General features: G+C 45.8%; 5 protein-coding genes across 5 annotated transcripts; 3 read left to right on the forward strand and 2 right to left on the reverse strand.

The window, feature by feature from the left end:
* Window positions 1-9,133: 9,133 nt before the first annotated feature.
* Window positions 9,134-48,022, forward strand: LOC119391649 (monocarboxylate transporter 9). Its single transcript, XM_037659315.2, has 4 exons — window positions 9,134-9,399; window positions 41,220-41,418; window positions 43,163-43,306; window positions 47,691-48,022. The coding sequence occupies exons 1-4, from the start codon at window positions 9,358-9,360 to the stop codon at window positions 48,020-48,022; spliced, it is 717 nt and encodes a 238-aa protein (XP_037515243.2). The 5' UTR covers window positions 9,134-9,357.
* A 2,694-nt stretch (window positions 48,023-50,716) lies between these two features.
* On the forward strand, window positions 50,717-53,163 carry LOC119389036 (uncharacterized). The gene is made up of 2 exons (XM_037656326.2): window positions 50,717-51,305; window positions 52,153-53,163. Exons 1-2 carry the CDS (start codon window positions 50,867-50,869, stop codon window positions 52,326-52,328), a joined length of 615 nt encoding a protein of 204 aa, XP_037512254.1. The 5' UTR covers window positions 50,717-50,866; the 3' UTR covers window positions 52,329-53,163.
* An 11,630-nt stretch (window positions 53,164-64,793) lies between these two features.
* On the forward strand, window positions 64,794-69,757 carry LOC119389037 (uncharacterized). The gene is made up of 2 exons (XM_037656327.2): window positions 64,794-65,616; window positions 69,510-69,757. The coding sequence occupies exons 1-2, from the start codon at window positions 64,800-64,802 to the stop codon at window positions 69,755-69,757; spliced, it is 1,065 nt and encodes a 354-aa protein (XP_037512255.1). The 5' UTR covers window positions 64,794-64,799.
* A 24,873-nt stretch (window positions 69,758-94,630) lies between these two features.
* On the reverse strand, window positions 94,631-103,068 carry LOC119390764 (glutathione S-transferase 1). Its single transcript, XM_037658464.2, has 5 exons — window positions 102,849-103,068; window positions 101,635-101,693; window positions 100,186-100,327; window positions 96,769-96,942; window positions 94,631-94,898 (listed from the first exon to the last, which is right to left on the reverse strand). The coding sequence occupies exons 1-5, from the start codon at window positions 102,987-102,989 to the stop codon at window positions 94,758-94,760; spliced, it is 657 nt and encodes a 218-aa protein (XP_037514392.1). The 5' UTR covers window positions 102,990-103,068; the 3' UTR covers window positions 94,631-94,757.
* Window positions 103,069-124,006: 20,938 nt separating this feature from the next.
* On the reverse strand, window positions 124,007-125,123 carry LOC119391653 (la protein homolog). The gene has a single exon (XM_037659318.2). It carries the CDS (start codon window positions 125,121-125,123, stop codon window positions 124,071-124,073), a length of 1,053 nt encoding a protein of 350 aa, XP_037515246.1. The 3' UTR covers window positions 124,007-124,070.
* Between the last annotated feature and the right edge of the window lie 19,056 nt (window positions 125,124-144,179).

The raw sequence follows: 144,179 nt of genomic DNA on the forward strand, positions 1-144,179 counted from the left end.
ACTTGGTCGCCATCCCGCGGCATGTTAAAATGTGATTGAACACCACGGCCGCACTAGAGGGAAACGCAAAGCGCGTCGCGCCGCCCCAGTAGCCCAGCCGCGATTTTTCTCGGGGCGAGCGCGTGAGCGAGGAACGCTGTGTTACAGCCATGGTGAGGCAGGCGCGCGTCGCAGAGCTATGTTTGGCGTGGATTAGCGTGTTGCTATGAGCGACGCCGACGCTGACGCTTTTACGACGCTTGGGCAAAGGTCGCCACCTCGCGGAGTGTTAAGGCATTGACAAAATTCAACTTCTATTGAAAACGCGCCGAATGGGACAGACGCGTAAACGCGTTGCAGGTGCTAGTCGCGGAGGCCACAATAATTACGAATTACTTTACCTTACCACTCCCAGAGATCAACACCACCCCGCAGACCGGGAGAATGGTAGATATAAAAGGCGCGTTCGTGAAGCCTCCAGAGTCTGTGACCGTGACGCAGTGGATAGCGTGCCCGGCATCTGTTGTTGCGGACCGAGCGATCGTGGGTTCGATGCCCGCGGACGGTAGCTTTTTTTTTCTTTGCCATCTGATTGTGTATATTTTTTCGACGTCATTTCCGTGACGGAAATACGTCACTGAAGTCTTGGTGCACCCCGGCATAAAACACTTTCGTGTTAAAAATGAAGCTAATGTTCCTTTCGAGTTATAAGGTATTAAGACTACACATGCATAAGAAGGAAAATATAGTTTAATTAGCAAAAGTCGGAGAACAAAAGTATTTTTACTTGTGATGTGTCATGGGTATGGTAACATCTGCTCGCAACTCTTGCACGAGAAGAAGAAAAATCACAGTTTCGCGGCAACGGCGACGCAATGAATGCGATAGCAACAAATTGGAATGTAACGCGAAGAACGGAAAGCAGTTTGAAATTTCCAGCGCGTCGCTCAAGCGCAAAGGACGCACGAAAAAAACACACACAGGACGAGTGCGAACTATTACGTGTCACAGCTCGACACTTAAAGTGGGCTGCTCAAACATAAAGGACGCATGAAACGAACGCTCAGGTATACGCAGTACGAGCGTGAACTAACAACTGCAGCAGTTGTCACTTCTTTCTGTTTGAACGTGCTCGTTTCACAAGCGCGGCCACTGCAGCGAGCGAAGGGACTTTCGTACACTCTGTAACTTCAGGGTGGGCATGGTGGTGAAAGCACGAGACATACAAACAGAAGCCCTCCCCCCAACCCCACTCCACGAGAAAAGCGCGCACGCAGGTGGCGATGCCCTGTAGAGCGAAGTGCACAGAGGCGTGAACGTATCACTACAAGCGAGGCGACGACCTTTAAAGCGCGCCCCTCGCGCAATTCGCGCCATCTCGGTGGTGAGCAAGAAAGCATGCTGAAGTAAATGGTACATATAAATAGCTCACTGTTAGCATGCTGAAAAAATTCCGGCAGATCCCACGCACTGTGGGAATCGATGTAATGCGAAGCAGCCAGCAAAGAGCTGCATACATCGCTTTGTTTATTTTTGAGCCAAATGAAATCATTCAAGCCATGGCATCTAGTTCACCATATATCGCATGTTTCCCATGCACGCGTGCATGCACAATATGGTATATGCCATGCTTATGAAACGTACATTCTGGTATATACACTGCATGACCGGTCATTTATGTTCGTCACACACTCATGTCATGCCATACCAATTTTGGTATATATTCAGTTATCTAAACGGCCGGAAGCGCACCATAACAGTGTCATGTAAATGATACCGTACATGACATGCATAACATAATTCGCATGTTAGGACCTCTCATTTATGTTCGTCATACAGTCACATCGCACAATACCAATTTTGGTATATATAAAACGAGCGAAATGGTCGCGAGTCCACCATGAGCGTGGCGTGTAAATTATGCCATACATGATATGCATGTCATGGTTTTGATGTTACCACCTGTCATTTATGTTCGTCATACATTCGCGTCACGCAATGCCAGTTTTGGTGTATATCAGCTAGCGAAACGGCCGCGATCGGACAATGAGTGTGGCATGTAAATCATGCCGTAAATGATATGCATATCATAATTTTCAAGTTACCACCTGTCATATATGTTTGTCATACAGTCACGTTGCGCAATACCAATTTTGGCGTATATCAATCGAGCGAAACGGCCGCGAGCGCATCATGAGCGTGGCATGTAAATCGTGTCGCACATGACTTGCCTGTCACGATTTTCATGTTAGCACCTCTCATTTACGTTCTTCATAAAGGCGCGTCGCGCAATACCAATTTTGGCGTATATCAAGCTAGTGAAACGTCCGCGAATGCACCATGAGCGTGGCATGTAAATCATGACATGCATATCATGGTTTTCATGCTACCACCTGTTATTCATGTTCTTGATACAGTCACATCGCGCAATACCAATTTTGGTGCATATCAATCTAGCGAAACGGGCGCGAGCGCAGGATGAGCGTGCCATGTAAATCATGTCGTACATGACAGGCATGTCATGATTTTCATGTTACCACCTCTAATTTACGTGCCTCGTACAGTCGCGTCGTGCAATACCAATTTTGGTGTATTATCAAGCCCGCGAAACGGCCGCGAATGCACCATCAGCATGACATGTAAACCAGGACATACATGACATGCATGTCATGGTTTTCATAATACCACCTGTTATTGATGTTCTTCATACAGTCACGTCGCGCAATACTAATTTTGGTGTAGATCAACCTAGCGAAACGGCCGCGAGTTCGTCATGAGCGTGGCACGTAAATTATGTCGTGCATGACACGCGTGTCGTGATTTTCATGTTACCACCTCTAATTTACGTTCGTCATACAGTCGCATCGTGCAATACCAAATTTTGTGTATATCAAGCCAGCCAAACGGCCGCGAATGCACCATGAGCGTAGCATGTAGATCATGACATACACGACATGCATGTCATGGTTTTCATGTTACCGCCTCTAATTTACCTTCGTCATACAGTCGTGTCGTGAAATACCAGATTTGGTGTATATCAAGCCCGCGAAACGTCCGCGAATGCACCATGAGCACGACGTGTAAATCATGACATGCATGTCATTGTTTTCATGTTGCCACCTGTTATTCATGTTCTTGATACAGCCACATCGCGCAATACCAATTTTGGTGCATATCAATCTAGCGAAACGGCCGCGAGCGCACCATGAGCATGCCATGTAAATCATGTCGTACATGACACGCATGTCATGAATTTCATGTTACCACCTCTAATCTACGTCTGTCATATAGTCGCGTCGTGCAATACCAATTTTGGTGTATATCAAGCCAGCGAAACGGCCGCGAATGCACCATGAGCGTGGCATGTAAATCATGACATACATAACATGCATGTCATGGTTTTCATGTAACCACCTGTTAATCATGTTCTTCATATAGTCACATCGCGCAATACCAATTTTGGTGTATATTAACCTAGCGAAACGGCCCCGAGTGCGTCATGAGCGTAGCATGTAAATCATGACGTGCATGACACGCGTGTCATGATTTTTATGTTACGACGTGTCAGTTATGTTCGTAATACAGTCATGTTATTCCATACCAATTTTGGTATGCATCTGATTAACGAAACGGCCAGGAGAGCACAAAGTCGTAGGCGGCTAGATAGATAGATAGATAGATAGATAGATAGATAGATAGATAGATAGATAGATAGATAGATAGATAGATAGATAGATAGATAGATAGATAGATAGATAGATAGATAGATAGATAGATAGATAGATAGATACGCTCAAACTCGCAGAAGTTCGCTAAGAAATGCTTCGCATTTAAAACGGTACTCTTCGTGGCCTAGCCGTCGGTCTGCAAAGACGCGCGGTGGGTTGGGCTCGGAACACGTCGAGGGCCCCTAGCAGGTGGATGAAAAAAAAAACGCGCCGTCGACGGCGTAGAGACTTTCAAGACCGTTCGCGTAGGAGAGCGTGGGAGGTCCCGTTCGCGATGGTGGTAACGAAGGAACGAACATAATGACGTCGGTAAGAGCGGTGACACTCAGAGTAGCCGCTGCATGAGACTTCTGGAGTTCTTCGCGGACAACCTGCCGTATGAGTTCTGTAAGGGACTCCCTGCCATCGCACCGTGGCACAAGCGAGTCAGCGGCGAACCATGGCTGTCTGGCCCTCATAGTGCGATAACCGCTGCCGAAGCTTGCGCTCTATAATTGTTGCCTTACGTATGAACACTCACATCGTTGCAGGAGGGTTGCGCACGAGGCCCGCCTAAAGCTGTTCCTTTACGCCTCGCATTACTTGCGCACTTTCCTTTCCTACGGCATGAGGGGGTCAACCCGTCGAAACAATCGCCAACTTTCTCCTACAAACATGGCGACGCTTTCGTTCGGCATTTGAAACCGTGAAGAAAGTGCCTGCTCAGCTCTTTCTTTCCGTTTGGGGTCTCTAAAGGTCTCACGTGGAGGTTACACCGGTTTTAATGCGAAAAATGTCGCCCGCATCTTCCCACGGGGGGAACTCGAGTAATGTGTCGCAGAGTGGTGGGGGTATCGCGTGAATGTTGCGTAATTGGGTTTCGCAGAAGCGTCGCGCTACCCGAGTGATGGATCCGCTGCTCGACGTTTACGAATGGTTGCTGCTTCTCGAGCACTACGTTCAAGATCCGCAGCCCGTCGTTGCCGTCTCGCAGCAGCTTCTCGTACACAAAGTTCCGGGTCCGCAGCTCGCTTCAAACGCTTGCGTTCAGCGTCGTATGCTCTCTTCATAGCCTTGTCTTCTGCGTTGCTTGCTGTTGTTGACGCCGACGACGGGGAGGGTGGGGTACGTTGCCTTCAACGAGTGGTGGAACGCTGATTGAAGGTACTGTTGCTTCCATCGCATCTACTCGAGTCAAGCAAAGCGTCACGTCAAGCGAAAGCCAAGTAAAGACGCCCTTGACTGAATTCCAAACGAGCGCTCCGCCGCTTATATACACATCACCCGCGTTCGATCGAGAGGAGGGAGGGGCGGAGAGGAGGGAGGGAGGGAGTGGCCTGCTGCCGGCACGAGACGAGCCGAGCATGCGAGGGAGGGTGAGGAGAGGCTTGCTGCCGGCACGAGACGAGCCGAGCATGCGCAGTGGGGGTGTGGACGGCGGCCGACGGCGCAGGTGCGACTAAGAAATGCTCCGCATTTAATATTCTGTTCAACTCTACTTTGATGACTTTTCCCTAATACAGCAAAACACCTACCGAGTGACGTGTTAAGAGCTAGCCTACAGGACTACCTGTTCAGAATGCAAGCAAATGTAGTCATTGCGACGGACGCGTCGCAGAGCGAGTAAGAAGGCGTGACTTCTAAACTTCAGATACCAATGCACGCTGACGCCAGCAGAGCCTGTCGGATACCTGCGCTACGCACAACTAAAGCACGTGTTATTTTAGACACGGAACATATTTTGCTACTTACCTGCGATATTCGCCTACATCAAGTACAGGGCGCGCTTGAGACGCACCAGCTCCCGACGTGCAAGCACTGCAAGGTGGTGTTACAATATGGAGTTTTCTAATAGAGAAAAAAATAGCGCCGTGGCCACTGCGCATGCGCGAGACCCTGGCAGCGTTTGGGTTTCTCGTTGAGGACGCTGTTTCTCAAACTTAGCGGGAGCCCCAAAGCCTGCCCCTAAAGCTTCGCGTCAAACAAACATGGCGGTGCCCACTGAAGCGACGGCTCTCTGCAAAGACCAAATTGACCTGATTTCTGAGCAATGGATGATATTATGAATTTAGAGAATTAGTGGCATAGGCTATCAATTTCTCATATTTCACGCATACAACAACGATTGGCCAAAGATAGTTCACAATTTTAAGATCACTTGTCCAATTCAGAACTCATAGGCTTAACGCAGCTAGGTTACCTAGAAGTTGGATTGTCCTCGCTGATGACGGCAAGAATGTGGACTCTCAGAATCGATGGAGAATGCCAGCGAATTCACCACCACTACACCTTGCAAAATAAAAATTTAAAGAACACGTGTACCGAAGGTGTTTTGCTGTGAAAGCTTTTAATTATTATTCATCGTGATTCGCCTATGCGAAACTATACGAAACCCTTGTAGAAAGCTCTTAGCCTCAGACAGCACACGCAAAAGCGCTTTGGGGCCCCGAACTTTGGGGGTCCCTATTCGAAAATTCCCTGTTGTGATATCTGTTAGTCATAAAGAGAGAGAAAGAATTAAGAGCGCTTCCTCAATTGGGGAAATGGGGGCACGCGAAGCCTGGCGTGTGCGTGCTTGACGTACTGCTTTTATTTATTTACTCATTCATATACAGTAAATGCATTTAGTGAGCCAATTTTCCCAACTATTCATCTATCTCGCGTAGGAGAAGTGTGGCTCCGCTCCAGTCGTCACACCATGGGAATTGCGTAACGAGTGACTGGTGGAAATCTTTGAAGCCCAATAAAATGGTTGAGCTATATAATTCATCATCACCGCCACATCACCGATCCAGAGTATTGCCTTGCAGGAGCTTAGTGGCTACTTCAGGGAAATGTGCACATCTTTAAAAAACACATATACAGTAAATGCGATCGGCATGAAGCGTTCACAGGGTCAATTTACCGCAAAACAGGCACTTGCTCGTTGCGGATCACTTGTCTTACATGGGCACACCCAGGCTTTCGCCTTCTTGTGTGACAAGGGTGCAACGCCTGCCGAATTTTGCTATAGCTATCAGCTTTTTAGCGCAGAATCTACAACCAACACACGCAACGCGCTTGCAGCTCTTTTAAGTTTCGTGTCTCTTTATCTTGTGGTCGTCTGCCGTTGAAATGCCCACAAGTATGAATGCGTAGTCAAGGCATGAATGCTCATAACACACTTGTTATATAGGTATATCATGACATGAACGGCACACATTACCTGATGCGCACGTCGCGAAGTCGTCGTGGGCGTTTTTGTAGACAGTGCGTAGACATTTCGTAGACAGTGCAGCAGCGGCACGAAGCCCCTACTCAACACGTTGTACAGACAGCTCCACAGCCATCATCAGCGTGGCTTACAGTATGCAGCGTTGTGTAGCGACATGTGTTCAAGCGAGCGATGGACAATATTATCGACCACTATTGAAAGTGCAATACTGCAATGGAAGATTCAATACTCTCATTTCCACTGCACAGTTACACTTCTGACAATCTAATATGACGCGCATTCTACTCTGGCGCCATGCATTAGTCCTACAGGTGGTCATATAGCTGCGTGCACTCTTGAAGACATTGCATTTTGCCCAGGTTTAACTTAGTTTAAACACAGTTCGGGTAAATGGTGCTTGCTTAGCTGAGTGCGGCGCGTTTTGCTGAAATTAGCTGGAAGCTGTCATTGGGCGACATATACAGTTCATCCTGCTGTGGAGTCATAGAATCATTATCCGCATGCGCGAGCCATCCGCAGATGCATTATAGCATAACATAGCACATTACTGCCCCACTGCGTTCTTTTTTGAAGTCAAAGATGTTCTACATTTCAACAAAAGTCAGGAGGTGATTGAAAAGGGTTGACAGTGAAGCATGAGTACAGTATCGCGGAGGGAGAGCAAACTTGTGGCGTAGTTTTGGTGGAATTCAAGCTCATAATGTCTTCTTTAGCGCTGCTTTAATGATAGATACATCAATATAACATGCGACGTTTCTCAATGATGACTACATAGCAACATGGTAACATCAGTGACGTCAAGATAGCATGCGACTTTTCTCAACGATGACTGTATAACAACTCGGTGGCATCAGTGATGTCAAGACAACATACGAGTTTTCCAAATGATGACTGCATAACAACTCGGTGGCATCGGCGATGTCGAAATAACGTGCGAGTTTTCCCCATGATGACTGCATAACAACTCGGTGGCATCGGTGACGTCACGGCATTGCTTCCATACATAAGCTGATGCTAGGAAACCACGCAGAAAGCGATTTGGAGCGCATGTCGTAACCGGGTACTATTTCAAGAGCACCCAGGGAGGCATGTGGCACCTTGCCGGTAATCGCAAGCAATCAGTTTTTTGTTGTTTTAAACTGCGATAAATACTGGCATAACTTGTTTTGAAACGCCGAGCCCCACGAGTACCCGTCGCTAAAGAGGACAGAAATGATGAGGTGAAACGACGCGGCAACTTAGACAAAGATTAGATCGCCGCATCGGGGCACCTCCTCACAAGCACCTCAACAGAAAACACGCGCGGGACCGGCGCAGCCTGCAGACCAATACCTTTCGGAATCTGCATAAGCTTCACGTCATGTACCCAGGGAAATATATCAACACATGCCCGTGGTGCGGATGTATTCAAACACTCACACACATAACTTACAGCTGCCCAAAGCGACCCGCTACAGTCGTCACTGGACTTACATGTCTAATACACACGTGGTCGTGAGAGGTGCGACTCGCTGAAAAGACCCTGGGAAGCCACTTGACAACCCTAGGTCAGGCCCGTCGAGCCGCTATATAGCCAATGGAGCCTTGGAAGAAAGGCCCCATCTGCAATGAACCTTATTTTGATCAATAAACGTTGCGTATTCAATTGTGCTGTAAGGCCTGTGCTGCGTATTGTGGTCATGATAAACAGCAACAGCAAAAGATAAGGGTAGGCTGATTAGTATGGTGGCTCGTACTACAGCATACCAAGTCAGCGATATCGGTAGACGGTCTGCGTGCAACCCGAATCGTCTGGCTGACCACTTTAGAAAAGGATGAAACGACTACGTTTCTGCTCTGTTTTCTTGTTGTTGTTTTGCAAACGTGGTGTGTAACATGCTGACCCATGCGGTTTTTTTTATTTCTAACCCACCGCCGTGACAACACCTGCAAACGCTGCGCGGCTGCTATCTTCCTGAATATTTTTTGCTTGCTCGTAAAGAGGTTGCTACCTAACGTATTTCTCATGTACCCCTCTTCCCTGATTTGGCTTAAAGCGGCAATCTGAATTGAACGCGCAATCTACGAGGCGAGAGAGTCGCGGCGAAGTATTGCTTTCCACTGGTTATTCTCAGTTCTGGCCCTGCATAGGAGCGGGCGTTCATTCGAAAACATAGCGCCGCCAATGCGAAAGGACTCGCTTTTCGCGCCGCATTCTCGATGTCGTTTTAAAGCAGCTGGCAGCCGAGCGGAACACAACAGTTACAAGTGGCGGCGACCGTGCGCGCAGTGCAGCAATGTCGACCGCGGTCACAGCAGCGTCAGTGCCAGCAGCAGCAATGTCCCCCGAGGTCCACGATTTACGTAGGGCGACGCGGTGATTGCACTGCCGAAAAGCGAAGGCGCTACAAGCGAGTATTCAACCCGACTCCGTTCAAACACGGGCTGCTTTGTGACGGCGTCTTCGCGGGAGAAACAATGCCGGATCCTGGCAGCAGCCTACAGACAGATAGGGCGAGGGTGAGTTGGCACATTTGGTATTTCGGCAGTTGAAAGCGATTTGTCGCACTGTCAAATAGACGCTAATTTACGCCACGAGGCTTCTTCCCATTTCAGTGCAATATAACAATGCCGAAAGGCGTTTCACTAAACAGGCTCTTAATGATAACTTCAAAATGCAGCTCTTTAGCCCTGCATCTAAAATTGGTAACATTGCACGTTTCTCGCTTTCTCTTTATTTTATTATTTTTTGATCACCCCACATCAAATGAAAGCCAATTGAAATCAATTGTGCTGGTTCTGCCGTATCATGAAACTTCAGACAACAGCGTGTGTTGAGCTTGTGAGAGGTAGACCTTAAGGTGCAAGCTCCTGGTAAGCTCCCTTACAGTCGCGCATCAAGCGTGTGCCTTGATAGAAGCGGTAGTTAGCTTAGCAAGCACAAATGATCCTGACCTGTCTCCACACTCTCATCTCGCCACTGAGCTTTCCTAAACCCAATTTTGTTGTGCTTCGTCGCGATGCCTCGATCGAGTATTTACAGCTAATGTAGATGCGTATCAGTAAAAAGTCCGCCATCGTAATCCGTGAAACAATACACATTACGGTGGGTTGCATACGTATATATATTTTTTTCGACTTCCAAGTTCAGGGTCTCTCTGCCAGCGACCTAATGGAATACGAGCACGAAAGCCACGGCATCTTGTTATACCTTGCCAATCCTCCGGATGTAGTGATAACTCGGGCATTAAATCTGTGTTCCAGTAGTACCACTGAAGACATAAGAGCCTGGAAAGAAAATGTAGCGGACACAAAATGTGTTCTTATACAGCAGTTGTAACGGCTGGTTTATTTATTGTATATTCATTTATATATTGTCGTTAATTGACATTCCAATGCGCCATTATATCAGGCGTTTCCTCTGTATTGTTACTGTGTTCAGCTGCAGACATTTCTCTGTCTCAAAGAAATGTGCACGGTGGTCATATGTCCGCGCCTCACATATAGCTTGGCGACCATCATCGGCTGTCAATACCTGATATGGAAAGCTTGACGTAGTGGCCTGAAGGTTTCGTCAAAGTTTTTACCAGGGTGTCGGACAGATGTTTTTCATTTGGGTTTTAGTTTCAGTTCACCGCAAAAAGTTTCATTCCGTTTGTGCTCCGGAACGAAAAAAATTTCTCCGTAACAGTTTTTATTTCTATGCAAAAGATTGGCGTTAAAGTAATGATAAAAACATTGGATTTGTGGTATAGTTACTTGAGCTCCTCTTAAAAAAACACGTTATTCCCACGTTCTTAAGGGGAGCGCAAGTAACGGTACCACGAATTCCTACCTAGTAGCGCAAACCAGTACCGCTCTAAGTTATAGTATTTATTTTCTCAAAAGTGAATTGTGATCTTTTTTTACCAGGCCCAATGATTTGTGAGCATATACTCTCGAAAGCAGCCCGTCATCTAGTGTACGTCTGATATGCAAGACCGCTGTTGTGATAAAACAAACTTCAGCGCCAACAATGCCCTCTTCACGCTGGCCTGCGTGACAGGCACACCAATGTCAACTTGCATTAATATAAACATCTCTTGTTGCCACTGCTTTCGTTTTTATCACAATTTCAATACACTTTATTTTAGACCCCCCCCCCCCCCTGAGATATGCATTATTGCCCACGTTGCATGACCTCTGGTTCTGGACTGGCAAGTTTTCCCGTGAACCGAAAAACGATAAAAGAAATTTCGCTTTTACTCCGGAACGAAATAATAGATAACGTTTCGGTTACATTTTCGTTCCGTTCAAATATACCGTTTTTTTTTTTTCTCGTTTTACGTTTTTCGTTTTTGCTTTTCGTTCCGTTCCGACACAATGGTTTACAGCACATACTGTCACAAGCTCCCAAACACCGCCGACTTTATCGCTGCTGCCATCTGTCGCCGTTCCCGCCGGTATCCGCTGAAGCTATCGCTCACAATGAGAGAGAGAGAGAAAAAAAACGGCATCCCAACTTGAAATGAACCCAGGCGTTCTGCGTGGAACTCAAGTATATAACCACACAGCCAAGCTAGTGCTTGAGAATTCTTCGAAAAAACACCCTATACAAGCGTCATGTCGGGTGTACTGTCGCGTGAAAGGCGCAATGTTACATTGCAGAAGGGGAAAATTTCCTCTGGCGTCACGCCATGTGAACTGGGTAACCAGTGAATGATTTAAAGATGCCCACCCATTACAAAGGGCTCAGTCAGCGTGATGGTGGTGACAGTTCGAAGTCACCAGAATGAGCTGCCGCATCATCAGACCATGCAGCTACGTAAGGAGCCACATGATCCTAGAGACGCGTAGTGGGACATGGCAAAATGATAGCAAAATCGGCGTAGCGGGTATTTTGCAAGCGTACTACTTGCGCAGGGAACCCCACATCGGGTTTGAAGGCCATTTCAGCAGCTTACACGGCGACTGTGCTGCGTGCTACGCGCAAGACTGGCGTTTTTTGACGTGGGCCGCGCAAGGGCACATACATAGTTTTGCGCTCTGCCATCTCTGAACGCAGCGCACCACGAATGTTATGTTTTCGTGCAGCCAAACATGAGCGAACTGGCGAAGTGCCATAACACGCGCCTGATCTTTTTTTTTTTTTTTGCAGCGAAAGCTGTTATCATATCGCAATGGCTGTGGGGTAGTAGTCCGCCGCCGATGCCCGTAACCACTATCGCGCAAAATAAGAAAAAACAAAATACATAAAAATATCCAGGATCGGATGGGATTTGAACCTGTTTCCTCTGCGGGGCAGTCGAGTATTCGACCACAGAGGCACGATAATTTTTTTTTCTAAGGCTTCAAACGCCTTTGCAAAAATTGGCCGCGTATCTGCGCGCTTTGCTGTAAATGTCGTCAAAAGACGATAGTCTTCTGCCGGCCGTTTCTGCGCCATTCCAGCGGAGCCTAAGAAACAGTAACATTTTCAGCGCAGCCTAAGAAACGCTAGGGTTTTTAGAATTACGTGTCTATGTATTTTCTAGTAAAGGAACATACCACCTAATAGTTACATATTAATGTTGCGCCTCAGATATGCGTAATATTTGCTTTTTGATGAACAATGTTCACATGTATGAACGCAGCTACCAGTTCAAGATGGCTGGGCGTTCTGCAAGTGCTTAAACTTTGGCCGGGGGGCAGAAGCATCTGACAGGCAAAAAGACCAACATTTCTGCGTTTAAGTTCCCCAAGAAAGACTATCGTCTTTAAACGACCCTATACAGTGGTCACGTCATTTCAACACCGATATGCTTGCCATTATACACGGTGCAGACGGTCACCACGGCGCACGCAAGCCTGGTCCATAGTGTGTGGCCGAATGCACCATATCTGTTCACTGGTGCCCTTTTCTAGTACTGTCGTCGATGTCATCGGTGTCAGAGATGCAATGACCCGGCATCCACAAAATGACGACGTATCGTCTTTTCGTGGCCTGTTTCGGTACCATCGACGCGAGTTGCTAATTTGACCCGAAACAACCGGCTGCCAAAAAGCAACGTTGGGGCGCGAAAGCTTGCAAAAATTTGCGCCACTGTTACGAATACCGTATAGCCGTCACAACCGAACATTTGTAGACCGTGCCACATTGCATTATCGCTGTAACGCGAGGCTCGAAAACGTGTGCGATCTGTAAACTTCATAGAACTATAATGCGCGTTTTCGTGCTTTATTATAGCAGCGATTGAATTTAGGTGGAATAGCCTACAATTAAAAAAAAACCTAATATGCAATTTCGGATTACTTTAGTTAATTCTGGCGTTTCTTTCTGTTTTCGCGTCGTCTCCAAACTGAGTAAACCAGCGTAATTAAGCGAAATACCCAGGCATTCAGCAAATGTGATATCAACATTGAAGGCTTCTAGGGATACTTTTTGCAGAGAGTTCGCATTTGCCTAATGACACCGCCGTCGTGCCGCGGTTACAGCAGTAACGTAACATCGTGCTAACAAGATAAGCCTTATGTGCGGCTACATGTTGGTTCAAGCTTCTGACTTTTCCCTCCAATAACAGACGTTGGTGAGCAAGCGCCCAACGACTACATCAGTCAAGTGCGACCGCTAAAAGCCCCACTGTCATTAAATATAGCCGTAGTTGTGCGTGCACTGCGAAACATGTTTGCCAAAGCACCGCGGTTAATCAAGAATTCCAATTGTGGTTGTAAATTTGAACTCGCAAAGTGACTGTGACGTGGGAGCACTGCGCGATGGGCCAAGAGTGTCAGGAAGGGGTCAGAGCTCTGTGCGCAGCTCCCCCTCGCAGCTGCGCAAGTTCGACTCAATGGACGATTTTTTCGAGATCCCGGTCTCGTTACTAATACAACAGAATGCAAAGCCACTGTAACCTAAGTTGAAGCCGGATGCACACACACACAAAAAAAGCAACAGCGGTTGTTGAAAGAACCAGAAAAATACATTATCTCTGCATTCTATTACCTTGAATATTTATCAACACACACGCAGGTGCACCTGGACGGAGCTCTCATTCCCATTTGTGTGTCGGATAAAAACGCATTTCATTTCCTTCACCTATTTATGGAAGTGCCCACGAACCGCAAACTTTCTTAGTAAGGCTGTACAACTTGAACAGACCTGGTGGCAGTGAATATACTACCATAATAATATCGATGAAATGTAACAGTAATTTCACACTGCCCGTCAAAGCATGTGCAAGGCATATATATATATATATATATATATATATATATATATATATATATATATATATATATATATATATATATATATATATATATATATATATATATATATTCTGGCCGTCTGCTGATTGCGCTCTCTGGCGCTTCGGTTTTGGTTTCCCGGGCGAATTGGTACGTATTTCATCACCGTTCAATAATCACCGGAGTCAGCCTTTGCGAAATCTATAGGCAGCGAGTGGCTTTTTGCGGGAAGGACTTCAATTCTCTCATTTCAACCGGCCGCCGGTCTAGAGCAATTAAAAATTAATTTCATTTATTTCTTTACTACAGTCATAATTAATGTCTCTAGTCGTCTTAACGACGCGTGTCGCTGCACAAAAAGTAACTATGTATGAGGGCAGTGAAGATATGATTCATGTATTTTATTATTGGGAAATTTTGGACACATTCCCTGAAACACCTCATGCGTGTATATATATATATATATATATATATATATATATATATATATATATATATATATATATATATATATATATAATCTGAATTACCCGGAGCCCTCCAGTACGGCGTATCTCAGCGTGAGTCGCTTTGAACCGTTAACAACCCCCCCTCTCCTCCCCAAAAAATGAAAAAAGAACATAATGTGCAAAACTGATTTAATGAAACCTTAGAGGTTACATGATATAGAGTAAACGACAGTGCGAATGCGCAGGTGGGCGATAAGGAAAAGAGGAACATGCATGTGACCATTAAACATGCACTTATACACTGAGCAACGATACAGACGTGTCAGTTACACGTGCGCCTCTTTTATATACTTTTTTTTTAGAGTAAAGCTTGGCAAATACTTCGGGCACATGCCTACGTGAACGTCATGACCGCGCACGAGAAGGTCAACTGAGTGTCAAAAAGGAAGAAAGGAGCCGATTTGCCGCAGCGCTGCGTGCACCTGCGACCCGCGATTTCATCTAATCGAGATAATTTGAAGAAGTCAGCCTTCTCTCAAATGGCATTTTCCAAGTGGGGCATAGCTTGTCGTTGTGTACATGAATAGACACATCCCAGGAAGGAGTGTAGTATCCTGGCGAGTTTTATCATATTAAAATCATGTGAGTGCTGATAAACACCATGTTGTATTTGTATGCTGAGTTGTAGAGCAGTGTTTTAAATGTGATGCATTTCTTTACGGACCAAAGCACCTTGGTTTTTTCTTTCTCTCTATGTAGCCGCCGACGTCTGAGTGCTGGCGTGGTCCTGTTCTTAACGAAAATTTGCATAAGAGGGCAGGAGTGTATGAATGCCTTGGCTGACAGGTTATGACATGAATAACATCACATGCCTGTCACGTACCTGATTAAACCCTTGCTCCAAGCCACGTGCGGCGTGTATCCGCATACCACGGCCCGTGCTATGCGGGTTTGCGCCACAGGTTATTGGCACTCTCTATGAACCCAGGAACTGCGAAAATAGACATTTAAAACACTGAAGACTGGTGATTTTATTTTAACAGACAAATGCTGAAAAACGTGCTGCAACGAAACTTAGCCAGCAAATATGCGGCACTGGTCGTAAATAGATTTATTACTTGAATGCCGTCGGGACGGTTGGCTAAAGTCACTTGTTAATGGTGCTTGTCTAGCGTCAACTGTGGTTGCAGAGCTGGCTATCCGTTCATGTAACAATATATAATAGACATTGCACATGTACTGCTATAGAAAAGCAATCTATGGCGTAGCGCTGCGCGTCGCCGTAGGAATACGCCAACGAGCGCTGCTAATAAAAAAGTTTTTAGCGCTGCAAAGTTGAGGACAAAAAAACGTGGACAACACAGAGGAGACTTTGCAGCGCTAAAAACTTTTTCTACAGTATCCCGTTCAGTAACGGCGTACACAAATGTGTACGCGAACTTTGGAGTCGCGTCACACGCGGCGCCTTTCTTCAAATGGCCTGAACCTCAGTGTGCACATTCGTGCAAGATTCCTGAGTGGACAACTAGCGGTCACTTAACTTCATTCTGCTGTGTAGTGCTGCAGATGGTCACTTTGCTGGACACACCACCATGTTAGACGATCGTTGGACGTGGCGCGTTGCAGGACCTACGTCAAGAGTATTTTTTTTTCTCCGATCGAAACGAATACAGCAAAAAACAAACTGTGCATGCATTTCGGGCCTAATAGTTCATTCTTTTTATGCAGTTATTGAAGTTGACTGATGGCAGAATAACGTGATAATTAGTTGCACGGAAATTAACATTAATTACTGAAACTCAGACAAAACAACACGTTCCTTCATTTTCTTTCTTGGAATGTAATACTGAGTGCCCTCGAATTGTGCCATGCGAATTTGACGCATTTGCAGACAGTGCATCATAATTCGTGGCTGAAGGGGGTATGTTCCAACTAGCCCCTACCCAAGCTCTTCTGCTAATGATGTGCACATCAGCGCACCATACCGTGCACTTCGTTTCGATAAAACTTGTCTGTGCCCTAAGTTGAGTGGCGACGTTACGACGCTACGTCGGAGCATAAGTTATCCTTTACATGCCAGTGTATTCAATGTGCCATGAACGCGCACAATAGACCCTTTTCATAAATACGCCACCTGACGGTGGACTTTTCGTCAGTTTCGCTTCGCAGAGGAGCGTGGGATAGCCAGCGCCATCGTGAGGGCATGGAAAGCGAGCCATCAAATGCGTGAGTGCTGTGATGTTTGTGTTGGCGGCTAGTTCTCCATGTCATCCGCTCAAATCTCACCGTTTGCGTGCTTGAACGAGCTCTTAGTACTCTCCGTTGGTCTTTCTGATGTGCTTCCGATGCACAGTGAGCAACATTTTGTACCCTTCAACGGGTTGGACGAGGAGTTTGGCTCGACTGCCGCGGTTGCGCGACCGTGACCACAGCCAACTCGCGTGCGCGCCCGGACGGGGAAAAAAAAGGCTCGCCGAAAGCTACAAACTTCTCACCGAAGGAAAGGAAGGACGTCACTGTCGCGGAACTATGCGACCGCAACCGGTGAAAATCCTGTCTGCCGCAAGCCACACCACTGAACTATTTTCCGGACGCCACGCGTTGGGTATATTTGTATGCAGTGGCGTAGCCAGGGGGGGGGGGGGCACACCGGGGCCGTGCCCCCCCCCCCCCCCGAAATTTTTTTGCCATGGCACACGGAGCAGAAAATGACACTCAACCACATCTGCCTGCCCGGCCCCCACTTCAGATCAAGATGGTGCCCCCCCCCCCTGAAAAAAACTTTCTGCCTACGCCCCTGTTTGTATGTACTAAAAATGTTGACACGTCGCTTACGATATGCGAGTACTGTCGCTACTAAATGAACGGTACGCAACTTCATTTTTATTTTTCTGGCTGGCCTTACGAACCCTCGCAGTATTGCTGCACAATCTATCGCAATTCACCGCATGCAGGCACTCGGGAGAAGACTATTCATTCGTAAAAGCAAGGTTACACATGGCGCTGTGAAATAAGCACGTCCGTTTCTGCAGCGCGTTTACAAAACGGCGCCCTTCCGCAGGTCCGTTTGACATCGCGTACGGAGAGCACGTGCGTTTCTTATTCAAGTTTTATCGCGTACCTTATCACTAATCTCGTCGCGATATCCTCGATGGTGGCACATGGGAACGCAGCACGTCTGCACCATTGCAGCACGCCGTCTCTACGAAAAACGTTGATGACAGTTCACGATTCGGCAGTGCTGAAATGTCACGCACAGGCACGTTGCCGAAGCCTGCGTCGTCTGTTGCGGTGCCCTCACAATGGCGGCAGACTGTAGTTTGCGTGCGCGGCGGTAGGGGCGCCCTTTTTCGAAAAGGGTCTATATGCACACAACTACTCGCACACAAGGGCGCTGATCAAAGTCGTAAAACTTGGCTCAAAGACAAAAAAATGCGGCATGAGCATCTTATCGCCGACTGCTCCGTTCGAAATCGATTTCCACTCTGCGCGGGGTCTGCCGGAATTTTCAGTGGCATGAGCGGCGAGTGACAATCTTGTTTCTTAAGCAGCGCCTTCCGGTCGTCCATGCAATTCAGGTTGGACGAAATTTAAAAAAATGCTTCTAAATTAAAAATAAATAATTATAAGTACGAACTGTGTCAATTCGAATGGTCTGGTTGAAGTTAAGAGCTATATTGGATACATCTGACCTCGTATCATAAGTTTACTTAGGATAAGGACCAATTAACTGTCAGGATAATTGGTGCAGATTAAGTATATGTGTTCGTTGATAGCGCAGACGATTTCCTTGCGAACAGCTGGGATCGTTGCGGCACCTGACGGAGCAGACCAGGGGCGTAGCCAGAAATTTTTTTCGGGGGGGGGGTGGGTTCAACCATACTTTATGTATGTTCGTGCGTGCGTTTGTATGTGAGCGTGCCTATATAGGCAAGCAAAACTGAAAAATTTCGGGGGGGGGGGTTTGAACCCCCCCAACCCCCCCCCCCCTTGGCTACGCCCCTGGAGCAGACCTCAACCACGCCCGTGGCATCTGCGATCCGCTTCGGCATCGCTACGAAACTCAAATTGAACCCAAGAAATAAACCAGAGTACACCAACGCCGAGGTGCGAATAGCACTGCTGGACACCTAATTCAAGAATTAGGGTCACCTCAGTTCCGACTTCCAAGCATCTTCCAAGTTGCTTATTGCGCATGGAAGCCGCCTCTACGCATCAATCACTCGTAGCCACTGCGCATGCGTGAGAAACGTGCCCTCTCTGTATGGCTAAATAGGGCCTTAACTGGTGCTCAATAACACGTTTTCTGAGCTATAATCGCATTTGCTTTTTGATCTAATCAGTATGATAGCAATTAGCAGCACGAGGGCGAATTAATCAACAAGTCGAAGCACATGGAAACGGAATATTGAGTCAGTTCTGCGGAATGCCGGAAGGTGGCGAACGGGTTACGAAAGGGATAATCAGCAACAACCTGTTTGTAACATGTAGCCTGTAGCTGAGCTCACTTGCAATATTCTGTGTCTGTATGCTTGGAGTTGTAGAGTAATTGCTCTCGTGCTTACAACTGCTAGGATCCTAGTTAGCTCAATAGGGGGGAGACACCACCCTAAAACACGTCGGTCCCGGGTTCGATCCCCGGTCTAGGACCCATTTTTCTTCATCCAAGAAGTTTTCCATTGTTAGATATCCGCATGGATTTCCTTGAGGCTTCGTGCTACAATGGGGTCGTGGTCAAGTATCCCTCTCATAAACTTGAGTTTCTGATAGCGCTTGTCCTATCTCGTCTTCCATTCTTGTGTCGCAGTTTTCCTCGCTCTTTAACTCTGAAATCGCGAGAACTCACACATGTCGCAGTTCTTGTAAAGGTTGCTTTTTCGACCCGCAGAAAAATGTCTAAGTAACCTTAAAGAAGCAGTCGTAAGTAAACAAAAGTCAGTTTCACCGGAACCGCAAAGCAATGAAGGCGATAGCAACAAATTAGAATGTCACATGAAGAACGGCGAGTAGCTCGATACTTGCAGCGCGCCGCTCGAATGCAAAGGACTCACAAAAAACACACACACAGGATGACCGCAGAGTAACAATGATCATGGCTTGACACTAGCAGCGCGCTGCTCAAACACAAGGAAGGACACTCGAAAAGAACGCTAAGATATACACAGGACGAGTGCCGAACTAACAACTATTACGGTTGTTACTCCTTCGTGTTTGAACAGCGCGCTACAACCTAATGCTCTTACATTTTTTTTTTCTTTAAGACTGCAGCGCGTCAAATGATCCCTCCGCGTCTGCTGACGCGCGGTGGCGATCGACGCACTGTTTACTTGGTGTTTCACATCGTGAGTCGGTAGAGAAATGGGCCACTTTTAGGGGCGAAGCTCCTTAAGGCGGCACCCGTTCGTCCCTCGTAGTTGTTGTAGTCGTAGTGCGTAACCAGTCGTAACGCTAGTACTAGATCTTGACCTCCAAGGTGGTGCCGGTGGGAGATTTTTCCTGTGCGTTGTTGAACAATAAAAAATTCGCAGCGTGCGCGTTAACTAAAACCGAATTCTTCTGTCTCTCATTCCCCATTAGCAGCCATTGGCATGTTCCAGTAGGAAACATTAGTAGAAGTAGAAGTGTAAGTGTTAGCTAAAAGCCGACTTCTTCTGTCTCTCATTCCCATTAGCAGCCATTGTTTACCTCCAAGGTAGTGCCTGGTGAGATTTCTCCTGTGCGTGATTAAACAATAACAATTTTGTTCAAAACGCCGTTGATTGATGAAATAAACCAACGAAAGACGCCAGATGTTTTGTAAAAGCAAAACGAAAGAACGCCAGATGTTTCTAAAGCAAAACGAAAAGACGCCAGCTGCTAAAGGGGCCCTGCGATACAATTTGAGCACGTCTTTTTCATCGGTTCTTCTGGTACTGTGGAATGCATCGATATTGTTGCGCAAGTGGCAACGCCGAAATCGAAGCGGTTATAATTTTATTTCACGGGATAAACTACCTTGATTTCGCACTATGGCGACACACATCGGCTTTTTCTGTTACAGGAAGTGACGTGATGTCATGTGACAGTGACGACAAAGACCGTTCGTTTATGATTGGCTTGACGCGACACGTGACGTGTAATATTCATATGGTGGTAGCTAGGCCATATTACGGAGGCCTAAGAGGAACAAAACCCCTTTTTATGCTTTCTCAGAAACAAATGATTCCTGTTTCTAACACTGATATATTTTCAAAACAACGAACACGACGCTAGGTGCGCTGTGGAATGGTAATCAAGCGATTCTCTTCCGCGTTCTGTCTTTTGCGGCATCGAGCGATACCGACTACTCCGGCACCTGCGAAACACGCAACGCTCAGTTCGGCACGATGCTGTCAACGAAAAAAAAAATTCTAAACGCTTACCGGCCGACGCCTTCCACGCCATTGGGCGTTAGCGTTTCGTCTGGGCCCATGGAGCCATCCTCGCGTTGCGCGGGGCTCAGCGACGCACTTTCAATTTGCAATGGCGTGCACGACATGCACGCAATTGCTGCGTCGCGAGAGCTCGCGCTCGAGGTCTGTTAGGCCTTCCAGACTCATTTCGTGCACTACACGACAAATCATGGGAACGTCTGCTAGCTGACGCACGTGGTTTGTCGTAAGCATGGTAACAACACCGTCAAAAAGAGGAGTCGAAATGTGCTGTGTGAAGGCCACCATGAGGTGACGTTTCCGGTATGTCTTTATAAGACGCGCGCGGTGATTGGAACCGGTCTTTGACGTCAGCGGGAGAGTGAAATCCGAAAAAAACGTTTCTCGTCGTCGTCTGCTTGAGTTTTGAAGTTTGAGGACTAATAATTTCCCTTTTCGTGCACCAGTTTGCATAATTCTTTTTGCGTTCGTCTCGGCATTCATAACTACACGCATTTGCGGTGCTAAATAAGGCAGTCGCAAAAGTGTCGCAGGGCCCCTTTAACGAAAGACGCCAGATTTTTCGAAAGCAATGGTTTTCTAAACAATGAAAATTCACAGCGTACATGTAAAATTAAAGCGAGCTGCAAGTCGTCATAACTCATCTAACCTTTATTATAAACGCGCCCGATCTCACGTCGGTGATAATGTACTGGGCAGAATTCACGGAAGATTCACGGTTTACCGATGAACCTCCGAAGTTTCGCCCACTCATCATCATTCACTCCGTGGATATGCTGTGATTTTTTTAGTGCGCGTCTCAAGGGCAGCTTCGAAACTAGCAAAATGTAGGAGCGTTGCTTTAAAGCGCGCCCTTCGGGCAACCTCGCGGGTGATACTGCACACGCTGAATCACCTCCTAGCTCTGCGTGCCGTTAGCGTTTATGGTGTATATAGATAGCTTGCCGTTCTTCTACTACACAGCCGATGGCGCGTGGCCGAGTTCTTTAGAGCGGCGCCCTGCGAAGCTAGTGGTCGCAGGTTGGAATCCCGGTCGCGGGCTTCGAATTTATTTTTTTGTGACTTTTACTTATATATACCTACATATACATATCCGAGACATGACGGCAACGGCAACAACGAAAACCAGCCGAGAGTGTTCATGTACTTGTTATCGCAATAATAGGGGATTTAATACATTCATGCTGCAGCCAGCACTCGACAACGACTCCTCGGCACTTAACAAGAGCAAGTAAAATAATACAAGTGTCGAGAAGGTTCTCGAAACTGAATGACCATAAGTACAGGTGTATAAAGGGCGTGAAGTTTCTGGTATAGTTTGTAAGAATTTTCAAGAGAAAGCCTGTATATTGCACTATAAACAATGTGGAAGGCCTTATGGCTTCTAACAGTATATGAAAAATTGCTATTTGAAAAATTGCAGTGGGCATTTTTCGTAAACACATCTTTATAACCATTTTTTATCAGCAGTATGCAAAAAGTGAGTGCTACACGCTTACGCGCCACCTATTCTTATTTTCGTAGACATATTAACACACCTTCGCAGAAAAAAAAAGAGAAATTAGAAACAATGAACTAGTTAAAATTTTTTTATGCGTACTGTATACATTTATAAAAAATATTGCTGGCCTTTTATAAACAGTGAGAATATAGTGCTGCAGTTATATGATATATTCAACCCGGGTCATGATGCTCTCATTAGCAATATGTCCAGGATAATTTTGACATATTTGTTCGAGTGGAAACTGAGTTCATCCGATTCAATAGAATATGTGATAACGCTTAAAGTTTGAGAATGCATGGTTGCTTAGTGGTCTAGTTGGTTGCTTGCAAGTAATGTACCACAGCTAAGTGGAAAGTGGTTTATGTCGTCTCCTTTCCACTTTATCGTGCTGTTACATGAGTTGCTTCCAATTTATTGAGTAGGAAAACTATGGGACAATGATAACGGTACTTCGTTTCATATAACCTGTTGGGTCAAGCAGAAATACACTTTGTTTTGGCGCTGACCCGAAAATCACGGCATCGAATCTCGGCCGCGGAAGCTGCAATTTTGGTGGAGGCGAAAATGTTTGAGGCTCGAGAAACATGCGGCGTGATGCGTAATAAAATTTTTTGTTACTGTTCTGTTATTAAAGTGGTTTTTCTTAATTACTATGAAGCTTGCGAAATATTTCACGTGCGCACTGATAAGCCGTTCAGCCACTCTGGCCGGACCAACCGCATTCCGATGCAGGAGGAATGCGAAAAAGGCTGGTGGACAGCGCCGCTTTCGGTACACGTCTGAGAACAACAGCTGGCTAATTAATATTGCAGCCTCAAACAACAATGTCTTTCGAAAAGGGGTGTGCGTGTTCTACAGCCGTATAACTCAGCGATTCTGCATGTCATTTCCTTTTAATAAAAAACAAGAAACCGGCGCATTTCAACAAAGAAGGGGTCGAACATGATAAGTAAGACTTAACAGCAGAAAAAAGAAAGAAGAAAACTTGAGTGCTAATATCATAATATAATTTTGGGAGGTTTGCCTGTACTTACAGCAACCTTTGTGCACCGCGTAAGCGCTGTTACGAAGTCATATATCTGGGTAAGACCTCCCTGTGCATAATGAAAACACAGAAAAGCATGGTTGATTCCTCCGCCATAGTAATCGGTATAACACGAAAGCGAACCATGTCTTCGCAGAAGTGTAGTTGATCGTTTAATGTACTACATTTATGTATGAGAGCTTGCACAATATATATTGGTGTTTGGCAGCTGTAGCATCGTATGACGTGGATTCACCCGCGGTGACACCTAGTTGCGGCTCTCCATACCGACGATTAACGCCAAATGTCGTCATTTGGGGCGCTTTATTTTCAAAAAGAGCCAAATGCGGAAACCGAAACGGGCAGCGTAAAGCGCGCCTAAGTATCTTTAACTTCTTTCTATAACAGTTGGAATCAAAAGGAGGCAATCACTGATTGTAACGTTACAATCACTGATTGTAATTCTGCCCAGTACATCATCACCGACGCAAGATCGGGTGCGTTTATACTAAAGGTTCGATGAGAGTTATGACGACTTGCAGCTCACTTTAATTTTACATGTACGCTGTGAATTTTCATTGTTTAGAAAACCATTGCTTTAAAAAACATCTGGCGTCTTTCGTTAAGCAGCTGGCGTCTTTTCGTTTTGCTTTAGAAACATCTGGCGTCTTTTCCTTTTGCTTTTAGAAAACATCTGGCGTCTTTCGTTGGTTTATTTCATCAATCAACGGCGTTTTGAACAAAATTTTCATTGTTTATTCACGCACAGGAGAAATCTCACCAGACACTACCTTCGAGGTAAACAATGGCTGCTAATGGGAATGAGAGACAGAAGAAGTCGGCTTTTATACACTTCTACTTCTACTAACGTTTCCTACTCGAACATGCCAATGGCTGCTAATGAGGAATGGGAGACAGAAGAATTCGGCTTTTAGTTAACGCGCACGCTGCGAATTTTTTATTGTTCAACAACGCACAGGAGAAATCTCCCACCGGCACCACCTTGGAGGTCAAGATCTGGTACTAGCGTTACGACTGGTTACGCACTACGAGGGACGAACGGGTGCCGCTTGAAGGAGCTTCGTCCCTAAAAAAGTCGCCCGCATCTTCACACGGGGCGAACTCGAGCAAACGCGTCGCGGAGTGGTGGGGGTATCGCGTGAATGTTGCGTAAATGGCCATGCTTTGGTAATGCTTAATTGTTACATGATGCGCGCATCAAGTACGACTTTAACGGCTCCAGCGTTCACGAAGTTCCGGGTCCGCAGCTTGCTTCAAACGCTTGCGTTCAGCGTCGTATGCTCGTCTCTTCTCAGCCTTGTCTTCTGCGTTACTTGCTGTTGTTGACGCCGACGACAGTGAGGGTGGGGTAACGTTGCCTTCAACGAGTGGTGGAACGCTGATTGAAGGTACTGTTGGTTCCATCGCATCTACTCGAGTCAAGCAAAGCGTCAAGTCAAGCGAAAGGCAAGTAAAGACGCCCTTGACTGAATTCCGAACGCGCGCTCCGCCGCTTATTTACACACCGCCCGTGTTCGAGGTAGAGGAGGGAAGAACGGAGAGGAGGGAGGGAGGGGGGAGGGAGAGGTGAGGCTTGCTGCCGGCACGAGACGAACCGAGCATGCGCAGTGGGGTTGTGGGTGGCGCCGCCGACGTTGCAGGTGCGACTAAGAAATGCTCCGCATTTAAAACGCAGTTTCTAATAAAAAATGAGACAAATCCTCCCTCTGTTTCAGTCAAACTGAGCCACAATCATTAAACCTGCGCTGCGTCAACAATCGTTACCAAAACAACCAACATCGCCTCATACAATCTGTTTCATGTGTGTCCTAGTTGCGTTCCTATCGTGTTTACGTTCCACAATTAGTATTTCTAGAGCGAGTTGGCACTTACTGAAGGACATGATGTTTTAGGGCTGAATTCAAATATAAAGACCAAGTGGCCGATTTCCAACTTCTTTTTGCCTCTCAGTGTTCCCTTTGGAGATTAGGGCTACAGTATCATGGCCTCTCCAAGACGGTATATTTCAAATGAAAGAGAAATGAAATGAAAACATTCGGGCAGATCTATTCCTTGAAGAGGAAGGATCCGAAAAGGCACGGCATAAAACGAGCTCAGAAAAAGAAGAGGTGGAGCACTTTTCAAGGGCTTCCAATAGATGCCAAGAATAAGAAAACGTTGCCGACAGTCCAGAATACTGCGCCTTTTGCCAGGAAGGACCAATCGACCTTCAAGTGTGGTCATCGCCATTAAGCACATGTAACGAAGGACAGCACCGACGGACGCACAAAGATAACGTTAATTTTATCGCAAGAAATTGCTATACCGTACATTCGAATCGTTTGAGAATCCTTTTACGAGATAATTCAAGCCCACATGAAATGATCCAATCTATAAGAGCCAAATAGAAATTTTACTCCTGAATACCAACGATAGTGGGCTATATAGATTTTATACGCAATATAGATTTGAGGTACTTAGTGTACACAAACACACTGGCAAAAATTTGTTGGAGGAGGCCCAACCATACTGTCAGTGGAAAAAAGGGGGTTTTTCTCAGTTTCAGTTAAATGCACTTTGCTCTTTTAGAAAAAAAAAACGGCACATTTAACCCTTATGATAGCTGAAGTACTTAACGTACACCTGAACGCAGCATATGCTGTATCTCGCGCACAGATGGCATCAACAAGTATATTATGCTGGTACTCGATATGCACTCATTCAAAGCGTCGTCATTTGAGGAGAAAAACGCCAAGGTGTGCTTCCCCCAGTAGCAGGGTAACCTACGCATCTGCTCATGCGTGTATCACACAGCGCTTTAGCAACGCGAGAGGCGACGTTCGTAGCTGGAGCCGTGTGAATGCGAGAGGCGTTCCGCTTACTGCTGGCGTGTCTCTTGCTGCACCAAAAGCTGAAACTAGCGAAGCGCTCCCTGTCGGCGCTCGATAGTGTCATGATACAGTATTCTCTTCACCGGTCCCAGAAGGCGACAGCACCCCCGCCAACCAAGTTTACCGTAAAAAGGGAGAAGGTGTGGCAAATATAAAGCATGTTTGTGAAGCGTCATGCGCGAGCGTCGGTAGCGGAGTAGGTAGAGCACCCGGCACCTATCGTCGCCTAAGGAGAGGTCGTCGGTTCGACTCCCAGATCATCCAAATCAACAAAACTATTTTATATTGTTTTTTTTTTCATCTGTTCATGCGCATTTTACCGACACCACATTCGTGACGGAAACGTCAGTGAAGTCTTGGTGGACCCTGGCATAAAACACTTTCATGTTAAAAAAATGATGCAGCCCATTTTCAGCACAAAGAGCACGGCTTAGTCATACTACGGACGCTACACGAGTGCAGGTTCTGAAACGGCATGCCCAACTCAACGTCGGGGATGCCGTTTGCATTTAACATCACCCATAAGTAAATAGCCGACCCAAGCTACATATGGATAAGATTTGATGACTGTGGCAGGGGCCTTCGGGAATGAGTGTTGTTTTCTTTTCCAAATGTCCGAATCCGCTCAAGGAAGAGCTGCGTAGCTAAGGCACAATTTTGTAACTTACCATTTCTTCGATTTCGCATTAACGTGCCAACAGAGAATAGTTAATAACAAAAGTTTCATCTCTTACATTTATGGACTTAGTTGCTATCGCAGCTTAAGACTATCGCTCCGTGCTTTATCGCCATCGTCTAGTGAATATGTTACTTGCGCTGCGCAGAACGGGGCTGTTGTGTGCTAGGATAGTCTTCCGGTAGGGGCCAGGAACTGCTGCTGTTAATCTCCGCGGCCCGCAAGACACCGCAGTAAATAGCGTGTGAGCGAATAGAGCCACACCTATTCGCTAACTGCTGCAATGAGCAACTGCTAACGCTAGCTGAGTTCTCGAGTTTTAAGCGCCATATAAGTGTCCTGTTCCGCATTCTGATACGCATTTATAGAGATGCAGGTATTATACCTCTGTACTGTCATTTACACCAGCACTTTCTACGTTATTATGAGCTTATTAATATTGCGCGCAAAAACATCGACAAACCTTAGTGCATTTTGATAGGAATATAACTGTCCGTACATCCTGGTTATCAATTCCGATGGAATTTTTTAATGCGCTATTATTTTTTTCTAACACGTCTTGCAACTAAGTTCTGTTTGTTTTCTTTCAATGCTTCAGTTAATTGCATGTGTATTAATTTTCTGCGTCCACACTAGTCTAGTGCCCCTCTGGAACTTAACACGATCAGCTAGCGCGTAAAAAATTCAGAAAAAATATCACACAGCTTTGGTCGTCGTGATGAGGTTTGTCTTTTATTGTGATAGCAATTATATGGACAGTCACGGCTGATTTTTGCCGTCGCCGTCGCCGCCATCATGCACCGTATATGTATATGTGTGTATATGTATATAGAAAAGCCACAAAGAAAAATAATTCAGAAATAATTTCCGACACGCGGGATCGAACGGCTGGCCTCTCGCTCCGATACGCGCGGCGTTAGACGGCTAAGCCACGGAGAGTAGCGTCTTTCAGCATGGTCAACATCAGCAGCCTGTCTACGCCCACTGCAGGGCAAAGGCCTCTCCCATGTTCCGCCAATCAACCCGATCCTGTGCTTTCTGCTGCCACGTTACACCTGCAAACTTCTTAATCTCATCTACCCACCTAATTTTCTGTCTCCCCCTCGCGCGTTTGCCATCTCTTGGAATCCAGTCAGTTACCCTTAATGACCACCGGTTATCCTGCCGACGTGCTACGTGCCCGGCCCATATTCATGTCTTCTTCTTGATTTCAACTAAGATGTCCTTAACCCCCGTTTGTTCCCTGACCCACTCTGCTCTCTTCCTGTCTCTTAAGGTTACACCTACCATTTTCCTTTCCATCGCTCGCTGCGTCGTCCTCAATTTAAGTTGAACCCTCTTTGTAAGTCTCCAGGTTTCTGCTCCGTAGGTAAGTACCGGTAAGATGCAGCTGTTATATACCTTCCTCTTGAGGGATAGTGGTAGATTACCATTCATGATTTGATAATGCTTGCCGAATGAGCCCCAACCCATCCTTATTCTTCTAGTTATTTCACTCTCATGGTTCGGCTCCGCGGTTCAGCATGGTTCTCATGGTTCAGCATGGTAACGGCGAGCTATTTATTAGACCATTTACTTGAGCGTGCTTTTTTACTCACCAGCGAGATGGCGCGATGTACGCGCTGGGCGCGCTTTAAAGGTCGTCGCACACGCTTGCGAACGCCGAGGCTCTTCGCCCTACAGGGCGTGGTCGCCTTTGTGCGCTTATCTGAAGGAAAGAAGGGGGCGGGCAGGTGGGGTGGAGTGGGGGGTTCCATGTCTTGTGCTTTCTATGTTCTATGTTTTGCGCTGAAGTCGCAGAGCGTACAAAGCTGACTTCGCTCACTGCAGTGGCCGCGTTTGCGAAAGGAGCTCGCTGTTCAAACAGAAATAAGTAACAACTGCAGCATTTAGTTCGCGCTCGTTCTGTGTGTACCTGTTAGTTCGTTTCGTGCGTCCTGCTTTATGTTTCAGCAGTGTGCTTCAAATATCGAGCTGTGACGCATGATAGTTCGCGCTCGTTCTGTGTGCGTTCTTTTCGTGCGTCCTTTGGGCTCGAGCGACGCGCTGGCAATTTCGAGCTGCATTCTGTTCTTCTCGTTACATTCCAACTTGTTGCTATCGCATTCATTGCTTCGCCGTTGCGGCGAAACTGTGACATCTTTTTTTCCTTCAACATCCCGAGTGGGTACAGAAAATGGCCACTTTGCCGTGCGCGTCTCAAGGATAGTATTCGAAATGAAAGACTCTGTGACTTTCCAGTCAAGAAACACTAATTTATCAGCTTGAATCCATCCAGAACCAGGCTGCTCGTTTCATTATGTCCAGCAACGCACCTCCAGCGTCACTTCCATGAAAACAAGCTTATCTTTACCTCTGCTTTCTCAACGTAGGACAATATTTTGCCTCTGCCTCTTCCACAAGGTATATTACGACAACCTGATCCTCAGTAATAAATTGATAACCCCTTCTTCTTACGTATCTGCCCGCATCGACCATAGTCATAAAGTTGGTATTCCCACATGCCACACCAATCATTTTTACAATTCATTCATCCCCCGTACGTCAGCAAGTTGGAATCACCTTCTCCGATCTGTCATCGACATTACTGATAACATAAGTTTAAGGCTGCTGTAACTAACCTGTTGTTGTCATATTGGTATTTTTGTAGCATTATAGTATTTCAATTTTTGAGTAGCCCTTTTGTCTTCCTTTTTTTGTACACGCCTATATATTGATGTATATTGCTACAACGATGCATTCTTTGGTTCATAGGCACGTGCTTGTGCTTGAGTGTTAGCTCGTTAGCGTTGATTCCTTGTTGTAATAGACCCTGTTTTGGTTTTGCATTTCTAGGTCAACTGCTTTTTAGTTCTTTTACTCTGCGCTGTTTATTGTTGGTTTCCTTCATTGTATCTACGTAACCCCCAAGTTTTTTTGTTTTTTAACTATGTTGTATTAAAAATGTAACCCGCTCCCCTATGTAATGCCCTGAGGCTCTGAGGGTACTGAAATAAATAAAAATTTGGCAGATCCCACGTACCGCGGAAATCGATGGTATGCGAAGCATGTGCGGGATGGTGAATGTCGCGTAATTTGTCACATTGAGCGAAAGGTTACGAAATGACGCTAGAGAAATATGGAAGTGGTATACGCGCACTCATATGTTGAAGAGTCGCATATCTATTATATAACCAGTTGTTTGCAGTTTCGTAGCCATGGCAACAGACACATAGGTGTTACCAACACCAGACGCGCAAAAATGATATGTAGTGCTTATATTCATCAATACTGGATAGCGCGAATCCGAACAGGACAAAGAAAGAACACAGACGCACAGGACAGGCGTAAGTCGCAACTAAGCTTCATTCAGCAAAAGTTTCCTTAGATATATACACAGCCGAATGGCAGGCGCAGGCGCACTGCACGTACGTTAGTCACAGTTACAGTTGTAATGCTTATACATGTCCGTTATGAGAATGCACGCACGTTTCACGAACCCGTGTGTATGTGTAGAAGGGGTTCTTGACAGTTCTCGAACAAGGTCATCATCACCGTGATCAATGAGCACCAGCAGCTGGACCGGACTTGTTAATCGGATCCGTTCGTGATCGCGGTTACGAGGGGTCTAAGTGTAGTTAAGTGCGAGGCATAGTACAGCTGGTGGAAATCCTGGATGCCTCTTACGATGAAATGATCTCTAATGCCTCTTGTCGTGGACGTGGCAGCGAGGTCTTTTGATGCCCTCTCCACATCCAATCCGTCTTTCACGCAATATGAGGACCTATCATTTTTGGGTCTTGATAAATCAATGATGAGATGCCTGGTTCTCTCAGCAGATTTATTGTAGGAAGCATTGACGCCGGTTTTTGCGTAATCCCCGTGGTCCACGTTGCGGACCATGTGGACGAGTGGATGGTACTTGAGCGCCTTCCAAGAGTGTTCTGTGTTCAGTTTCCCCACTTTCCTCGCGTTCGCCGCGGTGGTGTAGCGGTTAAGGTGCTCGGCTGCTGACCCGAAGGTCGCGGGTTCGATCCCGGCCACGGCGGTCGCATTTGGATAGAGGCAAAATGCTTGATGCCCGTGTTCTGTGCGATCTCGGTACACGTTAAGAATACCCAATGGTCAAAATTTCTGGAGCCATTCGCTTTACGGCGTCTCTCATATCATATCGTCGTTTTCGGACATAAAACCCCAACAATTATTAATATTACCACTTTCCTTGCGTGTCAATGTGTGTGTTCGCGGTTACTGTGTTGGTTGAGACTGTATCACCTGTGGCCCTTACCCGCATAACATTAACTCTGGTTTACGGGTATGTGCCACACGTGACTGAGAGAAAGGGTTTCATGACGTACGCTACAGTTATTTTGCGTTATTCATGTCATGAGACTCATGACCAGTGAATCGTGTTCGTCATACACTGATCCCCTGTTAGGCCAATTTTGGTATACTACAAGTTATGGAGACGACCAGGAAAGCGCCCAGACGTAGGCGGCTAAATAGATAGATAGATAGATAGATACGTAGATAGAAACGGCCAAAGTGCCTGAGGTTCGCTAAGAAATGTTTCGCATTTAAAAATCAATAAAACAAAGTTAGGTAGCACGCGACAAAGGCGTAGCTGGCACACTGTTCGCAGAAAAGGATCTAGCACGTCCCGAAAGAAGGGAAAGCGATTAACTAGCTCCCGGGCAAATAGATGGGACAAGCTAAGTCCCCCTGCTTTAACTCGTCTGAACAGATTCGTTCTACTACATCTTTCCCAAGTTGACCCCCACACAAAAACAACTGCTTATGGCCGGCGATAATGGCCGGATTTCACTACGACCCTGACAGGCGACCTGCACGCGTGCTTTTTCGCGAGAGCATTGTTCAATACATAGATGTGCTCCAACAACAGGACTTTGTTCCTGACTGGCTGGCCAGGCTTGAACCTCTGGCATACCTTAAGGAAATTTAACGAAAGCCTGTCCAGTTTTTCTTTTTCTTTCATCTTGACACATTTTTGGGGCATTGTGTGTTACTGTAAATGGTGTCTATTATTGATGTACATGCGACGCTAATAGGCCGGTAATAAAGGAAAAAACACGGCTGAGTTGTCTAACGCAGCGCGCTGGGGAACGAGGGGTTGCTGGTTCGAATCCGCGGTCGGGTACTTCAAAATTTTTTCTTCTGCTTTATTTTTCTTTGTGCCGTCATATATATATATATATATATATATATATATATATATATATATATATATATATATATATATATATATATATATATATATATATATTGTCACGTGGTGCTGTAACGGGAACCTGTAACTAGCAGTACAGCAGAACGTCAGGCTGGTCCGATCACTGGCACAACGACCTCATCGTCTTTTCCACGGGCTCGTCCTCATCATCTTTTCGACAGCGGCACATACAAGCCTGCCAAGAACAGTGCTAGGCGATCTTTACTCGTGGCATTACCCCCCCTTTTGGAGAGCATCGTCCCGATGCCACATCAAGATTACGAGAAACAGAAAAAAAACACACACACAATCACCGGGACACACGACGTAACGGTGACGAAGTGCTCACAAGGTTACACAAGAGAGTCTGACGAATAGTCAACGTTGGTAAAATGGTTTCATCCTTGAAACGTGGACGATGTCTGTCGGCTTGGAACGACAGGATCGATGAGCTGTCTCTTCAAGAACAACTTCGTAGTTCACTTCGCTGAGGCGACGGAGAACTCTATAGGGACCAAAATAGCGGTGCAATAACTTTTCCGACCGGCCCCGTTGGCGAATGGGGATCCACAGCCATACTTGATCACCCGGTTGGTAAATAACCTCGCGATGACGAGCATTGTACCGCTGGGAGTCGATGCGTTGCTGGTTATTGATCCGCTCGAATGCAAGCTTGCGAGCGGCGTCCGCGAGTCGGATGAATTCGTTCGTATCGACACTAATGTCGTACCTGTCGGGTAGAAGCATGGCATCGAGCATTGTTGTGGCCTCCCTGCCGTGAAGCAACCGGAACGGTGTGAACCCAGTAGTTTCTTGAACGGCGGTGTTATAAGCGAACGTGATGTAGGGCAGGATATCATCCCAGTTTTTGTGGTCTCGGTCAACGTACATGGATAGCATGTCCGCGATCGTTTTGTTGAGTCTCTCTGTAAGGCCGTTGCTTTGTGGGTGGTATGCGGTAATTTTCCGATGAGTTGTGCCACTAAGCTGCAGGACGTCTTGCATCATCTGTGCGGTGAAAGCTGTTCCACGATCGGTTATTACTACTGCGGGTGCTCCATGGCGGAGAACTATGTTCTTCATGAAGAAGTGAGCAATCTCACTGGCAGTGCCTCGCTGTAATGCTTTCGTTTCGCAGTATCGCGTCATGTAATCAGTGGCGACTACAATCCAGCGGTTTCCCTCGTGAGACTTGGGGAAAGGTCCGAGCAGGTCCATGCCAATTTGATGAAACGGTTTTGTTGGAGGGGCAACAGGCTTAAGAAAACCGGCTGGGCGCAGAGGTGGCGCTTTACGGCGCTGACATTTGCGACATGTTTTTACATAATGCTTCACGTCCTGCGAGAGCTTAGGCCAGTAGTAGTGTTGGCGAATCCGAGCCAAGGTACGCGTGAATCCCAAGTGGCCGGACGAAGGCTCATCGTGACAGGCAGATAAGACGTCCGCTCGTAGCGCTGATGGAACGACGAGCATGTGTTGAGTCGCGTAAGGGTTGAAGTTCTTTTTATAAAGGATATTGCTGCGAACACAAAACGACGATTGCGAGCGCGCGAATGCTAGTGGAGGTTGCGGACTGCGGCCTTAGAGATATTCGATAAGTTGTCGAAGCTCGGAATCGTTCTTCTGCTGTTGAGCCAAGTCAGATGCACTGATAGCGCAAAGAAAACGACCGTCGATGTCGTCATCGCTTGACGTCGTTGTAAGGGGAGCGCGTGAAAGGCAATCCGCGTCAGTGTGCTTCCGTCCAGACTTGTAAACGATTGTCAAGTCGAATTCTTGAAGGCGTAAGCTCCACCTGGCCAGACGTCCTGAAGGGTCTTTGAGATTGGCCAGCCAGCAGAGGGCATGGTGATCTGTAACAACTCTGAACGGGCGGCCATACAGGTACGGTCGGAACTTTGCTATTGCCCAGACAACAGCTAGACATTCCTTTTCCGTGGTTGAGTAATTCGCCTCCGCTGATGATAAAGTCCTGCTAGCATAAGCAATAGCACGTTCAACGCCGTCTTGCCACTGGACGAGGACTGCACCAAGGCCGATGTTACTGGCATCTGTGTGCAGTTCAGTGTCGGCATCTTCATCGAAGTGTCCGAGTAAGGGCTGAGTCTGAAGGCGCTGCTGAAGTTCGGCGAAGGCGCGTGTTCGCTCAGGGCTCCACACAAAGGGAACATCATCTTTTGTCAGACGGGTCAGAGGTTCGGCTATGTTTGAAAAATTTTGCACAAAACGTCGGTAGTATGCGCAGAGGCCTAAAAATCGACGCACGTCACGTTTGTTGGCAGGTGGTGGGAATGCAGCGACAGCCAATGTCTTTTCTGGGTCCGGCCGAATACCATCGTGGCTAACAAGGTGGCCTAGGAACTTTAGTTCATCGTAACCAAAATGACATTTCTCTGGTTTCAGTGATAGGCCTGCCGTACGAATTGCGACAAAGACAGATCGGAGCCGCTGCAAGTGCTGCTCAAACGTTTGTGAAAAGATAACAACGTCGTCTAAGTAAACAAGGCATGATTCCCACTTAAGACCTGACAGTACTGTATCCATCATTCTTTGGAATGTAGCGGGAGCAGAACACAGGCCGAATGGCAGCACTTTAAATTCGTACAGACCATCAGGAGTTATGAAGGCTGTCTTTTCGCGGTCGCGTTCATCGACTTCGATCTGCCAGTAGCCGCTTCGTAAATCCATGGAGGAGAAATATCGTGCATGTCGAAGGCGATCCAGTGAGTCGTCGATGCGTGGAAGAGGGTAAACGTCTTTCTTCGTCACTTTGTTGAGCTTCCGGTAATCGACGCAAAATCGAAGAGTGCCGTCCTTCTTCTTTACCAGTACGACGGGGGACGCCCATGGACTGGTCGAGGGTTGGATTACGTCGTCGTCGAGCATCTGCTTCACCTGAGAACGTATAACCTCTTGTTCCTTTTGTGACACTCGGTAGGCGTGCTGGCGTACTGGTCGTTCAGCAGGGTCCGTTATAATGCGGTGCTTCACGGTCGGGGTTTGCTTTATTTTGGATGTAGACGCAAAACAGTCACTAAACATGTGTAGCATACAGCGGATTTGCTCCTTCTGCGCGCATGACAGCTTCGGATTGACATCGACTGTATTGGCCACCGAGGTGTCACCTTTGACGGCTGCGGAAATCGGAGCAATCGTTGAACATGCTTCATGGTCAATTGCTTCGAAGTGAGCGACGGCCGTCCGCTTGGCCAAATGTTGGTATTCGCCGCTGAAATTCGTAAGCAAGAGCTCAGTCATCCCACGTTGGATTTGGATTATGCCGCGGGCAACGCAGATTTGCCGAGCCAAGAGCACCGACAGGTTTGCTTCGGCGATACCGCTACTGCCATGATCTGTGTCGCTCTGTACAGTCACGAACATACTGGTTCGCGGCGGAAGTGTGACGGCGTCGTCGACAATGCGAAGCGCTGTCCTCTGCACATTAGTATCCCTTGGTTTCGGGACATGGCCGTCCGCAAACGTTATGAGTAAGTCTCGAAGATCAATAACAGCTCCGTGCTCGCGGACAAAATCCATGCCAAGGATAACTTTCCGGGAACATTCGCGCAACACGATGAACGAAGCGATGAATGTCGACTCACGGATTTGCAGCCTGGCGGTGCATCTCCCGATCGGTGTCAAGATGTGACCTCCTGCTGTCCAGAGGTTTGGTCCATGCCCACAAGGAGTCGTAACCTTCCTTAGTTCAGCAACGAGTTCAGCGCTGATAACAGAATAATCGGCGCCAGTGTCGACCAGAGCAGTTACTGGATGGTTGTCGATAAGAATGGAAATGTCAGCAGAAACGCGTTTGTCGTCAATGGGGGGTGTCGGCGAGAAGGTATCGTCGGATGTCGGCGGACGAGTCGGAGGAGGATGTTTTAACGATCGTGCAGCAGCGGTCCCACCCCCGGAGGCCGCTGCTCCTAGTTTCCCCGGCGTGGGCTAGGGGACCTAGGCGATCGTCCCGCAACAACGTCGGCGAAGGTGGAGTGTTGACCCGGGGATGTAGAACGTCGAGGAGACGGAGAGCGGGATGGGCGTCGCTGAAGACCTGGCGACTGATGGCTTGCCAAGTACTCGGCAATAGCGCGGGGCCGTTCACCATCACGGGGTCGACGAGCATCTGGCCGAAAGCCAGGGAGGCCCATGTGTCGGTACGAACACTCACGGTACAAGTGTCCTGGCTCACCACAATGGTAGCAAAGGGGCCGATTGTCGGGGGCGCGCCACACACTAGATTTCCGCACATTAAGTCGCGGGTTCTGGTCATGCGGCGGGCCCGAGAAGTACTGCGGCGTCTGCAAGGTCGAAGGTCGGGGGGAATAGCTGACAGCCGGCGTAGGAGTGCGCAAAGCTTCCGCGTACGTTAGGAGAGGAGCTTCGGCTGGTACCAGCTGCCGTACCTCTTCGCGGACTACGTCCGTTAGAGCAGCCACTTGGGGCTGGTGAGACACTGTGCGAAACTTTTGCAGCTCCTCGCGTACGATGCTGCGCACTAGCTCCGCGAGGTCCCTGATGGTCGCGACGTCCGGTGTTGCCAAAGCCGATGACAGACATGAAAGGTTGTTCGGCCGCTCATACTGAGAAGACCGCTGTCTTAGCATTCGCTCTATCGTTGTGGCTTCACGGAGGAATTCCGCCACAGTAGCTGGTGGGTTGCGCACAAGTCCTGCAAACAGCTGCTCTTTTACGCCGCGCATCAGGAAGCGTACCTTCTTGTCTTCTGCCATTGCAGGATCAGCTCGCCGGAACAGCCGAGACATCTCCTCAACGAACATGGCGACGCTTTCGTTTGGTCTTTGATTCCTAGAATTGAGGAGACGTTCTGCTTGCTCTTTCCGGTCGGGACTTCCATACGTGTTCCGCAGCTGAGCACAAAACTCCGGCCAGGTTGTCAAAGCAGCTTCATGGTTCTCAAACCAAATGCGCGCCGAATCCTTCAGATAGAAGTAAACATACCGGAGCTTCCGATACTCGTCCCATTCGTTGGCGACGGCGACTCGATCGTATTGGTCCAGCCAGTCTTCAACGTCTTCGTATGCGTCCCCATGGAAGGGTTTTGGGGTTCGCAGGGCGTTGAAAGGCCATGGGGCAGACGGGGCCGTGGTCTGTTCCGTCTGGCTTGCCGTTGTCGCGCTTGCCATGTTTCTAGAGCGTTCTGGAAGAGGGCCGAATTGGGGTGGCAGGCCTAATTGCCGCCGACTACGCCGAAGGTCAGCTGGTTCTTCCAAGGCGTCGCTGTTGGTGTCGGGATCTTCCTGGTGGTCGCAGTGCATAGACTGCTACCCAGCGCCTCCACCAGTAATGTCACGTGATGCTGTAACGGGAACCTGTAACTAGCAGTACAGCAGAACGTCAGGCTGGTCCGATCACTGGCACAACGACCTCATCGTCTTTTCCACGGGCTCGTCCTCATCATCTTTTCGACAGCGGCACATACAAGCCTGCCAAGAACAGTGCTAGGCGATCTTTACTCGTGGCAATATATATATATATATATATATATATATATATATATATATATATATATATATATATATATATATATTACATCCCGAACTTGACGGCGTCGAGAGACTGCGACGGTAAAAATCAGCCGCGAGTGTCCATATAACTGATGTCGCAATAAAAAGAGAGGGAACACACACAGCGCTGCCCTCACAACTGAACGCTTATTAGAAGGAAACATGAACATATAAGCGAAACACAAGTGATGTCAGAAAAAATTAATGCGCTCATCACCAACAGAACCGACGAAGGTGAGGTTTAGGTAAAAAGCCAATAATTTAGTGAATGATTCTACAGAAATACCACTACGACTCCTGAAACGAAGCTCATCATTGTAGACATGACTGAATAGCGCAATAAAAACCACACACAACGTAGGGACTACAGACAGGATGGAGCGCTCCGTCCTGTCTGTCGTCTCTATCTTTGGTTTTTATTGCGCTGTTTAGTCATGTCTGCAGTTAATACGCATCAACTAGCTCAACTCACGTCTCATCATCGTCTTCGAAAATACATTCCTAAACGAACTCAAGAAGCTTGCGATTAGGAATACAAACATGCCTTGAACATCAATACTAAAAGCCATGGAAGAGCTCGTGTCGCACTCCCTTAGAAATTGAACCACCACATTCGAGTTTTCTGCTGTAGGGGATCGTGAATGGACAGCTGCTTCAAATGGCTTTCTAAATACCTGGAAACATTTTTTCACCACGTATCTGTGCACGTATCTGGCGTTTTACCCAAATTCCGTCTGCGACGGTCGGCGAGGGCAGACCCTATTCCGGCGATGAGGTGTCTGATTAGACTCGTGCGTGGCACCTGTCTGGTGTGAAATTTTAAAGACGATAGTCTTTCTTGGGGAACTTAAACGCTGGAATTTTGGTCTGTCTGTCTGTCTGTCTGTCTGTTTGTCCGTCTGTCACCCGATTAAGCCACTCAGCCAAAGTTTAACACTTTCTCAACGCCCAGCCATCTTGAACTGGTAGCGCCGTTCATGCTTGTGAACATTGGCGTTCAAAAAGCAAATGCTACGCATACCTGAGGCGCAACTTTAATACGTATTTATTAGGCGGTGTGTTCATATAATAGAAAATACATAGATACGTAATTCTAAAGAGCCTAGTGTTTCTTAGGCTGCACTGAAAATGCCAGTATTTTTTGGGCTGCGCTGCAAATACGACGCTATGAGCCAGATGCGGCGATTCAACATAGAGGAGGAGGACTAATGTAGTACGGCCGGGAGAAGACTATTGTCTTTCGAAGACATTTGCAGCGAAGCACGCAGATACGCGGCCATTTTTTTTACACAAAATCGGTGGCATTGCGGATACAATGCTAAACGAAACTGTGAAACGTATTTTCCGATAATTGGATGACTATTTAGTGGTGGTGAAAAATGTTCCGTTGCCTGAAACTGTTTCCACTGTGTTGACTGTTTTTAAGGCAGAAGGCATGGGCTTGTCATTTACATCTGAGGTCCCGTAACACGGCTCCCTGCAATTTGTCGATCTTTACCTTTGGGTTAAGGGTTCCCATATTTGCTGACGTTATCAACCACGATCAGCGAAACTGATTCTTGACTTTGGATCAGCCCACTCAGGTGGTAAAAAGAGGCATCGCCTTCACTTGCCTAAAATCCACTCTTGAAAAAGCATGCAAACATGTGCTGGGCTCTAGATTTGAAAAACAAGTAGCAAGACTAGAGGAAGCAGTGTTCCCAGCTAGCATACTCGTGGCTGTCTGTGATAAGTTGATTGGATTTTTAAAAGGACATCTAGCACGGAAGCCCGATGCTGATGCCACTAAAAAGACGTATGCAGTCATTCCTTACGTGCATAAACTTGCACATGTGTTAAAAAATGTTAGGTGCTGCTACGAAGTCGATGTTGTCTTCAGGGCACCCAATAAATTGGAAAAAATATGTGCTTTGGTTACAAAAAAGTAGACTAAAGATACGCCTGATGCAAAAAATTGTGCTGTGAACCACCATAGAAATAAGTATGTTGCATGTGCATTCGGGATCGTCTATCGCATCCCATTATCTTGTGGTCTTTGCTAAATTGGACAAACGGGCCGATGTGTTAATAAACGGCTGCGTGCGAGCACTACCTCTCTTGACAGAACGACTCACCTTCCCATTTGGCATCTCACAGCGCCACGTGTGGTTGTACACACGGTTTTTCAAACACCATAGTACTGTTTGTGCACCATGATCGATTCACACGTGAAGTATCAGAAGCCTTTCACATTGACAAGTCAAGTGAGTCTTGTGTCAGCCAAACTTCAATGACGTTGCACAAAACAAAAGTAGTTTTTCTTTTATGGTGTATTACTTACGAGTGAAAAACAGGGCTGAAAAGACGGGACAAGAAATGACACGGGACCGTAGTCCCGTGTCCTTTCTTGTCCCGTCTTTTTAGCGCTGTTTTTCACTCGTAATCATGAACTAACCAGCCCGAATGCGTACCCTACTACGTATTACTTAATCATTTTTTTTTCTGACCTCACTTGTCATGCGTGGCTTTTCGCTTATAAGTTCATGTTTACTTCTAATAAACTTTCAGTTGCGAGTGCAGTGCTGTGTGTGCTCCCTCTTTTTTTGTCTACGTCATTTCGAGCGTTGTTTTTCTTCATATATGAGGAAGGAAAGGGCGCAGATGAAGATGAGGACGAAGAGAGTGCGTGCGGGTTCATGGTGATTATACGTTTCTTTCTACGATGCACGGCAAAGATCTAGAATCACAGCTCCGCTGTAATATTTCATCTCTCGCCAGAAGACGCCATGTTTTACGCGTACGGTATGAGTTTCAAAACCACGTACACAATTCTTGACATTGCGCATATACAACTCATGACCCGCGTAAAAACGGCGTCGTTACTGGTTTCACGAAAGGGTAATGCGTAACAAGAACCTATCATTACTACACAACGTTTTGCAGCGCCTAGTGCGCTGTCTGTTATTCTATAACACAGCCGACTCCATCCTATGGGTGTCGCACGTCACGACAGCTGCGGTGCTATGAATTAGAGGAAGCGATGCCGCGATTCGCGACTGAACGTCTGTTCGTGCAATCCTGAACATCTACTCAAAAGGCATAATGTAGGGCGGGTATATGTAGTATGACTAATCGGAAGCGCCGCAACAGCAGCAATTTTTAAGGCACATTTTTTAAGGAGCAATTTTTAAGGCGTAGTTTCATTGGTATCAAGCAATGGTCACTGCCTTTTATTTGCTACTCTCCCGCGTGTGAGTCACCTCCATATGAATAGTAACATAAGTGATTTAGTAGTGCTTTGTACTGGATTTCAGATGCATCGCAAACGTTTGCTTTAGAGATCAACGTCGCCGACATGCATGCACCTACGGCAAAATGACTCGTCACCCGAATCTGTTTCCTTTAGGATATGCTAACGTCATGCTGAAGGTGGAATGTTGTTTATTCTTTTCTTGTATTTGTTGCAGGCTGCACTGCAAGGGCACATGTACGAAACCGACAAGGACTGGCACGTGACTATCATTGCGGCTGCCGCCTTCTTCTTTGGCTCGGCGTCCATCCGCTCCTCGAGCATTTTCTACATCAGCATTATGGAAGAGTTTCGGGTTTGTCGAGCCACGGCGTCATGGCCAGACACGCTCATCGATGCAACAAGCGAAATGGCCGGTGCGTGAATGTTCCACGTGCGTTCCTGAATGTACCTGACACATAGGAGCCAAAAAAAATGCCATATTCTCAGTAAAGGTGTAGTTCAGTGTGATTCTAGGTAACAATAATAATTGTTAGGCTTAAACATCCCAAAACCACGCTCGATTATGTCGCATGCCGTAGTGGAGAGCTCCGGAAATTTCGACCACCTGGGGTTCTTTAACGTGCATCTAAATCTAAGTACACGGTCTCATGCATTTTCACATTCATCTCAAATGCGGCAGCCGCGCCCGGGATTCAACACCGCGATCTACGAGTCATCAATGCAGCACCACAACCAGTGGACCACCGTGGCGCGTTGTGGTTCTGCATCAACTATGTAGCGCATAGTACGAAGCTTTCAAAAGAAAAATTTTGTTTTAGCTTTGATGGTTGGGCCCCACTGTTTCTAAATTGTGCATTTTATATGAACTCTTACAATTGTATTGAGCCCTTAAGGCTATGTACCCTTAACTGAAACCCAAGACCTCACGCTGAAAGATGAAATAATATCATCTTATCTATTTGTGATCGCATTACTGAAGTACAGTGTGCGACAACGATCATATGCGCGATTAATTAGGCGAGTCTTTACTGTCTCAGCCCAATCTTTTCCTATAAGTAGAGGCCATTGAATACTCGAACCTTCGCTTTCTTTTACTATGTTCATAATTCCGGTACACTGAGAGAGCTCCATGACATACAATACAATGCGATATGAGACGAATTCTAGTATGACATAGGGTCCGATTTGGCGACAAGTTTAGCAAGTTCGCAGGCGCAAAATACAATCAGATAAGATAAGGCAAATAAGGTAAATCAGAGACCATTTGGAGGGGCCTTTGTCCGTCAGTGGTATAAAATAGGCTGAAAATTATGCCGATTATGGGACTGAAATGGTGGCCTTGCCGTTGCAGTCGTTCAATCATTAGGCTGTCAATAAATCCTCACACTTCAAGGCCAAGGAGAAGCTTCGCGCTGCATGCACTACAAACACAAGCTGACTGGCATGCATAGCACGCTCCCCGGTGCCACATTAAAATGCGGCCGTATATTGTGCCCGCACCATGACACAATAAATCGCAGCATAACACCTGCCTCTGCATGTAATATGCACACCCATATCCAGAAGCCAGTCGCGCTTCTTGATAAAGGGCGCATGCAGTTCTCAAATCCCACTGAAATATATACCATCCAACGTACAGCTAGAAATTTAATACTGGCTCAGGCACAAAGGCACAATAAGCTCAGGATACCTGAATAAGCAGCTATGAGAAACTTATTTTACTCAAATGTGATTGATATGACACAACGAAAGAGTTATAGGCTTCTTGCATGCTACAAATACTATAACAATTCGCGCAGTCAATATGAGCGAGCCGGATGTTATGTTCTGATAACCATACCACAGAAAATTTCTCCCGAGAGATTAGAATTTTCTTTACGACAGGAACGTCCACTTAAACGGCGGAGATACTTAGCAGTGGTTGTCGCTCAAGATTAGATTTTGGTTATTGCTGCAAGCTTCCGGATGCCATGTACATTCTGAAATCACTGGTGCCCACGCACTTTTGGGGGGATGACTATAAGCAATACCGTAGAGCATCAAGGAGACATAGCATACATTAGAAATTTCATTAAAGCGATAAACGTCGGGATGGCCAGTACTGCCGTCATAGTACTTAGGTTCAGTGCCCAAGCTGAATGCTGTTGATTTTTTCAGGGCTTCTCGTGGCGGTGTTTTTCGAGCACGTCAACCCTTTGGGCGTGATGACGATTGGCAGCATCCTTGCCTGGGCAGGCGTCATGTGTTCAGCCCTGGCGCCCAGCATCATCTGGATATCGCTCACGCTCGGCGTCACCCACGGTGAGACATTATTTAATAGTTTTGTATGAATGCTACACAATATCTTAGATTGCCAATTAAGTGTAAGTACAAGACTACCACGAAGATATTTGAATAAAGCCGATGGCCCAACAATGGCAAGAATCTTCTACACGATTATTATCTTCAGTGCTATTCACTTTGGCAAGATACCGCCTTCTAGACCGAGCGAGCACAGGCACTGTAAAATACTCACAGAAGGCACTAGAGCAATTCCTTAGGAAGGAGGATGATGATGATCAAATGTTTAATTTGCCGTAACAGTGTTCCCGAGCTCGTAAGCTCGGGGTCACGCTAGGTGGGAGGGTCCCTCAGTCCAGGAATCATCTGGCCGCGATCGCCTCCCGGGCCGCGGCGACGAGTCCTCGTTGGTCGCCTAGGTCCCGTACGGAGATCTTGGCCTCCCACGTCTCGGCGAGGAGGTTGATGCGTGCGGTCGTTGCGGGCTTGTTATCGGCATATTGGTGAAGCCACGGGCACTCAAGTATTAGGTGTGCCATTGTGTCGGGAACGTCGATTATCGGGCAGTGGTATGCATGAAGCGTCGGGTAGATGCGATGTAGCAGGATACCGTGCGTGTACGTGTTGCTTTGCGGTCTTGGGAATGCTGTGGTTTCTTCCTTATTCAGCTTGGGGTGAGGTGGCGGGTACAACCTGCGAGTTAGGCGATGGTATTGCGAGGCGGTGAGGGAGGCCCGGTTGACGTGTCCGCGGGCTGCGGTGTGAGCCGCTTCGTTTCCCGCGAGCCCCTCGTGCCCCGGCACCCACACTACGCAGGTGTAAGGAAGCGGAGTGCTGCTCTTACTCAGAATTTTGAGTGCCTCGATTGAGATTCGGCCTCGCGTGTAATTGCGGACAGCAGATTGGGAGTCTGTGAAGACTACGAGTGCGTCCGTGCTTGTCGTCGTGCCTTAGGAAGGAAAAAATATAATCCTGGTGCTTATCGGACCATTCGGGAACTTATTCTGTAATGGTGTTTTTCTAAGAAAGAAGCACTGAGAAAGCGCGTAGACACTTGCTGCATCACGCTAACGACGGAGGTTTTTATTATATTTCTCATTATCCAGTAACGATTGCTGGAAGGCTAGTTGGTGATGCTTAACTTAGTAACATTAACAGCACGAACACGAGACACGAAGACCAGGAACAACACGGGAACGAGTGCTGTTAAGGATTGTTAATAGGCTAGCTGGCGATGACGAACTTCGTAAGAATAACAGCACGAACGGGAGACGCGTAAACTAGGAAGAGGAAACGATTTTTGGCAGGCTTGTTGGTGATACAGAACTTCCTAAGAATAACAGCACGAACAAGAAGATCAGGAAGAACAGGGCGACAGAGTTCTGGTAAGGATTGTTGGCAGTGTAGTTGGTGGTGCATAAGATCTTGAGAATAACAGCACGAACACGAGGCACGTAGACCAGCAAGAGCACGGGACAGAGTGCTGGAAACAATTGTTCGCAGCCTAGTTGGTGTGACATAACTTCGTAAGAATAACAGCACGAACACGAGACAGGAAGACCAGGAAGAACACGGGACATAGAGCAGTAAACGATTGTTGGAAGGCTAGTTGGTGATACAGAACTTCATAGGAATAACAGCACGAGCGCGAGCAACGTAGACCAGGAAGAACACGGGACAGCGTTCAGGAAATTATTGTTGACAGGCTAGCTGGTGATGCAGAACTTCGTAAGAATAACAGCGCAAACACGAGACACGAATACCAGGAAGAACACGGGACAGATTCCTCGCAAGGATTGTTGGCAGACTAGTTGGTGACGCATACCTTCTTCATATTATCAGCACGAACACGAGGCCCATAGGCCAGGAAGAACGCAGGACATGGTGCTGGTAAGGATTGTTGGCAGGCTAGTCGGTGATGCACAACTTCCAAAGAATAACAACACGAACGCTGTACACGAAGACCGGGATGAACACGGGACAGAGTCCTGGTAAGGATTGTTGGCAAGATAGTTGGTGACGCATAACTTCCTAAGAATAACAGCATGAACACGAGGCACGTAGGCCAGGAAGAGCACAGGACAGAATGTTCCCAGTCTAGTTGGCGACGCATGAAGAACACCAGCAGCACTCTGTCCCGTGTTCTCCCTGGTATTCGTCTCTCGTTTTCAGGCTTTCGTGTCCCTTTCAGCTGCGGCCGCTTCTACGTAGGACAGACGGGCCGATGCATCAACCAGAGATTGTTGGAACATAAGAGATCGCTAACAGGAGGCTCACCTTCTAATCTATCTTTACATTGTCGAGATTGTAAGTGCACGCCAAAATTTGATGAATGCGCAGTATTGTACCGGCATAGAAATGAAGAAACGCGCCCGATGATTGAAGAATGGCATATCGAGAATAGTGGTAGTGCATGCGTGAACCAACCGTCGATTAACTTGCATAAAGATAAAATCAAATGCCTTAACAGTTATCTTCCACGTAGACCGCCACGCGTGCCGGATTGATAGGTTCGTCTGTTGCATGGGCATGCGCAGATCAGTTTTCGTGCCTTCTTTCTTTTCAGCCGTTGTGCGTCTCTTCAGTTTTTAGTCGGCGTTTGTGGTGTCCTGACTTCTTTCTTGTGTCCGTGTTTGCACGCCCTGTCTTTTTCGAATGAATACTTACCAACTAGCTCAGCTCTCTGTTATTCTAAGTTTTCAGGCTGTTATTCTGATGACGTTCTCGTTCTCGGATGCATGAATCTTATTTGATGACGTGCGTATCACTTTTTTGCGTTCTTGTGATTGATGAACCAGGCAGAATTCACTGAACAGTACATTTCAGAAGGAAGACCCAGAACCTCCGCCACTTGCGAAGCTCTTTGTTGTCCTGCAGTGCAGGGGTTGATCATGAGGTAAAGGCAGCAATTCTAAAAGACAGGGCGTGCAAACACGGACACAAGAGAGAAGTCGAGACACTACAAACGCCGACTAACAACTCTAGCTCAGCTGCCTGTTATTCTAAGCACACTGACTATAATCAGCGTTTCTGAGGGATGCACTGGTGATGACCCGTTAGTGTTCTTCTTCTTCGCTAAATTGCACATTTTTAAAATAGATTTACCAGCTCAAAAAAAAAAAAAAGACGGAACATTTAGGAAGGACACACACACACACACAGCGCTGAACTCACAACTGATTTGTTACTTCGAACGCAGGGCCGTTTCCTAGGCACGCGTCAAAGCAACAGAAAGATAACGTGAAGAAAAGAAGCGATGAACACTACGTGACAACTGCTTGCCGAAAAGACAATCAACCGAAGGTAACCGCCGCAGGTTGAAAGCGCAAAAAGAGATAGACAGGGAAGAGGCTTGGCACACACGAGCGCATCAGCGCTCGTGTGTGTCAAGCCACTTCTCTGTCTTCGTCTTTTTGCGCTTTCAGCCTGTGTCATGCCAAACCAACAAACCCAAACAGCTACCCTAGCGAAGGTAACCGCGCAGTCGAAAATTTTTACGCCACAAAGTACGCCTTCGATATGAAAGAAGTGAAAGTTATAATTATCCTAAATCTATCTTAATCATGAGCCAACTCGCCCAAACAGCAGCTTTGCACATTTTATTTTTGGTTCTGTTGAGCCAATTCTTACAGCTACGATAATTTACATATGTACTCAATTTAAAATGGAAGCCTCAGCCCAGTTTTAGCTCTGAGGAGGCGCACAATGTCATTCCTTTGTAGGAGCACAAGTTAATAAAAGGAAAAAAAAAGAAGACTGTGACCCATCTGTAGTACTAAGCTACAAAGGAAATCCTGTGGATTTTTAGTTGATAACAAATTTTAGTTCATAAAAAATCTCCTCCGTCAGGAATTCGATCGCAGAAAACATGGCTTTTAATTTTCGTCGCTGTGCCAAATAAGCTAACCAGAAAGGTAGCAGAAATGCTTTTGTAGCTAATGCGCATAAATGCCTTTGATAGCTTCGCACGACAAATAGCTGGCCGACCACTTTTCCCTTTGGTGAATATAACTCCATTTTGTGCGCTTATGTACAACGGATCGTCACGTGCACGTTTACAAGAGTTTTGAAGAGCTCATTTAGGAATAAAGGGCTCCCAGAATACTACCAAAACTAATCTATTAGTTCGATGAGTGCTATGGTGTGAAATTTGTCTCGAGACACTTTTTTTTGAGCACATGGTTCAATTGCTATTAGATTAGAACGATTGATTTCTTATTTGCAGCTTCGATTGTAGCCAAATAGTGAAAACAAAGTAGTACTCACATAGACAAACAGTTAATCTGAAAAACGGAAAACTGCTAACGAGAAGAATCTTGCAGTCATAGCATGCAAAGTATGCCCTGTGTGTCTGAGAATGGGGGTAGTTCAACTCAGTATTTTACTGTTTCATTTTTTTGTTCAGGTGTTGGCATTGGATTGGTGTTCAGCTCGTTGCAAGTGTTCCTCAGCCAGAACTTCTGCAAATACAGGGGAACGGCTCATGGCATCATGTACGCCGGCGCAGCAGCCTCGGCGATGGTGTTTCCCTACTTACTTGAGTACACCACGCGCATATTCGGCTTCCGCCTGTGCCTTGTCATCTTCGGTCTCATTCTGGTCAACCTCACCATCATCACCCTGCTGCTCGACAGAAAATCCTGGGCGGACGGAGCCATAACAAGGCAAGAAGCGACACCATGGGTCGTCTTTTGCCGCTATTATTCTCACATGGTTCTTTTCGTGCATTCGAACTGACCCGCCCAAACCAGCGATTCTGCGGCTGCCACCCATGTCAACCTACTCGTGAAGCTGATAATGACGAATTAAATAAATATAAAGGCCATGGCTCCGTATTTGCAAGAACTAAGTTTTACATTAATGGTTTTATCGTTCCAGCATAGGATACAATACAAGAACTATGTAAAATGATGGAATTCTTCACAAAATACCGCTCCCGGTTCTATATAATTCATCGCGTGCTGAAACTTTGTAATGTAATCCCTGTAATGCCACATAACGCCGCAAAGCAGGTAATTAGAAACCGCTAAAGGACAGATGCCATTGGCTGTTCAGTTGATCATGTATGCCTCATCACAATTATCCTCCTATTAGAGAAAAGCATTACGTTAATATGACAATTACTGTGTAGTTAATCGGAACACCGAACGATGGAATATCACATTTCTCTGACCAGACGCTACAGTGCACGCTCGCGACAAAGCATAGCAAGTGGAATGTCGGGAGCGCAAGGGTGCACACCTAAAAATGACTGTTGTATAACGGAATGCACGCAAGTGGCAATTTGCCCTCACCGTCATGCCCCGGATATGTATATGTATGCATATACAAAAAAGGGCACGAAGAAAAATAAAGCAGAAGAAAAGAATCGTGCAGTACCCGACCGCGGATTCGAACAAGCAACCCCTCGCTCCATAGCGCGCTGCGTTAGGCAAGTCCACCACACGCCATATATGCGCCGGCGAAATAACGGCGAGCTATTTATGTACACCATGTACCGCTGGTGGTGAGCAAATCTCGGAGGAGCGTGAGCGTGTTTTGTGTCACACAACGCTCCTAATTTTCTTTCAGTGTGAAAACTGCCCTTGAGACGCGCACGACAAAGTGGCCCTTTTCTGCACCGACCCGTCATGTGGAAGAAACAAACAAACAAACAAACAAACAAAAAACACCGCGCACACCTAGAGTTACTGCATATGCTACCTTTAGGTAGCAGAGTTGCGCATCCGTCTTCCAAACGCCGCTAGCAACCATGCGTTGCGGAGAAGCTGACGCTGGGGCCAATTTTTCTATTTCTCCATGGCGCCGCTGCAGCTAACTGGATTGACACTAGTCATTCACATTAAAGTAAATCACCGTTCTTCGACACGCCAGATATGTCGACCGGTGACCCGGTAGGTATGTCGCCTGCAAAAAAGGAGTGAGTCTTCGCGACATAGCCATGGTTGCTAGCTAGACCTATGCGCAACTCTGCTACCCAAAGGTAGCATATGCAGTAACTCTACGCACACCTTGCTTCAGACGCCCCCATGTGGCTGGAGACGCAGGGGGTCACTCAACGCGACACAGTTTAAACCAACAAGAAATATCTAAGGGCGTTTGATTCCCCATTGTCGACACTTGCAGACGCATCGCTCCTAATTTTCTTTCAATTCGAATACTGCCCTTGAGACGCGCACGACAAAGTGGCTAATTTCTGTAGCCACTCGTGATGTGGAAGGAAAAAAAGACACATGGCACACCTTGCATCAGACGACCCCATGTGGCAGGAGACGCAGGGGGTCACTCCACGCGCCGCAGTTTAAAAGAAGAAATATCCAAGAGCGTCTGACTCTCCATTGTCGACACTTCCAGCGTGTTGCTCTAGCACACGGACGTAACAAATGTGACAGTAGTTAGCTCACGCTTACCCTCTGCATGCTGTGCGTTGTTTTAGGACGTCCTCCTCTGTGCTTCAGCGGCGCGCTGCAAGTATCGAGCTGCTTCTGGTTCTTCGTGTGACATTTCAATTTCTTGCTATCGCATTCATTGCTTCGTCCTTGCGGCGAAATGTCAGGTTATTGTCAGTATTATGGAGCTTGGGTGTGTTCTCAGAATATCAGTGAGACCGCCGGAATGGGGCGCAGTATTCAAGATGTGGGTGTGGGTGATAGCCACTTGAATCGACAAAATTTGATGACTGCGCATGAGTGAGATCCGATTAAATTGCACAGTTTCCGAACGCAGATGTCCTAGTTGATTTTTATTGGTTGCTCATACGAGTCAGAGCTTTAAACTACAGAAAGTTCAGTGAGTTGGTAAGAATTCATTGTAAAATACGGTAAGGCCTACTTAGAACGCTTGACCTGTTCTCTTCACTTGGTTCCTTCATAAAAAGGCCCCTAAAAGCCTCCGATACTTTCTTTTACGTGTAAAGTAAAAGCGCACATTGGGTGCTGAATGCCCTGGCGATGAACAATGGCCAACATGGCATCGCTTCGTGCCGTATGCACGCCACAAATTCCAACAAACAATCCTTTCTCCTCTCCGGGCTTTTCGGTAATTCAGAATGGTGGCCGTGACGCCAACATTCGGGTCTGGCCACGACAGCTACAAAAAGAACTTGCTTGCCTGTTCGGAGGTACGCGAGCTCACCGCTCTTCCTCCTCGCATGGCGAGGAGAGGCACTGGACCAGGAGGACAGACGAGCCGATGAACGGAGCTTAGTGGGGCCGCTTTTGGATCACCAAACGCATGTAACTCAGCAACTACGGCACCGTTTCGAAAAATACTCGTGGCTGCGTGTTTGTTGAGGACTCGCACACAAATGCAGCACCACAACTGAATTTTCAGTTCTTCGTCGTTTAGAGGACCTTTAAAACAACTAAGTTTGTGAAATGGAAGAACATACGCATGATTGTGCTGTATTTTTCCCGTTGTTGCTGCAGGCACGGACCGAGGGGCAGCCTTTACAAGTCTACGAATGATGCAAGGGTACCTTCCTCTCCAAGCGTTGTCAACGTAGAGAACGCGCTAGCCGGAGCAGGGACGCTTTCGCACACAAACATTATTCTCCGAGAAGGCAGGGTGTTCCGTCTCCCAATGTACTACGTCATAGTCGTCACGTGGATTCTGTTCAACTACTGCTTCGACGTTTTCATTGGCACCATCGACGACTACGCCACGGACAAACAGATGGGCTTCCTAAGGACGATATCCATCCTGCCCATAGTATCCACGACAGACATTTTCGGTGGCGTCTGTCTCCCAGCCCTGGTCGACAAAGGGTTCCTCAGTCGAAGCGCTCTTCTCAGTACTGCTTACATCGGCCTCGGAGTCACCACGGCTCTTTTGCCTGTGATGACAGCCTTCCTCCCGTTTGTTGGCATTTGCCTCTTGCTGACCATGTTCATGGGCTGTGGCAATGCCATGTACGGCGTGCTGCAGGCCGACTATATTCGTCAAGATCGACTGCCAGTTTCGTACGGTACTGCGGGATTTGTCGCGGGAATTCTCCTCATCGCCAAGCCGTTCGTCATAGGTGAGCATGCCTTTAGTAGAGATGTGAAGCAAAAGTAAATCGCCAAATGCGCGGGCACTAAAAATGTAGGCTTGTGAGCAAGACACGTAAAGAAATGAGATACAATAGTCGCAGCGTCGCTAAGGAAAGCACGTCCTGAATGTGTCCGTGCCAACAGCAGCTGCGAACGAAAACACTAAACGAGTGGAGGAAAAGGTTTTAATAAACGCACGATACTATTCTTCGTCGGGAAATGTATTGATCGCGCTGGCGCTCATGTCTCAAGTTTGTGGACCGACTGTTCACCGGCGTGTAAAAACTTGAGAATGTACACGCTCCTCACAACACGCATTGTCGTGGACGGAGTGTTGGTCGCATTAGGCTTAAGAAAACATTGGTAGAGCAGTGCGTTAACATTAGGAACGCCGCGACAATTTCGTCACGTCCGTTCACGCAAGATGCCAGTGCGTTTTACTTACAAATTAGAACGTGGCGTATAGATTCCTGCTCAGTGCGGCGTCCCGGTGTATTTATAGGAATTCCGTAAATAGGTAAAATAATGCGAAGCTGTGGATCGATTTGTATCGCACAGCTTTGCGTCTTAGCTACACAAAGCTCATCCTCATTTGCAATGGGTTCATATTTCTATAGCTATAGGCGGCTGTTGCAAGGAAAGGAACAACATGATATTTTTGTTGAACTTTCGTAACTCCGCGTCATCTCTGGTGTGGGACCAGCCCTTTTGTGCTTCGTTTATAAGCAGATATGGTTGGAACATGAAAAAATAAAGCATCGATGAGCGAGAAAAGCGCCTTACATGATTGCCTTTTGTGCCAATTGCTGAAGCTTCCTTCTGCCTTCTCTTTAGGTTACTTTCGGGACTACCAGAAATCATACGACGGCCTGTTCCAGATGATGTCTGTGATATTGTTTCTACTGGGATTCTCCTGGCTCGTAGTGGTCGCACATGAGTGGCACGTGAGCGACTCTTGGAGAAGAAAGAAGCGAAGACAGGCCGTGGTCAGAATACTTCAGAACTTCTGACTCCCACCGTCAAGAAACTTTCACACTGTGCTTTTCTTTTGTGTACGATGTAGGGCCATCGTTTTCTCAAATTGTAGCCTCGTTGGCGGGTTGCAGCTCACAATCATAATTTTCATCACCCATCGTGACGCAGGCCAGTTGGCCTAATTGCTGGTGCTGAAGAGTGTTACATTTTTTCATGCCTCTGATGTGACACAATTTGGGAAGCAGAAGGTGAGGGAAATATTTTTCGTGACGCTAGGCTACAGCGATAGAATATATATAAAACCTATATTTTCATTTATGCCTGCGTCGTTGGCAAGAAAACAAAAAAAACAGTGAGACCGAACGGCCCCAATTTGACAATCATTGTGAAAGCGTGCATGGCTTCGGGAGGAAAGATAACGCAACCAAGGAAGAGAAGCAGAGAGGTTAACAAAGGACTTTCTCCATTCGCTCCTGTATACACATGTGGAACGAAAGAGAGTACCATATAATATACATAAAAAAAAAGAAACTGTACGAAAATTTACGAGCGGTTAATGGCTTTGCGCGGGATGCACGCTAACCACTACCAAAGGTTCATGAAGTCCAGGAGACATTAAGAAACGTGATAGCGCCTGGGGCTGTTTTGTATATAAGATTGCGTAGGCCATGGTTTCCTGATTGGCTCCTCCGGTCTTGGCGTTTCATTCAAGCGGCAGCGTTTAGCTTTGAGGAATAGACCCTGACACTGAGGAGGAATTTTCTTTTCGTGCTTCATCATCATGACATTTATATGCCGAACTCTCAAACAGGGTATCCAATTGCACTGAAAGCATAGGTGCTATTAAACCAGGGGCGTAAGCAGAATTTTTTTTTTTTTTTTTTTGGGGGGGGGGGGGGTAGCTCTCTGGTCTGAAGTGGGTCCGGGCAGGCTGATGTGGTTGAGTGTCATTTTGTTCCCGGTATGCCATGGGGAAAAAATTCTGGGGGAATGGGTGGGTGGGGGGCTGAGGGCACGGGCTCGATATGCCATCCCCTGGCTACGCCACTGTATTATACCAAGGTCTAAACTGAGACCCCTATAGGTAGCAGAGGCCAAGAAACTTAGCTAGGGCCATTATTGTCCATATAAGAGGCCATTCAATCCAATTTTGTTGTTTGAAAGTGAATGCAAAGAATTGCGATTACAGGTATTTGTGATCATTGAGCTTCACGTGATCAAGATCGAGAAATACTCCCTGCGCTTCGTTATCACCTTATGTATGTACATGCATCACTAATATTGTGCTGTTTTATCGAGAACAAACGATCGTTTCTTATTACCCTTTGACGGAAAATTGTCGGTAAGTACGCCGACAGTACCGTGATATTTTACTTCTAAAGATGGTACAAACAGCCTACTCACTTAACCGTTCTGTGGACAGAATATACATGACAGTGTTTGCGTGGTATGTTTAACACTGGTATCGTTGTCTGCGGAAGTCACAAGGACGGAGCTCCCTCGGAACGGTCCAATAGTTCGCTTTTTAAAATGAGTTACGCGTTCATTCCGAATCCTGCTATCAACGCATTTCGAAATCGTCTACCACATTCATTAAGCAGACATCACCGCAACACTTTTCGAGTAACGCATCGTTTGAGTGCGCCCACAATATATTTTTAAATAAACTTTCACACCGGTAAACAGTTACGTTATGTGCGGAGAGTTGAGCCCACGAATTTATCCGAAGGGAAAAGGATACCCGGAGATAGCGGAATGGCGTACAACTTTTCTCAGGTGATAACCAACGAATCATTCACGAATGTAGTGAAAATTAAACTAAGAAACTTGCCTGTAGGATACGATTCCCTTGGTTAGTGTCGCAGGCAAATTTGATTTTGTTTAGATGAACCTTCTTTTTACAGCTTTTATGCTTTAAGACATCGTTTAGTGTCAGAAAAGTTCACAACCTGCGTTTGGTCTGTAGTTTGTGTAGCTCGGTTTCAAATACAGCTCTGTTTCAATTCAAGCCATCGTCCATGCATATCGCATTTTTTTTCAAAATCTGTGTCATTACATATGTGGAAATTTTATTCTATATTTGTCATTAAGTCGTACACTTAACACTCATTCTTTGTGTAACACAGAAGTGTGTAAAATAAAATAGCAAAACTTGTGGGTTGTCTGCAGTAGTCAGTCGCATGTATGTGGCAAGCTATTGTTTTATTTTACCAATCAATGGAACTTTATTTTAATGAACAAAAAATGTATATACAATTATCATTCGGACCTTTAGCCTACAGTGGCTAGTGGCCGGTCCATTACAATGTGCACCAAAATAAACTCGCAGGATCGTGACGTGGACAAAGGCAGAAGTCGGCTTGTCCAAGACTAAGCTTTTTATTTGGGCGAACGTGTGCCCGGTAAACGAGAAGTCAAACTACAAGCGATACACACTTACACTGATAGCGGTGAACAGAGCGTCGGCCGTCGATAATCTGACAAGCGGTAAAGCGCGTTGGCTTTTACACATGTGCTATCGAAGATTCCAGCGTTATCGCTGGTGGCCGCATAAGCTCTCGAATACAGAAGACTAGTTCGCGTCCTGCGCGCACTATTAACGGAATGATCTTGAACAATCGTGAAACATTGCGGCGCGGTCGGCGCCGAGAGTTGCAAAGAGTCTTTCCGGGCGAAATCTGAATACATCAAAATAACACACGTGACTATACGTACAGGTCGCCTATGAGGAAAGAGACAGACAATAAACATATATACACACAAGCATATACACGGTACCAGTATATAGTGTTTTTTTTGTAAATGATTTTACTGAAAAAATCTTCGTCCACTTTCTTGCGGTATGCAGTATATACTTGCTTGTTTGTACAGCACAGAAACGTTATAAGAATCTTAAACGAACTATAAGGAACAGTGGTTGTTTGTCATTGGAAACGTAGGGAAATGCTGGTTGAAGGAATGCATTTAAACTGGGTATGTGATATAGAAAGGCAAAAACAAAATGGTGTACATGAAATGATTTGAAAAACATGGTCTCGTATTTCGATGACGGCTCCTTCTATTGCCATCAAACTCTCTTTTGTGGTAGCTTTAGCACTTACTCAAAGACTCACCCACGGTTCCTTAACGTCCATTGAAATCACACAGTACACTGACCTCAAACATATCACCTCCAATGAAATGCGACCACCCCGCCCGGGATCGAACCCCGGTACTTCGAGTCAGCAGCCGAGCAGCGTAACCACTTGGCCTCCACGGTGTTCGTATATGTAACATTTTGAGCGGCATGAAAGACGTGTTGAGGAACATTAACGAGTGCTACCCGCCACTACGGTCTAGTGATTTTGGTTCTCGACTGCTGACCCGAAGGTCGCAGGGTCGAATCCCGGCCGCGACGGCCGCATTCTCTATGGAAGCGGAAGTGCTTCAGGCCCGTGTACTTATATTCAGGTGCACGCTCTATACCAACACGTAGCCAACTGTCAGCTTGCGTTGGCGGATAACGGCATGTGTCGCATAACCGTTGAATAGCACTAGCACCAGATATCGATTAACCTTGTTTTACTGTCAGCTAATGTTGGATAGTGCGTGCTACGTTTGTCTGCTGATGGCTCATTGGTGGTTAATCTCGGAGAACTGTTGGCGAGGTGTGGGCAGTGTTGTTTAGTTTTGACTTCTGGTTAGTGGCCAACTATATCGCCGTCATCTCGCCGTCTTCTGGTTAGTGGCCAACTAGGTCGCCGTCAATCTCGCCGTCACTAAACGTCTTAACAAACCTAATATTGGCAGGTGGAGGCTGGCTGGTAGCTAGTATTAGAGAATGCTGCCTAAAGTCACTTAATGTTACGTATCTACGATCCTGCTGTAACGCTTGGCTCAAAGTAAAAAAAAAGGCTATAATGCCATGTTCTACTCCGAGACTGTTAAACACCAGTTTAGTTTTCTGCGGATTAATTTTGAGACCTACCCTTCTGCTTTCCCGGTTCACTTCAGTAGTTATTATCTGCAATTCGTCCCCTGGATTGATCGGCAAGGCGATATCTGAGAAGCGAACAAAGCTTTCCGATAGGTAGTGACGCACTAAAAGTGGTAAAGAAATATGTCTACAATAGCGCAGGTAGTGTCCGAAGATCGGAATCATGAGCTTCAAGTAACTAGGAGAATAAGAATGAACGAAAGGGAGTGATCTAAGGGCTCGTTTCTTTGTTATACACGACTTAGTTAAACCAACAGACAATGGGGCCAAGGGAGGCATAGGGAACAATATTTGTAGTTTTAAATGCGAAGCATTTTTTAGCGAACCTCAGGCACTTTGGCCGTTTCTATCTACGTATCTATCTATCTATCTATCTAGCCGCCTACGTCTGGGCGCTCTCCTGGCCGCCTCCATAACTAGTAGTATACCAAAATTGGCATAGCAGGGGAGCAGTGTATGACGAACACGATTCACTGGTCATGACATGAATAACGCAAAATACCTGTCGCGTACGTCATTAAACCCTTTCTCTCAGTCACGTGTGGCACATACCCGTAAACCAGAGTTAATGTTATGCGGGTATGTGCCACAGGTGATACAGAGTCTCAACCAACACAGTAATCGTGAACACACACATTGACACGCAAGGAAAGTGAAAATAATAATATTTGTTGGGGTTTTATGTCCGCAAACCACGCTATGATATGAGAGACGCCGTAGCAAAGGGCCCCGCAAATTTTGACCATTGGGTATTCTTTAACGTGTACCGAGATCGCACAGAACACGGGCATCTAGCATTCTGCCTCCATCACAATGCGACCGCCGCGGCCGGGATTGAACCCGCGACCTTCGGGTCAGCAGCCGAGCACCTTAACCGCTACACCACCGCGGCACACGTAAGGAAAGTGGGGAAACTGACGACAGAACACCCCTGGAAGACACTCAACTACCATCCACTCGTCCACGTGATCCGCAACGTGGACCACGTGGATTGCGCAACAACCGGCGTCAATGCTTCCTACAATATATCTGCTGAGAGAACCAGGCCTCTCATCATTACCGGTGACTTCAACATTGATTTATCAAGACCGAACAATGCTTGGTGTTTATGCTGCGTGAAAGACGGATTGGATGTAGAGAGGACATCAAAAGACCTCGCTGCCACGTCCACGACAGAAGGCATCATAGATAATTTCATCGTAAGAGGCATCCAGGATTTCCACCAGCTGCACTACGTATACCTCGCACTTCACTACACAGACTCCTCACAGCCGCGATCACGAACGGATCCGAATAACAAATCCGGTCCAGCTGCTGCTGCTCACTTATCACTGTGGTGACCTTGTTCAAGAATTGTCAAGAACCCCTTCTACACATACACACGGGTTCGTGAAACGTGCTTGCGTTCTCCGTCATGAGGGACAAGTATAAGCACCACACATCAGCTTACCGCTTCTGGTGGTGGTAATACCCACGTTCCGTTGGCAGCGTTACCCAACTGTAAACAACTGGCTATATAACACATATGCGGCTCTTCAACGTATCTGCGTGTGTATAAAATTTATACATATCTTTAGCGCCATTTTGTAACGTTTCGCTCAGTAAAAAAAATTACGCCACAGTCACCTTCCCGCCGCATGCTTCGCATAACATCGACTCCCACGGTACGTGGGATCTGCCGAATTTTTTTAGCAACAGCGTAGTAATTAAGCGAAATTGGAAAGGAATTAAAGTGGATGAAAGATCAATGTGTCGCTGGTAGGAACTGAACCTACAACCTTCGGATAAAGCAACTTATCCAGAGTTGAGGGAAGTTGATTTTTCATCCGCCTTATTTCCTTTCGATTTATGTTTTAATTACCGCACTACAGCTAAAAAAAACAACAATAATTTCCCCTGTTCTTCTCTTGGATTCATTTGTATTGGTTGTACTAGGTTGTGTTTAATAAAAAAGAAGAATGGCGTGCAGTGCGTCAGCCACAGGAATATTTTTGATGCTGTTAGTGCTTTCCTTCATGAAACAAAACAAATTCTTTTTTAAACTCCTAATCGCAAGTGTATTCCGATAGTAGCAATGAATCAAAAAGGAAAAACTAAATAAAAAAGAATAAGACGTTCGGTAACACATTAATTTCATTATTTTAATTTCTAGTTAGGATGAAAATTCTGGGCTGAATGTACAAATAATTACTGCACTCGTTTTTTTATATGTTTGATTGTCTTTTGTGTTCAACCATTAGATATATCTTTAAAACTTCATATCAGCAATTCTTGGCGAGTGCCCCAGCGTGGGTATGAGACATGTTGTGGAGGCACGTCATCATCAGCAGCAGCAGCATTTGGCAGGCATGTTCAGATCATGAATGGTAGTTTACATTATCCTTCAAAGGAAAGGTATATAAGAGCTGCATCTTAGCGGCACTTGCCATCTTAAAGGTAAATAAAGCGCTAAAATAACGACGAAGTGTAAAGAGTGGCAAACGTGGGTGCTGACTCGCGGCTAAATATTTAGTGCAAATTAAACACTTCATATCAAGATCAAGTGCAGGCTGTTAAGGGGGTCCACGATTGCGCCATAGGCTCGGCCTGACGGTGCCGACGTGGACTCATGCCGCCTCGGTCTTACCGGGCTTCAGGACTCTTGCTAATAAAGTTTTGTGAATGAATGAATGAACGGATGAATGAATGAATGAAACGCAATAAGTACGAAGGGACCGAAGAAGTGAAGTGGTGACAATGGAAATCCTTTGAAAGGGACAGCAACGTTACGCAATCAGTGACGTTCCCAAGGTCAATCGGTTATGTAAACCAAGTTAAAGCAAGCTTTTTGTCGATGCATGAGTGATTAGACTTAGTCGTCGTCCCAGTAGGGATGTTTTGTTGTTGATGCATTTGCAATTGACGAATTTGCATTATGCGAAATAAAAAACATGCTTTCACGTAGTACCCATGCTCTTTCTTTGCTAAGCGCAATCGACGTAACATGTGCAAGCCACCGTTGATGAGCAGCCATATGCGCGGCACCGAAAAACGAGAGGACGCAAACGTCAGCTGATAGGCAGTGTGTATAGCTCTTAGTGCGCTATTGGACATGACCTGCCACGCATTACGCATGCGCCTACTTGTAGATAATTTTCAGGCGAAAGCCTTAGACCTCGTGCGAACAGAACGGTGAGCGAAAATCTGGCGTGGACTCGAGATCGTGGGCTGTTTCGCGCTTACTATGCATTCACATTAAAGAAAAGTCGTGTAAGCGTGATGCAAAAAATTAATAAAGACTGCACAAATGAGATGACCTTCACTAGTAAAAAGCAGCCGCTAGGTTTCAGTTATAGTTAGAATGGGCACTACCTTAATTCTGTGATTACCTTCAAATACATTGAAATTAAATTCATTCAAAAATAAACTGGCACCTTCACATTGAAATCATTTGCGCTAGGCCAATTAGGAAACTGGGATACTTAAAACGAATCCTCGAGCACTCTACCAGGGACTGGAAAATAACTGCTAATAAATCCCTTGTCACATAATTACTAGAGTACGCCTCAGTGGTATGGTCATGCTACAATGCACTTGACATAAATAAGCGTGAGGTTATACAAAAGAAAGCAGTACGGTTCATTTTCCGCCGATACGACCGCGATTTTTGTCCTCCATCTCACGCATGCACTTTATCGTTAGAAACCCTGGCTCATCGACGCCCGCTTGAGCCTAGCACATTGCTGCATAAAATTCTGCACGGCCACAGTTGCATTCAAGCGCCGATTTTTCAGTCATTCCACTGGGCGTGCCACGCGGCAATCCTACCCACTTGATATTGTTCCTGTTTCAGCCATTTGTAACTTGTTTTAAGCGTCCTTCTTTTTAAAGTGTTGTCGACATTCGGAACGGCCTAGTTGGGTCCATGCGGTGAAAGCCGAATGAAGAGCTTGTGGAATAATTACCTAACTTCATTTTGTGATGCTTTTAAAATGCACTGTATGATTGTTGTTTGGTGTACTGACTGTTGCACTCACCCCTCCTATGTCTCGTCTATCGAGACAGCGGCACTTGCAAATAAATAAATAAATAAATAAATAAATAAATAAATAAATAAATAAATAAATATTCAGTGAACAATAGCCACACCGGATGGCTTGTGCCTTCTAGTCGTCTTAGACGAATGAATAAGGTGCCAGAATGAACTAAATGGGCGTAAATTCGCATTACCTCAGCCGCACGTTTTTTCCCTCCATATGACGACTTACAAAATAGTGCAAGAGCATAAGGGTCTATAGACTGACTAAGGAAACCTACAGACTGACAATAATTCCAACAAGTACATTGTATTTGCGACGATTCATAAGCAAAATTCATTTAGTACAGTTTTGCAAAGTAAACGGTCCTTCGAAATATTTAACACAATACTGTACCATTCATTTCGGTACTGGAATCTAAAAGCCGCTCTCCGTAAATACGATTACTTTGTGAATAGTCGACAAATATTCACACATGCCAACTACCGCAACATAAAACACTCAAACACAGAAAATTCATGACGAATTTCGAGCCCAGTGGGCAGAGTATGCGCCTAAAACACGACCGCTTCCGTAGTACAGCATGCTACGTCCTTCGCCGAGACAGCTAGCCTTTACCGGCTGCACAACGACCATTCGCGCTTTTTGATGACTTCAGTACGTGCAAAGACTCTGCTTATTATTTTCTGATGATGCATTTGTTATTTTAATCCTAAACTTATAAGTAGTTATGAACATCACCTTGGAATAGTTGTAAAAACCGCTGCTCACTATCTTCAAAGAATTCATAAAGTAATCAGTATTCAGTTAGACTTGATTCGTTTCTGACACTGTTCGACTCGTATTTGACTGTCTCGAAATTTGATGTTCCCGCATCACTAGACTTTTGGTAATAATTGATGGGGCACTAGTGTATGATTAATTTTTACAGGTGAACTGAATGGATATTTTAAGTTCCATTATCATTTGGATGCTGAAGTACACCAGATGTGTTTTTCTGTTTTGTTTGTGAAGGTCAGGCATCGCAATTATTTTTTTTTGTTTCCTCCAAGCAAACTGTTTTTTTTTTTCTCCGGTGAACATTAAATGCATAAATTTCAATCAAACGGAGCGTTCCAACATATTTAATCTTTCTCGATATTTTACGATAAGAATACAAAAATTATATAGCAATGGGCATGCGGCCTGTGCTGCATATATTGTACGCCCTTCTTCGTATCCGCTGTGTACGAAGCAAACCATGCCAGCTGTGACCTGACCTCGCTCTGTGTTTCTTTCTCTTTTTTTTTTCGTGGCGTGTACCACGACTGCTGGCGTGTGCTAAAACAAACCGACGCAGCTCTCTACTTCCAGTCTGCACGCGCATGCGTGTTGCGGGCATGGCTCCGGGATAACTGTACGTTCAGGGAGTGCGGGCGGGGCTGCAAGAAATGAGTTTTCTGGACAGCGTCACAGACGCTCCTTCACGCTTGCCAATTTCGCGCACGCTCTTGGTTATGCTTTTAGGATGAGAGATGTACGAGACCAGCGGCGGGAGTCCCCGAGCTTGGAATCGCGTGTCACTACCCGCGCTCTCTGTTCTTTACGGCGTGCGGCCGATAGTAGTTTGGCGTGCGTTGCACAGCCGACACCATTCGCGCGAGCTGTCGACTCGTCATTGTAGATAGTGTTGAAGCCCCTTTCTGCCAAAAGACAGTCACGCCACCCCAGGAAGAAACGACGAGGACTATTTTTATAGGCAAGTACATTTGGGACTTAACGTTCGTTTCTGTGAGCACGAATTTTCGTTTCGCCGTTTCGTGTCTTCCATTGCCATCGCTTAAGGGTAACGATCATGCCAATTGGTCGGCAGCCAAGGCATCTACTTTCAAAGCGAAACATTGCCTTCACAAGTGTAGTTGCCCTTTAAAGAAAATGCGCAAGCAAAGAAGGAATGTCGCTGGGTTTTTATTTTAAAATCCTGGTCGAAATTTAATGTATATTCAATTTCAAATTGATCTGGAATGCACGGAAACCACTCAGACAGTAACACGCCGCCTTGGGACTGGCCTGCATTTTGTTCTCCGTAGCAGAGTTAGAGTTTGCAGCAGCACCACCGAATAGGGCAGAGTGTCCGTAGAAGATCGCGAAAGAAGGAGAACAGAATGCAGGCCAGTCAAAATGCGGTGAGTTACTATCACATATTGCATGCCCGGTTGTGGTTGAATGGGCCCACATTTTCGCACTGTGAATTTCCATTTCTTCTGCTGAATTTATTGCAGACCACATTGTCAATATTTGCATTGGCAAGCACAGCAGCTGGAGCGCTGATGTCTAGCCGATGAGGTTGCTAATAAGTGGATGAAGGAAAAAGCTACGAAAGTTTTCCAGAGGCTCTACAGTTTCCATTTATGTACGCGATAATTCACTTGACATCGTTTATTAGTGTTAGGGAATACGCACTAACGAGGGATAAAATTTTTGCGAACACTATATATATATATAAATAAATAAATATATATATATATATATATATATATATATATATATTGTTTTCAGTTGACTGAATGTTACGCATATAACAGTAGTCAACTTGATTGGTGGAATTGATATAGCGGAGTTTCCATGAAAGGCGGAACGATAGAGACTCGAGATAAAATTTGAAGTAACTAGCATTTCCTAACTTTCACTACTACTGCACTGAAAGAGACATAGCAATCGATATGGCTTGGCTGCTAAAGTTTCGATGACACCAATGACATTTTGCTTTTAAAAGAAATGCTAGGCCGTGCTGTGACTCGTTTGCAGAAGAAATGGGAGCATGTGGAGCGCAACGAGTTGACCGTTGCTGGCACATGGCGGCCATTGCCTTCGTGGCCCAGCTGGTGATGTCATTCACGGACAGATGTTCAGGGTTCTTGTACGTCGGCTACATGGACGCTTTTCAGGTTGACCGCCAGCGGGCAGGCTGGCCACAAAGCGTCGCCTTCATCGTGAACTTCTCCGCAGGTTTGGAACCTACTCGTTCACACTGCTTAACGGAACGGCGCATTGCACCGATCGATGCAGAACTGTGATGGTTGGTCTGTAGTAACTGGTACTATGGCGTAGTTCTCATGTTCCATAGAACGTCTATGTCGCGTAAAGTGCGTAATCAAGCAGCAAAATTTAGTAAAGATCGTGATGTAGTTGAGCAAATCTATGCGTGCAGGCAACCCAGCGCAGATTGCTTTAATAACAACTTGTAACGAGTACCAACTTGAAATTAGTAACAGCGCGTGTTCTGTGGCATTCATTATTGTTAACAGGGTTCCCTTTAATTTAACATTAACAGGGTTCCCTTATTCTAGTCGCTCTGTTCCATCCTCTGTCCTAACGATTGCAGACCTGTGGTTCAGTACAAGGAACAGCTGTAGTGTTATCCATTTCTCCCTGTCCTGTTTACAGTAATATTTGAAATAAATTTTAACCACCGTCTTTGCTAATGATCATGTTTTATGGTTCCCAGGTTTGTTGGTCTCACTACTTCAAAAGTACTGTTCCGTCAGAAGCATCGCCCTATTCGGAGCTATTCTGACGTGGACAGGACCCATTGGGGCAAGCGTTGCCAGAGACCTCGCTGCGGTAACGGTATGCATGGGATTCGTTCACGGTTAGTGCCGAAGGCCCAATTTCACGATACTTCTGTAGGCTTTCGTTTTTTTTTTTTTCGTCGTTAGCGTGCCACGTTCGCTAGTGTTATGCTCAACATCGTTAAGGGGTGAAATATTCTTTTACAGTCACCTGTAGGCCAAGCGGTTTTTAATGCGAAGCATTTCTTAGCAAACCAAAGGGACCTTGCCCGCTTCTATCTATCTATCTATCTATCTATCTATCTATCTATCTATCTATCTATCTATCTATCTATCTATCTATCTATCTATCTATCTATCTATCTATCTATCTATCTATCTATCTATCTATCTATCTATCTATCTATCTATCTATCTATCTATCTATCTATCTATCTATCTATCTATCTATCTATCTATCTATCTATCTATCTATCTATCTATCTATCTATCTATCTATCTATCTATCTATCTATCTATCTATCTATCTATCTAGCCGCCTACGACTTTGTGCTCTCGTAGCCGTTTCGTGAATGGAATGTATACTACAATTGGTATGACATGACATGACTGTATGGCGAACATACATGACAGGTCATAGCATGAAAATCATGGCATGCATGTCATGACCAGCATTGTTTACATCCTATGGTCTTGGTGCTCTCACGGCTGTTTCAATAATTCTATATATACCAAAATTGTTATGGTGCGACAAGAGTGTATGACAAACATAATTGGTAAGCCTTAACTTGCCAATCATGATATCATGTCATCTGCGGCAGGATTTATTATTTAAATGACGCGGCCTTGGGGCTCTCGCCGCTGTTTAAGTACATGAACGTAGAAAAAAGTGGGTATTTTTCTTTCGTTTCGTTCGCAGGTCTTGGATCTGGGATATTCTTCGTTGCTATTTCCATCTCTCTCATGATGCATTTCGATCGATACCGGGGCATTGCTAGCGGCATAAAGAACCTCGGAGGTACGGCAGGCTCCGTTGTCCTTCCCATCCTGATGCTTTTCATCCAAGGGCATTACGGCTTCAGAGCGTGCCTCTTTCTATACGGTGGGCTTGCAATGCACTTAACACCTCTCGGTATGCTCACGAAGGAACCACCTTGGAGTGGCACAAGCTACAAATCGGCGTCCAGCAACTTTGCAGCCACACCACGGGAGCTGCAAAGTGACTATATGGAAGCGTGTGAAAAGGACGAAGAACAAATCCACTGTGATGACCCAGCTGAAAACTCGAGGAAAGTACCGGGCAAGCAGCGACTAGACACCCGGGATCTATTTGTGAATCCCGTGTTTTACGTGATCGTTTTGTCAGGCGTTATCGGCTACTACACGCAAAACATCTTTTTCGCGACGATCGTGGATTTTGCGAGGGACAAAGGCTTTTCGCTGATGGAGTCAGCGGGTGTCATGCTGTACTTCGGCTTCACTGAGACCGTCGGCAGATTGTGCTTTCCTCTGGCTGCCGACAGAGGCCTGGTTCGGCATAGCACACTGATGGCGTTCAGTTTCGTGGCCATGGCTGCTTCCATGATACTGCTGGAACGAGGAGGCACGTTGCTTGCGCTTACGGCCGGAGCTTCGCTTTTTGCGGCCTTCTTCGGTGCGGCCGTCACCGTGGAGGGCGTCGTCATCGCGAACTACCTCGGAGTGGACTCTCTGTCCTTCGTCTTCGGCTTCACAGGAGCCATCAGCGTGCCCTTCTTTTTCGCCAATCCATTTATTCTTGGTAAGTGGACTCATTCACCTGCTGACAGCAGAAAGATACACCAGGGGTTTTTATTGGCGTCCTAGTAAGTTCAGTACTTTGAGGCGCCGTATACAGGATGAAGTAAGTAGAGACAGAAGGGAAAAGCGCTCTTTGAAGTTGGTATTAATTACGTTTGCACAAATATTGTTTACATACGCCATTCTATTCCTTCGGAAATATATACCAGATATTTAGTGCCTTTGAACTACTGAATAAAGAAGAAAAATTAGTGTTGTGTATTGTAAATTCAGCTAGTTAATTACGCATATCGTTTTTTGCTATCTAGGATTTGTAAAGTGTGCTTTAGTTATTGCTATTAAAAGTACACAAAACATGGATAAAAGTATCTTTGCTCTTGCAGGCATGGTGACAAGTGCGTGAATATCTTATGATAGCGAAGCAGGCTATGAAAAGCTGCTTCGTCATAACGGTGCTGAGCACTTTACTTTGGAACAGAGTACTAATGCCTTGAGGCTTTCTAAACTTGCGATGACGATGTAGAAAGACGCTGTAACGTCGTTTCCTTCTTTATTTCTGTCGTTCATATAAGGCGTTGATCGCCATCGTGACTGAACATCTTATTATTGGTAAAAACAAAGTGCGATATATTACAGCGAAAGCTGTTATGAGACCACAAGGGCCGTTTTTGGCGCCGTAGTTGTCCGCTGCCGCTGCCGCCAGTGTCCGTAACCACTATCGCTCGAAATAAGAAAAAAAGCGAAATCAGAAAGAATTCAAGGATGGAACGAGGTTCGAACCGGGGCCCTCTGCGGGGAACCCAGTGTTCTACCTCAGAGCCATGCCGGTGCTTTTTTTTTCTTTAATGCATGAGAATAAAGCCATCAAATCTCGCCATCTATTACAACATAATTCATCGCTTTAGAATTAAACTCACATGCACATATGCACAAAATACACATAATTTCGCATAGTCCAAGGCATCTTCAAAAGTCCGGTAAACAGACACAAGCGTCCAGAAGTCCAAGCCACTCCGGAACCGGGTCAAAAGTCTCAGCAACACTACGTACGTTAGCTGCTTCTTCTCGAAAGGCAGACCTTGTCGAGCGAGGTGGCTCAGCATGTCTGTCAATCATGCGGTTTCTCCATAGCAAATGTAGACCTAACAGCGTGATTAAATTATATGGTGCATTATTGTTGGTGCTCTTTTTGAACGGGAGGAACCTCACACCATGCCATGTAACTGGAAATTCTTTTCTGAGGGTTCTCTTAAGAATGTCCCAGAAATGAAATGCATCACGGCAATGACAGTGCTTCAACCTGCTTTGCATAAAGGCCCCATACAGGCGTCATGTCGGGAAGGAACCACATTAACATATGTAATGTAGCGTGTTAGAAGGCGTCACACAATGCGAATTCTGTAACCAGACGTCACACAATGCGAATTGCGCAACGAGTGGGTTGTTGAATGCTTCCAAACCATTACAAAGGGCTGTGCCATGATTCTTCATCGTCACCAGAAACAGCATCAACAAAGTGCACATAATACCCTAGTGGTCCTTATCGGGTACTACGGTTCTCCGCAAAATGACGAAAAATTGCATAGTGGCTGGTTCCCTACATCACAAAAAATTATAATTATATATAGCGTAACGGATTCCTCACAAGTGCATTTCTTTTGGTTGCCAAGGAAGCCCGTGAGGCTCCCACGATCCATTTCCTCAGGGTTTCAATAAAGTCAGTTTCCTTCCCTCTCTGTCTTTCTCAAGTTAACGTATGTCATAAAGCGTGGTGGAATATTTAAATAACGACCGGGAGTCACACAATGCGAATTTCGTAGCTAGTGGGTCATTTAAAAATTTCAAGCCATTACAAAGGACTCAGCCATAATTCTTCATCGTCATGAGCCGTCGAATCAACAAAGTACACATAATGCCTCAAAGATGGTACCCCACTACTCCGCAGAATTACGAGTAACGCCGTGGTGGGTGCTTCCGAACTTCACATTATTATTTCCGCCGTAGTGGGTACTTTGCTAGTATACATTTATTAGTAGCCACAAGAGAGTTTATGACGGGCTCTAGAAATTCCGCTCTTACAGGTTTCGCTGTGACTGTACTGCGCTTTGCGCGCAGGCATGGCGTTTTATTCAAACATTAAGGGCCCGTTTCATTATATTGAACTATTGGAATGTCATAGTTGTGCTGATGGCTTCTGAAAGCACTGAATGTATTGCTGGAATCCAGTGGTTGTTGCCTTGTCGTTGAATGCAGGCGAGAATGTCCACCCAATTTGTACCTCGATTTTTATTTTTGATTTTTAGTGCGAAATGAGCATGAGCTGCCAAAATTGTCCTACTTTATTTAGCTTTTGTCATTAAATAATGAGTGAAAGAAAGGTCATTTGATGCCGTCAATACTTCAAAAATCATTGCAGAAATGTGCATGGCGAAAACCGGATTGACAGTCCTAGTATTCCGACCAACGCAATCGGCAAACAAGTACACCATGAACTGCGATTTCAGCGACTACTGACGACTAATGTTTTGACTGATAGATTTCTTCTTGTTCGATGCCCTGCTACTTGCTCAATTGTTTATAGAAACCTAAAAAATAGCAAACTGTGCGCAGAGCGGGTATCGAAAATGCTTACCGACCAAGACAGGCAGGAAAGAATACCAAGTGGACGACGTTCTTTGTGCTACTATTGTCAAAGCGGTGATTACTTCTTTTCACGTAGCGTTACAGGCAACAAGACGTGGATGTACTGCACCAACACGTCAACAAAAGGAAACAGTCAGTGCAGTGGCGCCATTATCCTCCACGTGATTATTAAAAAAATAATCAAGGCATTCGTAGTGGAATGGTTCATAGCTGGGTTAAAATAGTTAATGCAGTGATATGATGAGTGTTCAGAAATTGCCGCAACTATGAAGAAAAATGGAGTAGACTACAAAAGAATGAGCCTGTCAAAAAATTGTTACAAACGAAAATATATTTGTTTGCGACCAAGCGGCCCTTACATTTTTTAGTCATACCTCGTAATTTTTTCCAGCTCCAACGTTCACGCAGGCAGTGAAACAAAAGATTCTTATCAAGATGTTTGTAGATGAGTGCGTCATCCGCGACAAATTACATACACGATCTACATCCGGTCACTTCAGGATTTATCAGAGCTCCCCCTGTTCTTGAAGCAGAAGCAAAAGAGGGTATCATGACGATCAAGCAGATCTATAAAGAATGTACAAGTACAGCTGCAACAGTTTATTTATTTTGCAGCTATGTCAGGCCCGTAGCCAGGGGGGGGGGGAGCTAGGGGCCCGGGCCCCCCCAGAAATTTTGGTGAAGTAGGTGAGTTTACCAAAATAAATCATGAAAATAGGCGTCTTTCTGAAATAGTCAAGGTCTTCAGCAAGTGCCCCCCCTTCCCCCAAAAAAATTTCTGGCTATGGACCTGAGCTATGTAATGGATATAAATCCGCGGAAAAAGAGGTAGAGCACACTGCGATGTTCAGTGGTGTACAATAAACGGATTGTGCTTGTTGGATCTACACTTTTCACTGTAGCCAAGAACAGCAAGCGCTTACCCTGGTGTAATTGTCCCGAATTAATTAAACAAAGCATGAAAGTAAAAATTGGAAACAAATAAAGGTTAAGGAGCGTAAATATGCACTACGTCAGATCGGGGTTGGCTTTTATGTTATGTGTTGCATGCTTGCTGAACCCTTAGATCTGCACGCTTTGCCAAGATCGGATAAGTGAAATACGAATGCTGAGAAGAAAGTCTGTGTGAAAGTCTTTCTTCTTCTTTTTTTACGCCATTACCTTTTTTCACGCTGTCATAAGCAGTGCATCTCACCTACATGTTGCAAGTTGTGAGTATGCCTCAAGACATGTGCCTTTTCTTTTCGGCAGGATTTTTCCGAGACCACGTCGGTTCGTACCAAATCCTGTACAAGATACTTGCGGCGTCCTATTTTCTCGTCGGGCTGGCGTGGACGCCTGTTCTCTGGTGCGACCGTTACGGCTACTCTTGCTGCCGTAGCTGCACGCCTTGCGGAAAGAAGGAAAGAGTTAAGGACGTGTATCAATTAAAACAACTCTCTGATAAAGAAACGAAGTCTACGGACGTAGTCGACTGTGAAGCGACCTCATCAGTGTAAAACAGTCAGGCGTTCTTGCCCTACAGGGAAAATGGGGGCGAGCGAATCCTGGCGTGTGCGTGCCCGACCTTTCTTTCTTTCTTTCTTTCTTTCTTTCTTTCTTTCTTTCTTTCTTTCTTTCTTTCTTTCTTTCTTTCTTTCTTTCTTTCTTTCTTTCTTTCTTTCTTTCTTTCTTTCTTTCTTTCTTTCTTTCTTTCTTTTTATCGCATTGCGCAATGCTCCCTCCTCACTTCTTTCTTTCTCCATACCGGGAATGCGACCTTCGTCCACGTGCTTAGCAACGCAGCTCTTCAGTTACTACATGCAACAAAGAGGGTCACGCGTTAATATCTGGCCCACAATGAAATGCGTCAACGGAAAATGACAAGTAACCTCGGTAATCGTGATAAAGGATAAGATTGCCGTATCAGATACGGCTAATCGCCGACAAGCCCACGATCGGGAGAGCATCGGTTATTAGAAAACAGCACATACATATACGCATGTGACTGCCGCGTATTCGAGAGCCTCATTTGTGTACACACGCATTCCTGTACACCCGTGGACGCCGGTTTCTCTGGCAGTCATACCTACAAAGCGAACGACATATGTGAGGTACTAAACACTACGTTTGAGAGCTGTGAAAATTGCATCTCTCCAACTGCAATACTCGTAGCGCAGCCTACTCGCTGTAGCCCGCCCCGGTGGTCTAGTGGTTAAGGTGCTCGACTGCTGACCCGAAGGTCGCGAGATCGAATCCCGGCCGCGGCGGCCGCATTTTTCGATGGAGGCGAAAACGCCTGAGGCCCGTGTACTTAGATTTAGGTGCGCGTTAGTGAACGCTAGGTGGTCGAAACTTCCACAGCCCTCCCCTGCGGCGCCCCTCATAATCATATCGTGATTTTGGATGTCAAACCCCAGCAATTAATATTATAGCCTACTCTTTAAATCTTGTATTCGTCGTACTGAGTTTTCGTCTACTTGAAAACCTGCTTCGAAACCTCTCTGTTTGTACACGTTTCTATCACTTAGTGGTCTTTAAAATTTTTTAATGCAGTTTTGCCATATTGTTAGGCATGTTTGTTCAGATGGACATGAACTGTCGTTCTGAGTAACTATAATTTGCAGCGACTTTCTTCTTCATTTCGCAGCTACTGCGGTTAGAACCGTGAGTGATAATTTACAGTGCCGGTACGTTCCTGTGTGCTTCAATATTCCTCGCCTTTGAAAATAATGTGTACACACTGTTCTTTTAGTAGCCAACGCAGCCGTAGTCGCGCGATTATCTCGTCGCCACCGCGCATGCTGCTTTCCTCAACCGCTCGTGTAACCACCAAGCATTCTTCCATCGTCACTGCTCTCATTGTTACCTGCGCGTTAACTGCTGTGTGAGCCTTAGTGCAATCGACGTCATAGCCCTCGTTGTAGGGCTCATTGTCATCATCCCACATCGTATAGTCCGGCGGCTGCATTTTCGATGGAGGCAAAAATGTTTGAGGCCCGTGTACTTAGATTTAGGTGCACGTTAAAGAACCCCAGGTGGTCGAAATTTCCGGAGCCCTCCACTACGGCGTCTCTCATAATCATATGGTGGTTTTGGGACGTTAAACCCCAGATATTATTATTATTACATCGTATAGTCGTAATGCGGCGGCAGTCATTCTTGAGTTTCGCCGTCATTCTCATCGATACGTTCTCATTAACACCGTTGTTATCGTGGTTCGGTGATACGTGATAAATATCAAAAGGATTACATTGTCCAAAAAGTCATAGTTTCGCCGCAACGGCGAAGCAATGAATGCGATAGCAATAAATTGGAATGTAACGCGAAGAACGGAAAGCAGCTCGAAATTGCCAGCACGTCGCTCGAGCCCAAAGGACGTACGAAAAGAACGCACACAGGACGAGCGCGAACTATCATGCGTCACAGCTCGACACTTGAAGCGCACTGCTCAAACATAAAGCAGGGCGCACGAAACGAACGAACAGGTACACACAGGACGAGCGCGAACTGTCACAGTTGTTATTTATTTCTGTTTGAACAGCGCGCTCCTTTCGCAAACGCGGCCGCTGCGAAGTGACCTTCGTACGCTCTGTGGCTTCAGCGCGGACCTCGCGGGGAGAGCACAAGACACACAACCGCCCGCTCCACTTCCCCCCCCCCCCCCGGCCGCCCCCTTCTTTCCTCGAGATAAGCGCACGAAGGCGGCCACGCCGTGTAGGGCGAAGACCAACGGCGTTCGCAGGAGCGAGGCGGTGATCTTGAAAGCGCGCAACGCGCGCACGTCGCGCCATCTATGTGGCGAATAAGAAAGCATGCTGAAGGAAATGGTGTATATAAATAGCTCGCCGTTAGCAGGCTGGAAGACGGTACTGTTGATGGCGTAACCGTCTAACGCAGCTCGCTGGAAAGCGAGAGGTCGCCCGCTCGCTTCCGCGCGTCGGAAAGATTTTCTGAATTATTTTTCTTTGTGGCTTTTGAAAATGTATATACACATATACATATACGGTGAATTACGGCGGCCGGCGACGGCAAAAATCATCCGAGACTGTCCATATAATTGCTACCGCAATATAATCAACGAGCGCTCTCGTCATCAGGTAGCAGGTTGCAAACGAAAATTGATAGCGTGAACTAAACAGGATGTTATCGCATCCATTCACGTTATCGAAATCACAGACCCGAAACTTCTGGTAGCAACTACGACATCTAATTAAAGTATCGGTCCACTGATGACGTCACTGCGACTTCTACAGCGAACTCAACCCTCTCCAAAGAGAGAAATAATAAATTTGTACTAAAAGAGTTTTTGTGTCTTATTTGCCCGGCTTCCTGACTCCTGCAGACAGTGGTTGTGAGTTTTCCGAACTGTCCTGTTGGTGAATCAAAGCTGGACTTCAAGCTTCGGTTTGACAGCAGGACTTGTCAGGGCAGTCGGGGTAATGGAAGTCTCTGCGATAGTGGTCTAGCCATGCGAGGACAGTCCAGAAACTTGCACTTGGAAATCATTCGGCTTATCTTGTCTGTGTTCGCAATGCCGCTGGAGAAAAATAATCACTATATAATGCAGCCGTAGCACGCTCTGCCACGTAGGCTTCGTCTAACGTGGCACTCAAGACCAGTGCTAGCATCCAGAAGAAAACATGGTTTTAAGCATGAGCCTGCACATTTGGTCTGATTAGTCTTTACTAGAAGGGACCCGCCACGGTGTTCTAGTGGTCATGGTGCTCGACTGCTGACCCGCAGATCGCGGGATCGAACCCCGGCCGTTGCAGGCCTACTGTGGCGAACGGAGAATTTCCCTCACATGTTACTTGGTCATCGCATTTACAAAACAATTCGCAGCTTTTCACTTCAACCCCAAAAAGTGAGAACCCAATGCGAACACGGGAACAGCCGTTGCAGCCAGTTTTGAGCCATAAAATTCGTTGTAATAACACCACTATGCTCGGATTCGGAATTCTTCACTTGCGATGAGTTTGCTTACATTCGCGAGCAATCAGGGGCAATTTAGTGTCGAGAAAGGTTACCGTTTTCACGTTTGACGTGAAAGTTTAAGAGCGAAGAATGAACTTTTACTCGGCACTAGGTTCTGCCTAGATGCGCACGTCGCCGCGAAAAGAAGCTTGCTCTTCTAGCCAGACCATCTTCTTCTTCACCATGATCTATCTCAGTTGACGCTGCAGACACAGACCGCTTCAATTATTAACCAAATAAGTTGATGGTTTATTAATTACTCGTGACGCTTTTTGAGAGAGGTCCGTTAGCCGACCTTGCAGTGGTAACTCTGGGTACAGGATGAGGCGAATTTGTCCCGCTGCTTCTGATGCAGTCGCCTTGGCCAGCCCTGTTTCTGGTTACACCGGGTCGGACGAAGTGCTGCCATTCAATATATAGGAACACAAGATTTACACGTATGACGTATGTGCGCCCCAAAGCTTATTGAAGTATTAAAAACTCCCCATGAAACGGTCTAGCTGGCACACTTGCTTAGGTGCAAGCCTGTTACCGAAAAGCAAGTACAGGAGACACGCACAGACAATCTCATGCGTCATTCTTATGCACTAAACGTCTGCACGCGTTTCTCCTGAAGTGATGTACCCAAGGTCAGGATGCGTCAGTCTAGCGTACGGCTCGTATGAAAAGAGTGCTGCAATGTTTTGATCTCGTGGCAGTCGATCACTAGGCAGAAGGGAGCGGTTGTGAAACGAGCACGTGGCCTGCACGAAGGAAATGACCGTTGACGTGGTTCCTGTGTTCGAACAGCTGCGGATATTGCGGCAGATGTTACGCCTGCACCGCTGGGAGATTCAACCGTCCCGAAGCCAGCTGTACTCACCGTGGAGTCCCGGGAAACGTGTTCTGACTGGCGTATGCCACAACCCACCACCTACGCTGCTAATAACAGATTCTGTACTGAAGCATGCGTAGGGGCATTGGTGAATTACACAGTTTAAAGAGATTTATTGCGAATAGTGATGAACGTATGGAAGCACGGGAAGACGAATACAGAAGATTATAGTTCTGCAGTTCGAGGAATAATAGCAATATCAGTTTCAAGAACACCTATAGAGGAAAACAACCTAGGCTATATTTGTAGTGCATCAAATCCATCTTTCAAATCTTCATTCATGGGACAATTAATTTATTCATAAGAAAACACGCATAAGGACGAGTTGTGCTCACTAGCGAGAGTTTTTATTGGACTTAGAATTACAGGTTTATTTATTTCTGAGTGTCTGAAGAACATAACTTTATTGTTCTTTATAAGGCTCAGGGCGAGTCCAGGAAAAAAAACATCTTGCAATGAAACACTATGGAATAGCTTTTGGATATTTTACCGGGACCAGTTGAAATAATCAGGGTATAGGAGTAGTTGTGTATCTGCGAAATCATTACATTTCTCATTATACCTCATCTGCTTTCCTTGTGTCAATTCTGTATGCTGATTTGCCAATGGATACCTTCGCATGTGGGTATTGCTGGGAATGAAGAAGCTGATCAGCTAGCTTCAAGTTGTATCCACAACGAGTGTGAATGCCAAGAAATTTCATGTCTGTTAGACAACGCTCGTCTGTTGATCCGCCGACATCTTTTAAAGCAGCACCCTGAACAATCTGTAGCAAGCGGATTGTTCCCTCCCCGTATTCGTGGTCGTGGATTGCCTCGTCGTGACAGAGCGCTCTTATATAAGCCAAGAGTTGGCTCTGTATTGGTGCGTGAGCGATTATACCGACAAGGTCGTGTAGACAGTCCGTCAAGTACGTCGTGTGGCTCCTGTGAGACACTAGAACACATATTTTTTAGTGTACCGCATTCGTTATGCAGGGAGTACTGCTTATCAAGGAATATGGACTTATTGATCTAAAGTGTACGAACCTTGATGGCTGCCTGTTCCCGGTGGGTTGTGCTGCTCGGCGTGACCAGGCCCATCGAGCCCTACTTACTTTCTTAAGAAATACCGATTTGGCATCGCGCGCTTAGACATTTTCTATGTGACCACTTATTTGCGTTTATGTATGCGTTATTTGTTTTTTTTTTCTTCCATATTTTGTTTCCTCTTTCTTTACCCCCTATCTTCCTTTCCCACCTTCCTTTCAATTATCTCCCCTATCTCTCTTCCCCTTTCCCAAATGAGCAGGCAGGCGTTGTGCCTCTTTAGGTGGCAGTTGTCAGCCTGTTCCCTCCCTATTTCCTCTGTGTCTTTGTGCTTTCTACGTATTCAAACGAAATAATAATAATAATTACGATAGAAATATTCAGTGTTTTTGTGCCCATGAGGGGCACCACGTCGTGGACACTAGCCGTCTAGCAACTTCAGCAACAGCAGCCTGAGTGGCGTTAGATGTCGTTACATTCCCAAAAATTCAAATATTGTCATGAAGCTTTAGAAGTACTGGGGTCCTTTAATAAACCACCGAGTAGCTGGCTCATGAAAAGCTCGTCCGTTGGGGCTGGTTGTCGAGCGGAGAAGAAGCGTGCGGTCTTCTTTCTCTTCTAGGGCGAGAGCCGCTCTCGCCCTCGACCCATTACATGCAGGTGGCAATATGTTATCCACTAAAATTAAGAAACACGGTGCACAATGAATTAACAAAGGTGACTTCTGACTGGCCCAAGTGAAGCTAGCGAAACATGAAGTATTCGTTGTCGACAATTTTACAGTAATATCAATCAACATCGTTTCGGGTACACTTAAGTAAACGTTTCCTGCCGAAAAAAAAAACAATTAATAGAATAAACTGGAGTATAAAAAAGTAGATTAAAAGGTTCACGGCTTGAATCCCCTCCAACGCCTCGTTCCAGGAAAAACAAAAGGCGAAGCTTCCACTGAGTCGCACTGGGATTAAAACCGCGAAGCTGGAGAATTCTGAAGTCTCATCTTGTTGCTTCTAGGTGCTGTTGCTAGGCTTTATCTAGGTGATGCTAGTTTGTTTCTAGGTTGCTTTTCAGCGAAGAGAGGTTCGAGTTAAACCACAGGCAGTCGCAGACATGACACGGGTGTCCAATCTCCAGAGACAGAAACTCGCGCTTAAACCGAACGGTCGTACCTCCCATAGATCTACGGGCACGTCGTAGTTCCATCGGTAGGAATTGCATCGCTTCGGTGTCTTTTCGCCGCCGCCGTTGCCTTAGCCGTTCCCTAATAGTATTGTCTCATTGCACGTACCGCTGAAGCACTCCGTACAGATGCTTCAGTGAAGCTGAAGCATACGGCCACGGTGTTTATCACTGGGTTAATCCCGACGGTTTATTAAAGCTTTTCTCAATTACTGGTTACGTCTGTTTGAAATCTTAATTAGTATTTGCCACCCGTCTCTTGCCTTTATTTTTAGTGGACCAGCGCTGAGAAGCGGGATCTGCTCAATTTCTGTGGCACATACCCGTTCATGATGATGATATCTTTTTGTACACATTTGTACACAAAGTTTTCGCGGCCGGCTTAAACGGCTTCGCTGTTAAAAAAAAAAACAGAACAATGCGGCTGATATTTGGAGGCATTGTTTTGATGCGAATTTTCGTAGCAGTAGACAGCGATGCGTGCTCATAGCTGGAGCGACGCATGCCTCCATGATTGGAGCGTTCAGCAAGTAGACGGAGTAAAAAATAAGGCGTTCCCTTTTTGCCGTCAGCCAGGGTGTCGTAGAGCATGGAGACAAACGTTTATAGGGCGGCGTATTGGCTCTTTGACGGGTCAACCTGAGATATTGTTCAATACTGAACCGCACTTTATTCGCAAGAGACTGAGGAAGCACAGCCGCCAGAATACGTACAAGCTCCAAGAAAGCACCTCCGCATGGATTCGCTTTACAAAGTATGTTTGGTCTTTTATTACGCATATTGGTTGGCATGGCATACTCAGAAAGGGTGTGACGCTTTCTCGCAGGTAATTTCAAGGATAACAGAGTCTGTCCCCAGCGCCTCCGGAGGTGGCTTTGATAGTGATACACACACACGGGTTTAAGCGCTTCATTTATTCTGTCTATTGCGGTATAACGAAAATCAGGCGAGGAGTAGCGAGATTACGCAAAACCTGGCCAGATTATGCGAACCCTTATTTAAAGGTTTTCCAAAGGATTTTTCGCAGTGAGGAATGGCCAAAATTGAACTCTTGTTAATTGTATATGCGGCTGTTGCTACAGCACCTGATAGCACAAATGTGACCCAACAAAACTGCAGGAGACCTGAGACAATTTCTGCGGGATCTCCAAATATTCAGTTAAATTAGCGTCAAATTGTCCTTTATCGAAGTAAGTTGAGAAAAGCGAAGCTGATTTTGCTAGAAGTCAATATGGCAGAGGCGTTGCTCTAAATGAATTTTTAGAAAACTAGCAGTTATCACGTTAGGCAAGGTGTACAGTTTTGACAGCCTTTTCGCCGCAATTCTGCTTCGTAGGTACCAAAAAGGCTGACTATCATGGTCAACGCTGTCAATAATTTTTTTAAAAGCCGTCAAAAGTGTTTAAAGGTTGCTCCCAGGAAAGAAGTCAAGAACGCATGCAGAAGCGCTTGAGCTGCATTCAAGTCCGCTAAAAAAAGACTGGTACAAAAAGAGACAAAAAGTTTACTGTTTGCTTCAAGCTTCCCTTGTTCCGTTGCGGCTGGGCTTGTCATTCCATCCTTATCCTTGCCTTTCCATGCTGTAAAGGTCACTGAAGCTCGATGCGAAACCTTTAGTGGCCGCCCCCGGTATGAATCAATATGACGGCACAAGAACAGCTGGAGGACTTCCTTAGTTCTTTTTTATTATCTCGAAATAATGAATGGCCTACGATAAGTATTGCTGAATCACGTCGATGTTTTGCCATGATCAACAGCCATAGCCAGAAGATTTCATGTCCCGGGAGAGGTAACGTGCCACCAATGTCGAAACGTATTCTTTCGGAAAAGAAAAAATACCCCAAACGGTGGGTTTTTGAAAGAATGACGAAGAAACAGCTGTAAGAGCGCCAAATGGAACAGCTCTATACCGGTAAGGGCTTGCTTTAGAAGCAGGAGCTGGATCAACATGTGTTGTTTGTGCGGGATGCATCCTGCGCAGCACGTGATCGATTCCAAGTCAGTAGGGTCCCTTCTTCATTCCGACTGTGCGCACCGGGTATGCTGCTCAAACCTTCACTGTTCCCGCGTCATCGAACAAAGTTGACGTCATCCTCGAAATTGTGCCAGAAGTCCCAAAGGTGCGTTTAACAATAGTAGGCTACAACACAAGGTTGTGATGACCTTATTAAATATAGGAGAAAATCTGCAATTAAGCTACTGTTGGATTTCATAATTGCAAACACTAAAATTACCTCATCCATGATGGACGACTAGCGAGGAAGCTTAATTCCATTGGAAATTCTAATGAAATGCTCAGTAAGGGTGTAGTTTGGGTAAAAAAGTTTGCAGGTTCACATGAAAGAGCTTCTAAGTGTCTCTTTTATACTCGATCGCCCAACGTGATGTGATATGCTTGTCGTCGGCATGGCGTTGGCTTTGAATGTTCGGTATGCGGAAAATCTCGGAACATCCAAATGAGTTAGGTGTTCTTTGGACGTCACCGTTCTTCTCTGTAGCTCGTATATATTAGCAGAGAAGCCCTAAATCACCGTCAATATCTAGAGAAAGACAATTGCAGTTTGGGTGGTAGACACGCTATAGCTGAAGCATCAGTTTATTAAGCAGTACATGAAAGCTTTACATTTTCCAGCGGAATAAAAGCCGCGCGCAATACGAACAACATAGTTGTTTGGTTTCACTTTCCATGACAGCTTTAATAAATTCGCTAACCAAACATCTGCAGTGCGAAGTATGAACGGCAGCGCTGTAATTAATAATAAAAATATGGTTTAACTCTCCGTCATAGGAATCGGAATAACACGAACGTACCGCGTGCCCTTACAGAAGTAACATAATGTTTACTGTGCATTGATATAGGAGAGTTCGCACAGTGTATATTGATGTCTGGCAGCTATAGCATCATTTAACGTGGATGTACACACTTTGATGATTGGTGGTTCATCTCCATCCCGACGACTAACGTCCATGTAAATGATTAAACAATCCGTTGTGGTAGCTGTAGCTATTAACGGTGAAAGCGTAATCAGAGAACGAGGTGCGATAGCCAGAACAGCGTCGAATATTGGACGCAGAACTTGGTCGCCATCCCGCGGCATGTTAAATATGATTGAACACCACGGCCGGACTAGAGGGAAACGCAAAGTGCGTCGTGCCGCCCTGGTAGCCCGGCCGCGATTTTAGGGGCGAAGCTCCTTAAGGCGGCACCCGTTCGTCCCTCGTAGTCGTAGTCGTAGTAGTCGTAGTGCGTAACCAGTCTTACGCTTTGACCTCCAAGGTTTTGCCGGTGGGAGATTTTAGGGGCGAAGCGCCTAAAGGCGGCACCCGTTCGTCCCTCTTAGTCGTAGTCGTAGTAGTCGTAGTGCGTAACCAGTCTTACGCTTTGACCTCCAAGGTGGTGCCGGTGGGAGATTTTTCCTGTCCGTTGTTGAACAATAAAAAATTCGCAGCGTGCGCGTTAACTAAAAGCCGAATTCTTCTGTCTCTCATTCCCCATTAGCAGCCATTGGCATGTTCCAGTAGGAAACGTTAGTAGAAGTAGAAGTGTAAGTGTTAGCTAAAAGCCGACTTCTTCTGTCTCTCATTCCCATTAGCAGCCATTGTTTACCTCCAAGGTAGTGCCTGGTGAGATTTCTCCTGTTCGTGATTAAACAATAAAAATTTTGTTCAAAACGCCGTTGATTGATGAAATAAACCAACGAAAGACGCCAGATGCTTTGTAAAAGCAAAACGAAAGAACGCCAGATGTTTCTAAAGCAAAACGAAAAGACGCCAGCTGCTTAACGAAAGACGCCAGATGTTTTCTAAAGCAATGGTTTTCTAAACAATGAAAATTCACAGCGTACATGTAAAATTAAAGTGAGCTGCAAGTCGGCATAACTCATCGAACCTTTAGTATAAACGCGCCCGATCTCACGTCGGTGATGATGTATTGGGCAGAATTCACGGAAGATTCACGGTGTACCGATGAACCTCCGCAGCTTCGCCCACTCATCATCATTCACTCCGTGGATATGCTGTGATTTTTGCCTGTTCGTTGTTGAACAATAAAAAATTCGCAGCGTGCGCGTTAACTAAAAGCCGAATGCTTCTGTCTCTCATTCCCCATTAGCAGCCATTGGCATGTTCCAGTAGGAAACGTTAGTAGAAGTAGAAGTGTAAGTGTTAGCTAAAAGCCGACTTCTTCCGTCTCTCATTCCCATTAGCAGCCATTGTTTACCTCCAAGGTAGTGCCTGGTGAGATTTTTCCTGTGCGTGATTAAACAATAAAAATTTTGTTCAAAACGCCGTTGATTGTTGAAATAAACCAACGAAAGACGCCAGATGTTTTGTAAAAGCAAAACGAAAGAACGCCAGATGTTTCTAAAGGAAAACGAAAAGACGCCAGCTGCTTAACGAAAGACGCCAGATGTTTTCTAAAGCAATGGTTTTCTAAACAATGAAAATTCACAGCGTACATGTAAAATTAAAGTGAGCTGCAAGTCGTCATAACTCATCGAACCTTTAGTATAAACGCGCCCGATCTCACGTCGGTGATGATGTACTGGGCAGAATTCACGGAAGATTCACGGTGTACCGATGAACCTCCGCAGCTTCGCCCACTCATCATCATTGACTCCGTGGATATGCTGTGATTTTTTTTCTCGCGGCGAACGCGTGACCGAGGAACGTGGTGTTACAGCCAGGTGAGGCAGGCGCGCGTCGCAGAGCTAATTTTTGGTTTGGATTAGCGTGATGATATGAGCGAGGCAGGCACTTTTACGACGCTAGGGGTAAAGTCGACACCTCGCGGTGTGTTAATTCATTGACAAAATTGAACTATTTAAAACGCGCCGAATGGGACGGACGTGTAACGCGTTGCAGGTGTTATCGCGGAGGCCACAGTAATGACGAATTACTTTACCGCTCCCAGACGGCAACACCACCCCGCCTACTGGGAGAGTGGTAGATATAAAAGGCTCGTTTGTAACGCCTCTGCAGTCTGTGACAGTGGCACAGTGGATAGCGTGCCGGGCACCTCCTGTTGCGGACCGAGCGGTCGTGGGTTCGATGCCCGTTGACAGAACTCTTTTTTTTGCCATCTGATCATGTATATTCTTTGACGTCATTTCCGTGATGGAAATACGTCACTGAAGTCTTGGTGGACCCCGTCATAAAACACTTTCGTGTTAAAAAAAGGCTTGCTTTGTCATACGAAATCTAACTCCACAATAAGTTCTTCGGTTAAACTCCTGCCACAGAAAATCTAATAGGTGCTGGAGTCGCAAAGCATTTTCACCGCCACCCCTCTAGTGCTTTCTCGTCGAGCATCGGTAAGTGAAGCATTCAATACACGCGCCAGCAAATATATCGAAGCGGGTTTTGGCGTCTCCCATCGCACTTGGGATAAAGGAGGCCGGGACTCAATGTGGTCGTTATAGGAACCTTTGAAAAGTTCTGAGAATGTTACAAAGCGTCTGCCGATATGTAGACCAAGTTCCTGTAAACATATGAACAGAATAGAATTGAAGCGCAGGCATTAGAATGTTGGAAATACTGTAAAAAATGCGGCGAATTCAACTAAGCGGCACTATTGTAATGGTCTATCGATTTAATGGACCTAAGCAGAGGCAAAGTAGTCGCCCACGCATGCAATATCTGTTTTATTCCAATTAGAGCGTGTAGCCATAAGCTAACTATGCAACGCAGTAGAAAATCACTGCAGCGCACCAATATTAGCCATAAAATCCCTGCATATCGACTCAGTTTAGGGGTGAGGTAGGATGTCATCATCGTTATGTAGCAAAACGTCGATGGGACTATTTCTCCAGCAGTAAGTGCATTTTGTTAATGGCAAGAAACCAAACATTTCTATTTTTATGAAATGTAAGGACAGATCAACAAGCGTGTATGTAGCCTATATGCAAAGCCGCTGACGTATTTCTGTATCATGCTCAGTGACGCGAAAAACGCGTACCTCCCATCCATGTCACGAGCTTTTCAGCTTGCAACCAGAGAGAGAGAGAGATAGTAAGAACAAAATAAAGGCTGGGAGGTTAACCAGAGCTGAGCCTGGTAGGCTACCCTGCACTGGGAAAGAGGGAAGGGGGAAGAAAAGCTATAGATGAAGAGAGAAATGTCACTGTTTCAGCCGATGTAACAATTTCGCATTTGATATCCCAAACCGCAAATCAGTCCGGTATCCTTGGGAAAACGCAACAGCGCTTTCGTTGCGTTTCGGAACTGCGATGGGCAGCCGCATGGTCCCAATATCCTCTCGACAGTGAAAGCGCTTCCGTCTAGGTGATTTAGAGCAGTGTGGATGTGAAGACTCTAGTTTGCGTAAGTCGGGCAGTAAGTAACACAAAAGGTTCTCAATAGTTTCATCCACGGCACAGTCGTTGCACTCGGCGTTGTCGGCAATCTCAATCTTAAATGAGTAGGCCTTGGTGAATGCTACATCCAGACGCAGACGGCCCAACATTGCAGCTTCCTCCCGGGAAAGACCAGCTAGTAACTGCAGTCCTAGAGATGGGTCGAGATAATACAATCGATGGAGTGTGGCCTGTGATTCTTTGCCGCTTCTGCAGTGTCATGTTCTGCGCCAGCTTACTTAAGTATCGAGCACCGTCAATGCTTGCTAAAGGTATATAAACAATGTTTGTTTCTGCGTGTGCTTTTCTGGCAGCTTCATTGGCGACGTCGTTGCCGGAGACACCGCAAGGACTTGGTAACCACTGAAATAGAAAGTTCTGTCTTTTTTCAATCGCATGGTACAGCATTTCTCGTATCTTCCACACAAGTTGTTCGTAGGATCCGCGACGAAGTACCGAAGAAAGACACTGTAGATCCGCTTTTGAGTCGCAGAATCCTGCCCACCGATTAGAAACTTCCCATGGGGCGTATAGGCACATTTGCAAGTTGTGGTCGCAAGTCGCAAAACACTAGTAATCGTGTGGTGAGGGGCTGTTTAAGGGGTACAGCACATCAAGGCGAAGAGTCGCACAGTGTGTAAGGAAAAGCAGTGCGGAAGGAAGGCTCATATTTGATATATTTGGTGCAGGCTTTCTCTAGGAGAAATTCAGCAGTAGAGAAAAATCATGAACCACAAGTCACCACCACCATCTGTGGGGCCGAGAGTTGCCCAGCCGCACAACCTAGACAACCTGTGGAGCGTACCTCTTCTCACAGGTACCGCGGCCTTCCTGAGTACAGTCGGCGTGTCCAACTACGGCTTGTTCTACGTCGTCTACATGAACCACTACGGTGTCACTCGAGAAGAAGCGTCGTGGCCCAGCAGTATTCACTGCATTGTCTCCCACGTGATAGGTAAGCTGTGTTGAACATTCCAACTGAAAAAATAGTGTATGCGTGCGGGCAGCACCCTAACATGAAAGTCTTTGCTTTTTTATTTTGCTTCTCATATGTTTTCCACAGCTGACTTTTTTTCTGCTGACTTCTAGGTCTCATTCTCGCCGCTCTTCAAGAAACTGTATCCGTCCACAATCTTACACTAATAGGGGGCACATTTTCTTGGATGGGCTTCGTATTGTCTGCGTTGGCTCCTAACATTGCAACAATGTCTATTACTATGGGAGTCGTTTACGGTAAGTCATGCCTTGGAACCATAAGAAAATATGTCTCAGATTGTTCGTACACTACATGTACTTGATCAGAAACGTTGGCATATGATAACTGCATATCTTCTTAGAGCTATTTTACATTGAAGTTTTTGTCTTTCATTTCAGCTATCGGGTCTGGAACCATGGTGATAATGCTGTCTGTCTACAACGCTACGTACTTCATGAAATACAGAGGTGTTGCCACGGGTTTCAAGTTTGTAGGCTGGTCCCTTTCGGGCTTAGCCTTTCCTCCCATATTGACCGACCTCTTTCAAACTTACGGCTTTCGAGGGGGAATGCTGCTGCTCGGTGGAATAGTCATGAATGTCATGGTCTTCATTATGCTGCTAAAGAATCCGAGGCCACTTAACTGCTGCACCACTGCCAGAAGAACAAAAAGCAGCCAACGGAGAGTTTCTTTGGTAAGTGCGTACTTACTCAACTACCAGTGTAATTCCGATTACAAAAGCAGGGTGTCGAACCGAACGCAAATCGAAATCCGTACATGAACCGGAATTTTCGCCGGAAGTGAGCTCAGAGCTGTCGAGAAGCCGCACAGGATAGGTATATAAGTTTGTTACGGAACCAAGCTGTTCAAAGAGTACAAGACAACAGTTGTTGCAATCAACATAAAGAGATTGACTCAAATGCAAATTCGTATAAGTGGTTCCGGGGTATCTCTGAGATTACGCAGACGACAGGATTGCCGCCGTTGAGTAAACATATCCCCCGCCACGGTGGTCAAGTGGTTATGGCGCTCGACTGCTGATCCGAAAGTCGCGGGATCGAATCCCGGCCGCGGCGGCTGCATTTTCGATGGAGGAGAAAATGTTTGAGACCCATGTACTTAGCTTTAGGTGCACGTTGAAGAATTCCAGGTGGTCGAAATTTCCGGAGCCCTCCACCACGGCGTCTCTCATAATCATGCCGTGGTTTTAGGACGTTAAACCCCAGACATTATTATTTATTTGAGTAAACATGTCTAGCCTCTGTGCAGCCAATTGATTAAATGCATTTATTTACATATCGCAACATTTCACGTCAGGAATTAAAACATGCCGGTATTCCTTAAAAATGGTGCACCACGCTGTAGCGTTTTACTCGAAGAATAGTGCGTTTCACAATATGTACTGCATGTATGACGTACTGCGAAGCACAGCCTGTTAAACTTTCCATTTACTTCATTTTAACCATTATTCTAGCCTTGCTTTTATCAAACAATCCCGGTCGACCCAGCTCTAGGATATTGCTCTTCGATTTTTCTGGTAAATTTGTACTCTGTTACCCGTTCTCAGTATAATAAGTAGCAGTGAGAAACGCAGGAAGGAAATAGCTCATGGTTGCAACCGTTGAAGGGCCGCACACACTTGCGGTGCCAGAAAGTGCTCATAAGATGACCATTTTTATGAATGTATCTGCTGTAGCTACTATCACTAAATTTAACAAATTTTTGTGCAAATAAAACATGAATCACTATTTTGAATTTGTTTACGGGCCGATTTCTTCCGCCTCCTCACAAACCTTGCCGATTTGATTTAGTGACTTGTAGTTCTGTAAAAGATCCCATATATCCAGGGCACCCTATGGGCACCGTGCATACGTTAGGAGCCGCCACAGTCGTGCGCTGCCTGCAGCGCCAAAGCGGCCACGGCAGCAGATTTGGCGGGATAAGGGAGCAGACGACGCAGGCGGTGGCAAGCCGCTGCGCCGTGTTTTGGTACTTCGCTTGAGGCGTTTTCTTTCCTGTTTGCTTCCAAAAGACGTCAAATTGTTAGCAGCTGTCAGAGAACGTAGCGTTAGTGCATGTGCTTCTTTTCGTCAGACCTCATGTATCCTCAGGCGAACGCGGCAACATAAAATGCATGAGCTGGGGGAAGACAACAGAGGTGACGAGCGCGTTGAGCGAAACTGCGCGCGTGTAACGCGGGCCGTCTCGCTCACTAAACAATCACCGCTTATCACCCTCGGGCTAACGCGGCAGCGACCTCAGCGGCAGCTTGAAACTGGCGATACCAGCAACTGCACTGTCATGGCCGCTGAATGAAAAAAAAAAAAAAAACGCTTTCCATCGAACGGCCATGACACTGCATTCGCTGCGCCGACTTAACCAGTGGAGCCGAGTTTGTCGTCGCGGCTCGTGTTTTGTTGCCATGGCAGTGCATAGCGTGCCAGTTATTATTACGTTTGGATTCAGAGAGCTACGATATTGTTTTGTAAATACTGATGTCCCCCTTAGTCAATGCCCTTCAACGGGCCTGTAAGGCACTTTGAATAAATAAATAAATAAATAAATAAATAAATAAATAAATAAATAAATAAATAAATAAATAAATAAATAAACAAATAAATAAATAACTAAATCAATAAATAAATAAATATAGATAGATAGTTTCTTCCGAGCAACTAACCTAAAGAAGGGCAGGGACCTCCACGAAGCGGGGCATGTTCACGGCGTCGTGGAAGAGGTGTTGCTTGGCAGATCAACGATCACGGGCAAATGCACCCGCCCACACACAAAAAAAACACCCCATCTATTCACAAAACTGACTTTTGTCGTCGAACGAGTGCGATCCACCGTTCATATTCTCTAAATGGAAACCTCTAAAAGCCCGTGCCCGGATAATTCCTGCAGATGGTATTGCACCCAACAACGCAGCAATTATTCCTGGAGTTCGGCATTCCTATGAACAGCGCAACCGACACAAAACGAACTGCCCGCGAAAATACCTCGCGCTGTCACAGCGGGAGCGTGGAGCGAGCAGGGGTGCAATCGCGAAGCGATGTTTTATGCTATATTATTCTTATTGTCCACCACCTGTGGATTACTGATCGCGTTGATAACGCGGACTGACCGTCACTCTGGTCACTGGCCAAGCGCGAAAAGCACGACAAGTCTAGTCATCGTAAAAGGCATTCTTCCTCGATTTCACCCCATTGCGAGCGCGTGAGAGCATCCCGCCAAATCTGCGCTTCTTGCCGCTAGGGACGCCTTCGCTCGGGCAGCGGAGTTATGTCTGCACGGAGCCTATAAGCAGAAGCGAACATTTCGATGAATAGACGTGAGTTTGCAGCAGCTCTTATGAAAACGGCTTTCTTTCGTTAAACGCTGGCTCACTTAAGCCATCAAACATTCGACTATTGTTAATTGTTTTTGTATTGGCTTTTTTAAATCATGTTGCATATATGTACAATGTCCACTTGTATAGTCAAAGTATTCTCCTGGTGACGACAAAAACATGATTTTAGCGAATCAGGGCAGTTTAGTATGGAGTGCAATAAATGCACATGTTACTAGAAAGAAGTGTGGTTTCGTGGTAACGGTCTTAAATTTGTGAAACTTCAGGCGATCTTTAGAAACAAGATTTTGGGAAAATGCTTGCGATTGGGTTACGCCGTGATCGTGTCATTTCAGGGACTGCGAAAGGTTATTTACATCGTGTCGTGTTGCCGATATCGCGTGAATGTTCCTATGCAATACTGGTCATTCCACGGAAAAAAGATCTGTAGAATTTTAAATTGGTTTGCAACTGTGCAAGTTGGTTTGCTTTTAAAGTGTGTGGGTCAGGCGTATGGCCCAGGTGTACGGCCCTAAAAGAACTTCAGCTCATCTTTAAGCAAGGATTCTAAAAATACGCATAGGTCGATATTTTGGGGGCTGAATGCAGCTGTTTAGGCGTGCACTAAACGTTTTGCAATTGTTTACAAGGGCCTACAATATTTCTCGTACGACACAGCACGTCTGACTGCTGTTTATATCACAACTCAACTCCAGGTACAAGTCGTCGAAAACGTTCGTCGACTGTCCGGGAGACTCGAACTCAGTTTGAGCGGAGAATCGCAAGGCGAGCCATCCGAGACTGAACATCCATGTTTAGCGTCACTTTGTGCAGCCATCGCACCGCTGAAGGCGCCGATATTTTACGCTTTCCTTCCGGCGTTTGTGCTATGCGACTACGGCGACATGCTTATGTCTACGACCATCGTGGACTACGCTGTGGACAAAGGATGGACGGTTGCCCAAGCGAAGAACATGATCGTATGCATCTCGTTGGCGGGGCTCATTGGCAGGATACTACTACCACTCGCAGCAGACCGGGGTTACCTGAGCCGCAGCGCACTCGTGGCGCTCTGCTACTTGTTAATAGCACTAACGTGGATGGCCCTGCCTCATGTGCAGTCGGTGGAGGGTGTCTGGTCTGTGTGCTTCGTTGCAGCAGCACAGTTTGGTTGCCTTCTGACGATGAAGGGTGTACTGGTGGCGGACTACCTTGGTATCGAGAACATCGCAGCGGCCATGGGCATCACCGGAGTGGCGATGCTGCCTCTGTTGCTTGGAAACCCTGCTTTAGTAGGTAAGCGCAGAGCACTCCAGAAGACCCTCTTGTTCAAGTTACCATTCTCAAGTTATTTTTACTGCATTGATATTGAGCGCGTTGTCAGTAAAGCGTAAACTACTTTTACAAGAGTCTTTCAAAGTTAGTGATCGGGTATAAACGTAGCTTAATTAGAATGCAAAATGGGTCCTGCAACGTGGGTTGCGGCCTCAGAATACTGACATCCTTCCCTAATTGTGGTTTCGTGGACAGAATTGCAATTTCAGATGAAAAATTATGCGCGTGCCAGCAATAGCTGGAAACGCTTCTCCACGCAGCACATACAGCTACTCCAGGCTTATGCGAACAGGAAGCAATAGGCTACACAACTTGCGCGTACGATCTCACATTAGTGGAGGACAGAGTTCTGAATTCATCTGCTCGTTCGACGTGTTGTGCCAAGTGCATCGATGAATTCTGAAAGAGCATGATGACAACCCAGGCCACGGACGGCAGACACGGTCCTACAATCTTTTCATAGATGCCCATTGAATTACATGGGCACATATTTCCCGGTCTTCTCGATATTGCTCGTCCTATTCTAAAGTTGTTCCCAGTGACAGCGCGAGATTTGGCGTCAGGGGAGCGAACGCTGTGGTGAAGGAAATGTAAAAGGGAAAATAATGCACGCAAGGCACTGACTTCTCGGAGGATGCACGTATGAAACATATTTATACGCATTGAGGTTATGAGGTTACGTGACTTTGACTATAGATACAAATGTGTAGAAAATGCATACCAGTCGCCGTTACCGTAAAACAACGTTCGTAAAATTTTGCCACGTGCTGCATAGCTTAACTAACTGATATAAGCAATGCGAAAAAAAGTTTTAGAAGCACATACGGGCTCCAGCGCCATCCATTGACCTCAGTTGTAAGTCTCAAATTCTAAGCTTTTATTACGTAAATTCCTCCGCCTGCAGAATGTGGAAAGTCGAGAATACCGAGTCGCTCCTTCCAGCATGACACATTCTTACAAGTGCGCTCGGTCTTCTCGTGAAGAGGTTATAAAGTGGAAAACACAGAAAGGAAATTCGTGGTGTTCTATTTGATGCCCGTGCGTCCCTCTTGCTTTTCAAGACGTGACGGCTAATGACGTAAGATTGCACTTTTCAGAGGTACACGTAGCACTATAAAAATAAAATGTTCCTCATAAATATGCGTGGCAGGCTGCTATTTCTCTGGTTACGCTTATCACTGTAGCATTTAGTCAAAACTTTGTCTTTGCAATGGCGCGCTTTGTGACTTACTTCAGCGGCCTCTAGAATAGCGGTGCAACTGTAGAGACGCTGCATAAAAAATTAATTGATCGTAAATAGTGACATTCTTCGCTGTATACCATTGGGTCAAAGAAAGTGTGCGCGACCTTCTCTTTTTATGTTCTCATAATTTTTTGAATAAAATGACCTTTAGTCTAAACATTTACACTTAAAGGCAATTTGATTCATTTAGATTCTCTTAGTTTACACACACCGAAACTTACGTGAAAGGAAGCCGGACACCTAGTCATGCTGAAGTTCCTTCAACTTTGGTGGCGTGCAAGGCCAGACAAATATTTACGCAGAAAGCATCGGCATACATGTTGGATGAATCATGAAAAATTCACGTGCGAGGTGTCCAGGCCTGAGCTACAGCGCTCATTTATACAAAGGCAGCGATCTTTATATACTGTGAAAAGTAATACATACATAAAATGTTTCAACGCAAGGCCAACTAGCACACCAGTCAGTTCTCCTGAAGTGATTTCTAGCTTATTATATTCTGATTTTACAGCCTTGTGTTCTGATGTATGGCTGTCGCGCACATCCTTGCAGGGTTTTTTCGAGACACGTTGGGTTCGTACGACAACCTCTTCCGGTCATTTGCAGTCCTGGCTTTCGTCGTGGCGATGATGCTTCTTGGTGTCGTGTGCCACGAAAGGACAGGCAGTGAAAACCAGCGTCAGCATGGACGTCCGGGCTTGGTTAGCAAGTACGGAGCAATCATATAGACGGAAGCGTTCCTGCCGCCATCGATGTGTCATGACAGCTCATGATGATGAACTCATTATGGTGAACTTGCTGAACCCTAATGTTTCTGTTTTGCCGATTTTGTTTGGCGCAAGATGTAAGGGCACCCATCTGTGGCCGATCAGGACGCTCACCTTGAGACTCCTCGGCCGAGTTTCAAGCTACATCATCCATGCTATAAGTACTCACCAACCACGACGAAAAATGATGTTCCCGCACAATGCTTTGCTTTTACCTTGCTGTTTCTTTTTGCTTGCCTTGGATATGAATGCCAGCTTGTCTATAACGAAAGGTAAAGCCGCACACACCTCGTACAGACACGGCTGTGACCGTGGCAGCCACCTATAGGAGTAGGAACGACGGCGAAAAGAACAGTTTCACTGACGACGAATTCACTTACATCGTCGACAATAACGATTATTTTTACGATCACTCGGCGGTTACTTTTAGCCGCAGACAATAATATGAAGGCTCATCATAACACTCAGTATTGAGTGCACGTACGTCCGCTAATAACGCGACTTGCTAATGTGGTTCCCACCATTCCTTTCATATCTGAACACAGGACCAACAAACGAACGTCAACATTCAAGGCGCGCGTATTCGTATTGTGGCGCCTGTTGAAACTCGGTTGTGTACGCATATTAGAGTACATATCTTGAGGAAACGCCCTAGAAATACATGTTGAACATGCTGGCACGCGGTAGGCGTTTTCTAATATTAGAGTATATGTGAGTCCACTTCGGCGTTTCGCTGACAAGGAAATCACCAGCGTTGTTTTGAGGCAATTTCAAAGGCTCATAAGACAAGTTAGTCACGGACAGATCCCACTTTACAAAATTTTCTGGAATTTTCAATTCATGTCCTGTGAATGCCCCATTCTATAGTGAATAGCTTACGACACGTGTCAAGTTCGGTAACTGCGCTTAATTTGCTAGCCATTTTATGTGCAAGTTTGATCGCCCGACAAGGCGCCCGCATTCCTATGGAGGAGAAATGCAAAACCACCCGTGCACTTAGATTTAGGTGCAAGCTAAGGAGCCACAGTTGGTGAAAATCGATCAAAGCCCCCCATCACGGCGTACCTATTAAACATATCCTTCTTTTGATACGTAACATCCTAGAAATTATTATTATTATCCACTTCATAAGAAGGCCCGAAACAGCGCCAGATATGTTTGAAGCTTGGCGTATGCACTTGGACGGCGGCGCAGACCTCCACCATATTACCGACACCGCCGTGTCTGTTGCTTGACAGTGCTTCGGAACTGACGGACTGTGCCGGTCCCTTCCATTGAATGTCTTTCTATTTATAATAATTCAACCATTGTGCAACATAGTGTAGCGAATCACCTTCCTCAAAGTCAAGCTGATCAAAATTTTATGAAACCGGACCCTACATGGGGTCGATTCATTTAGCCTACTTGAATTGTTTTTCTGTTTACAGTTACCGTCTTGTTAGTGAAGGCAATGCAGAGGAAAGTGGATATTAAAATGATAGTACGACAAACGGAAAGAGAGGAAATTTTATATGAACACGAAACTGTTGGCAGCACATATGCAAGTGCTTTGTTTTAAACGATCAGGGCGCTAAAGGCGTACGCGGATAAAATATTTCAAGCAGGAGCTTAACATGTTAGAAAAAAAGGATTATCTCCATTTACACAGTAATGAAAAACAAGTACATCCAACATGTATTAACATTGAGAAAATTTAAAGCTTGACGGCAATTCGTTTGGCAATATCTTATCCGATTTCGGTACGATTGACATTAGGGCAAGCATTTACAAGTCACAGATTCGCCAAACTGTGTTACATGGTGCACAAGGTAAAGTAATGGTCATTTATTAACACGAGAAAATTGCAATTTATTGACATTTATTAGCACAAGAAACTTGCAAGTCATAGCACTAAAAATTTGAGCGATAGCACGTTAATGCTTTTAGTCGGTGGAACCCGGTCGCAATGAAAAAAAAATCACAGCATATCCACGGAGTCAATGATGATGAGTGGGCGAAGCTGCGGAGGTTCATCGGTAAACCGTGTATCTTCCGTGAATTCTGCCCAGTACATCATCACCGACGTGAGATCGGGCGTGTTTAAACTAAAGGTTCGATGAGAGTTATGACGACTTGCAGCTCACTTTAATTTTACATTTACGCTGTGGATTTTCATTGTTTAATCACGCACAGCAGAAATCGCACACACGCACTACCTTGGATGTCAAAATCCAGTGCCTATATATATACGGGGTGGTCAGTGAACGGTTGTGCAGCGCGAGCGGTCGGTTTTTTCAATCAAGACGCTGCCTCGCGACGCTGCCTGCGTCGGCGCCGCTGCGCCGCGAGGCAAGATAGGGGGGGACCGTAGGAGAGGAGAAAGAGGGGAAAGCGTAGGAGAGGAGAGGGAGATACATATGACGTACTGTCGCAGCGCATTGTCTTTAGGGAGCCTTCATGTGTGCACGCCCCCTCCGTTTTTAAGACTGGTTATGGGAGAGGTGAAGGGGAGAGGGGAAGTGGGTAGGGTAAGTGGAGAGGGAAAGGGGAGAGGGGTAGAGGACATGGGGAATGGTGATGGGGAGTGGAGAGGAGGTGTGTGGAGAGGGTATGCGCATGCGCAGTAAGGGTGGTCACGCCGCACACCACCACCACCACCGGACAGATACTGTCGTTTACTGCCGGCTGTCGGGGGATACGCCGGACAACGGAGACGTGACAAGGTTAGACTAAGAGGAGCTACGCCCCTAAAAAAATTACACCACCTCCCGCTAAAGAGGACGATGAGGCATGATCCATCGATCGCGTTCCGTTGGCGTTCGCTCGGCATGCTACCGACCTCGCATCGTGGAAAGCGAAGAGGAACGCTACGCGCGTCGTGTCTTCCCTCTAGTCTGGCCGTTAATTCTTACAGGGCGTGCGGGGAACGTCGACAGGCAGGCGAGAGAGAGGCAGCGTAGGAGAGGAGAGAGGGGGAGGGGACGCGTATGCGCTGGCCCTCATCGCGGCGCTGCGCAGGAGAGAATTTCGTCATGTCGAGCCCGCATTTCAGAGGAGCCAACCGAGGCAAGCGCTGGACTGAACGTGCGCAGCGCTCTACTATTTGAAGGAGAGGAGACTACAGGAGGAGAGGAGCGTATGCGCCGTGAGAGCAGAAGCGAGAACGCAGGAGAAGCGCAAGCAGGGGCTGGTATAGAAGTGGAGAGAGTAACGCGCAGCTGTTGGAGAGAGGGAAGGAGGAGAGTCGTGCATGCGTAGTGTGAGTGCGGACATCAACGCTGCGTGCGGATTACCACGCCACCTTACATACCCCCGAGCAAGAGATACTTCGCATCTAAAATAAGTTGGCGTTTCAATATGTCTAGAAGCAGGGTTGGCTGAATTTTTTTCAACTGTAATTACAGGGCTACATACTTTCATGAATGCCGACCCGATGCCCTAGTGCTTGCGCTTTCGTGCAGGCTAGGAAATTCTACGTGCTACGAAGATTTGAAACCTTCATTAGGCTCGCTGTCATCACTGATGCCTTAGCGAAGCCGAATTGAATATTTTCTCTTCTCGAATGCTGGTACGTATGCTACACAATATGCGTAGGAATTTTTGCGTATGACAGTTTATGGCGCTGCACATTGAACGTTTCAAATTATGGAATATTTCATACTCTCTTGCTCGATTGTTTTCTTTTCGGACAGAGTTTTAGGAATTCTTAAGGGTCAATTGCAACTATAGGGCAGCTGACAAGTTATAATCCTGTTTGGAAATGGCCTCATGCTAGCTGTGCTGAGATACTAAGACGATGTAATGCTGCCCGTAGGTTTCAAGGATGGCTACCAAAATAACTGCAAGCATGCAGCTGTGCTTGTAGCCGATAACAGCCTCCGCATAAGTCGTGCACCCTGCAAATTTGTGCGCTGGTTCGCTGAATAGAAGTGGTGACGCTTAAAGCAAGGGCGAAGCAATATTCTACGCCCTGAACGCCAACGCACTCTTACGCTTTCCGCCATTGAAACGGTTGATCTCACGAAAGTGATAACCTGGATAGATGACCTCTCGAAATTATATACCACCTTGTTCGCACTGATTGCATGGCCCTCTGGTATTGATTAATTAACGCTTTGCCATCATTACGTTACGCCGCAAACGCACGATGAACGCCGAGTCCTTTTAACACGAAGAATAACTTTCCAAGTTGCTTGAACTTGGATTTTCTTAGGCCACTTCCTCTCTTCTGGACTCATTGCTGAAGGGCCTGACGCCGAAGCTGGTGTATGGTGATGCGTTGCAGACCGATGTATGTGATAGTTTCGTTTTACATTTGTGAAATAGAGAACACAATGGACCACGCAGATAGGTCTCGTGTATTCAATGCTTTATTTCGTGGCATTTCTTTTTGTAACTTGAGAAAAAAATTTTCAGCGACCGCCGTTTTTCTTGTTTTATTTTAAGTTGTTCGACTCCATCTAACGCTTCTTTCTACAAGATTACTGAAGGGTCGCCCAGAATCTGGCGCGATCTTCAATATGGCGTCGCAAAAGCTCTTCAAAATAGGGCATTTTGGCTGCCACTCGGTCGTAGTAGGCCGCCACATTCGGGTACTTTGACCTATCGAAAAGATCCTTGAGCTGCGAAGGAAAAAAACAGAGTCAAAAAGCATGGCAGCAAAATCTGTCGTATGCGAACAATATTTCCCTGTCATCGGAACATGTGATTAATATTTACTATTTCGACCAGTAAAACATTTGCTTTTTGACGTGAGTCAAAATAATGAGCAACAGAGCAAAAACAACTGCCTGCAGTAGGTGATTTCGGCGTTTTTTTTTTCGTATGTTCCTCAGAAAGTTCTCCATCGAGCACCTAATTAGCCGTTGGTGCTTTGATTATATATGAAAACTTACTGATGAACAATGCTGTCCGCACGGAGATTAAATTCAAGTAGCACAATACCCGCAATCTACAACCAATAGATGAAAAATACAACGAATGGTCCGATACAACATGGCGTCGCTGCAAAGATATTTGAAAGCGAAGCGTTCCTGCGCACCATCCCATACATTGCTGACCTTGTATACTTTTATCGATTGCAGATCCTGCCCTGCCTAGTACACGCAAAGAGAGTGCAGCACAATTAATACGACAAATCGGCGTTCGTATCTGCGCCATCAGTTCTGGAGGTTTGTACTAAAAAGTCAGTGGTATATAGATTTTTCGCCGTGCAGATTTACACAGACATTTAATTAAGAGTACATAATTACACTCACTGAAATAAACGCATTCCCATGAAGTTTTTTTCTCTTTCTGCACTTAATCTCCTTGAGCTTGCCGGGTCTTCTCGTTCGTTTTTTGCCAAATTAGCAGGAAGAAATTGTTGATTGTGCTATTTCCGGTGGTGGCGTTATTAAAAGTGAGCTGCGTAAAACTTGATTTTGGGCCAGTTGGTGCATGCTTTATTGAATAACAAGGCGCAAGGCACCAAGCTAAAGACAGGCGAAAATAAAGACTGTCACTCGGAAGTTTCTGCCTCTCCTTTCCTTGGAGTTTTGCGTCTCGTTATTCCATGAAAAAGTAGCTGATGTAACCAAGGTAACATAGTCAACATTCACTTAGACAGCATGGTGGGAGTTTCTACGTGTTGATTATTTGACGGGCAAGGACGTAAACGTCCACAAAACGGAAAGGGCCACAAAACGGAATACCGGATACAGAGAGTATTAAAGAAGTGATTTCTATTTCTGAATAGAATGGCTTACAAAATGCACTAGGTATCATCCAAATTCGCTGAGCATACTTTGAAACAATGTGTATTACTCGACGAGTGGACTTTGTAATGGGTAAGAAATGTCCATCGATTCGTTGTGTATGTAGCTGGAATGTTGTAAGCGTACAAAAGAGGTGCTGTTCCATCTACAATGCCCCCATTATGAGTGTCCCTAAAATACGCTAAACCCTTAAGGATCATAAAGAAACATTTATAAACATCCTCTTTTTATCAGCTGCACTGTAGCTGATTTTACGCGAAAACAGGCGCGTTTGAACCGACAACCTGCGTTTTCGTGGCTTCTATTGGAGTTTCCAGCAATGCATAGAAACAGCCCTCCTTCTTCCGTACTGATGCTCTAGCACAGTAATGCCACAGAAAGGTTCCTAAGGCAAGGGAGTTTCCCTATCAAATATAGCAGTATAGTGTCAGTGAGCATTGAATAATATATGAAATATCACAGCCATATCGTAATCAACACAAGCTTAACATTTACTGCAGCGACACTACCAACGTTTAGGGTAAGATGGCCGCTTGAAATGATGAGAAATCATGAAGCAGGAGTATCTGTGGAGCCAACGCTCATATAATCGTTCTTTTCCTTCTTTATATGAGTTAGCATAACTGATGCCAGTCGCCCCTGTCTGCAGCTACTTTTTTGTTTTGCTCTGTGTTTAGCTGTGCTGCTGCGCTAAGGCAGAATTACTCTTCGCTAAGTGCAAGGGTGGACTGCTTACCGGAACAATGCAGGCCAGGAGAGATATTAGACGAATATCCGCAAGTGTCAGGTTGTCGCACGCCACAAACGTTGTTGTATCGCCAATAACCTGCTCGAAAGCCTTGATGACGCCTTCCTCGAATTCCTTGAAGCTCTCAGCGCTCGGTTTCTTGTTGGTCCGGAAGGATGGTATCTACATATGTAGAAAGAAAATGCAGTTGATTAATTTTAAAGCACAGTTGTGGCGTTTAGAGGTGCGTAAAGCGCATGACTGCTCATTTTTGATTGGAGAAACACAAACGTGCGAATGTCCTACTTGTTTCGCAATACCTGGAAGAAGTGTTATATCGAGCACTGGATAATAAAATCATACAAGCTCGACACATTAGTACCTGAAGTTAGATGATGTGCGAAGAGAGCATAAATCTGCCGTTTGTGATCCATAATGAAGTGTAACTCTAGAAGTCGGTGTATGCGTCAAAGAAAAAAAAAATGACCAGTTCTATAATGCAGGATACCGATTGTAAAATGTGTTCTCCTGCTTGGGAATATTTACATAGGTCAGCTATCTGTCCATGATAATAATAAAGACTTTAAGGTTCGGTGGATTCCTTGGAATTTACAGTATAAATAGCTGGAGCCGTGCTTTCACAAAAGCAAAAAGATAGCGGCTCTCAGTACTTAGTGAAAATATACACTCTCGTTTCCAGGTAAGCTGTTGACACCAGGACTCGTGTTTGACAGCGATGGCTGTCATGAGACCAAAACAACGGCCGTTTTTGGCATCGTAGTTGCCCGCCTCCGCCGCCGGTGTCCGTAACCGTTATCACGCGAAATAAGGAAAAAAACTAAATAAAATATATCCCGGATGGAACGGAGTTCGAACCTGGGCCCTCTGCGTGGGAGCCCAGTATTCTACCACGACGGTGCTTAAAACTGCTTTGCAAAAAGACCCGATACAGGCTTCATGTTGGGAAGGAACCACATTAACATATGTAATATAGCGTGGTAGAAGAGTAAAATAACAACCAGGCGGCGACACAACGCGAATTCTGTAACCAGGCGTCACACAGTTCGAATTGCACAACGAGTGGGTTCCTGATTGCTTCCAACCTATAGATGGACTTTGCCATAATTCCTAATCGTCGTCAGGCACAGCATCAGCAAAGTGCACATAATATGCCTTACAGGTGTTTAGCGGGTACCACGGTTCTCGATAGAATGACGAAAAATGGCACAGTGGCTGCTTCTCTACTTCATGAAAATTATGACGATTTATAGGGAGGAGGTTCCTCGCAAGTGCACTTCTAATGGTTGCCACGGAAGCCCATAAGGCCCCCATGATCCATTTCTTCAGGGTCTCAATAACGTTCTTTCCCTCTCTCTCTCTCTGTCTCTCTCACGTTAACGTATGTTATATAGCGTGGTGGGAGAGTGGAATAACGACCGGGTGTCACACAAAGCGAATTACGTTACTAGTGGGTCGTTTAAAGCTTCCAACCCATTACAAAGGGATCAGCCATAATTCGTCATCGTCATCAGCCGTTGCACCAACAACGTGCACATAATGCCTTACAGCAGTGTTGCCAGATGCCGCCGAATAAACAAGCGAATAATCACCACGAAAGAAGCCCAAAAAAGCGGCGGCAGTCCTGTGAATAAGTCCAAAACAAGCGGTGCTACAGCCAAATAACGCGGTGCTACAGCCAGGTGAGGCAGGCGCGCGTCGCAGAGGTATTTTTTTGGTTTGGATTAGCGTGATGCTATGAGCGAGACCGACGCTTTTACGACGCTAGGATCGCCACCTTATCGTGTTAAGGCATTGAAAAAATTGCAATTCTATTGAAAACGCGCCGAATGGGACGGACGTTTAGCAACAAGCGTTGCAGGGGCTAATCGCGGAGGCCACGGTAATCACGAATTGCATTACTTTACCACTCATATAGGGCAACACCACACCGCCGACCGAGAGCACTGTGAGAGGAGAGTGTGACATATAAAAGCGCGTTTGTAAAACGTCTAGAGTCTCTGACTGTGGCGCAATGGATAGCGTACCCGGCATCTGTTCTTGCGGACCGAGCCGTCGTGTGTTCAATGCCCATTGACGGAACTTTTTTCCTTCGCCATCTGATGGTGTACATTTTTTCACCTTCATCTCCGTGACGGAAATACGTCACTGCAGTCTTCGTGGACTCCGGCAGAAAACACTTTCGTGTTAGAAATGTTCTCATTCTTGAAAATTATCTTATATTGTGAAAGAAATACTACAAGCACATATTGAAAGTGAAAAAGTTTATATCACCTTTTTCGCTATTGTTTATTTATTTCACGTAATAAAAATAGGCGCTTGAATGGCTGAAAACACTGAAGGTTGTTTCTTGCACTTTAGAACCGCACACTATACAGAGTCATCGTCACTGGTTTATAATACATCTGGAAAATCCATGTCATCTAGTTCCGCGAAACCATACATGTTCTTCGAATTGGACACGCGCGCCGCGCCGCGCATCCCAAGTGGTTTTCGAGCCGGAGGCAGAGATGTGCTTTCTACTTCACTGTTCACATGTAAACGAGAGAGAGGAATCTTCCCAGTCAAAATGACCGACTTCCCGCTCCACGAGGCTTCACTGAAAGTGACGTCAGGGCCTCGCCTCAGTTTTCTTCCTCCGTGCTGTAGCGCCTTTATAAATGTCGCCAAGAGGAAAAGAAGGGCCTAGGAGCGAAAACTCGAAGCAGCGCGAAAAAAAATGACGACAAAAATAGGAACACACAAAACAGGACTAGCGCTGTTGTTGTGTGTGTTCCTATTTTTGTCGTCGTTTTTTTCGCGCTGCTTCTAGTTTTCGCACCATGAACCGACTCGCCCAAACCTACAAGTTGTGGCCTCGGAGCGCTCGATGAGTGCTTACGGGGGGGGGGGGGGGAGGGGGTTCATATATTTTGACTCAAGCCATGTATTTGACCGCAAATACACATGCCGGGCACTAAAAGCATAATATTTCCTGAAAAAAGCGCGAGTAAGCTTAAAAAAAAAAACACGACAAGCCACTGCAAGAATTTCCAAGCGACTCAGTCAAAAAAAAAAAAAAAAAGCCCATATCCGCTTATAATAAGCGGAACTGGCAACTCTGCCTTACAGATGTGCATCTGGTACCTCGCTTCTCCACAGAATTAAGAATAATGGCGTAGTGGGTGCTTCCCACCTTCACAAAAATTACGATTTATGGCGTAGTGGGTACCATGCTAGTGTACTTGTATTAGTAGCCCCAAGAGAGTTTTTAATTAAGGGCCTCTAAAAATGCCGCCCTTCTAGCTTTCACTGTGACGCTGCTGCGCTTTCCGCAGAGGTCTGGCGTTTTTTTTTTTTTTTTGAATGATCCGAAGATTGAGAAAACAAGTGCATCCCAGAGGTGAAATTACCAAGCGTAGTACCTACCGAGAAGGCCGAAAACTTTGGCTGTATGTGTGTCGACACCACAGAAAGGACTTGATCAACCAGTGCGCGTTTTTTGACATCCTTTGGGTAGAGATCCGACGTCGGTGCGTATTTGTTCACCAGGTAGTAAGCGATGGCGGAGCTGCGGATGATCGTAGAGTTGAAGAAATATTTCATTAAGTAATGAGTGAACGGTCACAGTGATTCTTATAGGGCGAATGCCATTTAAAGCAATAGGTAAAACACCGATGGTCGAGTGTGCTTTCTACGCAAAATTCATTCGTCTACACTGCATGCATTTCATAATATATTAATATTAATAATTGTTGGGATTTAACGTCCCGAAACGACGATATCATTATGAGAGGACGCCCTAGTGGAGGGCTCCGGAAATTTCGATCTCCTAGGGGTCTTTAACATTCACCGCAATCTAAGCACACGGGCCGCAAGCATTTTCGCCTCCATCGAGGCGAAAATACATTTTACGGATCATTCTAGGCATGTAGGCCACATCAACCCTTTGTTCTTTATTCCACGCCAGGAGATGAAGACTTGAAGAAATGTGAAATCCCTGAACAAGGGACTTGGCTGGAGCCAATCTTTCGACAAGTCGCATTATCTTCATGAATGCAGCAACAGCCTGCCTTGCGGCGTGCATGTCTACGAAGCGTACGCGTACAAGCGATAAGATAGGCAGTTGCTGCCTTGAAGAAGATAAGACGACTGGTCGATACGTTGGCCCCAGCGTCATCCCTTGTTCGAGGATTGTTCGTGCGATTATAACCTTATACACAGAATCAGTATATAAGCAATTTTGCCACTTTATGGCTGCCTGTTACTACATGCATTAATTAAGTACTATCGAAATGCTATCCTGCGCTGTGCTAAATGGCAAACCGATGAAGTGTCGAATGTGACATGGTAGTCGCAGCGTCAAGTAACCGCTCCCTCAAAAACCTGAAGCTGGAGTGTTTTGATCACTTTAGGAGTCGCCGCGGACTAGAGAAAGGAATAATCAAATGTTAAAAACCATAGAGAGGGAGGCGAAGATGCAACTACACTTACGCTAACGGTACCTATTTTTTGCCCCCCCCCCCCCCCGTAGAGGTTCTCATGTGCTGTATATGATAGAAAAGGGGGTGAGGTGTCGAAGGAATCAAGAAAGCGACGCAAACAAGAGAACAAAACGCGAGGGGCACCTCCTGCACAGCAGTCAGCGCCCTGCGAGTCGATGGTCAATGCATAGAGTGTTCATTTCGAAAATGAGAACATGCTCTAAAAATCGTTGGTTACCTTTTCGTGAATACGGTAGAAACGCATCACAGTTATCGCATAGGCATATGCACTGCAGTAACGTATATTTGAGTGCCTTCTCTCGCACTCTTGTCCCTATACGCCCTCTTCAATAACTTCACAGCTCTTAACTCGTGCGCGTTTTCTCCGACTCACCTTTCGTAGAGAATGAATCCAGAGTCGTTTATGGTCGGAACTTTTTGAAACGGGTTGATCTACAGCAGAGATGAAAGTTATTCAGTTTTAACATCTCTCAAAATTTATGGATGCGGGGCAAGTATTGACAGATGATCGATTATACACATTAACTACAACACAGATTGGTGATACGCGTATCGTGCGCCTCGATTTGTATTTTCGAAACGCCAGTTTGAAGGTCCTGACGTGTGATGAGGCTATAAGTGACACGCGCTTTTTAACAAGATCGTTAGGTGATCCCTATCTCTCGCTCTCTAATTTTATACTATTGTTTGCGCATGGAATACATTATCTTCCCTTCTAAAAAATAGGACTGAGTTTAAGGGCTCTATAACATTTCGCTTTTCCAATTTTGTTGTGTTGTCTGTCTTCAAAAAACGTGTATTGTGCGCTGCTGTGCAATTCAGAAATTTATATCGTATACAAAATGCTTCAAAACCTTCCCTACAACAGTCGTGCATACACTTTTCTGCTAGTACAGCTGCTGCCTTCCCGTAAGCATAAGTTCACTTGCGTTCTATTTAGTACTTGTACTTATTTTAACGACCCTGTTTCGGCAAATCAATACACCCCCTAAGCAGTCACAAGTTGATATGCTCATATTAAGACATGTTAGCAGGGGCGCAACTTCTACCATAGATATTACTTGTTATTATGTACTTATTATTACGCCGAAAAACACGCGGGGTTAGCCTAAGTTTTCATAACAAGGCACAGTGTATATGGAGATCGGGAACTTAGCCAGCGCTGCCCTGGAAACAAGGCATCGTTCACTTAAATCGCGAGGAAGGTTGAAGAGAAATATGTAGGCTAGGTGGGTGATACTGCATCCCTAGTTTAGGAAAGCGATAAATATCTAGGGAAAACATCCGATATTACACAATAGAAACTACCCACAACAATCCTCCCCCCCCCCCCCCTCCCATTTTGCTTCCCTAGAATACAAGGCTTGTTTCTATAACTGAGCTGACTCAGCAAAAAAAAAAAAGAAAAACATCGTCATAAGCGGTCAATATATAGGATCCTCCACAATTTTATAAGCTGGCGCATCCCAGCTAGAATCCTGGTTTGCAGTCAGTGCTCATACTTATTAGATGACTTTTTAAAGAGGAGTAATTTTTGTAGCTTTAATAATTAAGCAATTGCTATAACTTCATAAAAAGTGCACATACCTTGGTGAACTCCGGTGCTTCGTGTTCTCGTTTCAAGAAATCGAGGTCCTTAAGGCTCAGGTCAACGCCAATGTGTTTTGCGACCATTTGCACAAATGTGCAGGGTGCGCTACCCTGGAAGAGATACAGTTCTACGGGCATGATGCTCTGTTACCTCGCACCTGCGACGTCCACTTCACGGGACCAGTACAGGCAATCGAGTGAAACGTTTTCCTTCGAACAGCACTTTGCAAGGCACAGTGCCGCCCCCTAGACGCGTATACGAAGCGAGGACTGTTCGCCACGTGTGTCACGCCCATTAGTGCCGGCACTACACACGCGCGTATTTCCGCCAGTAAAAAAGAAACCATTCGGCAGGTGTTCTGTTCTATTATTGAGCGCATTTTTCGCTTTAATAAGTTTGCTGCTTACGTCGCCAGTTCGTTGTACTCCTCTCTCGCTACAGCTGCATGAAGAGCCTTTACTGACACTCGTTTTGATCTTGCGAAAGTGTTCGCGCCAACCTATTCTTTTTAACTTCAATTACCTGGTACAGCGCATCCGGACAGCTAACATTCAAGCACTTTTAATTAAGGCAGCACGTAGATGCACGGAAATCATAGGTACGTCACGTAAGGTTTACAACTTCCGAATATTGCATAAGCCACTAATAAGCTGCGGTGATATAGTGGTGTTGCGAGCACCGGCTATGTACGGTTGGATTCATAGGTGGTGCCCAGGCCCATTGCTCTCCTTCCGCAAGTCATGGTGACACCGACCTCTTTCGGCAATACAGCAGTATTCGTAAAACCATAAATATTCTGCAGGTACAATTTGCATCTTCGCAAAAGTGCACACGCGGTTAGCTACCACTACTCCCCTTCTTTCCTTCCATCCTCTCTCCCGTGACACCGCCTTGCCATCCTCGTCTTCGTGCCCCTTCCTTGCGATACCTCGGGCAATCACGTCTTTAATATAGGGATGCACTACGGAGGTGTAATGCCACAATTAGTGTATTATGCTGCCCTAATTGTCTTTAGCAGACATCTGAGTAGTTTATTATTTTATTTACTCACATATTATTGCACTGTGCCGCCTACCCCTGGGGTGAGCACGGCTCAGCAATCAATTATTACTGCAAGGGCTGCTTCCGTAGAATGATTTCGTCTAATGACCAAGAAAATGAAACTGAGGTGCTTCACCAGCTCTAAATTTTTCGCCGACGCGATGCCACTCTGAACAACATTTAGATCGTTGACATTGGAATCAAGGCGTCAATGTCTTTTCTGTACATACGCGTGCTCATAGATTCAAAATTGGAATCGCCACTGTTCAGCAGCGGTAGGGCCCACTTTCATATCTCGCGCTGCTCCTTGTTACTCGGTAAGCCAAACGACCCTTTTGGTTGTTCTTTTGTAAACAGAACCACCTGCCGGCACACAAAACGTGTTCGATGGTGGTGGTGTACTCTTTATTACGCACGGAAAGAGGGGACCACTGCAAAGACTGGTTGCGAAGACTGGTTGGATGAGACTGGTTAGAGGAGGGTGGCGGGGAACCCTTGGGATACCGCAGCCTCCACAGCACTACAACACAGACAACACAAACACCCCAAACGTGTTCGGCATCGTCGTCCCACGCCAACCTTTCAACTGTCTCAAAACCTAACGAGGCAGATGCACGGAAAGCACCCCAACCATCAACTCGTGTCGCACCACGCGAACGATGCCCTCCGTGGCACAGTGGCGCCGCGTCGCGTCAGCTTTGGGCAGCGCATGAAGCTGCGCCATAGCGTGACGACGAAGTTTCGTGACCATAGGAAGCATTGAATGACTCTGGTAATACGTACGCTGCGTACTGTCACTTTTGAGCTGACGTATGATCACGTTTTTAAATATGTCACTGATAAAATAAGCGACATGTGATTTTGTGTGAAGTACTTCAATGTACAAGAATATGTGCACCACACTGTAAATAGCACAGGTGCGCTCTAATAAAGAAAGCTAAATGTCATTTCTAGTTTAGCAAGCGCGCATGACGACCTGCTGACAACGGTGCGTAGTCATTTCATGTTATGCTTCAGCTTTATACCGGGTGTTCAAAGTTAAGCTTTATGGTTTTCTTAAAATTCAGCACTGGGAGGTACGTGAAAACCACCTTCGCAGATAAGTTGTGTATCCAGGGGCACACAAAGTAAGACAAAAATTATCGCTGTCAGACACCCAATTAAATAAGCTTGAATAATGAATTTTTAATGAGTGCCGCAAGCCGGCATGTTTGTATTGAAAAGTTGGAGGGAGTCGCGTTTCTATAGATTTCCACTTGAAAGAATTCTTCTAGTGAAGTCTGTGCCCCGCGATATCCCGCTGCAAAGTTTAATTGCGCTTTGCATGATTACGCATGTAAGACAGTGAGGATCGGCGCAATGTTCCTCCCTGATGTGACGAGCTGTCATTGCTTGCTATCCCCAGCCGGTAACAAAAGGGCAGCCGTTATCATCTTTGCCTGTGCCTTCGACCCGTTGTCAGGTTAAACGCCGCACGCCACTGCGGCAGCACATCGGGGAGGAGCTTTGCTCCAGTGCTCACGGTCTTGCATGCGTAATCATGGAAACGGCAATTAAACTTTGCAGCTGGATATCTCGGGGCACAGGCATGCTAGAAGAATTCTTGCAAATGCGTAGAAATTCGATTGCCTCCAACTTTTCAATACAAACATGCCCGCTTGCTGCGGTCATTAAAAAGTTCATTATTCATTCTTAGTTGTTTGGGCGGCTGACAGTGGTAATTATTGTCTCACTTTGTGTCCCCCGGGATAAACAAACTTATCTGCAAAATTGGTTTTCACGTACCTTCCAGTGCTGAATTTTAAGAAAACCATACAGCTTCGTTTTGAACACCCTGTATAAGCATGCGACAACACCTTCGATTTTACCGTTCTTTCAGCAGAAGCATGAAGGGATGTGAAGGGCTGTAGAATACTTTTCTCATCACAATCACACAAAGTAAACCAATGAAAATGTTGCGTGTGTCGTGAATCTAGTGAATAATGCAAATAGTGGTGTGGTATATCAAAACTGGTACATAGCGCGATGTATGTCAGCGAATGATCAGTAACATGAACACAAAGGCCGAAACATAGATCTTTTGCCGAAAAAGTGGCCATGCGGACTCGTGCTCATTGCATCTGTTGGTATATGGTACGTATCGATGCTTCTCAACAAAACAATAGGTGTCACATTAACAGAAACCAACACCACCGAGACTTCTTCAGGCCTCCGCACTCCGTCGGCCCACTCGCTGACGTCATCGAACTTAGCCCGACCCGAGCAAACCAAACGCCTTCATGCATGCGCTGTAGATGGCGCTAGTCGTCGCTTGCCACTCCGTGCTCGGTCAAGCGGTGCGCGCTGCATGACTCAACATGCTGGCGCACCACGTGGATTATCTCTTGTGCACAGCGCTGCTCTTGCCGTCGTTTGCGTCATTGTGCTCTTCGCAAGCCTTTATGTGTATACATGCCGTGACTTTTGTGTTTCGCGTGTGTGTGGAACCATGGGCCGGTGCTGTGTTCCGATGTGCAGAGGAAACTACGACGGAGGTCCAAAAGTTCGGTTGTTTTCTTTTCCAAGTGACCCGAAGCGAAGAGCCGAATGGCAACGTGCGGTGCGGCGCGATGATATGGATGTCGCACAGTTGTGAGACCCCAAGGTAAGCGAAATCGTACATATTTATTAGTTTTCATGGGTGCAGGGTGTACAGTGCTCACGGATTGAAATAGGACAATTTAGGGCTAAGTAAAGCACATACTTTCGTCTCCACCGTCTTCATTTTGTATCAAATCGGCGTAATTTTGTCTCGAACGCGTAGATAAGAGCCAATATTATCTTTTAGAGACCTGATTCATAGCGATATGACGTGGTTATCTCAAGCAATTGCGAATACCAGTCGTTATACTAAAATTTTATTTATTTATTTATTCAAAAAACCCCCACAGGCTCCAGCATGAGTATTGTGTGAGGGGGGGGGGATTATACAGTGTATAAGATCACATAAGTGAAACATTAAAACGATACATGTTATGCTACATAAAGCTATGAAACAACGTTATATAATTGTTAGCGAGAGCAAGCGTGACATACAACTAATAAACAAAATGCAGAGATACTCATTTGTAAGGATACATCACTTGACCACAAGCAATTATACAATAGTTAGTGAAGAGCATGTATATGATTTAATGGAAGGAAGAAGCCACTAGTTATGAAAAAATGGTGTTACTTCGTGACGAAACAATATAGGGTCATGAACGTTGGCAACGTTATCGGGAAGACCATTCCATAATTGAAGTGCTACTGGCAATGCTGATGAGTTGAATGCGTTAGTGCGTCCGAAAATGCGTTTGAAGGAACGGTTATTGTGCAAACGGCGGGACGTTCGTGTCGGTTGGGAAAGAGGGAGGGTGGTTACGTGTTTACCGGATGCTATTTTATAAAATAAGCAGATCAAAGCGATCTTTCGGCGGGAATCTAAGGAAGGCACTTACAGCGAAGATTTAATGTGAGTGATGCTGGCATGTCGGCTGTAATTTTTAGCAATGAAGCGCGCGGCGCGGTTTTGTACACGTTCAAGGACGTCGATTAGGTAGGCCTGATGAGGTGACCAAATGGATGAGGCAAATTCAAGTTGAGGACGAACGAATGCTAGATATGCGAGTGATTTGGGTCGATGTTGGAGCGGTCGTTAAGGTTACGTTTAAGGTAGCCGAGAGTGCGAGACGCCTGTGCTGAAATTTTATCTCTATGCGTGATCCATGATAGTGTGGGTGATAGATGCACGCCAAGGTATTTGTAAGATGATGTGCGTGTTACATGACAGTTATTAAGGGTATAGTTAAAGAGAGAAAACGATTTCTTGCGAGTGAAGGTCATTAGCTTACACTTATCGGTATTAAGTGACATTTGCCAGCGTGAGCACCAATTAGTTATGAGATCTAGGTCTTCTTGGAGAGCGAGATGATCTGATGATGAAGTTATCGTACGATAGATTACGCAATCGTCAGCGAAGAGTCGTATATTAGAGGAGATATGAGATGGTAGATCATTAATGTAAATTAAAAATAACAAGGGACCCAAAACGCTACCCTGAGGGACACCAGAGGTTACATCAGTTAGTGGAGATGAGAAAGAATTAGTAACGGTATACTGCTTACGGAATGAAAGAAAGTTTCTGAGCCAGGATAGTGTTAAGGAATCTAGATTTAATGATGACAGTTTAGATATTAGACGACAATGCGGAACACGATCAAAAGCTTTGGAGAAATGTATGAATATGCAGTCAATGTCAAGGTACTTATCCATGTCCGTGAACAAATCATTGGTGAATTCTATTAGTTGAGTGTCACATGAAAATTCTTTTCTGAACCCATGTTGGTTCTGATAAAAGAAATTGTTAGCTTCTAAGTGTTGAGCGATGTTAGAGGCAATGACATGTTCAAGTATTTTACATGGGACACTTGTTAGAGATATGGGGCGATAATTACTAACGTTAGATTTGATTCCAGATTTGAATACAGGTATGATTTTGGCGATTTTCCATTCATTAGGTATTTCGCCTGTTGATAATGATTGTTTGAAGATATGGGTAAGTATTATACTAGAAAATGTAATGGTCTGTTTAAGAAATTTAGTATTAATACCGTCGGCTCCTGCACATGTTGATATTTTTAGATTTTTAATGAGTGCTGAAATTCCGGCAGTAGTAATGACTATGGGATCCATGTACATATATAATCAACTTCTTCCGAACATGGAACGCTGGAATGGTCTTCCTTAGTAAAAACACTGGTAAAATAATTATTGAATAAGGTAGCACAATCGTTAGGGTTAACGTTAATCCCATCATCATCCACCAGGGAAATGTCGTCAACGGTGTTAGTAGGAGAGATTGATTTCCAGAATTTTCTAGGGTTATTTTTAATAAGCGATTGAAGGTCACAAGACATAAATTTGCATTTAGCGTTACGAAGGGCGCGACAGTAGGCTTCTTCCGCAGCCTGATGTTTGGCCCGAGACTGAGGTGTGCCCCAGAGCTTAGCAGCCTTAAAGAGCCGCTTTTTTTGTTTTTCATTGTGTGTAACGATCTGTGAAACCATGGTTTAGATGAGGTAACTCTAAGCGAGATACGTGGTATGTGCGCATGAACCAACTCGGTTAGTTTATGTTGAAAAAGAGACCAATTTTCCGTAACGGAGCGAGAGGCGAACGACGGAAGGAAAGTGTTAGAAAAGTTTTCAAGGCCGTGGTTAATAGCTTCAAAGTTGGCTTTGTTGTAGTTCAAGATGTGTTTCTGCACTATGTTACGCGAGGAGACAGGTATCTCGAACGCAGCGGACAGAAGCATGTGGACACTAAACCCAGAGTTATAAGACAGAGTCGTTACGTTGTCAGGAGCAGATGTAAATATCAGATCCAGAATGTTCTGCTGACGTGTGGCTTGATTAACAAGTTGCGTAAGTAAGAAGTCGAGGGTCAGGTCAATGAAATTGCGAGTGCTACTTGAGCATGACGTTAGGTCAATCCAGTCAGCTTCGGGAAAGTTGAAGTCACCGAAAAAATTTATTATAGCATCAGGGAACTTTTGTCGGATAGAGGCAAGGTTGGTTTTAAGATCGGAGACAAAGGAATCAGTAGTGTCTGGCGGCCTGTAGCACACCCCGAAGAGCGACTTATAAATAGAGGATGCAATGCAGATCCATAGAATTTCCAACGGACTACTGATGTCAACAAGGAAACTGGAAATGTGCTTTTTGACAGCGATGAGCACGCCACCGCCCCTTCTTATATCGCGGTTTTTCCGGTATATGACATACCCGTCAGTGTCATTTAACACTTCTGAGTTTGTAATATCTTTATGAAGCCAGGTTTCAGTTAGTAATAATATGTCGCAGTCACTGTTATCTAAATAGGAGCATAATTCGACGCGCTTAGGAATCAGACTTCGTATGTTAGTAAATGATACGGATAGCTTTGTTGCTGCTGCGGCACGTGACACAATGGGTTGGACGGGCGATCGTTGATTAGAGCTCCGTGCGAGCTATCGGGTTAATGCTTTCACTGTGTCCGATGCTGCGTCGTACACGTACACCGAATTGTCGATTCGCATTCTGTCAACAGTAAGCTTGCATGTGGCATTTTTCGCTTTCGCAAATTCCAGCAGCTTTTTTTTTTAGCGACACGTGTTTGAAGCGAAAAGTCTTCCCGTACAGCGAATTTGCTGCCTTTTAGCTTAAAACCTTTTTCTATCACGCGCTGTTTATCTTTGAAAAACGAAAACTTCACAATGATAGGTCTGCACTTTTCGTCTTGGTATCGACGGAGACGGTGGGCTCGGTCGATTTGGGATGACTCCAACGTGATCTTAAGGTGCGTCGAGCACAATTCGATGACATGGCCTTCGGACGAAGACCATGTTTCTGAAGAGTTATCGGGAATTCCGAAAAACAGTAAGTTTGAACGACGAAGTCTGTTTTCAGTGTCATCACAACGATGCTCGATGGATTTCAACTTGTCGGAGAAGTTATGCGCAGTATCAGCTGATTCCAACGATGTATCAACAGGGTTAGCTTTTAAGGCAATAGCGTCAATTTCTATGGCACGAACTCTGGACGAAAGCTGTTTGAGTTCCACGTCAACGGAACCTTGCCAGTGCTTAAGGGCCTGCAAGTCCTTCATATTGTTGTCTTGACCGGCTTCAATTCGTTGAACACTTTCTAAAACCTTTGCAAGCGTAGTGTTAGTGTCAGGTCCAGGGTTAGTTTCCACATCGCCCGACAGGATAAGGAGTAGGCTACATAAATATGACATAAGACAATATTTGGATCGGTCAAAAACCAAACACCAATCAATGGGGCACGATACCACTAAAAGGTTTCTATTCGAACTCTTGACACACAAGCAGCGATCCAAATAACTAACCTGGAAGAGCGAACAGGGTGAGTGCTTCATCCCAACAGGGGTATCGAGCCCCGGTGGGTCCCGCTTGAGAAGCGTCTTATGTAGCCTCCAGCCAGTGACGTTAGCCGTATCTGTTCCGGTAGGTGGTGCTGATTGCCAAGTTGGTGTCGAGGAATGGTTGATTAGCCACGGCGCTTGCGCCCAGTCTTCGGATGCATCCAAGCAATGCCGGCCACGAGGCGCATCATCGGCACAGAATGCCAAAGACGCGCTGACAAGCAGGGCAACCTGGAAGAGCGAACAGGGTGAGTGCTTCATCCCAATCCGTGAGTACTGTACACTATACTAGCTGCGATTAAAAGGAGAATCGCCCTTCATGCGTTTGTAGCAGAAAGCTACAAACGGATGGGGGGCACAAAGCTGAAACCATAGGTTTTCATGCGATTCCTCCATTAATGCATGTTCGTTGCCAAGCACGCCGCAGTGACTTGGCAACCATTGATAATTCTGCTCGGTCAGCTTTGCAAGGCGACAAGGAAGAGGCTATACCCCTTTCAAGGTCTGATGCTGCTGCCATGCTTCAAAGGATCACAAGGAATATTTCGCACTCAACACTGAATACCTCAAGAGGCCAAAACTATCGGCAACACCACCTAAACTAGTTGCGGCGACTTCAAATACCATCTGGACTCCGCCGAAGAGAGGCCACTCTGCTGTGCCGCTTATGGCGAAGAGTGGCTTTCACGAAGTCATATTCGTTTAGAATATGGATGGCCGACAATGCTCTTTGCGACGCCTGCGGCACCGAGGAGACCTTGCAGCATATCTTCTGCGACTGTCCTCGCTACGCTGCGCATAGACGATCCCTGATATTCGCTCTCGCTCGTCTTCACAAGAGAACGTTGGCACTAGAAACAATTCTCCAATGTCATCCTGATAAGTCATCGAGAATTCAAGCAACCAAGGCATTGCTGAAATTCCTAAGGACAACAGACTTACACGAGCGGCTGTAGACTTTTTAATGATGCCGCATACCGCACAAGACTGCCGCTCTGCGCTGTGAAGTTATGGGTGTGCGTGTGTGTTCCCCTCTCTTTCTCTCTTTCTTTACTGTTTTTTTTCAATCTGCCCCGTCCCTTCCCCATGTACACGGTAGCATACCGGTTATGCCAAACTGGTTAACATCCCTGTATTTCCTCTCCATCGCTTTCCTTCTTTCTTCTTCCATTATTGCAGGTCCGCTTGCTTGCTGCGTGCGAGTATCTTATGTATCGGCTTCAGAATAGTTCAGTTATTTGCGTGCACCATTTTCGTCGTATGCAGGTTGCGAACGCCATTTCAAGCCACAGTATTTGAGGACAACGTCTTCATACACAGACGTTGATGGGAAGACCATCCAAGCACCCATGAAACTCACGAGGCTGACGCCAGACGCATTGACAACAATTTTTCCTGACTGTCCAGCATACGTGTCTGACAAGCGGAAAATACGCGAAGGTCCTGACGTAAAGAGAAGACGGGCTGAACATGAATTGCTTCAGCATGTCATTCAGCAGTCTAAGGTCACATACGAAACCGAGTCACAGGAAAACAACGTTCAGAACCTTGTTGACATTACGTCTCGCCTGGAACGTATACGGCACAAAGTGTTTTGGTCCCCAACCACATGTGATTCATGCGTGATATTCGCTCACGTGGAGATGACATCGCAAGCACCGGAGCTAGTCGTCTCTGTGATGGTGACCGCAGATTTATGTGCTCGTGTTCTTTTAAGAAATGTTCAGTTGTCTTCTTGCGAACAGCTGTGCATTCCTTCTAAGCTTTCTTATTTTCGTGTGCCCGTTGACCTCCTTGACACTGTGGAAAACTGCAGTACCTAAAAAACAACCCAGATACAGGACAAAGTGCAAGAAACATTAAGCCTGGTCATCTCCCTTCTTGATGACCTTACGAATGAGGATTTAGACGAAGGTGAAAGGGCTGATGCGCTACTGTTTCTTAAAGAGCAGTGTCACCTCCTTACCAGAAAGGCCAACGGTATGAGGTACTCATGGCAGCTTCTTGTTCTTGCTAGTATACTGCACACAAATTCACTGCACGCTTACAAATTCTTCCGCCAGAGTGGGAAGCTCGTACTGCCACACCCTGAGACAATCAAAAGAGTTTGCGCAACATGTGATGTCAGCCCTGTTAAAGAACAGAGTGAGGAGGGTTTTTTAAGGCTCACAAAACGTAGAGCGAGCATTCTAAAAGAGCATGAAAGAAACCTGTCGCTTATGCTAGATGAAATACACCTGCAGCAGTTTTTCGAGTTCAAAGGTGGCTGTTTAACAGGCTCTGCTGCTCATTGCGCCGAGCCAGCTAAAACAGCCCATGTGTTCATGGTGCAGTCGCTTTTGTTGTCATATAAGGATGTTGTTCACATTCTTCCTTTGACCAGAATAACGGCAAATGAACTACACGATGTTTTGAAAAGGGTGATTATAAGCCTAGAGAGTGCTGGCCTTCATGTTGTCGCGGTAGTGACCGGTAACAATGCCATCAACAGGAAAATGATGTCGCCTTTTGGTAATAGCAACGAACCTAGAATTGTCTACCCGCATCCTGCAGACGCTCAGAAGCCTTTATTTTTTGTCGTTGATACCGTACACTTTTAAAATGTGTGAGAAATAACTGGATAAACCAAAAAGATGATGACAAATGTTTTCATTATCCCCTATTCGAACATGTGGCTACAGAAAACAGAAGCGACCAGAAAGCATCATTTTTTTTTTGTCTGAGACGCCTGTACTAGACTGAACAACACAAACTGGCAAAATTTGCATATGGGCTCACGTATAAGGTGCTCTATCTCACCCACTTGGAGCGGCAAAATGTAAAGCTTGCGCCTAAAATTTTCAGCAGCTTTGTGTCGGCAGCTCTCGCAATTAAAGGAAAGAAGCTGCGGGTGCCAGTACTTGAACAAACCGCAACATTTATTGATCTAATCATTAAGTGGTGAAAGGTTGTGAATGTCAAGAAGCCTAAAAAGGGGCACAGGCAGCGGGATGTTTGGGAAGAGCCAGTGCGCGATATGCAGTGTCAGCAGATTGAATTTCTGGATATGTTTGTGACCTGGCTTGATGCTTGGAGTAGCACAGGCACTCACTCTAGAGCACTGCACGGGCTCGGGCCTACCCGGAAACCCGGGCCCGGCCCGGCCCGTGGGCCGGGCCGGGCCGGGTAAAGTAGTTTTCACGGCGGGCCCGGGCCGGGCTCGGGCCTGAAGCTCCGGGCTTAGGGCCGGGCCCGGGTTTAAGGTGGCGGGCTCGGGTCGGGCCGGGCTTGGACTTTGTTCGGTTCTTAAATGGACACTATAGTGAAGCACTGAATCGTTTTAGACTGATAAAGTGTACGCTAAGAACTCGAATTTCATTCATTTCGCCATCATAAGCCTATTGTCAGACGAGAAATTGAAGGTAAAAATTCCATTTTCTAAATTTCGCGCTGAAACTCCGAGCTTGACGTCACAGATTTAAAACTGTATTTGTCGTCGACATTGGGAACATTGGCTCTACAAAATTTCCTGACACTTGGTATGTTAAGTCTATGGCCCCGTCAGAGGTCAATGTACTTTATTTTTAGAGATTAGGAACTACGTAGGCTTCATTAGACGCCGTCAGAATCTAAGATGTCACGGCGTCTGCTGCGCGAATTTCAAGGGGGCGTCGCCACCCGCATTTGTCTTTTTGAGAGTTTTCTCACTTACCAAGAGTGTTGGCCCGGCGAGCATGGTGACTTAGGAATTGCAAAACAGTAATTTACTGATAATAGAAAAATTGTTTCCAGTTTGTTCCGCATACGTTGTGCATAAATATATGTTTCACATTTTCTCTCCAAAAAGCGCTTTTTTTATATGTGGGGCAAGCTATTTGGAGAAATTTTATTAGGGACAAGTACTGAACTTCTTTTGCTCTTTGCATATGGGGCTACTTGATTTATTTAAATCGGCGCGAGCTAAAAGTAGATATACCAGCGGCTTATACAGTTAACATGTCGTTATTCTGCGCTTTATTTGCATTCGTTGTGAATTTATATCCCGATTGTTATTCTGTAATCGCAGTAATAAATGTAATATATATATATAAACTTATGGCAAGAGCGATCACAGAGCTGCAAAGCGGGGAACCGTTTTTGAAGTTTCCAGCCCTCCACTAAATGGAGAGGACTGCACGGAGTCTCGTTACATAGAATTCCTACACAGACACATTCTTTTTCCGTGGCTCCGTCACGGCCCCCAGTGGTCATGTGACGCGAGATGAACTTGCATACCCTGCTTTGTGTGCCCAATTTGTTAAGGTTTTAACTTTGGCCTTTTTCCGCTATATCAGGGGTCTCAAACCCACCACAGCTAACGGGCCGCATTCACGAAAATTTACTCCCGCAAGGGCCAGGACAGTAACGCAGCTAAAAATGCGCGGGAGGGGGGGGGGGGAGGGGAGGGGCTAGGTCGTATCAAATGTCAGCTAACGTTGCCATTTAAAACAAGAGCTTTCCGAAGTAAAACCTCGGTGATACGAATCTCGCGGGGTTACCAAAAATATTCGTATCATCCGAAATTCGTGTCACCAGAAAGCATGGAAAATTAGTATGCGACAAAAGAAAGTTGGCATACGTTTTGGTTTAGTGTTTCTCAGGGCCGCAGCGACGTCATGAACAGCTCTGAATGATTGCCAGTAAAGTTCTTAGACGTCAACGATCATACTTGTACTCGTAAATATACGGTGCACGCGCGCTTGTGTAATTAATGAACCAGATGTGTTGTGCCCCGTGACCGGTAGTAGCCGCTTCCTAATCTTACTACGCTTTTCTGCATGACACCAGAGTACTGCGGCGAGAGTGACTTAAGAAGCGCTTTGCACACGATAGAGGCCAAGCTCCTTCGCCAAGACGGTCCGCTTCGTCTCTTGGCGTCTTCGTCCACCTTTATTGTGGCTTCATGACGGACACGCAGCCCAAGTTTTAGTCTTGTTCCATAGAACGCCTGATTGCGGGGACATGGCTTGCGTCTGTGTGGCAGGCACGCGTGTTAAAGCCCGAACACACGTACTCGTCGACGCGCTGCAACGCGTACGTGTGTTCGGGCCTTTACAGTACAAAGACGCCGCTGCCTTGAGCACAGGAGCACGTGTCGATGCGTCGGAAAAAAAAGCGAGACGTCAACGTGATATGTAATCTAAACGCGAAGGCGCCTAAAAGGCTCACAGATTCGCGCGCACTACCTCGGACGCATAGTGGTATTATTGTAATAAACTCTATGCTCGGACGCAACGACGCACTGTTGATGGTCGAGCAGCGCGCATGCCCGCGCCCGCGCGTGACTGCCGCGTCTTCCGCGGCAGCCAGGGCAGCACCTCTTCGTACCTGTGCGCTAGCGTACGTTCGTATCAAACGTTGCGGGGTGCAAATCGCTTCGCAACAACCGTACTCCAAAACATTGCAGTAGGCCTTGGCCGGGACCACAGAAAAATTCGTATCACCCCGAAATTCGCACGAGCCGTGATCGTATCACTGAGGTTTTACTGTATCACGCATGGGTCGTTTCTGAAGGGTATTTCGCGGCGGAATTCCAACAACATATCGATACCTATATTCAGCACGACTGAAATCTGGACGCCGATTGTGAAATATAGAGTTTTGTTTCACGGTTAGGTATCAACACATGGTGGCCGCAGGGGATGCCTCGCGACAACAAAGCTTTAGACCTGTCATCCCTGTGCAGCTTGAAAACATACTTATAAAGAAAATGAAAAAAGGGGACGAAGACAGTCATGTGCGGGCCGCGGGCCTCTAGGGAGAGGCCCACAGGCCGCGTGTTTAGGTCCCCTGAGCTATACAGGCAGGCCCGTAGCCAGGAATTTTTTTCGAGGGGGCCCACTTGCTGAAAACCTTGACTATTTGAGAAAACACCTATTTTTATTATTTATGTTTGGTAAAAACACCTACTTCACAAATATTTTGGGGGGAGGGGCGGGCCCCTAGCCCCCCCCCCCCCTAACTACGGGTCTGTATACAGGTATAGTGTGAGATCTACATGATACTGCCGCAATACCGTTGTAATGTGCAGGAATAGCATAGGTTCAAACAGCATAAAGCGTGAGGCAAAATAATTCGCTTGACGAAATATCACGCTTGAAAAAAGGCAATTACGGATTCCGTGCCGGGTGATGTCCCTTTACCTCAAACCATATGCATCCAACGAGTAAGCGCCGAGAAACTTATTTGCGCCTTTATTACCAAACTGTAAGGAACACCAAAAATAGATCGATATCGCTTTGTCCACATCCTGCCAGTGCTACCCGCGTAGTCTGGTGATCACCTTCTACCAGCACAACATCGTTAGGAAGGCATAAAGGATTATGATACGGAAAAAAAAAGAGCGCGGCACAAGCCTCGCATAGCATACACTGCTGAACTCTGCAAGAAGAAGCCCTCAAAGAGGAGTTATAATGTGATACTAAATAGTGTCACGACTTTCGGGAAGGATAGAAATGAAGCGATAAGCTGCACAGCCACGTTCATTCTGCAAAGGTCCACAAAGACGTCCTAAATTTGCTCCAGTGGTGGAAGTTAAGAACTACGACCGCCGACGCCTTCACATTTCGCAAGGCAGATGTGCACCCCTGCGGATAGCGCATGCAGTGCGAGAAACTTTAGCGTGGCAGTATATGTGATGCAACGATGGATGGCGTGCTTCAAGCGGGAATCTCTAGATAATTTGATTTTTTGCACAATAACGCGTGAAGAAATAAACTATGAAATATGCCACAAAAGACTTATGCACTGTATGTAGTAGCAGTGGTGTGATATATGAAAAGAATGCTACCACAAATACTTTTTTTCGTCCTTTCGTCTGCCTAAACGTATTTCTAAAAGTACACGTGGTGCACACGGTTCGTTGTAATTTTTAACTAGGTTAGTGTATTTACAAAAAAGGTAAAAAACTTGGCTTTCTTTCTCTATCTTGCTGTGGCGAGGTGCTACAATGATGAAGACAGGTGTTACATATCCAGAAGCCGGGTGCACTATTGCCTTTGTCGTTAGAACGTTTTAGGTTTCAGTAAAGAGCGCAATAAAAACAAACTGAAGAGAGTGAACTGTTCTCTGTCTCCTCTGTTTTTATTGCACTTCCTATCGAAACTGTACTCATGCTCCAAATCACTTTCCTTGGTGCAATATCTGCTACAAAACGCTCTTAATGATCCCCATTGCATTTGCAAAAAAAAAAGTTATGGTATACATTTGCCTAGCAAACATTCAGTGCACCCAGTAAGTCCACTCACCTGTTTCCACCGTGAGCCCCTGTTTACACGAAATTACCGTAGGCTAAAGTAGAATTGTTAGCGAAACATTCGCCATCAAAAGCGTAAATATTTCCTACTTAACACTTTGCTGTAGATTCTATGTTCTGGCAACACCACGTATATTATTGGCTCGGGCCTCTGTCGGGCCTGATCTGCCGTCGGGCCGGGCCGGGCCGGGTAGGCGAAATTTTTTCTCGGGTTCGGGCCGGGCCCGGGTCGCGCATTGAATCACCGGGCCGGGCTCGGGCGGGTAAATTTGAACGAGTTCCGGGCCCGGGCCGGGCCCGGGCCGAAAATCACGGCCCGTGCAGTGCTCTAACTCACTCTAATGGTCTGACCAAAGAGACGCGTTTTGCTCTACGACTGAGCACCTATGCCTTAATCGAGCTAGCAAGGTATTGTCTGCATGAGCTTGGTTTTAAGTACGTCCTTTTGGGAAAGTTTCAAAGAGATTGTCTAGAGGCTAGGTTCGGCAAGTACAGGCAGCTCTGCGGGTCCCAATACAATGTTTCTATTACACAAGTCTTTGAAGCAGAAACAAAGATTCGTCTACAGAACACTCTTATTCTAGATAACTTGCCTTCATCTAAGCAGGAGGAAAATACATTGAGCGCTGAAACACTAATAAGTAAATACAACATCACGCTTACAGAAGTAAGCATCAATAAGTCTTTTGATGACATGCATGCAATTACGTACATTGCTGGCTATTGTGCATATGCAGCACTGAAGCGCCAGCTGTGCGAAGACTGTCGCACACAACTCACCATTGTAGGCAGAGAGCTGGAGGTGAGCGATCACTTGTTAATTGACAGCATGAGCAGGGGAGGCTTACAGTTTCCAACACAATTTGTGGTGCATGTAGTTCTTTCGACAAAAGTAGTTCTGGAGCACCTTACAAGCAAGACGCACGAACGTCAGTTTCACGCAGAAGTAAATCAACGTTCCATCTTGCAAAGCATTATGCTGTACTTAGTCAGTGACAGTGAGGAATTGGGCAGTTGCATGAGTGGCCACCACCCTGATCTAGTGCTGAAAAACATCCTGAGGCCTACTGTCAACACTCTTCTGAAAAATTATGTTGCTTCCAGAAACGACAGCATATCTAAGCAGAAGGGTTCTAGTAATAAGAGGAAGATCCTTACATTCAAGTGAATTGTAGGTGTACAAATATTTCTGTGTGTGTGTCGCTGTTAATTTTCTTTCACAGTGAGACATCAGTGCTAATAGGCTTCCCAAGCAACGCTTAGCGGCGCTGCTGCTCTTGACAGGCAGCGCCATCTCTGGCAAAAAAAGAGAAACTGGGGTTGTAAGCAGCGCGCGTTTTCCCTTCTCTCCACCGCGTTGCTGCTCGTTTCTGTGCACGTGCAGAGCTCTCGCGGTGCACTTGTGGCGCCTCACAATGTACCGCTTGCTGTGCGGCTTCAAAAGGATTTTCAAGCTTGACTGGCACTTCTGAAAAGCGAACTTGATAAAATAAGAAAGGCTCGTCAATCACGTTAACGGTGAAGTGCAGACGATCGACGACAACGACGCCCGACTCAAAGCGAAATGCATTTCCCAAGTCGCGATTACACCGTGTAGGACGTATACCTCGAGGTAAGTCTCATTCTGTCATGTTAAAGATGAATAATGGTCCACATGCACTCCGAAATGAAGCCGTACACGCTATCGATGTTCTGCGGCGTGGACTACGAATCATATGATTGTTGTTTTGATATGGCATGCTTACAGTAGCAGCCGTGTGCTTTCGTGAACAAACGCTTGCGGCGTGCGAAAAAAAGATTATACGGCCATGGAACTGCTTCCTGAGAAGGTTAGAGTCAAGTCCTCCGTGCCGCTGGAGAATCACCCGCCGATTAAGACGCGAGGAAGCTAGCTGAGCTTGACAGGCGTATAAAACCTGTCGCGCGAACGCGGCTAGAAAATAGCACAAAATCAGAAGGTGTTTATTTCAAGGTTGCAATTGCAAAGCATGTATTAAGTACCAGTTATATTTAGCGGCTTAAATATATATCACCCTAATAAAGTGACAAAAACAAAGCAAACGTGCAGAACGATGTCAAAGCTTGCTGAAAATGCACAGACGTCCGTTCCGGCGTGATAAAGCAGCCTTCCCGACGCGTGAAATGCAGGCGCCGAACTTCTGACAAGTGCCGAGTTCAGTTGAATTCAACCAACCGCACAACGCTAACTGTATAACGCGAATGTGAACGTTCAACAACGACGGGTAGGTCTCACTAGCACGGGGAATCAAAACACAAAGTTGCTACACCTACAACCGTAACTGGACTTTAACAATGCGAGAAGACAGCGAGTAATCATTATTGTAGTCGCTGCGTGCATGCGCCGCGTTACTTACCGATTCAGGTAGTCGGAACGAACGAAAGCGATGAACTCAGACAGCCAAAATAGAAGGCGAGACAGCGCTGTCAGCTATCCACGCTTGCCGCCTTTATTTCTCGTGCGACACGCCCGGGAACAGATACAGTTTAACACGTGAATCGTGTGCCTTGTCTGCACTGTTGTGGCTGGCCACTAAACCGCAATACTTCGGACCACGCTTGCGCTTCCGCGGAGTCACTTCTGCCATCGCGGAAATGCGCAGCTTCGCACAGCAAGCCTCTGACGGTCCCCCAATTACCCGCACCGAGAGAAGAACGCGTGCGCTACCGCTACCGTGAAAGGGGCTGAGTCGGCCGCGCTACGGTTCAGAGCTTTCCGACAGAGCCGCAAACTTGAGCTTGGGTTCCCTATAGCCGATTGTAGCATGTAAACAGAACCACGCCTCATGTATGTTAGCATATCTTTTTATGTGCATTCGTTTTGCCAGAAGCGTCCACGCTATGTTTGACCGAAAAGTGACGTGCAAACCAAACCTGTCATATGCTTTAGCAGAACTTTTGTGCGTGCAGATGAAGTTGTGAGTGTATGCTATACGTGCAATGAACAAATGCATAGGTTCTGTATTTAAAAATAAATATTTTATTTTTGTTGCCAGCCAACTCGTTTTTTAATCTTTTTTCAGTGTAACACCTGGTCACAGCATGCGTATGTCGAATAGTGATGCAGAACTATCGGTAAATTGACTATCGATAGCATCGGTAGTTTTTTTGAAACTATCGATAGTGCTACTATCGACAAACTATCGATAGTCCAATCGGTAGTTACAATCAGTAATATTACTAGCGATATTACTGCCATGCGTGTTTATTGCTTTGTTTTGACTTATTCGTGTTTCACCCACAAAGACTGTTAGCAACGTTTGACGAAGACCGCGCCGTAATGTTTGAGAAGCTTCACAATTGTTTGAGATCATTCTGTTAAGATTACGCGCCGGACGCGAGTAATCAAATTTATTCGAGAGCTTACGCGAGCGCCAGCGATAACGCTGGAAGGTTTGATGACTGATGTATAAAGGACGACGCGTTTCACCGATGATGAAATTACTCAACGGCTGACGACTGCTCCCGTCGCTATCAGTGCGCAGCACGTATCGCTTGTATCTTGAGCTTTGATTTTCTGGGCACAAGTTCGCCCAAATAAAGAGCTCCGTATTTGCCAGTCTTGCTGCAGCATTCTTCACCATCGCGATCACGTCACGATGCTATCCATAGTGGTGTGAATAACGATGCGGTTGCTGGCCGGCCATATTGCGAAGATATTTTCGATAGCCTACTACCAGCTTCGCTTAATTTATGAGCAATTTTTGGCAGCGAAATTATTTATTTCTGCAGTGAAAATGGCGCAATATATTCATCAATAAATTCGTATCCAAAAGCAACCACTTACACCTTACAATTAACTTCTTGATATTTTTTTATTTCGAAATCATAAAATGCAATATCAATTTGAAGCCGCGCAGTCCCACCACATGTAAAGGCTTCCTTTCCGCTACAGCTGAACAGTTTGACTTTATAATCATGCGTCAGCAAAGCACTCTGGTGAAGGACTCAATCATGGCCACTTTTTTGCCCTTCAGCCTGTTCCTCCGGCTCCCTATATGTACCACGAGAGCGGGGAACCAAGTTTACTCTGCAGTGAGCCCACGCTGTTGATTTTATACTATCAGTAGTACCATCAAATTTTTTACTATCGATAGCGCTATCGATAATAAGTATTTTTCACCATCGATAGTTCGATAATGACTCAGCTATCGATAGTATCGATAGTACCATCGATAGTTCTGCATCACTAATGCCGAAACATGCGAAAAACAACGCTGATCTGCGCCGACCGAAGCTAGCTGTGTCGGGCCAGGTCCGTGACGTCACGCGGGTAGTGCGGAGGCCTGAAGAAGTCTAGGTAGTGTTGCAGAAACACCCTTACTAAGAAGTTTTTCCAAATGTAATTTCGGAACATATGGCGTTTTCCCACACTTTACGTAAATATGGGTGTGGAGAGCGTGCAAAACGCGATAAAATACCTCTTAGAAAAACATGCCACACATAATGGCGTGTGAAGGGAGTAATCATTGTTAATTCACCCATTTGGGCGTGGAACAGTTTCCAGAGTACACCCTCGGAATTTTGTAGCGTTAGCTACACAGGCCTAGCCGAGTCAGTTTCGCGTGGCTCCTGAAGAGGTGTGCTGCGCATGCGCGAGGATCAGTGATGTCACGCACCTTAGCCGGCACCTGCCGCGCACTCCGCCGCTGCCGCGCACGACTCACCGCCGCCGGTCTGCGCTTTCCAAAGGAGTGACGTCGTAGCCGTGGCAGACGTATTGGCGCCGGCGCGCGCGCAGCTATTCGCCTTCGCTGTGCATTCGCCGTCTGACACTGCGCTGGAGCCGCTTGACAGAGCCTCTGACTGGCGTTTGCCAGTATGGTATAGCCATGGAGAAGGAGAGCGCAAATGCTGCTCAACGGCGCAGAAGAGCGGCAGAAGCTTAACTCATCAGATCCCGAAGTAGTTGCCTGGCAAAATAAATATACATGTGCCACATAATATGTATACCGTGTGTGTGTCATTGGAGCAGCAGTAAGCATGATAATCAGCCTAGACAACCAGGAAAGCTACGTTATGCTGGCATAGCCGAGCTAAGCCACTGCAACATTCTATTTTCAATTAGATTGCGCGAGCGTGGATGCCTGGACATGGTAGCGCGTAATATATCGGATAATTAACAAGATTTCCTACCTGATGCACAGGCGCAGAGAGCACACTCGTGTGCAAGGGCTAACTGCTGCACTATTTACTTACGCTGTTTGCTACGCTGTTGCACACACAAGATCGGCCTTATCTGTGCGACCATGAGTTGAGAAAGCCGGAGTAACGCTGATCGTCGCACCGCTGATCTCGTTGCTTCTCGCCGATATTAGGCGCTACCGTATCGTGGGGTCGACGCTCACGCGATAGTACTATTAAACAGTTTCGAGGACGCTCGAGCTCCACCTTAAGGAATGGAACGCGATCGGACCCCGTTCACATCATCTTAATCGTTCGCCTGGATTCGTTTCTCGGTGAATACTTCAACCTTGCCGCAAGCAGATAAACGTCTGGCCGTTTAACATTGTGACATTTGTCGTTTCAAACTATCCTAGAATGTCTAATGCAAGTACAGTTGTGAAGTGCCCACCGCCATACATATATTTATTTTGCAAATTGGCGAAGTACACGCTACACGTCTGTAAGGAAACTGGCGTAGCTGGGCGCTTTGTTGATACAGCGCCGCCTTCTCGATCACAACCAACGAAGCCGACGCCGGAATGTGTGCGAAACGAGCTCTAACGCTATCGCGTTAAACAATTGCGAGGGTGTACCCTTCCGACGCCTTAAGTAAGATAAGCGGGATAGTGCTCGACATCCGAGTTGCAGTGGCTGCTATGGCTGCTATGACGTTGCAATGGCTGCTATTGTCAGCCTCTTTAGCAAAAAGATAGCGTGGCAAAATTATCAGAAATACGAATGGACGAGGTTTGGAACAAGTACTCTTTATTACCAGTCACTCCATCATGTTATCCGGCGAGATGCTTCTTTCTTCGCTTCTGCGTTTCTTGCCGCGCTGGACGCTCCTACTGTTGTGCCGGCCCCGACGGTTTCTCAGCTTTCGCTTTATGGCGGCTAGCTTCTTCCAGTACTCAACCTCCTCGCCTGCTTCAAGGGCCTCGACGATTACGCGGTTGCCGTCGATATGCAAGCCTTTGCCGTGCTGCTCAAGCTTGGTCAGTACGGCATGAGCAGCGCCTTCTTCGATGAAACGAAGCACGGCTTCGCCTTTGCTCTCGCAGTAATCGACGAAAGCTACCTTGGCGTACGGCTCGAGCGCTTCCTTCAGGCTTTTCCACGTGGTGACCTTATCAAGTCCTGTGACGCGCAGCAAACAGCCGGGCACGACCTTGAGCTCCTCGGCGGGTTCAGCTAGTGCTTCGTACTCGGCATCTTTCTTGACCCGAATGGCGTGCCGCGTTTGCTTGATGGCCCGCGTCAGCTCCAGCTCGTTAAATTTTACGCTCTCCCTGCTGAGAAACGCATTAACTTCATCTTTCGTCGCGAAGGTTGCGAACACAGAGCCTTTGAACTTACGAGTCTTGTTATGGCACATCATGAAGACGTCGACGGACTGACCGAACTGTCCGAAAAATTTGTCCAGCTCGTCCGTGCATGTGTTCAGCGGGAAGCCCTTGACGAAGACGGTCAGCTCGTCCAGCTCTGTCCTGCTCCTTCTTGGCCACGGATGGGCGGGCTTGCGACGCACCTTTGTTTCGTCTCTGCTTATTTCCAAAAGCTGGCTGCCCTTCCAATAGAAAGCCGCGGAAACCGTCCATTTCTTATAAGTGAGGCTCCTGAGCTTGTTGAATGTCAGCAGCACGTCAATTTCTACCCAACCGTTTCCTGACTCGAGCTTCCTTTGAAGAAACTTATCGCGAGACAAGTTCTTGTCGCCGAAGTAGTACTCCAGCTGCTTGATGATCTTGTCCAGTATATCAAAGTCCAAGGTCTCCCTTTCATCTTCCGCCTCGAATAGTTCGAACCTCACATCTCCGCGGGCAGCCATTTCACGACACTCTGACAGTCGTTGAACAAAGTCAGACGGGCGGAGCCGGTTTTGTAATGATTCCAGACGCACAATGAGCCGGACGCTGAACGATGTCGGACAAGCATTGACAAAGTTATATCCAAACTGGTAGCGAAACCAGCGAAACTTCCGTTAAGCCCATGTGACCATGCAGTTGGCGGCTCGGCTCGCTGTCACCGTCGCCATCTACGTATTGTGGGGACAACTAAAAGCAAGGAAAAAAAAGGAAAACAAAAAAATATGACGTCACAACCGGAACCTGTAGGGATGTCGCGCATTCGCGTTACATAGCGCGAAATTATCATTCTTCTAAATTGCCGCTGTTTTACATGTTTTGATAATTAGACGATTTTATTCAGTCTTTGCGGCTCACTAATGGCGTTTGCGAGAAGAAAGGAAGATCAACACGAAAGAGTTTGCAACCAAGCTTGTTTTATTTGTCGAATAGTCTAATTGCAACGTACACCAAAATAACAAGTAGATTTTAAAAAAAATATGATACAAGGGCTCACGAAAACAACAGCGCAATAGTTCTAAGATTCACGTTTTCCAATCAAAGAAGAACACAGAAGCCTTATACAGCGCAGCGTTTCTTCGTTTAGCGTGCCGCATTCACCGTTACGAAAGGCGCGGGCAGGCTGGCCGTGCGCCAGGGAAAGCAGTCTGCAGTCATAGGAAAGGCTATGTACAGATTCTGTGGGGTAGTTTAGCTTATCTGAAGTGTCATGCAGTATACAACACGTATGCAAAGGAATGACCTACGGAAGATAGGTGCGAAACCACTGCGCAAAAGCGCGCGATGCCTCTTCGACCCCATAAAGCGCCGAACTAAACACAGGCCCACATTAGCTGACTGCCCTAGGCCAATGCATATCGGTCGGGAAACATGGGACGAAATGTGGTGGAAAACCTATTGCGCTCAGTATACAATTGAAGCGCGACTATGTGGGGTGGGGACAATTTACAAAAACCAAAATATCAATTGAAATATTTTAACAGCGAAGCTGTTCAGCAAATCGTTCCTTGTCCGACGAACCAAAAGACTATCATCATCATATACAAGTATGTGCCATAGAAATGGGGTAAATCCCACAACTCACCACTGGTCCACTAAAGAAGAAGAAGGCAGCACATAACCCCAACACAAATGTCTGCGACGCGTCGGCGGGGAGCCGAAAACCCCGAGTACGTACAACATACTCGGGGCATTCACTATTAGCTAACGGGAAAGGCAACGGCGGCTGCAAGAAGACCCCGAAGCAATGGAAGGCTTACGCCAACGACGACGTGGCCCTAGATCAGTAAGAGGTGCCAACGCTTGGTTTTACGACGAGTTTCTGTATGTGGAGCTTGGACGTCCGTGTCGTGTCTGTGAATGTCTGTCGTTTAACTCGAGCCTCCCTGCGCTGAGAATCAACGTAGAAACAACCTAGCATCACCTAGCTAAAGCCAAGCAAGAACCTAGATGCAGCCTAGAAACAACGTGCATCACCTAGCTAAAGCTTGGGAAAAGCCTTGAAGCAACCAGATTAGTCCTCAGAATCGACGTTTCGTTGTTTGAAGCATTGCGCTGCTTTCTGCAGGCTTCGCATTTTTTTTCGAATATTCTTAATTGTAGATGTCCAAAAGAATGCTAGTAATTTACGGATTATGTGGCACTTGGCAAAATAGCTCAAAGCTTAATTTTTTTGGTCGAGCGCCAGAAACGGGGGGGGGGGGGAGTGGGTGCTGTGAAGGCAGTCTGTTCATTTGGGCCTGTGTTTAGTCCTCCGCGTTGTCGGGACGACGAGGCATCGCTCACGTTTGCGCAGTGGTTTCGCGCGTATCTTCCGTAGGTTATTTCTTTGCTTATGTGTTGTTTACTGCGTGACACTTCATGTAAGCTAAACTACCTCACAGAATGTGCATATGCATATAACCGTAACTGTGACTACATACTGCTTTCGATGGCACACGGCCAGCGTACCCTGGCCTTTCGCGACGGTGATTGCGGCGCGCTAAGCGAAGAAACGCTGCACTGTGTGGGGCTGCCAAAATCTCGCTCCAGTGGTTTCCGTCAATAGGGCAACGCCAGTTTTAGGACGATTGTGCTGTTGTGCTCCTAAACCTCTGTGTCATAAATATTTATCTGTAAACTATGTTGGTGTACATTGCAAGTAGTGCACAATTCGGCTAATAAAGCAAATTTCTTTCTTAAATCCTTCCAGTGCATTTTCCTTTCCTCTCGAATGGACTATTAGCGAGCCGCAAAGGCGTAATGAAATAGCGTATTAATCAAAAACATGGAAAAGAGCAGCAATTAAAAAAAAATGACAATTTCGCGCCATGTATCGCAAATGCGCCACGTCGCTTCCTGTTGTGACGTCATACTTTTGTTTTTTATTTGTTGCTTTCTCTTAGTTGTCCCCACGATACGCAGATGGCGACGGCAGCGGCGAGCCGCCAAGTGCATGAGACATGGGCTACTATGGAAGTTTCGCTACCAGTTTACATATACCTTGGACTGCCTGCACACGCCCCCCGTTTCTGGCGCTGGATCAAAAAAAGATAAGGCAGTGAGCTATTTAGCCGCGGGCCGTGTTATCCGTAAATTGCTAGCTTGCATTGGCACGTTTAAAAGTGAAAATATTAGAAAAAATTACATCGGAGTTTTTGTTTTTCGTTATTCGTCCCCACCTCACCAGTCGCGCTTCAATCGTACTGAGCGCTTTGATGTTTGTGGCAATAGGTTTTCGACCACTTTTCGGGCCAAGTTTCGCGACTGATGTGACTTGACCTTACACTGAGCCGTTTTCATCATAAGAGTGGACGGCGCTGTACCTTGAGAAAGGGTGCAGATCACAGGGCTTGAAAAATAGGACAATACATAACACAAGAGGATAATAATGACAGCAGATGCCAAAATTAGATTGCGCCAGAACTTCGAAAAATCAGCGCTGAAGGCAAACTAGTGTGATACGGCGAGGGGGATTATCGTTAGACATTGCCTATGCTGTCGCGCACTGGCAAAATTGCCTTATTTTGCCGACAAAAAAGCGGTCACAGCATCCAGAAAACACATAGACTCCAGTCCATCGCGAATATCATGGATACAGAACACATAAAACAATGATTGTTTGTGGAAGAGGGCGAAATACAAGCGTCTCCGGCTTAAATACGGAAGCAAATAATCATGAGCGGGGCAGATTACCTCACAGAAATTGATATAAATATGTTCGTCGCATATCATCACTGCGACAATGAGTTTTGCGCCAATTTTGTTGAGCGAAACTGCGTTTGACCCCAAACGGCAGTTTAGGAGGGCACCACGAAAAAAAAGGAACCCATTCGACCTATCAACCACAGAGGGCGCACCGCGATCGTCACTCATCTGTCTACGGCCGCTGCCCTCTTAACGGCTAACCCTAACGATGTATGTACGAAGCAGGACCGGATTGCAGCTGCGTTTTCCACACGCTCTACGTCTTCGAGGTGAGTGGCTGACTTCCCATGTATTTGCCTTTGCGGTTATAGCTCGTGCCACGAAAATCGACCTGTTGCCTTATGCTCACGCTGAGCCATATCCGAGATGAGGCCGCTTCGAGTAAAGGCGGGGCAATGTTCTGGTTGCGTCGACATTTTGTGTTGCGCTTTGATTCCTGCGCTTCGCAGATATAATTACAATAATTCTTATTCCTGCTGGTTTTATTGTGCATTTTTTTAGGCGGAGAGCAAAGTGGGAGCACAAAATACAGCATTTGCGGAAATCGTCGAATACATCCCGAGCTTGAGATTTTCATTTCGTGCTCATTGCTTGTCCACAGTTGTTTGTTTAGGCTGTCAGGGGCGTAGCCAGGGGGGGGGGGGTGGGGAGGTTCAAACCCCCCCGAAATTTTTTATTTTGCTTCCGTATATATACACGCGCACATACAAACGCACGCACAAACATAAAGTATGGTTGAACCCTCCCCCCCCCCCCCGAAAAAAATTTCTGGCTACGCCCCTGTAGGCTATTGTCGCTCATGCGCAGGGAATTAAGGGCCAGAATACTGCAATTGCCAGCGGTGTTCTGGCTTGTCAGTGCCGGAGCATAGGCGCTCCATGTGTGCGTCCCCCTATGTGTTTGCGCCTATAAGTGAGCCTCTGTTTACGCTGCCGCTATGCCGCTGCGCCGAAATACGAGACGATCTACCGCGAAATCTTGGCGCGCTACGGCACGGTGCAAGAAACACTTCAGGTCAGCGAACGACGCGGGGGGAGCGCGTGTTGGGGAGAGGCGGATTACGTTCTCGTTTTCCGCTTGCCGTGAGATGACGCGCCGGACTGAGGACCGTAGCGGGCTGCTCGGAAATTCCGCAAAGCACCTCCTGCACGTGGTCAACAGTTTCCAAATCTGAGAAACCGAGTTATCATTGCGCGATATCGACCACGCGACACGTCGCGCGAACGGCCCGTTTCGTCGCTCATATCGTCGCTCGTAGCTGTGCAGTGCACTTTCGCGCATATGGGGCTTGGCCTTCACAGTCCACGTGCTATACGTTAGCAACGCAGTGCACGCGCTTTTTCTTGTTGCTGCCGTTGCTTTTTGAGCTCGTTTTTGCAAATGTCATAGTGCACAAGTGTTTCTGCACTGCAGCATTTTGGGCAAGTGCTTTGTGCCCTTTGGCAACTGTGGCTACAAACCTTGTGAAGAGAAGTACTCGCTTTTCACGCCACCAGCCAACGAAGAAAGAATTTCTTGCACCATGGCTTCGCCCCAGCGACCGTATCAGTTGACTGAACGTTATAAGAGGGCGCCATTTCTTGTACTAAATACTTAGGCACCGTTGCATTCGCCATATTCGCTACATGCACACTGGTTAACTGGAAGGGCTGCAACAGTAGGCGCAGGCTCCGGCCGCCTTGCACACGGTGAGGTTGCGTCCGCATGAACGGGTCGTAGAGTGCCTCGATGCTCGCGGTCGTCAAGGCAGCCTATCAGGTCGAAGTTGGTAGCGCCATCTCTCGGGTTGCTTGCGAAGGAGAACCTTGTGTCTTAGCGGGCAGTCCTGGGGTTCTATGCAAAATGGTCCGAGCTTCTCGGGAACACGAGTTTGCTCCGAGCTCGCACTGCGCCAGTCATGATAGGAAGACAGCACGGAGCGCGCGATAGCAGCGTTGATAAAAACGGATAAAAGAACGATCATGGCGTAACAAACGCATGTGCGACATTTGTGGCGGTTTTCAAAGGAGCGCCGTGGGCGAACGCTTCAGCGCCTCCATTCAGTCAACATTTCAACAGTGCAGCGACGTCAGCGTGATAGTCGCGGTATCGTTTTGCCAACTGAACATCGCGCCTTCCACAGGCGTTTTCGTGGGCGTTTCTCTTCTTTTGAGCAAGTTCTTTCGTTCCACCTGCAGCATAGAAATATCTACTCTCGAAGGCAACAAGGGCACAGACGCAGTAGTATCGTGCAGCTCGTTTCGCTTCTCTCGAATATTGCAGGTAAATAAAAAGACAGGTTAGTGCTTCTTACATTACACGTCTGAATATTTTTCTGCAGTAACGAATCGGTAGAAACAGACTCTCTAGAAACAAGTAAATAGTAACATTAACAGTATATTAAGAGTAACAGTAGTGAACAGTAACACGAAAAGAATTTATCGAAATAAATAAGGACAACTCGCTCTTGCTTCGCGGACACTGTGAAACGGTGAAGCTGGTGGCGTTGCCTTCGTCAGGCTAACGCATTTCCATGTTTTGCAAATATTTAAGATATAGGCAGACTCTTTCAATGCTTCTTATGCTGACGAATCTTCGTCGTCACGCTACGGGGCAGCTTCATACGCTGCCCAAAGGATCCGTAACTCGGTGTCACTGCGCCACAGAAGACATCTTTCGCGTCCCGAAACGCTTGTTCGGTGCGACACGAGGTATTGGGTGGGAAGCTTTCTGTGCATCTGCTGCGTTAGTTTTTGAGACAGCTTAAGTGTGGGTGTGGGACGACGACGCCGAACACGTTTTGCGCGCCGGCAGGTGGTTCTGTTTACAAGAGTACAACCGAAGGCGCGTTTGGTTTACCGAGTAACAGGGAGCAGCGCGAGATATGAAAGCGGGCCCCATCGCTGCTATACAGGGGTGATTCTAATCTTGAATCGATGAGCACGCGTATGTGCACGAATCGCTCTGATGGCTCGGACATCATCGCTGTCCGCGATTCCAGTTTCAACGGCCCTGATAATCTTCTGAAGTGGCATCGCGTTGGCGAAAATTGTATAGCTGGCGAAGCACCTCAGTTTCATTTTTCGGTCATTAGAGGAAGTCATTCTACAAAAGGAGCCATTGGTGCAATAATTTATTGATCTGCGGTTAAAAATATTTATGACAGTTTAAGAGAGAATTGAACAGGCGTTCTGGGCGTACAAATGGCTCCCTGCGCAGTCAATAAATCGCGATTTCTTATGGGTGAGTGTAGGTACAACAGCCTAGATGTTTCCTCTTTTTTCAAGTGGTACGACTGGTTCGAGTGCACAGCATTTAGTTTAGGCATGTACTAAAAATGGAACGTATTAAAGTGCCGAGTCTAACGGCGCTCACCAGGCCATGGCGGCCGTATTTCGCTGGGGGTGAAAAAGTACAGGAGAAAACGAATTGACCGCGTAGTTTCATTTGCTTAAAGCCTTAGGTGATCTAATAAAGATCTGTTGTCGCCCAGGCGGCTGTGCCTCATATTCATATGATGATTATGGCGCTTCAAATCCAGAATGTTTGTCTTTTAGGGTGAAACCGCCGCAAGCTGCACGTTTTCAGCGGCCACTCTTTTCGCCTGGATGCTCCTTTCAGGACTTACGACGCACTCAGGACTCATTTATTCATGTTGTGTGTTAAGAGTAGCTACGTAAAAGTTAAGCGACCTAGGCAGAAGTTTAGAAAGCTGGAACACCGAGGCTGTCCCACACTCAACTACAGCGATACATCGTTCTTAGCCCTGTCATTCACAGCTGCGCCTCTAGCGGTGGGCGTTGGCTCCAGATGAAATTAAGGCGACAGTTTCGTGACCATATGATGCATTGAAAGACTCTGGTGTAGGTAACGGAGTGTTGCACACATCGGTATCACTACCTGGTGCTGGTGCGGTATCACTTCATGGTATCTCTTCCTGGTATTTTATTTATTTATTTATTTAAACATACTGCGGACCAACATTCTGGTCCAAGCAGGAGTGGCAAAAGAAAACATCAAGTTAATTGTTACAGCAAAAACAAGAATACATGACTTTGTTGCAAACAAAAGAACGCTATCATTCTTACGATAAAAGAGGCATCACGTCTGTGAAACAACAAGATTACAACATATGGGAACGCTAGACACCAACAAGATAATTTTCCAGTGACGTAGCAAAAAAAAAGACAAACATGAGAACGCTAAAAGAGACATCACGTCTGTGAAACAACAACGTTATGACATTTTGGGACGCTAGACACCAAAAAGATAATTTTCCAGTGACGTAACACAATTTTCAGTGGTAAAAATCTCCTGAGGCAGTGCATTCCAATCTGTGACTGTTCTAGGAAAGTAACTGTGTTTGTAGGCATTAGTTCGTGCAAATATGGGCGCCAATGATCGGTCATGTTTACGACGGGTTGTCCTAGCAGTAGCTGGTTGGACACATGGTACATTTATTGTAATTTTTTCTGACATAATTTTATGTAAAAACGTTAAACGGCTCAACTTTCTTCTTTTTTCTAACAAAGGAATCTTGTGTAACTGCATTAGTGAACTAGGTGAGTCGAGTCTTCTATACTTGTTAAAAATAAATCTGATCGCCTTACGTTGCACTTTTTCAAGAAGCATAATGTCCTTTTTTGTAAAAGGATCCCATATGACTGCAGCATATTCGAGCTTAGATAAAATGAACGTTTTATATGCCAAAAGCTTTACGCTTGAGGGAGCATGTTTTAATTTTCTTTTTAAAAACCATAATTTACGGATCGCTTTTGTGCAAATGTCTGTTATGTGTGGTGTCCAAGTAAGGTTGCAGCTGAGAGTAATGCCTAAATATTTATATTTATCTACTTGTAACACTGGATAGTCATGAAAAATATAGGGGAAGATGACGGGCTGTTTCTTCCTCGTAATGCGTAGCAGAACAGTTTTCTCGGAATTCAGCACCATATCCCACCTACTACACCAATCATCAATTGCCATTAGCGCTGTCTGTAAAATGTTTTGATCAGCCGTAGAGGATATATTTTTGAACAAAATACAGTCTTCTGCAAATAATCTAATGCCTACATCCTGGGGCACAACATCGACCAAGTCATTCACATAGATTAGAAATAATAGTGGACCCAGGACACTTCCTTGGGGAACACCAGAACTGACATGGAGCACTGCTGACTCAGAGTTTATTATTGCAACAAACTGCACACGATTAGAAAGGTAAGCAGCTATCCACTGGATAATAAACCTTGGTAGCCCTATTTGCTGCAGTTTGTACAACAACTTCCCATGAGGCACTTTATCAAATGCCTTGCTGAAATCTAAGAACAGTAAATCTACTTGTCCTGCAAGATCCAAAACGCATGAAAAATCATGAACAGTTGTGATAAGCTGAGTAATCGTGGATAGTCCTTTACGGAAACCATGTTGATGGCATGTGAGGATTTTTTTGTTTGCTAAAAAATTGTTTATATATTTAGCTACTACATGTTCAAGCAGTTTACAGCAAGAACAGGTAATAGAAACTGGCCTGTAGTTCGAAACCAGTAACCGGTCACCTTTTTTGTGTATAGGTGCAACCCTTGCTTTAAGCCAATCAGTCGGAACCTTACCAGTAGTAATAGACTGGCTGAAGAGGTTAGCTAATGGTTGTGATAACTGCTCAGCGTAACGTCTAAGAAAAACATTCTGAATTCCATCAGGCCCTATAGATTTTTTATTGCTCAAATTAAGCAGCATATTCATTACACTCTCACACGTTATTACTAAATCACACCCCGAGTCAGTAAAGCGTCCTGTAGGCCATTCCCTATCGGACTTAGAGAAAACTGACTGAAAATAAATATTAAAGGTATCACAGATAGCCCTGGGTTCTGTTATAAGGCCATTATTCACTTTTATTTTGTCAATTTCTTCATTTCTTCCACTTAAATGACGCCAGAATTTTTTAGGTTCAGATTTAACGAATTCAGCGAGCCGATTATTAAAAAAGTTTTGCCTGGCTGCATTCAAATTCGTTGAAAGCTTATCTTTCAGTTCAACAAACTCAGGTAAATGGGTTTTATGCTTTTTCCTAAGTCTTTTAATCCTACGCTTCAAATGTATTATCTCACGATTAATCCACGGGTTTGCACGCTCCCTGCGAATTTTATGAAGAGGGATATAACTTTCAATACAGTATTTGATTACCGCAGAGAACCGCTGCCATGATGTCTCAACATTTTCTATGTTAATGTCAAGGTGCCTGTCCAGGTAATCAATGATAGCAACATCATTTGCCTTCTCAAAGTCCCTTACGAGGGCGTTCTTGGGAGGACCACTTTTATGGCAACGGGAAACAGACCACGAGAACGATAGTAATCGATGATCTGATATACCGGATTCCACTGTCACAGTTGCTTCATTAAATCTTTCAGAAGTAAACAACAAGTCTAACATTGTACTATCCCGAGTTGGGCTTTTTACTTGCTGTTCTAAGTTATGAGTGAACATACGGTCTAATATTGAATCGCAAGAGGGTGAAACACCGTAAGCGAAAGAGTTCCAGTTAAAGTTTGGTAAATTAAAGTCTCCTGTTACAATTATGTCTCTTCCACTTACTTTATCACTTCCATGTGGCTAAATGCACTGTAGTGAGGTTCGCATTTGTTGGTTCAGGCTAACACTCAATATTAAATGATTTAAATAAGCACGAACAAAGCTGGTTATGTTGTCTAAATATTCCTCGCGTCCGGGAAGCTTGCACATCCCGCTGGGAAGCATTGCTACGAGAGACCAGCAGAACACATCTATAAAAAATATTTTTCTCGCTCAAAACAAAAAGTAACTTCCCAAAAGTTTCTCAGCCAGTAGCCAATAAAGAAATGCACTCTTTAGCATAATCTTGCTATGATCACTTCAATGTTAAATTGATGATCAAACATGTGCAAAATACTTTTTTTGCAACATTGTTGCCAACTGTACACACTCGCGCTATATACGTCTGAAATTATTTTTCTCCCGCAGCAAAACTGCCTGACATTCAGGTAGTACAAAAGATTACGTTTCTATAATTGTTATCTTTCTATAGAAATCTCCAATAAGGACCATATTCTTCTTACTTAAAGGCAGTATAGAAAAACCGACGAAAGCGTAAAAGTGTGCAAAAATCATTTAAATAATAATCCTGCAAACTTTTTACAGGCAAAATTCTGTCCTAACTTAATTTAGGAAACAGATTTTCTGACAACGCGCTTGAGGAGCGATGGCTTCTAGCTTTCCGAAGAAATTCACATGCCGCTTTCGGTAGAGGACAATTTTTTTTTGCAAAAAAATTAGGAGAGAGGACTTCTCGCTTTAAATTGCTCTCAATTTTTCTTATTTTTTTCTTGCAAGTCGCAGACGGTCGAGCACCAGTGTTGGGACAGTTGGCTGGGATGACACACATAAAGGCGGCAAATTCACTATGTATCATTTTCTCTACTACATCTTTTCGCATTCACATGTGGACTTAATATGTAGTTCTACGAAGTTTAGGTGGCTGAGTAAGTTTGGCTTGTGAGGTCGCTCTATGTCATATACTTGAGGAACGAACGGAACAAGGCGGTTAAATTAAGGGCTTGTTGCCCTTTGTTAGACGCAACCTTAGTGACAACCAACAGGCAATTAGGACAAGGAAAGCGTATAGTACATTATCTGTAGCAATTATGACATAAATGTGAAGAAGTTACAGCGGACGAAAGGACAACTTGCCACCGGCAGGAACGGAACCTGCAACCTTCAAATAACGCATCCGGTGCTCATCCGATTGAGCTACGGTGCCGGTCCTCCTGCTGTCCATTTCATCGGGTGTATCGATATATCGGTTGTCTTTTCGTCCGCCTTAATTTCATCAGATTTATATCATAATTACTTCAATAAGGTCCCCTATACATTAATTGGCTTGCTATCTGTTCATTCTCATTACTATACTTGTGGAAGACTTGGCTTTTCGTTTCGATTGAAATCTGCAGAAGCATCCTCATTTTTACGATTATATTGGTCACGTTCACTGAGGCTGAGGCCCTTATTGGAGCATCAGCATGAAATCATAGCCCTCAGCACGTTTAATCCAAAATCAAAAGTCTTGCTCAGGTACAGTCGACCACAAAACAATACGAACCACGCAAGTGTGCCGAAATTGCTGTCTGCACCGTCTAGTGATGAGCCATTGGCTGTTGAAAGCATCGATTTCGCCACGCATTTTCCAGAACAGCACCCTCGACAGCAGGCGGCTCATCACTAAAGAGCGCAGGTGGCTATTCTGGCACGCGCTCGCGTGGTCCATGTTATTTCGTGGCCAACTGTACTTGAATTACAGTGACATCCCTATTAAAAAAACTTAGTCATCCACATAATCTTTGTGCATGCTCAGTTCGCTGGTCAATGCAAAAATGGTAAATCACTCTCGTTCTTTCATGTGTGAGTAGCCGAAACAGGAGACGAAAGTCCTCGATCTGCCACAAACCAACACATACATGCCGACACGCGCATTTCAGCTCTAGCCACCCGGTAAGCCAAAAGCATGAGTTGTGGATACTTCATTCAGAAGAAATGAAAAGCATTATAAGTTGGGATCTGACAGAAGCACGGAAAGCACGATTTTCCCCGAACTCCAAAAAAAAAAAACAGTTTCCCCAAATCATTTCCTTCATAAGAAAACCTGGCAGAAAGAAATGATGTCCTAGAACAACGCCCTGAAACAAGGATCTTGTATTTATGTATCTCCCCCTACGCGTAGGAACCAGTGCAGTCATCATCAGAATTTTAAAGAAAGAAGACTTAAATATCAGCGTTCTATTGACCCCATAAATCCGTGCTACAACATATCAAACTCAAGGTTTTCCGACTGTCAAGCAGCGTACAGTGGCGAAAATGAAAAAAAAGAAAGCAAGCAGGAGAATCGTCACAAAAATGTCAGAACCTACACTTGACAACGCGACGCCGTAGCCGAACATTTAGAAGAGGCAAACCACAAAATTGGTCACTGAGAAAAATTAGCGACCGAAACCTACCAACAAAATCAACTACTCTTCAAATCTTGGTAAATTAAAAACTCCTAGAACAGTTCGAACCGCTCAAAAGGAACCTGCCTACCGTTTATATGCATTCTTTACGCAGACGTAGACAGTGAGGCCATGATTCTACTGTCAGCGCTCTCTGACCATTTAGTCAAACGCGGAAATAAAAGAAGTGAAATTTTATGAAGTTGCGTCCTTTCTTTTGAGTTTCATTTGTAGTTGAAAAAGGTGCGAATTACCATCTTCGCAGTCACTCCCCCTTCGAAAGGAACAGAGTTGATCGCTCACAATCGGGAACGAAATGAACCAATTTTTTTCAGTTAGAGACATATCAGTGATGAATTTGAGCGCACCATGCTTTGCTAACTCACTTCGTGAAATCATCCGATTTCAGGAAGTGAATTTGCTTGGAAAGGGTTCCGTTGCACTTCAGTATCATAATTTCTAAGCACCGTTGAAAATCCTACAGTTTTTTGGTGTTTAGAACTGTGGTGTATCTCTTTGGAGCTCACATTTGCCTCTAAACTGATAAAACAACTAGCCAAACTGCATGTACCAGCACTTTATTTGGTTTATGAGCGTAAAACTATTTTGGGTGCTGAACGACAAAGTTCCTTTCATAAATACAAAAAAAAGCAGTCAGGCCTGTCTTCAGTCAGGCCTGATCATTTTATTTTGGATGCAATGTTGGTACAAATATAGCCTGACTTGTCATACATGTTGACTATTTTCATATTGAAATCATATCGTAGGTTTACATCTCAAAATGCCTCTAAAGTGCTTCTTGTTGTGGCAGATCAGGTTTTTGAATACACCAGTATCTGTAGTGATAGGTGACATGCCTGTTCCACCACTGCAGCAGCTCTAAGATGATGATGTGTTTTGTAACGCACCGATATTCTCAAGTCAAACCGCTTGAGAATATCTTGCGTACCAACTTTTTTGCACATAATTCCATCTTCAAAGCATACGCCATATGGTGCTTGGCTACCTTGAATAATCTCGGTTGATACAGCGCACGCGGAACGACGACGAAGTATAAGAAAACACAGGACAGCGCCTGTCCTGTGTTTTCTTATACTTCGTCGTCGTTTCGTGTGCGCTGTATCAACCAAGGTGAAAGCATACCAACTCGCTCAAGCTTCTATTCTTATACCTTGAGTAAGTGTACATTGATTAGCTTTGACCTGCTTGTCTAATATTTATTTGTAGCTTCCCATATGTGTTTTTGCCCTTCTTCGACAAAAAACACAATATAGCAGAATAATGGGACGTTAACTATTAGAAGTAGTCACTATGGCATAAATGTGGTGGGAAAGAGGATACGGTAATCATAAAAGGGGAAGCCTGTGTGGGCATGTGGGTGCAAATAGCAATATATAATGTTTTGCTGGCATAGATTAACTGTACTTGCAAAGGAATAACCTAATATTGTTGCTTCAATATGTAAAACAGCAGCAAATGAGATGGTTAAAGTTCCTTGTTCATGCATTCAGGTGTAAGGATGTAATGTTTTTAGTAAAAGCTGTAACTATGCTCCGAGTTTTGAAGGAAAATGGGCGCCACTGATGATTTAATGAGCACTGCCACACAGGCTGCTGTACTATGGGGCTTTGGCAGCAAGTATCTATTGACGTCTGAAGGTGTGCGCCAGCTTCGAGTTTCCACTTACTCTCCCAAGTAACTTATTTTGTTACCGTGACAAGATGAAATGCTTGTTTGATTAACACGGCCATTTCAAAACAAAGGAAATCAAGTTTTATAGTCATTGTTTGACCTTATGGTGCTGTTGTTTTGCGTCTGGTGTTTCTTCTAGATTAAATGAAACTCGAAGTATTTCAAGAGGTTGTAGCTCAGGTGCCCATGGTCTACAGGGCCGTTATTGTTGCAAAAGATTTGCCACCAGCTGATCCTGCTGTGCAAGGTACGCCAAAATTGCTTTTAACGTGCAGTTTCTCACATGGAAAAGTCCACTGCAAATAAGTGCAGGACAAGGAAATGCATATGCCCACACAAGAGCTATGTGGGCTGTTTATTTTGTGGTCATTCGTCTTCTTTCCATTTTTACCCCTCCAAGCAAAGAAGGCAGTCATTATTGCAGTGATTTTTTTATGGTATCGGTCTAATTGGGGGCTGTAAGTGCTTCGGTATTACGGTTTGGGATCTCATGCAAAAATTTTCACCCCCGCCAGTTATGCATAATAATGCATTTTGTTCGTCTTACTCATGTGACCATACTACAGTTCAGTGAATACTTGAAGTTTGCTTTTCGGGATTGCATGCAGCTTAACAGCTGAAGAAATTTAGTCGTAGTCTGGGAATCATGCCCCATCACCACCAGCCGGCTCGGTGGCCAATTGGTTTTGGCGCTTTTCTGCTGACCTGAAAGATGCGGGTACGGTTGCAGTCGTTCTGGTCGCAATTTGACGGAGGTGAAATGCTAGAGGTTCGTGAACTGTGGGATGTCAGTGGACGCTAAAGGAGCCCAGCTCGTCGAAATTATCTGAACCCTTCCACTACGGCTTATCTCATAGCTTCAGCCGCTTCGATACACTAAATCTTACAAGCTATACCCATCGCCACTGCATTTGTGGATTAAACTGACCATCTGGGCTGTCCTGATGTCTAGCCCGCGGCTGTATGAAGGGGATTTGACTGATGATTTTAAACAATGTCAATGATTTTAGACAAATGATGCGCTCAAGAGCACACCTTTGCTGAGCGACATTCTTTGTTGAAGCACTAAACGAAGCCAGCATTGCAGGAGGCGCAGGATAAATTCACATTCGTGAACTTCGAAGTTTTAGGTTTGAAAAAAGCTTTCTTTTCTCCTGTAGCAGTCATGAGTTCTATTCATGACTACTGATGAACTGGACCTTCTTCTTCCGCTTGTTTAAGATACACAAGAATTTTGACACATTGAGTCAGTTAAATCAGCATGGTTTAGTATTACGTATGGATTGTGTGACACTTGGGACTAACAAGCAGAGTGCCTGCAGGATAGTTCCTAGAAGATGAGCTTGCTTGTGATGCCTAGAATGCCTGTTCGTGTCATGCTGTTTGATAAGTATGTATATTTAATAGGTTGGTAAACCTGTGCACTGACCTTAAAGTGGCGGTTCCACTACCACCATCTTGCCAATAGTTCGAAAAACGACAACAGACGACGCCACTCATCCACGTTTGCAGAAAGCGAGAAAATTGCGCGCGCAAGTATGGTCAGCGTCGCCTCGCGCGTGTTTTATATGTTATATGTCGCGCTAGGTGACGGAAATCGGCCGACAAAAAGCAAGGAGCACAAACGCGGACGGCGTCTTTCACCTACAATCGGGGCCAACTGTTGGCGTCGTTTCAACGACATGACGATAAGTGCCCCAGTTTGTAAGGACAAACGCTCGCTTCCTATTGCAGCCCTTGAGAAAGGACAGCGCAGCGTCTAAATACAATCGCTTGAGAACAAAAGAAAAAAAAAACACGCACACACACGCACACTGGTGCGTACAACAGCGTGCACTCACACACGCACACACACGCTCTCACCCACACGCACGCGCTACGCTCTCACTAACGCACTCACTCACATAATATAATGTGCCTCAGTGAAATAGTATTGAACAAAACATCAATCAAACGCTTCGCAGCGTTTCAGTGGAATTGCACGGCCGCTACTAAAACAATCATTTTGGTTCATTTTAGCGACCGTGCCAGTGACTTTTATAGCATCGCGCGAGCGCATGTCTTTTGTGTGTGTGTGTGGGGGGGGGGGGGGGGGGGGGCGTGCTTTTGCTTATTACAATTGGAGGAGGAAAAAATGGACAGACAGATTTCAGCAAATTATAATTCGAGAGTTATCTGCGAAATTTCATCCTCTCAAACTGCAATAAACGGTTACCAAAATAAAGTACATCTTGATGATCAGTTGAACACATGACTACCACTAATTACCGGAGTTAGAACCTCCTAGAACACATGCTTCTGCCAGCGAGACGTCTGACAATGAATGCGTTTGCGTGAGGAAGAAGACAATGATTTTTCCATGTGAGGCATGATTTTTTTTCTCTTGGGAACAGTAATAAACCAAGATGGTTTGTGCGTTGGAGGGCAAGACACCCCGTTATTTTCGTCTCTTTGTTCTCATTTGTAACCTTTCGCGACGCTGTGCAGGCGCGTTCGTGGTCGTCTCGCACGAGCGTTTACAACGATGAAAGCCAGGCGCAAGACGCGCGTAGTCACACATACTGCTGACTGAACTTCTTGTATAGCTTCCACAGCGTTGCATATATTGTATGAAACTGAGTATAGGTACATCGGCCAGCGTAGGCGTGCACACGAGGGGGCTGGGCGCCCCCCCCCCCCCTTGGGAGGGAGAGAATACAACATTTATTGGTAGAAATAAGTCGCTATTGGGGGTGGGCCTCCTAGTCCGGAAGACCATTGGCTCTTGCCGCCGCCCGGGCACGACGGTCGACCAGGGCTTGTTGCTGCACTGGGTCAGAGCTGGACAGGGTCGCCTTGGGGGCTTACATGACCGGTCATGTAGGCTTTTACAGAATCCAGTTTTTATTTATGCTTGTTCTATAAAAGCATGAATACACTTATTTGTTGTGGAAAGCTGTGGTTTTCCTTTATTTTGACTTACAGGCACCATCGACAAGTTTTCCATTTAGGTTGCCGCAAAAGTTTTTCAACAAAATGTTCGTCAGTAGCATATGTATCGGCACTATTTTGTTCATGTGGCCACTCTCACGTGCGTCTAAGTCAGGTTATTCTTCGTTGACCAGACATTGCACTGTCCGCCTTGTACTTTGCTACGAACTAGTTGTTATCCGATCATTAGTAGTAGTTCTGGCTACGCAGCAAGCCGCTTTACGACAAAGTAGCAGTGCGCAACAGCGTTATCCACTAGGTAGAGTAGTCCTCCTCAGTCGAACTGTTTCCTGACACCGTAGCGCTCATTAGTGGCAAAGACAGTGATCGTCTTATCCGAAGTGAGTGCGTCTTTTCACAAAGCACAATATAACTTTTCCAGGGTCCCGTACATTGAATATTCTGCCACGTTGACTAGAACGTTCTGCATCTTCAACAAAGTCTCGCTTCTGTCGCATCGTTGCAACTAGGATGTAATTACCTGATTGGGTACAACTTACCACTACTGGTCAGTGGAAGTTGTCGGCACAGTGCTCGACAGGCATACTTTGAAAATTCCGGCAATGACAAGCTTTCATACGTTCACCATCGTGTCCCCTTTGAAGCGGCGCTACATACGTATCATTCACACGGCATGTCAGCGTCCTTCCTTTCACAATTTCGAACCTCACAGGCACGAAAACACTCAAAGGAACGCGCAAAACACGAGCAGCTGAACCACAAAGAGATGCACATTACTAAAGACGTGCCGGGGAACACTGGTTCTAAGAACGCGTGACGAACGCGCAATCTTCCTGCATACCGAAACCATTTGCCGCTTGATGAGACCGCCCCACCTGCTGACGTGGGGCGAGTGGAAAGGGTTTATCACTAAGCCCTCCTCCTTTTACGGTTGGTGTTTGTTACGCGCGGCGACTAGACTTAGCTAGTGAAGCAAACTATGAGGCCTGGAGATATAATTCATGCCTGTTCTACCCGTTTTATTATGTTTAATTGCGCCACTTTTGGCGAACGCTTGAACTCGCATAAAGCAACTTGATGTTTCATTTCATAGATGGAGCTACCACCAAAAAACGCCTGTGAGACTTATGATTCATTGAAAATATTTTGTTTGAAGCACTGAGTGGTCAAGTTAGTGAGCACAAGTAGATAAAAGACACAATATGCATCTACTAATGTGCAATACTCGTTGGCAATTAGCGTCTAAAAGAAAAAAAAAGCGAGTTTCTACGGGACTGGTCAGCAGGAAAATTACGTAAATTCACTGCTGTCTTGCAGGTTCCCTAATAAAGATAAAGGAATTTTCTCTTCATAGAATCATAGAAAGGGCCTTGCTTCTTCATTATGTAGAAGTTCACAGTATCAGCTTGTATAGTTTTGTCGCTTCATCGGTAATGCGTGACCAAGTACAGCCATAAACTGCCGCATTGACACAATAATAATTCATCAAGTTTTCGTCAGAACACAAAGCAACTTCGCATGGAAAATAAGTGTAATGTAGTCTACGTAGCCACTAAATATTATCGTTCTGCTTTGAAAAGTAAAAAAGATATTCTCACAAAAACTTTTAATATTTTGCCCATTTTCATTGGAGCGTAAATAAATTACTAATTATTTTATGGCTAATATCTCTTCATAGAAACCTTAAATAGCACTTCTTCTAAAGGCACGGTAAATTTGGTCTTGTTATGTTGAACAGTTTCGCCGTACTGGCAGTACAACGGAGGCTTGTACAACGAAAATGCCTTTTGTTGCTCACACTATTTTCATTGCTATTAGGTAACGCTTCCGAACAGGCATTAACACCAGGTGTCATTAGAAAGCGGATATCATAAGCTTTCTGAATTATTACAATTAATATTTATTTGTCAAGCGCAGCGAGCACAGTGCATCCGCAAACAATGCGTAAAATGCGGAGGAGGGTTCGCCGGAGTGGGACCGCCACCTTAAGGCTCGCTCACACCGGCGACTAGCAACGGTCGCGCGACTAAGTTAGTCGCAAAGCGACTGCTGTGGCTCAGTCGCTCGCTGTTCGATTTTTCAGTCGCGCGACTGCAGTGGCAAACCTCTGAACCAATCAGATGCGCAGGAACAGGACATGAGCCTATTTTACGGGGCAACGGCAATACAAGCTGTATACGAGAAGACGTGAATTCTATAAGGCGACGT

This window comes from Rhipicephalus sanguineus, chromosome 4 (genome assembly GCF_013339695.2).
Source record: "Rhipicephalus sanguineus isolate Rsan-2018 chromosome 4, BIME_Rsan_1.4, whole genome shotgun sequence".
In the NCBI taxonomy this organism is placed as follows: domain Eukaryota; kingdom Metazoa; phylum Arthropoda; class Arachnida; order Ixodida; family Ixodidae; genus Rhipicephalus; species Rhipicephalus sanguineus.

Excerpts from the sequence above, each read along its gene's own strand:
- LOC119391649 (XM_037659315.2), top strand. The coding sequence starts at position 9,358 with ATGCCGGATCCTGGCAGCAGCCTACAGACAGATAGGGCGAGG. Across the intron at positions 9,400-41,219 it reads TACAGACAGATAGGGCGAGG|GCTGCACTGCAAGGGCACAT; the intron begins GTGAGTTGGCAC and ends TATTTGTTGCAG. Across the intron at positions 41,419-43,162 it reads TGCAACAAGCGAAATGGCCG|GGCTTCTCGTGGCGGTGTTT; the intron begins GTGCGTGAATGT and ends TGATTTTTTCAG.
- LOC119389036 (XM_037656326.2), top strand. The coding sequence starts at position 50,867 with ATGTACTACGTCATAGTCGTCACGTGGATTCTGTTCAACTACTGCTTC. Across the intron at positions 51,306-52,152 it reads CGCCAAGCCGTTCGTCATAG|GTTACTTTCGGGACTACCAG; the intron begins GTGAGCATGCCT and ends CCTTCTCTTTAG.
- LOC119389037 (XM_037656327.2), top strand. The coding sequence starts at position 64,800 with ATGATGCATTTCGATCGATACCGGGGCATTGCTAGCGGCATAAAGAAC. Across the intron at positions 65,617-69,509 it reads CGCCAATCCATTTATTCTTG|GATTTTTCCGAGACCACGTC; the intron begins GTAAGTGGACTC and ends TCTTTTCGGCAG.
- LOC119390764 (XM_037658464.2), bottom strand. The coding sequence starts at position 102,989 with ATGCCCGTAGAACTGTATCTCTTCCAGGGTAGCGCACCCTGCACATTT. Across the intron at positions 96,943-100,185 it reads CAAAGTTTTCGGCCTTCTCG|ATACCATCCTTCCGGACCAA; the intron begins GTAGGTACTACG and ends CTACATATGTAG. Across the intron at positions 94,899-96,768 it reads TCCTGGCCTGCATTGTTCCG|CTCAAGGATCTTTTCGATAG; the intron begins GTAAGCAGTCCA and ends TTTCCTTCGCAG.
- LOC119391653 (XM_037659318.2), bottom strand. The coding sequence starts at position 125,123 with ATGGCTGCCCGCGGAGATGTGAGGTTCGAACTATTCGAGGCGGAAGAT.